This window comes from Triticum urartu, chromosome 1 (genome assembly GCF_003073215.2).
Source record: "Triticum urartu cultivar G1812 chromosome 1, Tu2.1, whole genome shotgun sequence".
Lineage (NCBI taxonomy): Eukaryota > Viridiplantae > Streptophyta > Magnoliopsida > Poales > Poaceae > Triticum > Triticum urartu.
The window spans coordinates 525,394,665-525,520,714 of record NC_053022.1 but is presented as its reverse complement, the minus strand read 5'-3'; the positions used below and the strand labels follow the sequence as shown (position 1 = coordinate 525,520,714).

Sequence of the window (126,050 nt, the reverse complement as noted above, 5' to 3'; positions counted from 1 at the left end):
GATCTCGTTTGGTGGCGTTCGCGTGGGCCAGTGTCGGTGCGGAGGGAGCCGGCCCCGCCGGAGGTGGTACGTCACCGTGTCAGGGAGGAAGACGAGCACGTCCATCGCTACATGGTTGCGTTAGAGGGCGGCAGGTTCTCCAATACCTGGCAGTTTCTTCAGGGATCTCACTTTAGCTATGATCCTGTGAGGGTTCCTTCTCTTTGGTGTCCACCGCCCGCGCTGCAGGAACCGCGAGTGTCCTAGATTCTTCTGTAGTATTCGATCTTTATTAGCTACCTAGCCAGTGATGTACTCGATATATAATATTCGAGACGATGTATTCGAGATTATATATTATTTGAGACGATGTATTCGAGATTATATCTATTATTTGAGACTATGTATTCGAGATTATATCTATTATTCGAGACGATGTATTCGAGATTATATCTATTATTCGAGACGACGTATTCGAGATTATATTCGATGATGCTTATTATGTACTATGATTGATTCAGTTTTTCCTTATTAATTGATTGCATCCATGCATTTTAATTTGAATATATTTCTTTTGGATTAGTTAAACAAAACCTATGGCGGACAATACCGACAGAGAGGGAGAAGAGGCCTTGTTCAATATCATACGCAATCCTCGCGGGCCAGATGATGATCAAAAAGAAGAAGATTATGACGGCTCCGAATATCTAAACAACACCGGGGAGGGTGATATGATATTCGATCGCGACGACCGAATTGATGAAGTCGTGAATTATGAACATGACGAAGAAAATGTTGATCTTGAAACAACAAAGACCGGCGAGGTATATATATTTATATAAGCAGGCATCTGGTGATCATCACATGTTTTATATGACTTGAAGATATATTAACGAATCGATCTTTCTTCTTTCAGCCATCCGGATCGAGCAAATCTTCAGGCAACAGGACGAAACGAGGCCCGAACAAAAAGTTGAAGGAGGGCGTAAAGTACAATATCGAGGCAATCAGACCTAATGGCGAACCATTCGCGCCTAAGAAGATTGCGGACAAGTTCGTTCGTCAGTGTGGAGTTCTTGTGAAGGACCAACTCCCAATCTCCCTTCAAGAATGGAGAGAGCCAGCAAAGCCACGTCCAGGAGTTACTTTTTTCGACGACAGACAAAAAAGTTGCTTTGGAAAACGCTCATGGAACATTTCACCCTACCAGATCATTTCACAGATGCAGATGTGGAGAAAGTCAAGGACGCTGTTCTTAGGAAGATGGCGGTTGCATTCAAGAACCAAAAGATTCGTGAATGGGCCAAGTACGTCAACGGAGGAAGGAATACTCCAGTATTCGAGGGAACACTAGAGAACCAAAGTGCTCATTGGGACGATTTCGTGAAATTCAAGGATTCAGAATTATCTAAGGAACGGTCGAGAATAAACAAGGCCAATGCCGCAAAAAAGGATAAGTTCCATAAGCTGGGGCCAGGTGGCTATGCGGTGGGATTGCCTAAGTGGGATAAGTCTGAGAAAGAGATGCTGGATGCAGGTGTCACTCCAGAAACATTGCGCTGGCCCCCCAGGTGCAGGACTTGGTTCTATGCGCATGGGGGGGAGTTGGACCCGAAGACAGGCAAAGTTTCCAACAAGGCATGTCTGGACGGAGCCGAAGATAAGCTACTTGTTGCAATAGAAGAGGCTCGATCCGGGTTGTTCGAGCCCAACAGAGAGAACGATGAGCTTACGCGTGCCCTGGGAAATCCTGAACACCCGGGAAGAACACGAGGCATGGGCGCTATTCCGTGGTATGAGGGGTTTTTGGACTGGAACACCGACTACAGAACCCGTGCGAGAAAGAAGATTGCAGAGGAGAAGAAGAGGAAGATGGAGGAGGAGCAGAGGAAGCTAGACTATGAACGCCTTCAAGGCCTAGAATCAGCGCACGCGGACTTGGCAATCAAATTCCAGCGGCAGCAGGAGCAGATCGACTCACTTAGCCAGCAAAGGGGGTCTCAGCAGCTAGCGGATGATCCACCAATGGATAGCACCGTCCCATCCATGCCGAGAAGCAGCGTGGGTTCCGCCCTGGGCGATGCATTGCTGGATAGCTACCCAGTGGATGACATCATGGAGAACACTAACTGCGAGCTACACTTCAAAATGAAGAACATATCCATGAAGGTGGCGGACGCCCTTGCTTTTACAAATCCCCCCGAGGCAACCTTCCATTGCAACCCGATTCTAGCGGGCTATGCTCGTGTCTTGGTTGATGAGGTGGTGGACCAATATTCGGGGCTAGATCTTGACATTCCTGGAGGTGACGATGAGCACACACTAGGAGAGGCCAACCATCGTATCATCCTATGGAGAAAGAATTGCATCATCTTTCGAAGGCCACCGACACCGCGTCATCCGACTCCTCGTCGCAGTCCGCCACCGAGTCAGCAGACTGTTGGAAATATGCCCTAGAGGCAATAATAAATTAGTTATTATTATATTTCCTTGTTCATGATAATCGTTTATTATCCATGCTAGAATTGTATTGATAGGAAACTCAGATACATGTGTGGATACATAGACAACACCATGTCCCTAGTAAGCCTCTAGTTGACTAGCTCGTTGATCAATAGATGGTTACGGTTTCCTGACCATGGACATTGGATGTCATTGATAACGGGATCACATCATTAGAAGAATGATGTGATGGACAAGACCCAATCCTAAGCATAGCACAAGATCGTGTAGTTCGCATGCTAAAGCTTTTCTAATGTCAACTATCATTTCCTTAGACCATGAGATTGTGCAACTCCCAGATACCGTAGGAATACTTTGGGTGTGCCAAACGTCACAACGTAACTGGGTGGCTATAAAGGTGCACTACGGGTATCTCCGAAAGTGTCTGTTGGGTTGGCACGAATCGAGACTGGGATTTGTCACTCCGTGTGACGGAGAGGTATATCTGGGCCCACTCGGTAGGACATCATCATAATGTGCACAATGTGATCAAGGAGTTGATCACGGGATGATGTGTTACGGAACGAGTAAAGATACTTGCCGATAACGAGATTGAACAAGGTATCGGGATACCGACGATCGAATCTCGGGAAGTATCGTACCGCTAGACAAAGGGAATTGTATACGGGATTGATTAAGTCCTTGACATCGTGGTTCATCCGATGAGATCATCGTGGAACATGTGGGAGCCAACATGGGTATCCAGATCCCGCTGTTGGTTATTGACCGGAGAGTTATCTCGGTCATGTCTGCATGGTTCCCGAACCCGTAGGGTCTACACACTTAAGGTTCGATGACGCTAGGGTTATAGGGAATAGATATACGTGGTTACCGAATGTTGTTCGGAGTCCCGGATGAGATCCCGGACGTCACGAGGAGTTCCGGAATGGTCCGGAGGTAAAGATTTATATATGGGAAGTCCTGTTTTGGTCACCGGAAAAGTTTCGGGTTTTATCGGTAATGTACCGGGACCACCGGGAGGGTCCCGGGGGTCCACCAAGTGGGGCCACAAGCCCCGGAGGGCTGCATGGGCCAAGTGTGGGAGGGGACCAGCCCCAGGTGGGCTGGTACGTCCCTCCACAAGGGCCCAAGGCGCCTAAGGGGAGGAGGGGGCAAACCCTAAGGGCAGATGGGCCTTAGGGCCCATGCCTGGTGCGCCTCCCTCTCCCCCTCCACTTGGCCGCCACCCTATATGGGATTGGGGCTGGCCGCCGCCCCTAGGGTGGAACCCTAGGTGGGGCGCACCCCTCCCTCTCCCATATATATACTTGAGGACTTGGGGCTGCCAACAGATGAGTTTTTGACCTCTCCCTGGCGCAGCCCTACCTCTCTTTCTGCTCATATCTCGCGGTGCTTGGCGAAGCCCTTCTGGATCACCACGCTCCTCCTCCACCACCACCACGCCGTTGTGTTGCTGCTGGATGGAGTCTTCCTCAACCTCTCCCTCTCTCCTTGCTGGATCAAGGCATGGGAGACGTCACCGGGCTGTACGTGTGTTGAACGCGGAGGTGCCGTCCGTTCGGCACTAGGATCTCCGGTGATTTGGATCACGACAAGTACGACTCCTTCAACCCCGTTCTCTTGAACGCTTCCGTTTAGCGATCTACAAAGGTATGTAGATGCACTCTCCTTCCCCTCGTTGCCGGTCTCTCCATAGATAGATCTTGGTGACACGTAGGAAAATTTTGAATTTCTGCTACGTTCTCCATCAGTGGCATCATGAGCTAGGTCTATTGCGTAGATTCTATGCACGAGTAGAACACAAAGCAGTTGTGGGCGTTGATTTTGTCAATTTACTTGCCGTTACTAGTCTTATCTTGATTCGGCGGCATCGTGGGATGAAGCGGCCCGGACCGACCTTACACGTACTCTTACGTGAGACTGATTCCACCGACTGACATGCACTAGTTGCATGAGGTGGCCAGCGGGTGTCAGTATCTCCCACTTTAGTCGGATCAGATTCGATGAAAAGGGTCCTTATGAAGGGTAAATAGCAATTGGCATATCACGTCGTGGTTTTTGCGTAGGTAAGAAACGTTCTTGCTAGAAACCCATAGCAGCCACGTAAAACATGCAAACAACAATTAGAGGACGTCTAACTTGTTTTTGCAGGGTATGCTATGTGATGTGATATGGCCAAGAAGAATGTGATGAATGATATGTGATGTATGAGATTGATCATGTTCTTGTAATAGGAATCACGACTTGCATGTCGATGAGTATGACAACCGGCAGGAGCCATAGGAGTTGTCTTTATTTATTGTATGACCTACGTGTCATTGAACAACGCCATGTAATTACTTTACTTTATTGCTAACCGGTAGCCATAGTAGTAGAAGTAATAAGTTGGCGAGACAACTTCATGGAGACACAATGATGGAGATCATGATGATGGAGATCATGGTGTCATGCCGGTGACGATGATGATCATGGAGCCCCGAAGATGGAGATCAAAAGGAGCAATATGATATTGGCCATATCATGTCACTATTTGATTGCATGTGATGTTTATCATGTTTATACATCTTATTTGCTTAGAACGACGGTAGTAAATAAGATGATCCCTCATTAAAATTTCAAAAAAGTGTTCCCCCAAACTGTGCACCGTTGCGAAAGTTGTCGTTTCGAAGCACCACGTGATGATCGGGTGTGATAGATTTTTACGTTCGAATACAACGGGTGTTGACGAGCCTAGCATGTACAGACATGGCGTCGGAACACATGCGAAACACTTAGGTTAACTTGACGAGCCTAGCATGTATAGACATGGCCTCGGAACACGGAGGACCGAAAGGTCGAACATGAGTCGTATAGAAGATGCGATCAACATGAGATGTTCACTGATGATGACTAGTCCGTCTCACGTGATGATCGGACATGGCCTAGTTGATTCGGATCATGTATCACTTAGATGACTAGAGGGATGTCTATCTGAGTGGGAGTTCATAAGATGAACTTAATTATCCTGAACATAGTCAAAAGGTCTTCGCAAATTATTTCGTAGCTCGCGCTTCAGTTCTACTGTTTAGATATGTTCCTAGAGAAAAATTAGTTGAAAGTTGATAGTAGCAATTATGCAGACAGTAGAAGGCTTATGTCCTTAATGCACCGCTCAGTGTGCTGAACCTCGAACGTCGTCTGTGGATGTTGCAAACATCTGACATACACGTTTTGATGACTACATGACAGTTCAGTGCGTAATGCTAAATGGTTTAGAATTGAGGCATCAAAGACGTTTTTGAAACATCGCAGAACATATGAGATGTTCCAAGGACTGAAATTGGGATTTCAGGCTCATGCCCATGTCAAGAGGTATAAGACCTCCGACGATTTTCTTAGCCTGCATAATAAGGGAGAAAAGCTCAATCTTGAGCTTGTGCTCAGATTTTCTGAGTACACCAATCGCTTGAATCGAGTGGGAGTTGATCTTCCAGATGAGATAGTGATGGTTCTCCAAAGTCACTGCCACCAAGCTACTAGAGCTTCGTGATGAACTATAACATATCAGGGATAGATATGATCCTTGAGCTATTCGCGACACCGCGAAAGTAGAAATCAAAAGGGAGCATCAATCGTTGATGGTTAGTAAAACCACTAGTTTCAAGAAGGGCAAGGGCAAGAAAGGGATACTTCATGGAACAACAAATCAGTTGTTGTTCTAGTGAAGAAACCCAAAGTTGAACCCAAGCCCGAGACTAAGTGCTTCTGTAATAAGGGGAACAGTCACTGAAGCAGAACCACCCTAGATACTTGGTAGATGAGAAGGCTGTCAAGGTCGACAGAAGTATATTGGATATGCATTATAATGTGTACTTTACTAGTACTCCTAGTAGCACCAGGGTATTAGAGACCGGTTCGGTTGCTAAGTGTTAGTAACTCGAAACAAAAGGCTACGGAATAAACGGAGACTAGCTAAAAGGTGAGATGACGATATGTGTTGGAAGTATTTCCAAGGTTGATCAAATATCGTACGCTCCCTCTACCACCGAGATTGGTATTAAAACCTAAATAATTGTTATTTGGTGTTTGCGTTGAGCATAGACATGATTGGATTATGTCTATCGCGATACGGTTATTCATTTAAGGAGAATAATGGTTACTCTGTTTATTTGAATAATACCATCCCGATCGTAGTGATACACATTTTCATGCCAAAGGTATAAGATAGTAATGATAGTACCACACAAATGTGGCACTGCAATTTGAGTCATATTGGTATAAAACGCATGAAGAAGCTCCATGTTGATGGATCTTTGGACTCACTCATTTTTGAAAGGATTGAGACATGCGAACCATGTTTGTTGGTATATATGCATGAAGAAACTCTATACAGATGGATCGTTTGGACTCACTTGATTTTGAATCACTTGAGACATGCAAATCATACCACATGGGCAAGATGACTGAAAAGCCTCGTTTTCAGTAAGATGGAACAAGAAAGCAACTCGTTGGAAGTAATACATTTTGATGTGTGCAGTCCAATGAGTGCTGAGGCATGTAGTGGATATCGTTATGTTCTTACTTCATAGATGATTTGAGTAGATGCTAAAGTATATTTACTTGATGGATCATGAGTCTGAAATTATTGAAAGGTTCAAGTAATTTCAGAGTGAAGTTGAAGATCGTCATGACAAGAGGATAAAATGTCTATGATATGATCATAGAGATTCATATCTGAATTACGAGTTTGGCACAGAATTAAGACATTGTGGAAATTGTTTCACAACTAATACCGCCTGGAACACCATAGTGTGATGATGTGTCCGAACATCATAGTTGCACCCTATTGGATATGGTGCGTACCATGATGTCTCTTATCGAATTACCACTATCGTTCATGGGTTAGGCATTAGAGACAACCGCACTCACTTTAATAGGGCACCACGTAATTCCGATGAGATGACACCGTATGAACTATGGTTTAGAGAAACCTAAGCTGTTGTTTCTTAAAATTTTGGGGCTGCGACGCTTATGTGAAAAGTTTCAGGCTGATAAGCTCGAACCCAAAGCGGACAAATGCATCTTCATAGGACACCCAAAACAGTTGGGTATACCTCCTAATTTAGATCCGAAAGCAATAGGGATTGTTTCTAGAATCGGGTCCTTTCTCGAGGAAAAGTTTCTCTCGAAAGAATTGAGTGGGAGGATGGTGGAGACTTGATGAGGTTCTTGAACCGTCACTTCAACTAGTGTATAGCAGGGCACAAAGATTTGTTCCTGTGGCACCTACACCAATTGAAGTGGATGACAAGGATGCGTACTACTTCAGAGTGGTACGTAATCCTGTCTTGGAAGTCATGTTGCTAGACAACAATGAACCTACGAGCTATGGAGAAGCGATGGTGGGCCTGGATTCCAAAATGGCTCGAGGCCATATAATCCGAGAGAGGATCCATATATGAAAACAGAGTGTAGACTTTGGAAGAACTACTTGATGGTCATAAGGCTGTTATGTACATATGGATATTTAAAAGGAAGACGGACAATGATGGTATGTATCACCATTAAGAAAGGTCGACTTGTCGTTAAGATGTTTTCCGACAAGTTCAAGGAGTTGACTACGGTGAGACTTTCTCACTCGTAGCGATGCTAAGAGTCTGTTGGAATTATATTAGCAGTCACTGCATTATTTATGAAATCTTGCAGATAGGATGTCAAAAACCATTTTTTCCTCACGATTTTCTTGAGGTAAGGTTGTATGTGATACAACCAGAAGGTTTTAACAATCCTGAAAGATGCTAACAAGTATGCAAAGCTCTAGCAATCCTTCTAAGGACTGGAGTAAGCATTTCAGAGTTGGAATATACGCTTTGATGATGATCAAAGATTTTGGGTTTATACAAAGTTTATGAGAAACTTGTATTTCCAAAGAAGTGAGTGGGACCACTATAGAATTTCCGATGAGTATATGTTGTTAACATATTGTTGATCGGAAATGATGTAGAATTTCTGGAAAGCATGCAGAGTTATTTGAAAAGTGTGTTTCAATGGAAAACCTGGATTAGGCTACTTGAGTATTGAGCATTAAGATCTATAAGGATAGATCAAAAATGCTTAATAGTACTTTCAAATGAATACATACCGTGACAAGATTTTGAAGGAGTTCAAAATGGATCGGCAAAGAAGGAGTTCTTGGCTGTGTTATAAGGTGTGAATATTGAGTAAGACTCGAAACCTGACCGCGGCAGAATAGAGAGAAAGGACGAAGGTCGTCCCCTATGCTTTAGACGTAGGCTCTACAGTATGCTATGCTGTGTACCGCACCTGAAGTGTGCCTTGCCATGAGTCAGTCAAGGGGTACAAGACTGATCCAAGAATGGATCACAAGACAGCGGTCAAAGTTATCCTTAGTAACTAGTGGACTAAGGAATTTTCTCGATTATGGAGTTGGTAAAAGAGTTCGTCGTAAAGGGTTACACCGATGCAAACTTTGACACTAATCCAGATTATTCTGAGTAGTAAACTGGATTCGTATAGTGGAACAGTTATTTGGAATAGCTCCAAATAGAACGTGGTAGCTGCATCTGGGAGATGACATAGAGATTTGTAAAGCACACACGGATCTGAAAGATTCAGACCCGTTGACTATAACATCTCTCACAAGCATAACATGATCAAACACAGAACTCACCGAGTGTTAATCACATGGTAATGTGAACTAGATTATGGACTCTAGTAAACTCTTTGGGTGTTAGTCACATGGGGATGTGACCTTGAGTGTTAATCACATAGCGATGTGAACTGGATTATTGACTCTAGTGCAAGTGGGAGACTGTTGGAAATATGCCCTAGAGGCAATAATAAATTAGTTATTATTATATTTCCTTGTTCATGATAATCGTTTATTATCCATGCTAGAATTGTATTGATAGGAAACTCAGATACATGTGTGGATACATAGACAACACCATGTCCGTAGTAAGCCTCTAGCTGACTAGCTCGTTGATCAATAGATGGTTATGATTTCCTGACCATGGACATTGGATGTCATTGATAACGGGATCACATCATTAGAAGAATGATGTGATGGACAAGACCCAATCCTAAGCATAGCACAAGATCGTGTAGTTCGCATGCTAAAGCTTTTCTAATGTCAACTATCATTTCCTTAGACCATGAGATTGTGCAACTCCCGGATACCGTAGGAATACTTTGGGTGTGCCAAACGTCACAACGTAACTGGGTGGCTATAAAGGTGCACTACGGGTATCTCCGAAAGTGTCTGTTGGGTTGGCACGAATCGAGACAGGGATTTGTCACTCCGTGTGACGGAGAGGTATCTCTGGGCCCACTCGGTAGGACATCATCATAATGTGCACAATGTGATCAAGGAGTTGATCACGGGATGATGTGTTACGGAACGAGTAAAGAGACTTGCCGGTAACGAGATTGAACAAGGTATCGGGATACCGACGATCGAATCTCGGGCAAGCATCGTACCGCTAGACAAAGGGAATTGTATACGGGATTGATTAAGTCCTTGACATCGTGGTTCATCCGATGAGATCATCGTGGAACATGTGGGAGCCAACATGGGTATCCAGATCCCGCTGTTGGTTATTGACCGGAGAGTTATCTCGGTCATGTCTGCATGGTTCCCGAACCCGTAGGGTCTACACACTTAAGGTTCGATGACGCTACGGTTATAGGGAATAGATATATGTGGTTACCGAATGTTGTTCGGAGTCCCGGATGAGATCCCGGATGTCACGAGGAGTTCCGGAATGGTCCGGAGGTAAAGATTTATATATGGGAAGTCCTGTTTTGGTTGCCGGAAAAGTTTCGGGTTTTATCGGTAATGTACCGGGACCACCGGGAGGGTCCCGGTGGTCCACCAAGTGGGGCCACCAGTCCCGGAGGGCTGCATGGGCCAAGTGTGGGAGGGGACCAGCCCCAGGTGGGCTGGTGCGCCCCCCCCCCCCCCACAAGGGTACAAGGCGCCTAAGGGGAGGAGGGGGGCAAACCCTAAGGGCAGATGGGCCTTAGGGCCCATGCCTGGTGCGCCTCCCTCTCCCCCTCCACTTGGCCGGCACCCTAGATGGAATTGGGGCTGGCCGCCGCCCCTAGGATGGAACCCTAGGTGGGGCGCACCCTTCCCTCTCCCCTATATATACTTGAGGACTTGGGGCTGCCAACAGATGAGTTTTTGACCTCTCCCTGGCGCAGCCCTACCTCTCTTTCTCCTCATATCTCGCGGTGCTTGGCGAAGCCCTGCTGGATCACCACGCTCCTCCACCACCACCACGCCGTTGTGCTGCTGCTGGATGGAGTCTTCCTCAACCTCTCCCTCTCTCCTTGCTGGATCAAGGCATGGGAGACATCACCGGGCTGGACGTGTGTTGAACGCGGAGGTGCCGTCCGTTCGGCAGTAGGATCTCCGGTGATTTGGATCACGACGAGTACGACTCCTTCAACCCCGTTCTCTTGAACGCTTCCGTTTAGTGATCTACAAGGGTATGTAGATGCACTCTCCTTCCCCTCGTTGCTGGTCTCTCCATAGATAGATCTTGGTGACACGTAGGAAAATTTTGAATTTCTGCTACGTTCCCCATCACAGACTCCCGCTCCTCCAAGTCCACCAACACGTCAGGCCACTCCTCTCCAAGTCCGGCACAGCTTCAGGCCACTCCTCCTCCAAGTCCGGCAAAGCGTCAGGCCACTCCTCCTCCAAGTCCGACACAGCTTCAGGCCACTCCTCCTCCAAGTCCGGCACAACTTCAGGCCACTCCTCCTCCTCCAACTCAACCATGTCAGCCGTCTTCGCCGCCTCAGCAATCACGGAAGAGAGCCGCCTCAGCTATGGTGCGTAGCGGTACAAGTCGAGGTAGTACTGCAGGTACAGGCGGAGGCAAGCGATTTCAATATGGTCCAAGCCTCGCGCCTCTTCCGCAGAGGCCTTACGACAAGTCCGAGGAGGAAAACGTAGCCATATCGAAGGCCGAGGTGGAAGCCCATTTTGCACCAAAACCGCCACCGCCGCCAAGGGAGAAAGTGCCTATGGAAAAGATTGACCACTTCATTCGTATGGCTAAACCACCAGCTCCCAAGCCTGTTGACACAGACTATGAGCGCCACCTCAGGAAGTTAAATCGAGCACGTCTACAGAAAGAGGTGAGCTCGAGCTCGAGCAAATCAGCTGGCAAAAGGAGCGGTAAAACCGTTCCCCAGCTGGGAGAACAGGCTGCGCAATCAATCCCCCCACTTGTTGTGCCAACAACACATGAGAGTAGGCGCGCCCAATATTATTGTGGGCAAACCGTTAACGTTCCCGGGGTGGGCGATGTGGTAATAACCGAGGACCATATTGCGCAGGCTCAATCGATCGGGATCACTGTTGGACAACTCCTCGATATCGAGCCCATGTCTCCGACTAGAGAGGAGGAAATAAAACGAAAATATGCCCGGGGCCAACCTTTGGTCGAGCTAGAGGAGGTCAATAAGCTCCCAACGGGAATGTATGAATTGCATCAATGGTACATGGACATTACCAAGATTTCCAATCGAGAGTCCCTCATGGTGAATGTCAACGAGGAGCATTACTACCATCAGAACTTTTTCAGCTATACAATAAAGACGCACTCGACAAATCTATCGTCAGTTGCTATTGTCTGTAAGTGATTCCTTTCTGTAATTTAAGTCTCAAACTAGCTGATCATTTTGATCAATCATTACCTGTAATTATCCTCACCATATTCTTTTCTGTGGTATTATGCAGGATGAAGATTTATGAAATGAAAAAAGGTGGACGCTATGGCATTGGGTTCGTTGACCCAAATACCATTAATGAATACACATGGAAATTAGATCCATATCACGCAAAATGTGTAGAGGAAAGCATGCTACAGTTCTTCAAGGAACTCAAATACAATGAAGATATACTACTTCCTTACAACTTCCAGTGAGTCACACTGTCTTGTACTACAAATTCTGTTTTTCCCTACTAGCTATAGCTACATGTTTTTGCTTACATATGCCCGCTTAATTAAGACATGCAAACATGTGTGCATGCAGATATCACTGGATCTTGTTAATCATTAAAGTTGATGAAGGAACAATTGAAGTACTAGACTCGCTACTTAAGAAAGCAAGTGACTACACCATCATGAACGGGATAGTCAACAGGTAATTTCAATCATTATTAACTATATCTTGGCCTATTTAATTAGTTCGTCATTTCCTGATAACAACTATTTAATAACCCATTTATTCATTTTCTTTGTCGGCGGACAGGGCTTGGGCAAAGTTCATCAGGGTCACTCCAGGCCCATGGAAACAAAGTCTGAAATGGTATCGACCCAAGGTAAGTAATTAAGTAGTACTAGCTAGCTGCCATCTCTTTAATTATCATGCTTGATTAATTATTATTTGATCAAAATTCCATTCTCGTAAAGGCCCTGAGGCAGGCGCCGGGAAATGATCTATGTGCATACTACGTTTGCGAGAACATTCGCATGATGGCGTCCGAAAGGAGCAAATCTCAAAGACAGGAGTGGGTACGATATCGATTGTCAGAACACTATTCACAATTTTTACACCATTATCGATATCTAGTCACACAACTAATACATATGCATATTGATCTCCTTCTTAACAGTTCAAAGAGGTGCGGGACAAGCTCCTAGCACAGGACCACATAGAAGCAATTCAAAAGGAAATAGCGGGATTTTTGCTCGACCAGGTCATAGATCCCAAAGGAGAATACTATTACCCGCTACCGCCCCCATGAACCACTTCCAATTGTTATCGTGCTCCGAAGGCACCAATTAGCTAGGCTAATGCCATTGGCTCCGAAGACACCAATTAGGAGAAATTGTATATATATATATATATACATGTGTGTATATATGTGTGAATTAATTAATGGTGGTTGTGAGACATTCGATGATATATATATATATTATGATCGGTTCTACTAGAAATTCTATTTGTATATATGCATAACATGTACAATATGTAGTATCGTAAAATACCAGCAAACAAAAAAGAATTAAATGGAAAACACAAAATTAAATGAAAAAGAAATCATAAACCCAACCCCCCCCCACATTTTAATACCGGTTGGTGACACCAACCGGTACTAAAGGGCTCCCTGCCCCCGAAGCTGGCTCGTGCCACGTGGTTTCCCTTTAGCACCGGTTCATGTTGAACCGGTACTAAAGGGGGGGGCCTTTAGTGCCTACATTTTAGCGCCGGTTACCAAACCGGCACTAAAGGGCCTTACGAACCGGTGCTATTGCCCGGTTTTGCACTAGTGGTAGATCAAACAGCTGTGATCCTAAATACAAATTATCTAATTCATCATATGTGCCCTTGGTTACCACTTCATAGGGAATTCGAAAAATCCCATACTATTGTGGGAGAAGAGAACTACACCTATGTGAACCTACAGGCTCCTTATGTAAGTTTTCATAATAACTAAGAGCATCTCCAGCCGTTCGCCCCCCCCAGGACGCATAAAAATCGCCCCCTGGGGGCGAGCCGACGATACAATCGGCGCTGGGGGCGGTTTCGCGCCCAGTCGTCGCCCCCAGGCGCCGATATTGGCCCACGTTTCAGCCTCATTTCGGCGAATAAAGGGCCCATATGGGCGACAATAGGCCCATATTCGGCGTGGTTCGCCGTTGTTCGGCGTTCAATTATGCACATAAATTTTTTTTATCACATATTTCATCACAGAAATATCAAATACTTCAACAAAATAGTACAACAACAAATAGTTCAATACAAATTATATAGTTCAACAAATAAAAACTCATATTTCATCACACGCCGCGCCCGGCGTCGCCCTTGAGCCTCCATAGATGCTCTATCAGATCTTACTGCAGTTGATGATGCACTTGTGGGTTTCGGATCTCCTGACGCATACTGAGATAGGCAGTCCAGGTTGCCGGTAGCTGGTGATCAACTTTGGCTAGAGGACCCTGCCTGTAGTATGGTTCAGTGTCAAACACTGGGTCTTCTTGCTCACTCTCGATGATCATGTTGTGCAAAATGACACAGCAAGTCATAATCTCCCACATGTGATCTTTCGACCATGTCTGAGCGGGGTACCGGACAACAGCAAATCGAGATTGGAGCACACCAAATGCCCGCTCGACATCCTTCCTGCAAGCCTCCTGAACCTTCGCAAACCAGGCGTTCTTGCCTCCTGGCACAGGGTTTGAGATCGTCTTCACAAATGTCGACCATCTCGGATAGATGCCATCAGCTAGATAGTACCCCTTGTTGTAGTGCCGCCCATCGATCTTGAAGTTCACCGGAGGAGAATGACCTTCAACAAGCTTGGCAAAGATAGGAGAGCACTGTAGCACGTTGATGTCATTTTGAGTTCCTGGCATACCAAAGAAAGAGTGCCAAATCCAGAGGTCCTGTGTGGCCACCGCCTCAAGTACCACACTGCAACCGCCTTTGGCGCCTTTGTACATCCCCTGCCAAGCAAATGGGCAATTCTTCCATTTCCAATGCATGCAGTCGATGCTTCCAAGCATCCCAGGAAATCCTCTTGCTGCATTCTATGCTAGGATCCGAGCAGTGTCTTCCGCATTGGGTGTTCTCAAGTATTGCGGTCCAAACACTGCCACCACTGCCCGACAGAACTTGTAGAAACACTCTATGCTGGTGGACTCGGCCATGCGCCCATAGTCGTCGAGTGAATCACCGGGAGCTCCGTATGCAAGCATCCTCATCGCTGGCGTGCACTTCTGGATGGAGGTGAATCCAAGGGCGCCGGTGCAACCCATCTTGCACTTGAAGTAGTTATCGAATTCCCGGATGGAATTCACAATCCTGAGGAAGAGCTTTCGGCTCATCCGATAACGGCGCCGAAATGTTTTCTCGCCGTGAAGTGGAGCATCAGCGAAGTAGTCGGAGTAGAGCATGCATTAGCCTTCGAGACGATGCCGGTTCTTTGCTTTCACCCGCCCCGGCGCCGAGCCACCTCGCCGCGGCTTTTCATTGCTCGCCAGCAGCTGGGTGAGGGCAGCGAGCACCATGAGATGCTCTTCTTCCTGGACATCGGCCTCGACTTCCTCCTCCAGCAGCGTGGCGAGCGCTTCCTCGTCATCCGAGTCCATCGCTGAGGCAGGCAAATTGCCGAACACCTTGCGCCCAGTGGGCGTATCCCCGCCGCTAAACTGCCCCTCCGCGGCCGGAAACGGCGGCCAAAAACGCCCAGCTGCTGTTGGAGGGGCTGTCGCGGCGAAGCTCTGCTATTTTTCTGGCGTGGAATGGCTATCTAGTGGTGAAAGGCGGCGGGCGGCGCCGGGATATAGCTATTGGCGGCCGAGGGCGCGGGGGGTGGGAGGCGAGTCGGGGAAGAAAACCTTAACTTTTTCCCTGACGGCGTGGGCCAGCCACGCTTTTCCCTTGCGCCGGAGCCCCCAACTGCCCCCAGTGTGTCGGGTTTGGCCTGTGACCGCCGGGCGGAAAAAAGGCCCGAGCCAGCGTTTTTCGGCGTCCTGGGGGCGCGACTAGGCCGTTTTTTCGGCGCCGGCGTGGCTAAAATGCCTGGGGAGGGCCTGTTCGGGGCGCGACTGGAGATGCTCTAACCCCCCCCCCCCCACACACACACAAATTGTTGGGAGAATATCATGCGAAAATGGAACCACATGGAAAATATGTTTTGAAGTTTTAAAAAAATCTTTAAGAATAAAATGATGTTAAGAGGGTGGTGTTTTATTGATATGCAAAATTCCAAGTTCAATTACAAGATATGAGCTACGAAAATAACAAAATTAGCATTGAATAGTGCTGAACAGCAACATCACTATTCATTACTGAATCTGGTTTTTTTCCTAGCTCACATCTTCTAATGCATTTCAACTTGGAATTTCTTATGGCAATAAAACCTCACCCTCTTAACATCATGTATTTTTTTAGTTTTTTCGAGACTTTTAAACATGGTTTCCACGGAGTTTTTGTTGAATTGTTTGGGCTGATGTGACAATGGTGCATAGCTGCATGTGCTCTAAAATAAGTAGTAAGTGGGGATCCTGCTAGATATGGAAGATTGATTAGGTTGCCCAGGTGCTTGCTGACTATGTGCATGTATGGCACATCGCTTCCCAAGTGAACCTCTCGCCGGGGCAACTTGATGACATCCGCTGGAAGTGGACTGCTGATGGTCAATACTCTGCTAAAACAGCCTATCGGATTCTTTTCCAGGGCATGATCAGGGCCAACTACAACTTGCTGATCTGGTCTTCCAGGACCCCCCCTAAGTGCCAGATGCATGCATGGCTGGCCATTCAAGCGCGCTGCAATACAGCCGACCAACTGGCAAAGAAGAACTGGCCTCACACACCAATTTGCACCTTGTGCCAGCAGCACCCGGAGACTGCCCTACACCTATTTGCCCAATGCCAGTTCTCCAGGTCGGTGTAGCAGCAGATCATCCGACGCTTCAACGCCCAAATCACGCCTCCATCGGCCATGGAGCCCTCCCTTGAAGACTGGTGGTACCGCTCTGTCAAATCCCTATCCCTGGCTGGCAGGAGGAAGATCAACAGCCTCGTTATTTGCGCCTGGTGGTGCATCTGGAAGGAGAGAAATGCTTGAATTTTTAAGCACCGATCGACAATGATCGATGCGGTTTGCTCTCTCATCAACGAGGAACTTCGGCTCTGCTGCACGGCCGGCCTTGTCGGGGCAATGTGAATGCCACCTGACTAGAGACTGTGCACTAGTCTACTAACCTGGCCGCCGGCCTTTATTTTCGTTTTCTTTTCATTCGTAGCTGTCCATTAGTAGCTACTAACCAACCTGACACTGTAACCCGGCCGTCTTGGCCTTTCTCTTACAGCGCGTTTGGTTTGGGGGAATTAGAGATGGGGAATGGGAGTTGAGGGGTGAGGAGATTAAAAGTCCACTGTTTGATTAGAGGGAATGGGAGTTTAAATGGAAAGGGGAATAGGAGTTTAAATGGAAAGGGAATAGGAGTTGAGGAAGCCAATTCCCACCTATTTCTTCCCAGGAGGTACCCTGTTAATTCGTGAGCAGAGTTTTATCCCGTGCTAATTCCCACCATATACCAAACAAGGGAATGGGAGTAAGAATCAACTTTCCATGACTAATCCCTCCATAAACACCCTGATGCAAACTCCCATTCTCATGCCCAAGTGTTTACCAAACAGGCTGTTAATGAATGAAATCAGCTCTGGCTCATTTTTCGTCAAAAAGAAAATTAGGTTCTTGGTGTAAATGTACTAGCTAACTAAAAACAATAATACCTATCTATAATATCTAAATAGTTCATCCCCACTAACCTATTTAACTAAGCATGCACCCTATCCACATCAGCATCCATTCATCTATGGCCACGTGAGCACTAACCCTCCACTAAGCCAATCGTCCTCTTATGCATGCATGGCGTTTTTTTGGAAGCATGGCCCCCTGATTCCATGCGTCCAGTATTCCATGAAGCCATTACTCTAGCCCGCATACAGCCCAGGAACTAGGCGATCTAGAGAAAAGGAAACTGATGGAAGCCACCTAAAAAGAAAGAAACTGAAGGAGTCCCCATGATCTCTCTCCTTCCCGTTCCAATGCCATGCTTCTCTTCCCCTTCCTCGCATCTTCTTATATCCCCCGTATATACGAAGCAACGACACCTCCATAGGATGGATCCCTTCCCCATCCTGGTTCTCACACACGGAAGGCTGCTGCTCCCTGCCCGTGCACTGGCCATCGCCTCGCCATGGCTTCACTAGGTGATCTTCTTGGCACTGTGGCCTGCCCGTCGAGTTACAGGGTCAATCCCCCCCCCCCCCCCCCCCCCCCCCCTGCGTGCATGATTTGGTTTCTTTTTCTTTTTCAATTGTGAAGATCAAAGGGTTTGCAAGATCTAATACAAAACTCCGATGCGGCACATATCAATACAAGGCCTCCTAGGAATCTCATGCTTCTCCTATCTTGCGTAGAAGTTTGTAATATGGCAAGTACCCTTGACTTTGACTTTTATGTATTTCTTCCCAGATTGATTTCTCCAATTCTATGTAAAACAAAACTGTAAGCTTTGAGTAAGAATGATCAAGATGTAGGTTTTGAAGTCAACTTCAGCCAGTACAGTATCCACCATCTATATTTATACGTAATTTGTTTCAGTGCTCTTGCTTGCATCTGTATCTTTCCAGGTCACCGCACAGAATGTTTTTTTCACTGGTTAAATATCATAAATTCGAGGTGGCATATTCAGATTTTGGTGTATATTGTATTACTCCTCGAATATACGAGAGTTGTGAACTGTGGGAATGTCATGTAGACTGTTACAAGAGGTAGGTAAATTATTTTTCATCTTTTTAAATAAACATGTCTCTGTACTATTAAATTATTTGCATCCCTTTGGCTGGATGCAGCACTTTCTTTCTTAGATATGGTGTTTACCATCCACAAAATTCATGTACAGAGGCAACAAAAATGTTAGATTTTGGCCAGCTCTTATCAGGAATGCCCCATAGTAGTCATAACTACGTTCCTGTTATTGTGTGCCATTCTAAACTGACATTTTATTGCTCTTTAGATGATAATAAATTGTCCATTATATGATTTTCATGTGCATGATATTTCAGGCAGTGGCAGAGTTGTGTGACAAGTATCACGACCCATTTATTTAATGCAAAGGACTTTCTGTCACAACATGTGATTGTACAATTAAAATAAGATAATTTTTTTCGAAAAGGGGTTTACCCCAGCCTCTGCATCAGAACGATGCATACGGCTCATATTATTAAAAACATAAACCAGTAGCAAAGTCGCCAAGTATCGAGGTGCGAAAATAAACAAAAGGCTCGAAAGAGCTACAGCCCAAAACCACAACCGGCTGGCAAACACAATAGGATCACTATATGCCTATCCTATTACATAACCGCCATCCAAACCGGTTGAAAATATCCCGCGCTACCATCTCCCATCGGGTAGACGCAGTAACCAAACGCTCCCTGGCCTCCGTCGGAGTGAGTAGCGACCACATACGGATGAACGCCGTGGCCCTGAAGATAACCTGCAAAAAGTGAATGTTTGTTGATCGGTTAAAAACTAAATCATTTCTGCAGTTCCATACTGCCCAAAGTAAAGCACAAACGCCAACACGAATGTGTCTTGCAGTATCGGAATCAACTCCGCCAAGCCATGCTCCAAATAACATGTTGATAGAGGTGGGCTGATTAATATTAAACGCAATATGAATCGACCGCCACAGAATCTTAGCCAACGGACAATCGAGAAAGAGGTGTTTGATGTTTTCGTTATGATCGCAAAAGCTACACCTAGAAGAGCCCATCCAGTTGCGTCTTGCCAGGTTATCCTTAGTCAAAATGACTTGTTTATGCACAAACCACATAAACACTTTGATTCATAAGGGAACCTTTACTTTCCAAACGTGAATCGAAGAAGGGACAATGCTAGAGTAATGACATCCAGATACATAGATTTAACCGAGAACACACCGTTCTTAGTAAGTTTCCAACACAGCTGATCTGGTTGTTGGGACAGCCGGACCTCCATCAAACGTCGAACAAGGTGGAGCCAGGCCTCCCAACGATTTCCAACTAGCGTCCTCCGAAAACTAATATTGAGGGAAGTGGATTGTAAAACAGTTGCAACGTAGGCTTCTCTACGTCGCACAATGTTGTACAAAGTAGGATATTGAAGTGCAAGGGGAGTCTCCCCAAGCCACGTATTCTCCCAAAACCTCGTAGTGGCACCATTCCCGACAATAAATTTTGACTTGTTGAAAAAAAGTTGTTTGACTCTCATCAAACCCTTCCAAAAAGGTGAGTCGGAAGGCCTCACGTTTACCTGGGCCAAGGTTTTAGCATAAAGATACTTATTGCGCAACATCTGTGCCCAAGTAGCGTCCGTCTCAGACGCTAGTTTAAATAGCCATTTGCTAAGGAGACATATGTTTTTGACTTCCAAATTTTTAATACCTAGACCCCCTTGGTCCTTCGGCCTACAGATTATATCCCACTTAGCAAGCCTATACTTTCGTTTGAGCTCATCATTCTGCCAAAAGAATTGAGATCGGTAAAATTCTAACCTTTTCCTGACTCCCACCGGAACCTGGAAAAAGGATAATAGAAACATAGGCATACTGGTAAGGACCGAATTAATCAGAATCAATCGTCCTACGTATGACATGAGCTTCCCTTTCCAACAGCTCAGTTTCTTTTCAAAGCGATCCTCGATGCATTTCCACTCAAAGTTAGTCAGCTTACGATGATGAATGGGTATACCTAAGTACTTAAACGGTAAGGAGCCCAATTCACATCCGAACAATTGTTTATACGCGTCCTGGTCATCCTTTGCTCTTCCGAAGCAAAACAATTCGCTCTTGTGGAAGTTAATTTTGAGGCCAGATAATTGTTCAAATAAGCATAACAACAGCTTCATGTTTCTTGCTTTCGCCAAGTCGTGCTCCATAAAGATGATAGTATCATCAGCATACTGAAGAATGGAAATCCCTCCGTCAACTAGATGTGGGACCAGGCCACCTACCTGCCCTGCATCCTTTTCCCGACCTATTAAAATAGTCAGCATATCCGCCACTATGTTAAACAGGATCGGTGACATCGGGTCTCCTTGCCTTAGCCCCTTGTGTGTTTGGAAATAGTGACCTATGTCATCATTCACTTTAACCCCTACACTCCCTTTTTGCATAAAGGAGTCAATCTGGTTTCTCCATGCTGAATCAAAACCTTTCATACGCAAAGCTTGTTGAAGGAAAGGCCATTTAACTTTATCATATGCTTTTTCAAAATCCACTTTAAAAACTACGCCATCAAGTTTTTTTGAGTGGATTTCATGGAGCGTTTCATGCAAGACAACAACCCCTTCAAGGATATTTCTATCAGGCATGAAAGCAGACTGGGACGGATGAACCACAGAATGCGCAATCTGCGTAAGTCTGTTCGTCCCGACCTTGGTGAAAATTTTGAAACTCACATTAAGCAGGCATATGGGTCTGAACTGCTCAATGCGAGCAGCGTCGATCTTCTTAGGAAGAAGAGTTATTGTTCCAAAATTCAGCTTAAACAACTGGCGCTGTCCCTCAAAAAACTCGTGGAACATGGGCATCAAATCTGCCTTAATAAAATGCCAGCACTTTTTGTAAAACTCCGCAGGGAACCCATCCGGTCCTGGAGCCTTATTATTCTCCATTTGTGCAATAGCTTCAAACACCTCTTTCTCAGAGAAAGGAGCAGTCATGAGCTCATTCTCGGCAGTCTCAAGTTGAGGAACATCCTCAACCCTAGACTCATCTAAGGACACAAAATTCTCTTCCGGGGGACCAAACAACTGCTTATAATAATTGGTAATATAGACTTTCAGATTGTCTTGACCAACTATCGTCCCCTCGTCTTGTTCTAGCTGGAAAATTCTCTTTTTACGATGCTTCCCATTAGCAATCATATGAAAGAATTGAGTATTGTCCTCGCCTTGTACTATCTTGCGAACTTTAGCACGCAACGCCCACTTCAATTCCTCCTCTCGAAGAAGCTGTTTAAGACGCATCTCCGCCTCTATCTTTGTCTCCAACTCACTGGAATCCAAGATAGATGTTTCAGCTTTAACTTCAAGGTTTTGAATAAGTAGAAGAAGTCTCTCCTTCTCCGCCTTATAAATACCATGCGTGTGCTTAGCCCAACCTCGAAGGAACCTTCGGAGATGACGAATCTTGCATTGCCATCGCTTGATAGGAGTCCTTCCTCCCGAGTCTTTAGCCCACTCCCGAGCTAACAACTCGAGGAACCCTTCTCTTTCAAACCAGGCAAGTTCAAAAGAGAAAATGTTCTTGTTGGCCACAAAAGCTTGCTCTCCTGAATCGACTAGTAATGGGGTATGATCAGAGACACTTCTTGTCAGGGCTTGCATGGTTACCAAAGGAAACTTCTGTTCCCATTCGACACTGGCTAGGACACGGTCAAGTTTCTCAAACGTCGGGACCGGTAACGAATTAGCCCAGGTGAATTTCCTACCCGAAAGCTCTATCTCTCTGAGATCCAAGCTTTCGATAATAGTGTTGAACATGAACGACTAGCGGCCGTCAAAATTGTCATTATTCTTTTCGTCCTTCCTACGGATAATGTTGAAATCCCCCCTACTAATAGGGGGAGTTGTTCGTTACCACAAATGCGAACCAAATCCGCCAAAAAGTCTGGCTTGAGCTCTGGTTGCGCAGCTCCGTACACCGCCACCAGAGCCCAATCAAACCCATCTGCCTTAGTTCTAACTCGAAACTTGACAGAAAAATCCTCCAAAACTACACTCCGAAACAATGTATCGCACTTAACCCCAAGTAAAACCCCACCAGATATTCCTCGAGGGGGGAGGCAGTGCCAGTCAAAATCTACCCCCCGGACAAAGTGGCAAGAAACTGTGAAGTAAAGTTGCTTCTTCCGGTCTCCGACAATGCAATAAAATCCAAATGATGTTCGAGAGAAGCCTCCGCTAGAAATCTTCTTTTAGCCAAGTCCCTAAGACCTCTGCTATTCCAGAAAATGCCTCTCATAATTCATCATGAAATTTTTTTGCTGTGCAGATCCTAGCACTCCTACTGTTGGAAATATGCCCTAGAGGCAATAATAAATTGGTTATTATTATATTTCCTTGTTCATGATAATCGTTTATTATCCATGCTAGAATTGTATTGATAGGAAACTCAGATACATGTGTGGATACATAGACAACACCATGTCCCTAGTAAGCCTCTAGTTGACTGGTTCGTTGATCAATAGATGGTTACGGTTTCCTGACCATGGACATTGGATGTCGTTGATAACGGGATCACATCATTAGGAGAATGATGTGATGGACAAGACCCAATCCTAAGCCTAGCACAAGATCGTGTAGTTCGTATGCTAAAGCTTTTCTGATGTCAAGTATAATTTCCTTAGACCATGAGATTGTGCAACTCCCGGATACTGTAGGAATGCTTTGGGTGTGCCAAACGTCACAACGTAACTGGGTGGCTATAAAGGTACACTACAGGTATCTCCGAAAGTGTCTGTTGGGTTGGCACGAATCGAGACTGGGATTTGTCACTCCGTGTGACGGAGAGGTTTTTCTGGGCCCACTCGGTAGGACATCATCATAATGTGCACAATGTGATCAAGGAGTTGATCACGGGATGATGTGTTACGGAACGAGTAAAGAGACTTGCCGGTAACGAGATTGAACAAGGTATCGGGATACCGACGATCGAATCTCGGGCAAGTATCGTACCGCTAGACAAAGGGAATTGCATACGGGATTGATGAAGTCCTTGACATCGTGGTTCATCCGATGAAATCATCGTGGAGCATGTGGGAGCCAACATGGGTATCCAGATCCCGCTGTTGGTTATTGACCGGAGAGGTGTCTCGGTCATGTTTGCATGGTTCCCGAACCCGTAGGGTCTACACACTTAAGGTTCGATGACGCTAGGGTTATAGGGAATAGATATACGTGGTTACCGAATGTTGTTCGGAGTCCCGGATGAGATCCCGGACATCACGAGGAGTTCCGGAATGGTCCGGAGGTAAAGATTTATATACGGGAAGTCCTGTTTTGGTCGCGGGAAAAGTTTCGGGTTTTATCGGTAATGTACCGGGACCACCGGGAGGGTCCCGGTGGTCCACCAAGTGGGGCCACCAGTCCCGGAGGGCTGCATGGGCCAAGTGTGGGAGGGGATCAGCCCCTGGTGGGCTGGTGCACCCCCCCCCCCCCACCAAGGCCCAAGGCGCCTCCAAGAGGGGAGGGGGGCAAACCCTAGGGCAGATGGGCCCTAAGGCCCACCCCAGGTGCGCCTCCCCCTCTCCCCCTTGTGGCCGCCACCCATATGGGATCTGGGGGCTTCCGCCACCCCTAGGGAGGGAACCCTAGGTGGGGGCACAGCCCCTCCCCTTCCCCTATATATATTTGAGGTATTGGAGGCTGCAAGACACACGAGATCCTCTCCCTCTTGGCGCAGCCCTACCTCTCTTCCTCCTCGTCTCTCGTAGTGCTTAGCGAAGCCCTGCTGGAGTACCATGCTCCTCCACCACCACCACATCGTCGTGCTGCTGCTGGATGGAGTCTTCCCCAACCTCTCCTTCTCCGCTTGCTGGATCAAGGCGTAGGAGACGTCACCGGACTGTACGTGTGTTGAACGCGGAGGTGCCGTCCGTTCGGCACTAGGATCATCAGTGATTTGGATCACGACGAGTACGACTCCATCAACCCCGTTCACTTGAACGCTTCCGCTTAGCGATCTACAAGGGTATGTAGATGCACTCTCCTTCCCCTCGTTGCTAGATTACTCCATAGATTGATCTTGGTGATGCGTAGAAAATTTTGAATTTCTGCTACGTTCCCCAACACCTACGTGCTGCCGAGACGGGATAAACCTTCCGTTTCCACGTCCGTTTTGGCTTAGGGAGACCATCAGCCCGATCAGCACAGTCATTCTCTACTTCTATTGCCTCGGGCTCGTCTACATGAAGAGACACCTCAGGAATGGTGTCCTCCTCCGTCTCGTGTAGTGCAGGGTCAAGATCGGCACACAAGCCATCAAGAACCCTAACCCCAAGCGCATCTATCTCCGAGTCGTTCATAGGTTTAACAGTAGCAATGTGCCGGATCATGTCTACCGCACGATCAGCTTCCAAATCAAGAATGTCATTAACCGACCTAGATATCTCAATATCATTATTACCAAGTGAAACTCCTATTTGATTTGCATTATGAATAATTTCAACATCAGTAAAATGCAAAATGGAATTGGACTTATTAACGGACATACCAGTGGAGGTCTCGATGCTGCGCAGCTTGGCAGCTCTCAAAGCACACCTCAGCTGCATGTCATCAGTGTCCGGCTGCTCCTGCAGCCTCCCGCTGACCCGCCTCCCCTGGGAGGCAGGATCCGGGATACCGCCAAAGGCGATGACCTCCTCGCGTGAAGCTCTGCTAGGGGAAAGGCCTCCTGCCCGTCCCCCAACAGCGGCACCCTGGGCCGTAGCCACCGGAGCAGGCGAGTAGCACGGCGACGGCTCCTGTGGCGTGTCAACGGTCGACCCGCCGGCAAGAGGGCCCAGGGATACCCTCACAGGATGCTCCGAAGAAGAAGCCGGTGAGAAGCCGGTGAGACGGGAGCATCACCTAACCCGCCCACCGCAACGGGGCATGGAGTGACGGCGGCCTCCTGCCGAGCCATCCCTCCTCCCGCACGCGGCGACCTGGGGAAGAACGCCGAGTCCTCCATGTGCGCCATCGGTGTCGTCATCACAGGAGACCGGGCCTCCTGCCCGTCACCTTTAGCCATAGCCGCAAGCATATCATCATCCATGGTAGCCAACAGCGAGGTAGGAGATGTGGGAGGGGCCACCTGCCCCTCGGTATCTCCCAACTCAAGAACTGCCGGCGCACAAAGGGGAGCCACGGCATCCACGGAACCCGGATAGACGCCCCGAAGCCGAGGTGGAGCAGAGAACGGTCCCAAGGACCCAAGCTGCAAGGTGGACGTCGGAGCCACACCAGATGACCGAGCAGGAGCAGTATCACTAGAATCAGTCGGACCGACCGGCTCCTTGGCCCCGTCATCATCACCCATAGCTGAATCATCCTGGTTCCCCGGGGCACCTCCTCCCTCAGTCGTGTCCATAGGAAAATCATCCTCCAACTCATCGAACAAATTAGGATCCTCATACAGAACGTCCAGCTGATACAGAACACCATCGTACCTCCAAGGCACCACGTTCGGCAAGAACTCAATATTAGCCACACTGACAAGTAAACGCGCCACCCCGTTGGCCCGAGTGAATGGCATATCCACCTGTTCAGTCTTACCGATCAAAGACCCCAAACTCCACGTCACCAAGAAGCTATCCAGGGGATCAGATGGCGCCCCGGAGAAACGAACCCAAATCTGCCTCAATGGCGTGCCCTGCGGCTCTTTCTTTTTCCATTCATCAAACTGCAACACAAAACTAGTGCCTGGGACCTTGCTCATACCGAACTTGAGGATTCGCAATTGATCCTCCTTAGACGGAAAATCAACTTTGTAAGACGTATCATTTAGCTTGAGCAGCGACCACTGAAAATTACCCGGAGCGAGTTCCCGCAGCTGCTGAATAATTTGCGCCTCGGTCAATGGTCCATGAACTACCTTCACCACCCCTGGGAAAGAGGTCTCGACCGCTGGTGCCAGAGGTGCCACACTGGGAGACTCGAAGAACATCAACTCCGAGCAGCATACCCTGAAAATCTGAACAGTAGGCTTGGGCCAAGCATAAGAGGGCACTCGGCAGCGGTATGCTTAGGTTTCCAGCACAGGTCACATAATTCCGCAGTGCACTCAGCCATAAAGTGTCCCGTATCACCACATCGAAAACAAGTAGCCTATGATTAGTTGGTTCCTACGGCATATATTTTTTCTTGCTTAATGATTTTCCTATATAAATGAATGCACACTTATGTAATTATTGTCCCACCATTTTCAGTTGACAGCTACAAGTAATATTTCATTGCGGATCTCTTGGTGACAAAGACTGAATTCTAGATGAGACCCAGAAGAAAATATTTCTGGCCATATCTTGGTATATTTGTGTTTTCCGTACATCGATTGTAAAGTTTGATATTTCATATTAATTATAATTCTCAGGCTATCATGTAAATTGTTTTATCTGATTTGTTTTAGCATGCAATGGAAAACGGAATAACCAACAGAAATATTGTGATACTAACATCCTACTTAGTAACTTACTACTCCGTGCCTGAGAAAGATCCACCTATAAATGATTTTTTACAGTTTCATAAGTCAATAATATACAGTGCTTTTTTACAGCTGCATAATGCATAAATTTTTTGAGTTGTGACATCAATGAATTTTAACGGCTTCAGCCTACAGCGGAATAAAAAAAGTAAATGATGTTTGTCTTAATGTGTAGCTTAGTTGATCAGAAGAAAATTAAGAGTTCTGTTTATACAACCGCATTTGCACACTATATGTTATAACCATCTTTAAGAGTGTTATACAGAACAAATCATCAATGGTTGATATTTTTTACTATACTAGCTTGACATTTGTAGTTAAACAATTTCTACAAAACTTTTTCAAGTATCTTTTGTTTATCCTTTATATCTAAAAAGTTTATTCGCTATTTTTCCGCTGCAACGTGCGGGGTATTAGCTAGTTATAGGAAAAAACCAATACAGTATTTCTCGATGTTGTGAAGTGGGACAAGTGATACGCAGCTGCGTACCCGGGAACTGGGTGGATAGGCGTGGTTCGGCTCGGTGTCCCACGAGAAGTCAATGGTCTTGTTCCTGGAGTCGTTGCGCGCGATGATGGCGGTCTGCATTACGGCGGACGGCACATGGAAGCGGAGGTTCCCGATATTCGTCCGGGTACCTGACAGGCAACACGCCCGTGTCATCCAGGCTGCGCCTGTCGATCAGGACCAGCGCCTGCGTCGCGTTCGCCTGCGGATACAGCGAGTTCCCGAGAGGCCTCAGCGCCAGCGCCGAGACGAACGGCGTCCCGGAGCCGACGTTCACCAGGCAGACCTGCACCGAATCGTCCGGGATCACGGCGATGGCCTCGGCGACCACCACCGCGTCGACCTTGGACATGTTGGAATAAGCCACGGTGTCTGATGCGGTCGGGTTTGTCGGACGCGACGTGTGCGCGTGGGATGTGTAGGACGTATTGATGCGGTCGGACTCGTCGGACGCGTCAAATGCGCGCAGGACGTACGGGACGCAGCGCTGTGGCGAGCGTGTGTGTTGGTGACGCGTGAGTGTGTTCTCGCATTGGCGTTCACTATGTAGGTCTAGGTCCATGAGTTCGTGCTCGTGTAGGTGAAGAATGTAGTCTTTATGCTCACCAAGGGAGAGTGGTCTGGGCAAAGCCGATGACCTTCTTCCTTGGTTGTGTGTGTGCGTGGGTTCTTGTGTTTTTGAAAGAAACCATGAGAGAAGAGAGTTGTGCCAGGCAGCACAAGGAAGAAGAAGCGGCGCTGCGCGAGGAGGCGATGCCAACAATTAGCATCAGAGCGACCAGGTTCGAGGGACGGCCGTGGCGTGCGGCGGCGTCCGCGGCGCGTGCAGCGAGCGCGGCGGACATGGAGGCATCAGCTGCGGTGCATGGCAAATCCGCGGCGATGCAGTGTGATGCCGTGCACGCGATGAGCAGCGGCGGTCGCGGAGGACCTGCGTTGTGGCGCAGAGGCCGTGGCGGCTCGGCGCGACGACCGTGGAGGCGTAGTGGCGCGTGACATGGAGATGCGCGTCGGCAGAGGCCGCAGCAGTGCGGTGCTACGTCATGAAGCGGCATCCAGGGAGACTTGCGTTTGAGCGCGATGGCATCGACGTCATTTGTCGCTGAGGGACGCTAGGCGTGTATCGCCAGCGGAGAAGAAGCCAGGCGTGTGTCGCCAGCGGAGAAGGAGTTCGGCGTATGTCGCCGGAGACGTGACGGAGCACGGGTGCGACCGGCGTCAGTGCGCTAGGTCGGGTCCGTGACGGTGCGACCGGCGTCGGTGCGTCAGGTCGGGTTCGCGGGATGTGTCACGGTCTTGGCGACGACATCGGCATGAGTTACTCCTGCGACGGCAAGGCCGTGGCTTAGGGGGTGTGTGTTGGAATAAGCCACGGCGTCTGATGCGGTCAGGCTCGTCAGGCGCGACACGTGCGCGCGGGATATGCGGGACGTACTGGTGCGGTTGGCCTCGTCGGGTGTGTGCGGAACGTGCGGGACGCAGAGCTGTGGCGAGCGTGCGCGTGTTGGTGACGCGTGAGTGTGTTCTCGTGTTGGCATTCACCGTGTAGATCTAGGTCCATGAGTTCGTGCTCGTGTAGGTGAAGAATGTAGTCTTTATGCTCACCAAGGGAGAGTCTTCTGGGCAAAGCCGATGACCTTCTTCTTTGGTTGTGTGTGCATGGGTTCTTGTGTTCTTGAGAGAAACCATGCGAGAAGAGAGTTGTGCGAGGCAGCATAAAGAAGAAGAAGCGGCGCTGTGCGAGGAGGCGGCGCCAACAGGACACGTTCACGGTCCGCCAGAAGTTGACGCTGAGGTAGAGAGGTCGAAGGCGGGGAGCTTGTTGAACCCGTCGTAGGTGCCGTACCTGAAGGTGGCGCGGACCAGGTACTTGGACCCCGGCGTGAGGGACGGCAGGGTGTAGCAGCCGCGGGCCGTGTCCGGGAAGCTGCGCACATTGAGGTGCGTTCTGGACATGCGCGGGTCCATGTGCTCGGCCGAGACGTCGCGGTTGGAGCCAGCGTCCGTGAACCCGGCGTCGGAGGTGTACGGTATTTTGGTGGCGGCGTCCTCGTAGCCGCTCTGCTCCGGCAGCCCGCAGTCTATGCTGATGAAACCTGCATTGCATGTATGGATTTGACGAACGGAACGACGAATGACCATCCATTCCTGGCTAACGAAAACAAGCATTGTGGATGATTCTAAGCTCACCTGTGATGCTAGGCGTTCGCTGGCCGAGGACTTGAAGTACGCCGCCGGCGGCGGCGAGGCCGAGCCGCTATCACCATTGATCGCCTCATTCCACTGCACGCGCACATGCGGGGCCAAGCACCAACCCAGAAGTAACTTCTAACTTGGACAAATTATGCGCTCCACTAATTAAGTACCCCTATGTAGTTAGCCCTTAACCTGGTTTTCTTCTTTGCGGCCCTTGCCAACCACATCCACATGCCAGTGAGCTTGTAAAAATATCTAGTGTTTGGCGACGACTGAGCTTCCAGTTGACTTGATTGATGAGAGTTCATTTGTCAGCTGTCTCGCTGGTTGAAAAAAAAATATCTCGCTGGCCGCACGGTACCGATAATGCTACCGATTATACAGCCGTAGAGCATCTCTAGGCCTTCTCCTGTAATGTGTAACTCCTCAGAGAACCACCTAGAACTTAACTCCTCCAATTTTGAGGAGTTTAACTTTTGAGCACCTAGCCCTTCTTCATAACTTAACTCCCTATAAATTCCTTTGCTACTTCTTCCATCCTTTGCATACATACTCTATTTCAACTATATTTGCACAACGTATTAAATTCAAAACATGTTATTTCTAATGCACATATATACAAGCAACATTTCAAACTTTAAATATTCAAATTCGAACACAACATAGGGTCTAAATTAGGGATGAAAATGGAGTGGAAACTTTCCGCTTTCCGGAAGAAAAATGAAAACGAAGAGGAAATATGAAACGGAAATGGAAATTTGCGAAACAGAAGTGGAAATGGAATTTTTTATACGGAAATGGAAACAAAAACGAAACGGTGTTTTTCGGTGGAACATACGTGGAAATTGAACTTTTCGTTTCCTTGAATATGAAATTTCTGTTTTTACTATGGGCTTGTGGCTGCTTTGTAGTCCAACCACTAAACAACACACAATGACACAATGAGCAGAATGAATCATCAGAATCCCAACTTCTACTACCACACCCGTACTCAACTAGACCCTATACACCATTGTCCAATACTACTGCAATATTATGCTAAGTTGCTAATATAATCATATTATTTTCTAGCCATGTTACCAATTCTTTAAATTTGTTTGTTTTTGTGTGCATTTCTCTAGGATTCAAGGGGTTTTTAAGTTCCGGCCAACGTCCACTTCTGTTCCCGTGTGCTCTCTGTATTCGCTCTGTGTCTGTTTTCGGTAGTATCTGTTTCCGTTTTCATTTCCGGTATTTCAGTATTTGTTTCCGCTTTTGCAAAAAAATATGAAAACAAATATAGCAACACTCAGTTTCATCCGTTTCCGCTCTGTTTTCATCCCTAGTCTAAATGAAGTAATAATCCAAATAAAATATGAGAAAAGCACAACAAGCAAGTGTTGTGAAATGCCCACAAGTGCTCAAGAGGATCATCCTGGAGTTGGTGATGAGTTTCTTCATTCTCGGTCATGCAATGCACTACGAGGAATCTTTAAATCATGTTGGCATGATGCTCTGCCTCAACATGTTCCATATTGTGGAGGTACATAGTCATCCGGGTCGACTTTTGGAGTTGCTGTCTCCCCTGGAAGATTAAGATCTTCGCATGCTTACTGGTTCGAGTCCGCCTCCGCACCAGGGCGAACTTGCATGCAAAACACTGCACCGCCTCCACCACTTGCACCTCTTGCTCGGGCGACGAGACTACTGACCACATCTTCGCCGCCTGCTGTCGCGCGGCCTCCACCTGGGCCCGCCTGGGGATGGGTCCCTTCCACTCGGCCGGCGAGATCCTCTCTTCACCACCGTTAGTCTCGGGATCGGCCGACGCGTGGAAAGACAGCCTCCTAGTGCTTCTCTGGCAGATTTGGAAGGCCAGGACGCCACCTTCAACAATATTAGACGCCATGCTTGCGACATCGTCACGAAGGTGGCCGATGACCTCCTGCCTTGGAGCTGCCATTTCGATGCCACGTCCAGGGAGCGAATCTTGTTGATCCACACTTTTATTCTGTCTGCGACCTAAGTCCCCCCCCCCCCCCCCCGAGTGCATTGTCGCTTCTTATCTTGATGTTTTTTTATCTTTCCGATGAAAACACGGTATGACCATCAAGTCGTTCGAGTAATATAACAACAGGTGTGGCCTAGTGCCCCCTGTCATTCTCGAACAAAAAACATAGAGTCCTCCGGCAGACCTCTCTCATCCTCGGTGATCTTTTTTTTGAGTTGTTCAAGATAATACATGTTATCATGATCTGCCATGGTAACTTTGGGTTCCACTCAACAGGGTCACTAACTATCGCAAAGTGAACTTGAAGCATCCCAAAAGTTCTCTCAACATCCTTTCTCGCAGATTCTTGGCACTTTGCAAAGTGAGATTTCTTGTTGTCTCCTGGACGTTCAATTTTCTTCAAAAATGTAGCCTATGAGCTTGTCCGCCTGTAAGCCTTCAAACAGAGGAGATCTATGCAGAACATTGAGGTCCAAATCCATAGATCACATGATGCAACCGCTTCAAGAATTATGGTTGGATCATGGCAATGCCCTCTGTACTGCCCATGCCATGTGGTAGGATAGCTCTTCGATGTCCAACAATCGGTGGATCCAATCATCCCTGGTTAGCTTCTAGATTCACATATAGCCATGAGCCTCACTGTGTCATCATCGTGGGGTGCCCTCAAGTACTCTGATCCGATGATCTCGATCGCGGCTTGTGTGAATCTATTCACACACTCGAGGATGGTATTTTCCCAATGCAAATGTACTCATCGCTAGTATGCCACACTAAGATGACATATTTTGAAGTGCCATTCTCAACATTAGCGACCCCCTGGTCCCCTTGGACCATCCTTGAGCCACCATATCGAGAAAACATTCCCTCTCAAACCATGATGTTTCAAAAGGAAAATCAGCCTGGTTCCCTTCATGAGCAGCCTCACCAAAGTCCAAGAGGAGTGGATTATGAATGTATGATCATAAACACTCCTCTCAACTGTCATCACTGTCACCAGAGGAAATATTTGCTCCAAATCAACACGCATCAAAACATGATCTAGTTTTTTCATAAGTTGTTGTTTCCAAATTATTAGCCCAAGTAAACCGTCGTCGTGAAAGAGCTATCCCTCTCAGGCCTAATGTATCAATAATAGTACTGAACGTAAAGGGTCGTCTAGCATCAAAATTGTTATTATTTTAGCATCAAATTGAGTGCATAAACGAAAAAAACTCAAGAAAAGGGAGAAATATCACCTTGGGGGGCAAATCGACAAAAACATCATGGGCAGGGAGAGGTGACTATCATAACAACCGACATTGGTGCGCCAGTGAGGCTCCGAAGGCGAAAACGGCATGGAGGGAGGAACCAATTTTTGGCATCACACCGTCGACCTACTTAGCATTGATCAAGGAAGCCCGTGGCAGCTTGACACCGGCATTAGGAAAGCTCGACGAGGGGCCAGAGCTCAGGATGGCGGGAGCTTACGCACGTCATTGGTGGCCTCATGCTCCTCCGACAGATGTGTGTACGGGGAATCGGGCATTGTCACGGTCGGCGGAAGGGTGGAGCTAATGGCGACGGGGAAGGGCAGTGACAACAATTTGGTCACCAGGATGGCCGGAGGAAGAGGAGAAGTTGTGGGGTAGCTCGCGCGGCTGCGCGGGGTCGGTATAGACGGCCAGGTGCTGCCAGCATGGAGGTGGCAGGTGGCTTGAGGAGCAACTCCTGAGGAGTTAATGGTTTGCAGGGACTTTGTTGTTAAACTTATCCCAACTTCTGATCAAGTGTGCTTATCTACTTGACTTCTGGTGAACCATGTTTATCCTATCTTCACAAATATTGGTTTATATAACACTCAAAAAAAATTGGTCTATAAGATACTCCTCGGTGAGAAGGAAGCATTCCTAACAGGCTTACTTGAACCCATGTTACAAGCTTGCTGCCACGTGGAGTGTTGTGCTTACGACTCCCCCTTTAGTCAGGTTCCACGGCGTATTTTTGAATGGACACGTAGATATATCTCTCTTATCTTAGGGATGACGTGCCAATTTATTTGTATCTCTTAGTATATCTTAGGTTGACGTGGGGAATTATTCGGTCCAATCTTGAATCCCATCTGTCCTTAATTACATGCATACGTATAGACATATAAATAGATCGATTGCATTGCCCTTTTCTGGTATCCATAAAATAAGGAGACATATCGCATTTTCGGAGACGGAGGGTGCATGTTCAATTTTAGCAGGGGCATGCACAGGCTCTGAACACATACTACAAGGCCAAACAGGGCACCGGAAAAGGTGGACGCCGAAGAGGGCCACGCTGCATGCGCGCCATGAATGCCATTTCCGGCCACCGCTATCTCCGCCCGTTCCTCCTCGCCTCCTACTAGTTTCTTCGTCGCTCTCCCCTTCTTCTTCCCCCCTCCGATCATCCAATGATCGCAGAAGAGTAGTATAAGACAACGATCGAACGAATAAACCCAATAAGTCTCACGCAGCAGTGGGTGCAACATGGCTGGATCCTACGCGGCTACGGCGCTGGCGGCAGCGGGGAGATGCGCGCCCGGGTTCCGCGCGCCGGCGGTCGACGGGCCGAGAACGCACCGGTGGGCGCCACCCCCGACGCGCTTCGGCGCCGGTCGCCGCCTGCACGCGGCCGTTTCCTCCCGGCACCGCCGACGTGTGGTCGCCGCCGCCTCCCAGGTAGGCAAGGCCGACCGGGTATCTCTACCTATCTATCTAGTCCCTTTTTTTTCCATTTCTTGTGCGTGATCGTACCGTGTTTCTTGTCTCTGTGTGCAGAATGGCGGGAAGTTTGGCCTGGGCGCCAACTCCGAACTCCAGGTGGCGTCACGAAACGATCGTCTCTCTTCCATTTACCAGTGGTGCAATTAGGTTAACCTGCATGTGCCTGCTGATACGCCCGGACAACGGCTCTGATGCTCGCTCGCGTGCATACATGCTTTGCGAATGCAGGTTACCGTGAAGCCCGCGGGCTCGGCGGTGGAGGTCGAGCTGGTGGCGACCAACGCCGGCGGCGCGCTCGCGCTGCACTGGGGCGCGCTGCAGCAGGGGAGAAGGTGCACTGCACGCACTTCCAGCCATTCATCTGCTTGCTTGATTAGTTCGTACCATGCTTGCTTACGGGATATTACATGCTCTGGTCGTCTCAGGGAATGGGTGCTGCCGGCCCGGAGGCCGGAGGGGACAAAGACGGTCGACGACGCCGCCCTCAGGACTCCCTTCAAAAGCGTGCGTTTTTGCCTTTTGTAGTACATTCCTTTTTCCTGTTCTGTTCTTTGAGATTTTGCTTACAAGAAAAGTAAGACTGGTTTGGAGTTTTAGCACCATATATCCACGTCTGGAACACCGGGGCCATAAGAAATGGTTACGTGAGGATTTATTAAGAAAAGACTCCCTTTTGCCGTATTCAAATGTCAAAAAGTCACGTGGCTGGACGATGTTTTTGTTATTTATTTATCGGAAAGTAGTTATTGACGCACTTGTCTTATAATCATTCTGCAAGACAGAGTAAAGAAAAATGATCATGTTGACTTATCCATTGATTTTTTTTATGCACACACTCAAACAAAAACAAACATGCATTAGGAGATGCGGAGCTTCCAGATTGACAAAGTCATCATCGGCGAATCACAGTTGCAAAGCTTTAAGATTGACGAAGTCACCATAAGCGTCTCACTATCGATGGAACGTCGCCTCCCATTAACGAGTACTCTGCATTAATGAGGCATCAAAGTTTTTGTTTGATCTCTCATGGACTTGGCGTACCACTCTATTGGTTATACTCCAACCACTCATTTTAAGTGGGCTTGCGGGCAAAAAGAGACCCTCCACGTGATTGCAACTTGATTGAAAAAATACATATGGACAATCATCAATCAACTAACTCAAAGTCGATTAAATCACAAACGTTACTGCACGTAAATTACTTAACCACAATTTTAGGATTTCCTTTTTTCACATAACCACCACTCTTACTTCTTGACCTGTGAGATGCCGGGGGTACAAGCCTCTTTTCGGAAGGATATGTGGAGGCTCATAAGTCATGCTAGCCTATGTGGCATGTCCGAATGACAGGGTCCAAAATCGCTACAGAGACCATTTGATGTGACACAAGGAGGGTGGGGCGAATTGGTCGACCTCACTAGTTTGGATCATCCCTTTGCTTCATTTCTCTGTCATGAAACGATGGTAAAGGTGAAGCTGACATATGGCAAGGTCGATTGGGAATGGCACAACCAAACTGGTTGAGTCTGGTAAGCAAGAAGATGAGGAAGATTATGTGTGGCACAAAGGACATTTATGTGAACTCACCATGCACGCATGGCCTGTCTATAGGTCAGGACAAACATGGTAACTGCTCTGAGATGGGACAAATGGAGGCCCCTCACCACATACTAATTAGTATGTTAATAATCATTACACGGTTAGTTAATGATTATTAAGTCAAAGAGACTAATAATCTAGATAAAATAATATGTCTGTTTTGCTAAGTAAGTTTACACCGCAAGCCAATAATGTTCAAAAGAATCAACATGATATACAGTGGCTAGTTTAGTTACGTTGTTAACATCTCCCGTGTTGCATACTGGAGACATCTTAGCCAGAACAATTCCATTTGGGCACCAAATATAAAGCACATACATGTTTCAACGAATTATTTAACCGGATGTAACATGTGAGGAACATTTGATCTCGATAAACAATGTAACATCAACATGCTAATGATTCAGTGATAAATTACTCATAAATATTTAATATACTCTATAACTTTTTAGTTATATATATCTAATCATAAACTAGAAACTGCTATCAGGATATTTCTGAGACCAAACGCTCTGGAAATCTCAACCAAAATATTTAAGGACACATACAAATATATATGCACTATATTCATATCGGTGTCACAAATTAATCTACGAAAGCATGGCACTATATTTTATCTTTTCTTATTTTCTCACATGGGGATGTGGTTTAAATATACTTTAAGGCGTAACGCGTCTAAAAAAATTAATTTCATTACAAACATAGTCTAACTTTAGCACACTACATGCACATTTTTCATGGGTAGACATTACAATTGTAGAAGAAAAAAGACTATTGCTAATATTAATCATATGCTCAATTATCATAAATAATTGATCAAAATAATAAATATTATTCTGATAAATAAAACCGAGTTATAAGTAAATATAGAAGTTCAATATAAATATTTAATTTGTTAAACTTGATTCATGACTACTTTTATTTGAATCGGCTCACGAAAATTCACGGTGGTAATAAGTAAGAATTGTCAATACGTGACGTAGTGGCCGTAGATATACATTTTGCTTATTCTCAGCTTTATTTTCTCAAGATGAATTTTGTGTGAAACTGATGCGAAAATGTGTAATTATTGGTGGCATTCCTATCTATATATCAACAATGCAACATCATATTTTTACATCACAATAATTATATTATTGCATTTTAAATACTATATAATTATTTTATATCACAACACGTGATATTTTAAAAAAATTAAAAAGCATATTTGAGCATTATCTTTTATACATACATGTCAATGAAAATTGTGAAACTAAAAGTGATTTAATGAAAAAATATTATTATTTCCACCCGAGCAATCTAAACATTTTAATAAATTATTTTTTGTTCCAAAATACATGTAAGTTTGGACATTGACAGTCTCCATCGTAACATTTGATTCTTACCTTATATTTATATATTAATAAAATTTCTTAAGAAATGTATATTATAGAAGTATTTTCTTAACAAATCTAAAAATGTGATTGTTACCTTACCAATGTTAACACTTAACAGTATTTTAATAATCAAAGTTTATATATATATTTTACGCTTTCTTTAGAGTCATGTATTCGGAGGTAGAACCACACTAGACAGCGTCACAACATCTATCAAACATATACATGACAACGTATTTAACACTATGTTAGGTAAGAGATTGCAAAATATTGTAAATACATGAGAAAGTGTCAAAGATAGTACACTTTCTTTTATACAATACCATATACTCCCTCTATTCCTAAATATAAATCTTTTTAGAGATTTCAATATGGACTGCATATCGAGCAAACTGGGTAAATCTACGCTCTAAAATATGTCTATATACATCAGTATGTAGTTATATTGAAATCTTTAAAAAGACTTATATTTAGGAACGGATGGAGTACTCCCTCTGATCCATATTAATTATCCCTCACTTAGTACAACTTTCTTATACAAAACAAAAGATAAAGTAACTTTGTGGATGGACTCCTAGTCCAATGGCGTCTCATAACCCACGCGAACCTTGGGTGGAATGTTGTTGTCTCACATTCTCCTTCTTAATTTAAAAGCCCCCATACTGGTCTTTTTTTTTGATAAAGCAACTTTTTGTTATACAACAAATCTTTGATTACATGTTGCTAGCAAGTCATATTTTTGCGAATAGTGGAAGCGTACATCGAAATTATGCTGAACGAAGTTCACATGCTTGTGAATCTGTGTGCTAAACAACACTAGGAATGGCGTACATGCCAAAATAAATATCAAGTCTCTCACAAATTATAAATGTCAATTCTTACTCAGAGATTATGATCAACTGATGTTACATCAATTTATTTGCTGACCTATGTTGTCTTCTGAATACCAGTCTGGTTCCAGTTCTACACTGAAAATCGAGATAGACGATCCAGCTCTCCAATCAATCGAGTTTGTTCTCGTCGATGAGGCACAGAACAAATGGTAGTGTGGCATTCAAGACCGTCATCCAGTTTTACATCTTTATCCATGTGTATGATGCCAACAAACCTACTTGCCTCTTCATTGAACAGGTTCAAAAATAACGGCGAGAACTTCCTAATCCATATACGACCAGGCCATCAGGGACAGCATTCTGCTCCTGCAGCAACAAACCAAAACTTCTCATCTGAAAGGGTCACACGCAAAAACAGAGATGTCATGCAGCTCCTCAGTAAACACGCATCCAGTTCCACCAACGTAAATAAGGCAACAGAAGCTGCTCCACATCGGAATCCCACGGTTCTTGATCTCTTCCTGAAGTCATTGCAAGAGAAGAATGGTTGCCAAGTCCTCTGCAAAAAGGTCTTCAAACTGGGCGAAAAGGAGATCTTGGTTAGTTCAGATAGATATTCTACACCTTAATCTTATGCTTCTAGCCTCATATTGCAATGCGGGCTAAACTATTCTCCCTTTTTGAAGGCATCGATGTCAGAAGTACAAGGAAAGTTCAAAGTTCACTTGGCCACAAATCACGCCGAGCCACTTATTCTCCACTGGGCACTCGCAAAGAAGGCCGGAGAGTGGAAGGTAAAATCATCACAAGATTCCAGGTAAGATTAACAACGAGACTAACATGTAAATTTTTTCCAGGCACCTCCTCCAGGCGTAGCACCTGCTGGTTCAACATTGCTTGAACTGGCATGCGAGAGTTCATTCTCTGATGCTGAACTAGATGGTTTGCATTACAAGGTAAACATAAATTCATCATTGCAGTATTTGTTTCCGCTTTGTAATGGTGTCTACATTTGATGGAACTTTTTGTCATGCCAAGGTTCTGGAGATAGAGCTTGATGCCGACAGCTATAAGGGGATGCCTTTTGTCCTCCGGTATAATGAAACATGGATAAAGAACAATACCTCTGACTTTTACCTTGATTTTAGCAGGAGAACTGCCAAGACTTCAGAGGTGACTTTACATTTCAGCTTTCGACCATATTTCACTTTCTCCCCAATATTAGGCAAGAGTTCCTTCAAAAGTGCTAACAAATTATCATACCTGCCATGCAGCAGAAGGATAGTAGTGATGCTGGTAAAGGGACTGCAAAGGCTTTGCTGGAAACAATAGCCGATCTAGAGGGAGAGGCCCAAAAATCTTTTATGCATAGGTAAAATGCTAAATGGTGACTATAGTCTATAGTAACACGGTAGTTCTCTGGTACATCAATAAACTGGTGTTATTCCTCTACAGATTCAATATAGCATCCGACCTAGTTGAACAAGCAAAAGATGCGGGACAATTGGGTCTTGCTGGACTACTGGTTTGGATGAGATTCATGGCCACGAGGCAACTTATCTGGAACAAGAATTATAATGTGAAGCCACGGTATGCACTTTGTATCCCTCATTTCATCAACCCTACAAGGAAAAAAAAATCATCATAATGAAGTTCAGTAGAATGATAATTATAGCACTTCCACCAAACAGAACTCAAGTAGCTTTAATAACGTGTTGCCCCCTCTTACAATTATGCAGTGAGATTAGCCAAGCACAAGATAGGTTCACAGACAATCTTGAAAGTCTCTACAGAACATATCCACAGTACAGGGAGATGCTAAGAATGATATTGGCCGCAGTAGGTCGTGGAGGTCAGGGTGATGTCGGTCAACGTATTCGTGATGAGATTTTGGTAATACAGGTAAGTTTATTCAACTACTTTTATTTTCTGATTTGTTGACGAAAGAGTACACGATACAGGAATAGTATTTTTTTGCGGGGGTGTACATCAGTTGTTTTCATTGTAGAGAAACAATAACTGCATGGGTGGAATGATGGAAGAATGGCATCAAAAACTACACAACAATACAAGCCCAGACGATGTGGTGATTTGTCAGGTAAGGCATTCATATTTGGATTCTTAGCACCGTAAGGAATTCAGATTTTACGGTACGTATATGACTATATCTCACGTTTTGCAGGCACTGATGGACTATATGAACAGTGACCTTGACATCAAAGTTTATTGGGATACTTTAAACAAAAATGGCATAACAAAGGAAAGATTAGCAAGCTACGATCACCCTATTCACTCAGAACCAAATTTAACGAGGGAGCAGAAGGAGGGTCTACTACGCGACTTAACAAACTACATGAGAAGCCTCAAGGTCAGCTTCATTGTGAAAGATATGCTAGTATGTAGCACATAATCTTGCTTAGAAACATCAAGATGGCTGGTAACTCCAGACCTTTTGTTTTATAATGTTCTACTCATCTCCATATGGAAGAAAATGCAAACATGATATAGTGATGTATTTATGGAAATGCCATTTTCCTTATCTTTACTGGACTGTTATGTGTGACTATAATTCTAATATCACAGGCTGTTCACTCCGGTGCTGATCTAGAATCTGCTATAGGAACCTGTACAGGGTACACGTCAGAGGTACCATAATATATCAGCTAAATTAATGAAACCGTGTTCGGATTAGTTATGACAATATTTCCTTGTTACAGAGTCAGGGTTTCATGGTTGGTGTCGAAGTGAATCCTGTAAAGGGATTACCATCTGGATTTTCTGTAAATATGCTTAAACTTCCCTTCTAATACATTATTATTCTAGTATCTGTAACATATGAAGGCATGTTTGTGTTGATATTCATCATTTGGGCACAGGAATTGCTTAAGTTTGTCCTTGACCACATTGAGGATAAATCAGTGGAATCACTTGTTGAGGTAACACACTGCTGTTTGAAGACTCCTTACTCACATCAAATTTTCAGGCATTCATTTTCCTATTGCACCAGTGCTATTATTCAATAGACATTATAGTTCAGTGATATTAATTGCTGTCTTACAGGGTCTCTTGGAGGCAAGAGCTGCGCTTCGCCCTTTGCTCCTTGGCTCAACGGATCGCTTGAAGGATCTCATATTTTTGGACATTGCTCTTGATTCTACTGTTAGGACAGCAGTTGAAAGGTCATATGAAAATCTGAACAATGCATCACCTCAGGTTAACTAAACATATCTCGCTGTTTCTTCCCATTTACAAAGATAAATGTCTGTTACTTTGGCATGCGTACTGTCTCATAATCATCTCATTTTCATCCAGAAACTTATGTACTTCATCAGTCTAGTTGTTGAAAATCTTGCGTTGTCCACTGATGACAATGAGGATCTCCTATACTGCTTAAAGGTACAAACTTCCGCACAACCATGATATTGTTGTGTGTTATTTTGATCTTACACTTAAAGATGAGCAAGGTGCATTCAAAGAAAACAATTATTGATTTGGTGATCAAACAACTCCCTTTTGCTTGTAAAACCACATGTTGATAGTACAAATGGACAAATATATTTTTTGTGGGTCTTGCTGCACATGACAGTGTTCTTATTTGTTTCTTAAAGGGATGGAACCATGCCCTTGAAATGTCAAACAAATCTGATAGTCAGTGGGCATTGTATGCAAAAGCATTTCTAGACAGAACTAGACTTGCACTTGCAACCAAGGGAGAAGAATACCATAATATTCTTCAGCCTTCAGCAGAATACCTTGGTTCGTTACTTGGAATTGAGCAATGGACAGTAAGTGCTTCCATCAATCATACTTTATTTTACTTTATTTTCCTATCTGCATACATGTATTAAATATCATATCTACAGCTTAACATATTTACGGAGGAAATTATCCGTAGTGGATCAGCCGCTTCATTGTCCTTACTCCTCAATCGTCTCGACCCTGTTCTTAGGAACGTTGCAAACCTAGGAAGGTAAGACACATAATTTTATTACTGCCACTATAATATCTATATTAGTCTTGCATTATTGTACCTTTTAAGATGATAGCCTCAAAGTTATATGGAAGCTGATCCCAATCTCTAAATAGCATCTTATATATTTTAACAGTTGGCAGATCATAAGCCCAGTTGAAGTAGCGGGGTATGTGGTTGCCGTAGACCAACTGCTCACTGTTCAAGACAAATCTTATGACAAACCCACAGTTTTGGTGGTAAAAGGTGTCAAGGGAGAGGAGGAAATACCTGACGGCGTTGTCGCCGTCCTTACTCCAGATATGCCCGATGTATTGTCCCATGTCTCAGTTCGAGCAAGAAATAGCAAGGTCATCTCTCTTAACAAAACCGTTTGGACGCTAATAATTCTATTTATTACTCTAGTCTACCATATATGCTAGATAATAATCGATTCCTTCCTTTGAAGGTATTGTTTGCCACATGCTTTGACCCAAATATCTTCTCTGAACTTCAACAAAACGAAGGCAAGGTACTTTCACTAAAGCCAGGTTCTGTAGATATAAATTACAGGTAATATTTATTCTTTACATCATAGCCATACCAAGTCATCGCCGAGAATTTTATTTGATATGCCTAACATCTACCTGTCTTCACATTTAATAGAGAGATTGCAGAGAATGAACTAGTTTCAAGTTCCCCTGATACAGCAGATGGTCAATCAGCACCATCTCTGTCACTAGCGAAGAAGCAATTTCTTGGAAAATATGCAATATCTGCTGACGAATTCTCTGATGAAAAGGTCATTACTCCAATGCCATTCTGAATTTCTGATTTTACCTATGGATTATGCATCTTTACTTTCTGAAAATGACCATACCACGGAGCATATTCATATTCTTTTACACATAAATTATGCATATTTTGTATTATTCAAGCATATTTTTTATTAGGTTGGAGCTAAATCCCGGAATATAGCTTACCTCAACGGAAAGGTGCCATCATGGGTCAGTGTCCCAACGTCAGTTGCACTCCCATTTGGAACCTTCGAAACAGCTTTGTCTGATAACACTAACAAGGTTGGTACCATATCACTAGATTAATATTACTCTCGCAAATGCATCATACTAGCCATCACACAGCTTCCACTTCTCAAACTCTACCTCTGAAGCAATACTATGCATTTACTGTTTTTCTAAACTATATAGCATGTTTGACGCAACTACTAAAAAAATTCTTGGTGAAATGTCAGATGTCTACTTACCAAAGGCCATGTTAAGTTATAATGTGGTTTTCGAGAACTACTGAACTGGCATAATAATACTCAATGCATTTATGGTTCATTAATTTTCAATTGGCAGGAAGTAGCCCAAAAGTTACAGATCCTAACGGACAAGCTCAATCAAGGAGAATTTGGTGCTCTTAATGAAATCCGAAATGTTCTGCTGAACCTAACAGCTCCTACTGATCTGGTAACAGACTATTCCCTACTTGCAAGGGTTTGTTTGTAACATAATCCTACTTGAACAGTTCTTTTGTAAGCTCCCAAATTCAACTGCAACAGTTTGTTTTTGCAACATAATCCTACTTGTAACAGTTCCTTTGTAAGCTCCCTAATTCAAAATCTGAATGATTACACTGATTTATTTTCAGGTGAAGGAGCTCAAGGAGAAGATGCAAGGTTCTGCAATGCCCTGGCCTGGAGATGAAGGTGAACAGCGTTGGGAACAAGCATGGATGGCAATCAAAAAGGTGACATAGCTGATACTAGAATCCATTATAGACAATATTCACAAATTAGCGAGACTGAAAAATCCCGTCTTGCATACTGTCAGGTGTGGGCCTCAAAATGGAATGAAAGAGCATACTTCAGCACCCGGAAAGTGAAGCTTGATCATGCCAACCTTTGCATGTCGGTTCTTGTGCAAGAAGTTGTGAGTGCAGACTACGCTTTCGTGATACATACTACCAACCCATCATCTGGAGAGTCTTCAGAAATATACGCTGAAGTTGTTAAAGGGCTTGGGGAGACCCTTGTGGGAGCCTATCCTGGTCGTGCAATGAGCTTCGTCTGCAAGAAGGATAATCTTGACTCTCCCAAGGTAAACCAATATTACTAGCAATTATTATTTTCTCTGTACTGTCTACTAAAATTTTGTTTTAGGTATTGGGATATCCAAGCAAGCCAATTGGCCTCTTCATAAAGAAGTCGGTCATCTTCCGTTCTGACTCGAATGGTGAGGACTTGGAAGGCTATGCTGGGGCTGGACTCTATGACAGGTGACTGGAAATCTTTCATGATACGCGATTGTACATTTTAAATTCTTCTTTTCTATGGGAGTCGCAGGTAATCATTTGCTGTTCTTTCTGTAGTGTGCCTATGGACAAGGAAGAAGAAGTGGTTCTTGACTACACAAATGATCCCCTCATTACAGATTGCAGTTTCCGTAACACAATACTCTCAAACATTGCTCGTACTGGTCATGCTATTGAGGAGCTCTATGGGTCTCCACAGGATATTGAGGGAGTGGTGAAGGATGGAAAGATCTACGTTGTGCAGACACGGCCACAAATGTGATTTACTATTTACAAGTACGGTATAGAATATGCATGACAGCCCGTGCATCTTATAGAGTTCCACAATTGTGCAATGTACTAAAACATGCACATACATTTTTGGTGTTGGTATAAGATGGCAAACTAGAGAGTAATAAAAGGAGGGGCGAGTTATCCCCAAGCATATAGAACTACAGAGTAATAAGAGTGCACTACGAAGAAACCTATCCATATAAGAAGTTCCAAACATCTCTTACAGAAAAGAATGCAGCCTGCAAATGAAGATTAGAAGTGTTATTGCTTGAAAGAGAAGCACTGCTCTTGGGATGACTGAGATAAACAGGTCAAATCTATTTCTACTGATTTCAGGCCATTAAAAGAAACAAAGGCAACTGAGTTGTAATAAGGTAACTGGTAATGGCTGGCAGTTATTGGCTATTGCAGATAAGTTTCACAAAGTCCTCTGATTCCTCGACCGGTGGATTATGGTCCATGGTCATAGGGTTGGTGCTAGTATGGTGGAGATGCAACTGTGAGGCAGGTTCAATGTGGATGGCCTCGGGTTTTTCTTTCTTTTTGTGTAAGTCGATCGGTTGTAATGCTTGCCATTGTGTTTAATAATAAATAAAATGTTTGCATCAATTGATGCAGGGGCCGAGGGTTTCCCTCTTTTCCAGAAATAAATTCTCTTGGCCACCTGTCCTTCTAATTCTTCACCACCACAGCTTCCCACCTAAATGTTTTCACATAATTGCTTTAGTCCAGGTGATAATGTGCGCGAATCATCACCTCGACATCCCAGGGTCGAGATGAAATATATTTTTGCACTAAGTTTTTTAATTCAAAATTCACTTGAAAGTTTTGAGCGGAAAAATACCTAAATTTTAAGATTTTCCGGAAAACTGGTTCTCTTGTTCCCTCGTGAAAAAAAGCGAAATTGAGAAAAAAAAACTTGTTCAAACACGTGCCTAGATCTAAGTCATCCTTTGCATGGGAAAAAACCTCAATACATCTCAACAGTATCCCTGGAGATTGGATCGGCTGCAGAAATAGCCTTTGTCGCGAAGGCGACACCTTGTCCCCCAACTTATCTGCAACATAGTGGAGATGCAACTGTGAGGCAGGTCCAATGTGGATGGCCCCGGGTTTTTTTTTGTAAGTCGATCGGTTTGAATGCTTGTCATTGTTTTAATAATATAAATAATTTGTGTGCATCAATCGATGCAGAGACTGGGGGTTTTCCTCCTTTTTGGAAAAAAATTCTCTTGGCTGTCTCTCCTTCTAATTCTTCATCACCACAGCTTCGCACCTAAATGGCGTGCCTAGATCGAAGTCATCCTTTGCATGGGCAAAAACCTCAATCCTTCTCAACAGTGTCCTCAGAGATTAGATTGGCTGCAGAAATGGCCTTCATCATGAGGGCGAGACCTTGTCCCCAACTCTTCGTCATCGTCACCCATGTTCTCTAATAACCTATTGTCGAAGCCCACTAACACGACTTCTCCTCCATCCAATATGCCCCCATCTGTGATATTCAGGTGGCTCATCAAGGACAATCTCAATAAGGCTAAATTGTTTTGCAGAAACAACTCTCAGTGCCACTTCTTGGAAATTTGAAATGCCCACAACTGCAAAGTGTTCAGGAATGTGGGTTGCATGGACTATGTTGTTTGCACCCTAACCGCACTGTTTGGACTTGTATGTTTAAAGAACGTAGTGACAAGATCGTTGCTATGTCTTGGAAGCAATACCTGTCCTCACATGCTTAGTGAGAAGGTCACATGCTTCATGCTTGTGTGCCCCTATACAACTTTCGCTCTGGTTAATGCATTCAGGTGGTCTGGTGCCTATTTACCAAATGCATAAGCTTCTAGCATGAATCAAACGGATGGACACAACATTAGTCATTATACTGACTCAAATTAAATTCAACAGATATGTTCTACTATTCAATTAGAAAACACCATAAAATTGCGACAACAATCACAACAGGGGACATAGTGCTCTCACCTGATTCCTGAAACAAGTGGGAAGAAGATGAGAAAGCATGCTGGCAAGAAAACATCCCTTCATCACCCACCACTCAAGGTAATTCCTTTCGGGATGAGAAGACAAGGCAACTCCATGTCTCACTCTGCACCTTCATAGTGCCTGCAGTCTGCATGCAGATCAGCGGCAGACACTGTATTATGGTCAAGCGTAAAGTTCTTCTTGGTACACATCAGAACTATAACCCGCAATACATTTTCTGTACCTTGCCCATGTGTTGTCGAAAGAAGTCTCTCGATGGGGTCCTGTGAGCCACCATCAGAAGCAGGGATCATTACGTCGAACACCTTGCGGCCATGGCGTCCACACGAGAGCCCGCAGATGCCCCGACTGGTACACACGCCGAGTGCCGACTACCGAAAAGGGCCAGGCGGAAAACGCACGGCGCCGCCTCGCCGGCCTCCCCGGCCGCCGCCGGTCTACACTCCAGAAGTCTACTACAGGCTCGGGCAGACGGTCTGGCGCGTCCACTCTTTTCCTCCCTGTACCGGGCCTTCAGTTTGGCCCAGTATCAGGGTAACGCGAGAATGATCCGATGTCGGGTATATTAGTACCACACCGCTTACGAACAGGGACCCAGACCGATTTATAAGCTGGTTTCTAGACTTTGTGTTCACCATTCAGCATGGATGGTGACTATCTCAAAAACAATGAACAATCAATAATTGTGATTTCATCATGGCATTGCTCATTCAAGGGTGATTTCCTTGACATGAGCACATGACATGTTTACCTGCACACCGACACGGTGTGCATTAGCTTTTTCTCTATGTCCGTCTAAAACTAACTTTTTAATTTTTACTGTATGTCTAGACTAGAATAGTTGATACATTTGACTTTTTTTAATTCACTGTGGATAAAAGTTTGTTTCATGCTTTGGTTTCTTATTTCATTATTCGGGGTATCAGAAAGAATATATCTTCTACTCCATCCATTCCTAAATATAAGTCTTTATAGAGATCTCACTATGAACTACATACGGAGCAAAATGAGTGAATCTACACTCTAAAATGCATACATACATCTGTATGTGATTCATAGTGAAATCTCTATAAAGACTTATATTTAGGAATACATATTTAATTGTTCTAGTTAAAATTGGGTCATTCAATTTTTAAAGAGCACATATTTGTATGTGGTTCATAGTTTTTAAAGACCACATATTTAATTGAGGTCTTCAATTAAAATTGGGTCATTCAATTTTGACCGAGTCAGCAATTTCTCAAAGCTCTCTCGTTCAATTCTTTTATACTATATATTATGCTTTCTAATTTTTAAATCCATAAAATTAATTGAGATCTTCAATTTAGAATTATATCAGTTGATTTTGACTAGGTCGACAATTTCTCAAGGAGCTCTCCCATTCAATTATTTTAATTCACTATGTTCGCTGACCTTTTGATTTTTACTGTATGTCTAGACTAGAATAGTTGATACATTTGACTTTTTTTAATTCACTGTGGATAAAAGTTTGTTTCATGCTTTGGTTTCTTATTTCATTATTCGGGGTATCAGAAAGAATATATCTTCTACTCCATCCAATTGTGGTATTAAATTTGGATTTGGTTTATGATTTTGATCATGCCAACAATTTTCTAAACATGTATAAAAACATATCAATCTTGCACACCCTTCCATCATCTGAAAAAAAATGCCACCATGTGATATTGTATCAACAGTATAGTACATGCAACCACAGTGGCGTAGCCAGGCCCCGGGCAACAAGGGCTGGCCCGGGGCGTGGCAGTAGATTGCTTTGTTAACTGTAGATAAAATGTTACTGTCTGCTACTGTAGCTCTGAAGCTGGCCCTGGGCGTGGAGCTAGCCGACTACGACACTGCATGCAGCAACCGATGCAAAAAAAAATCCACATAAATATCGGTTGATTAGCGTATAACACACAATCACATCATGAAAGACCCATCAAATCATCGCATTATAAATAAAAACACACTCTATCATCTCCACCATCCGGCAAACTAAATATTCCATCAGCTCCAAAATATAAGGGGTATTAGTGTTTTGGAAGTCGAATTTCTAAAACATTTACCAAGTTCAGAGCAAAAATTATCACTCAATATTTTTCTAAATTTATTTCAGGTCTTTCGGTGATGTGCATTCAGTGAGAAGAGAGTTCCTTCGACTACGAAGGCGTTTGTGACAACTTCGTTAATCTCAAAATGATAAGTCGCTGAACTTAATGATGTGCGAGCTCGGTCTCTCGGAGATACTCATAGGGGTAGGTGTGTCGCGTTCATAGAGGTGGGTGTATATGTGTATGTATGAGCGTCTGTGTGTAAAAAAACTAGTTTTTCTTTAGGATCTAGGTTATGTCGGTATTATAGATTCAGTAAAGAGTGTGAATTAATATGTGATTGGATGGTTAGGAAAACAGTGATATGCCCAGCTCACCAGGCTTCAAGCCTAGACTTACATTGGTATATTATTTTTAGATTTATTTAAGCTTCCGACGGTGTCCGCTTAGTTTTTTTTTTAGGAAAGGCCATCATGGCTAGCTTTATTAATCAATCAATATTACATCATTTGAAACTAAGAACCCAGGTGGTTCATTAGTCCAACTAGTCTCACACTTAGTACTAAAATTGAATTTAGCTAGCTCGTGAGCTACTGAGTTTGCTTCATGAAAACAATGAGAAAAAAATGACCTTTCCTATCAAAGTTGCTATATCAATGCATTCGGCAAAAACCGCCGCCGCTGCATCCCACCATTGGTTTTGTCCTTGACAGCAATTAACAACGCTTAGGGAATCCGACTCCGCTTCGACCTTGTTAAAGCCCAATGAGTTTGCCAAGCTTAGGCCGTCTCGCATCGTCATAGCCTCAGTTGTAGTGACGTCCGCTGCAAACTGAATATACCTGCACTCAGCTGCAATAAATCGCCCTTTGTCATCCCGTAGAACTGCCGCAGTAGCACCAGAGCCTTCATCTGCATGGAAGGAGGCATCTACATTTAGCTTTACGTGTCTTGCCTCCGGCCTCTTCCACTTGTGTACTCTTTGATCATTCTTTCGTGAGAAAGTTTTCTTAGTTAGAGGAGACGTTTTCGCTGATTGCTATGTCATCTCGGTCTCTCGAAGGTGCTCACGGGTATAGGGTACGCTGAGGTTCATTTGGGAACAATGTATGCTTGTGTAAAAAAAATCAGAAAAGAGATACGAGACGGCGGCGGTAGTTAACCACCTCACTGGGGCCTGCCACCTTCGAGACCACCTCCATCCAATGGCGAAGGCAGAAGCGGATGCGGGCGGCTCTCCCTCCCCTCGTGACCTAACCAGTATACACGAGGAATCGCCGATACGAACCATGGACACCGACGGGCGGCCGACCCAAGGGTCGGACCCGCCGCCGCCGTTGACTCGCCCCCCACCGGAGCAGGCGATTGGCGCGCCCAGCTCCAGCCCGAGGCGCGCAGCAGGATCGTCGAGAGGATGTATGTATGTAGGGACCCACCCTACTTTCGTTTGATATTGTTTGATTTGCTTTCCCCTTCCTCTAATTGCTTTTTCAGTTTCCCACGTAGAAAAAAGAGAGGAATTTTCCGTCTGTTTTTTCCATCGATCCGTCTGATGTTTTTTTTCGAAAAGGGGGTTTACCCCAGCCTCTGCATCAGAAAGATGCATACGGCTCATATTATTAAAAACAAAGTCCAGTAACAAAGTCGCCAAGTATCGAGGTTCGAAGATAAACAAAAAGCTCGAAAGAGCTAAAACCCAAAGTCACAACCGGCTGGCAAACACAATAGGAGCACTACATGCCTATCCTATTACATGACCGCCATCCAAACCGGTTGAAAATATCCCGTGCTACCATCTTCCATCGGGTAGACGCAGTAACCAAACGCTCCCTGGCCTCCGTCGGAGTGAGTAGCGACCACATACGGATGAATGTCGTGGCCCTGAAGATAACCTGCAAAAAGTGAATGTTTGTTGATCTGTTAAATACTAAATCATTTCTGCAGTTCCATACTGCCCAAAGTAAAGCACAAACGCCAACACGAATGTGTCTTGCAGTATCGGAATCAAACCCATCAAGCCATGTTCCAAATAACATGTTGATAGAGGTGGGCTGATTAATATTAAACGCAATATGAATCGACCGTCACAGAATCTTAGCCAACGGACAATCGAGAAAAAGGTGTTTGATGTTTTCGTTATGATCGCAAAAGTTACACCTAGATGAGCCCATCCAGTTGCGTTTTGCCAGGTTATCCTTAGTCAAAATGACTTGTTTATACACAAACCACATAAACACTTTGATATGTAAGGGAACCTTTACTCTCCAAACGTGAATCGAGGAAGGGACAACGCTAGAGTTAATGACATCCAGATACATAGACTTAACCGAGAACACACCGTTCTTAGTAAGTTTCCAATACAGCTGATCTGGTTAGTATATACTTGCTTTGATCCATAGCGGCACCGACAGATTCGTCCGTCGTCAATCTAGCTGCTCCCAGTTTCTGCTGCCTCCTTTTGATTCCTTCCTAGTCAAAACCCCCCTGATTTGCATCCAGCTTAATGAGTACGTACTTCGTTGGCTCTGAACAATTTGACACAAGTTTGTTCACCAAGAGCCGCAGGTTTGTCATGTCTCGTCGTTTGATCACCCAGGGTAAACCATTCTACCAGTGCTGTTCCGGGATGCAGTTTTGTTCTGAAACTAGGGCTCCTCGTATGTTTCCTTCCCAAGGATGATATCATGCACATGATCACAAGTCATGAGTCATGACTCCTCCATGGTCCTTTTTTCGACAGAGGGCGCTTTTATCTCCTTGGTCCTTCTTAGCAAAACGAAAATTCCACATTCCTTGTAGGAATGGATGGAGTATATGACTGAGAATTGGAGATCTATCCTTGGCTTGGCTGCTCTGCCTGCTCGTTCCACTTTACATCTCACATTTGCTCACAGCGGTTTAAAAGCAATGCATCCCCCAACGTATTCATATTTTGCATTATATATGCGTGTAGGATGGAGACTCTGAAGACGCGTCTGCCAGTATCTGAGCCAGAGGGACTCAACGATCCTCAAAAAACCGCCGTGCGATTTGAACAGAAGATCTATACTGAAGCAACCAATGAGGTAATTTAACCTACCTTCGGAGCAGATCACATATTTTTTACTATTTTGCGCCCTAGCTGCAAAAGTTTTCTTTACCTTTACAAAAGGAGGTTTCTTCACCTACACCATATCCTATTTTTTCTCATGCTTGGGAACTAACGCAATTTTCTGTGCCGCCGGGACTTGAACAGGGGCCATGGGTGTGCTAACGTCCAGTTATTTTAGCATTTTCGCACTTAGTATACACACAAAATCTAAGTTCATAATTTATTGTACTAACTAAATACCTGTGCATTGCTATGAGATGAAACAATATTTGAAGAGCGGTGTCGTGTGACCGATTGTCCTCGGCCGCGGTGGCGTCGTTGACTGTGTTGTGACGATGTTGGTGACTAATTATTCCGGGTGCATGCGAAGCGGTAGATTATGGGCTGTTTTGGAGAAAATATATACTATTAGGGGACATATGGTTGGAAAATATCTCTAATACTAATTATCTACACACCTAATTAACCGCTGACTATAATTAGCTAATTGCATTAATGGCTTGGTTTTCAAATAGATTTGACACAAAAAATCCCTATTTATATGGACCTAATTAATTGCATTAATGGCTTCATTTTCAAATCGATTCGGCCCTCGGTTTTCAAATTGTTTTTGCATTAATGACTGTATGTGAAACGACGACGTAGCAACCCCCCTTTAATAGTATAGATTTCTAATGTTATGTTACATAAACGATAGACCAAAACACTGATCATGATCCTGGTTATCATCCATCACATGTTGAATCTTGTAGTGTTGTACCTTGACTGTCTTCAGTTGGTTGCTCTTCTAATTCATGTTTCTATGCCATCTGTCCATCCATCAGAATCTGTTATAGATGAAATAAAACTATCTCTGTTTAAACTATAGTACAACCCCAAGTCCATGGGATGGATACACAACGGTATACAATCATTTATCCCAGACTAAAAATCAAACAATACCTTAATACCTCCTTCACTTGGTTGAATGGTCTTCGGTATGGTAAAAAAACTCCAATGCATTTGTTTGGTTGCGGTGTGCCATCTCATTATTTTCATTTTGAATTTCTTCCATCAGACTTATTTGTGGCAAACCTAGGAGCAGTCTGCTCTTCATCATTTTGCCTAACTCAGTTCTGGTGAATATTTGTTTATTTGATAAAGTTGGGGCAAACTGTCACTATTTTGATTTGGATTTTCTGTTCATATCGCTTATTTGAGGTATAGTGTGTTTTGCTGCTTAGACGACATTTTCTGAATTCAAATGTTTAAAGCTGAAATACCTTCTCGACCGTGCTAAACTGCTAATCGTAGAAGAACTGTTGGTTGCAAGCCACTATTAGTAATTTGGCATAGAACTTTACATCATTTTTTTTGTATTACTCAGTCTGATTATTTCTGGAAGATTTCTCTGAAAATGCTCTCTATGGAGTCGAAGACACAACAGGCTCCTGGAAATGCTCATGTGATTCCAAATCAAAACAACTCCGGCAAGGTACCATATACAGTAAACTGATTGTTGCACAATTTAATCCAATTTATCATCCTCTCTTGGATGTCAATTTACACTCATGAAATGATTATATCATATGGTAGATTAAGGGCCAGTTCTTTTGGTGGTTTATACTCCCCAGCTTCTCCCATTAGCCAGCTTATGGGAGAAGCTTGGGATGAGGTGGCTTATTTTGTAAGCCGCAAAAGAACAGGGCCTAAATGTAACTTAGTTTTATGTTGGGGTTAGTTTGCAATGTTGCGACCGTTAAGTTACAGTAACATCGGACCATCTTTAACTCTTTGTAGAATTATGTTCTTTCTCTCCTTGCTACTACTCAAATGTGACTTGCCTCTCAGCTTTCCACAAGATGTATTTTGTTCACAAGATACTTTCTTGAAAAACATATGCTACCTGTTCTAAAACAACTCCTGGACTTCCTCCACAAGGCAGTAATCAAGCACAGACATCAGCAATTTCCTTCCCGAATATTCAATTGATCGATTAATTTCTTATAACGCACTCTATTTTTCTTTGCCAAATAAGCCAGCAAATATCGACGTTTTCCCAAAAGTCTCGCAGACCTCTTTCCGATGAAAAATCTTTTTGTGTAATTCCAAATGTGAAGCAAGTCTCCGTATCTTATTGGTGAAACTGAATACTTGAAATTCAAAAGAACTCCTATTTTCTTCTTTAACCATAAATCCCCCCAAAAATTACCTCCTTTCTTTTGCTCATGTATTATTCTGATTAGGAAAAATAAAAAATTATGTCAATTATTTTGAAGTAATTCTAATCTCATACACACACAAATTTGCAATGTCTCAGCAACAGCCTGGCAGCCAAATACGTATACGTCTGTACAAGCTTCTTTACTCACTAACATCGGGCAGAACTTGCCCGGTGTCAACCAAACATCAACGATGCAGAATGTGTCTTTCATGCCACAGAACATAATGAATAATGGCTTGGCGCAAGGCACTTCACAAGATGTTTATGCTGCACAAAGGCAAATGGCAGGAAGGCAACAACAAAAAGAATCTCATCAATTAATTTATCAGCAACAGCAAATGCTGATGAAGCAGAAATTGCAGCATAATTCACTACTGCAACCGCATATCCAGCAGCAGCAATCTTTGTTGCAGCCAACACAAATGCAATCTTCACAGCAATCCATGATGCAAATGTCATCTGGCCTTCACCCTGGGCAGTCCACCGCTCCACAGACACAGCCAATGGCCATGCAGTCGGCTACTCAGAGTTTTAATCAACATAATCAATTGAATTCCGTACAACACTCTGTGCAATCATTACTCGAGCAACCTCAAAAATCTGTTTGGAGGCAGCAGAAACAAGCACAAGGCTCCATTCATCAACAGCCGAATATTCTACAACAGAAACAACAGCAGTTGATGGGACAGCAGCCAAATTTACAACAAAATCAGCTAATTGGTCAACAGAATGGTGCTGTGGAGATGCAGCAGCAACAGAGGCTACCAGTTCAGTCAAATAATCTTTTGAATGTCCAACAAACACAACAAATGTTGAACCAGCAGTATGTGTCTTTGCATGAGCCACAGCAATCCGGCTCTCAGGCAAACATGTGGATTCTGCAGCAGCAGCAGCTTCTTGGAACTGTGCTTAATGTGTTAAGCATGCAGCATGTGCATATGCTACAAACAAAAGCTCAGCAACCACAACCACAACAGCAGGCTCAGCAGCCTCCAATGGGTTTGATGCAACCTCAGTCTCAACACAACCAACTCCAACAGTCACAACATCTTATGTCGCAGTTCCAGTCTCAGCCTAACCAACTACAACAACAATTAGGGATGCAGCCACAATCCTCCATGCCGCAAAGAAATCAAACTTCAGGAGGCATGCTCTTGCAACAAAATAACATGGATCAGCAAGAAGTTTCCTCTAGTAGTAAGTTCTCACACATATTTTCTTTGTGGATTCATCGTATGCTCTTATTGTTCTCGTATATTTTTTCTCCATGTTCTTATATCTTATTGATCTGGCCTCTCATTATTTTCACTATCTTCCTGTTGTGGCCTTACATTCCTTGTGCAGTTTAAGCTAGCTTATTGATCTGGCCTCTCATTATTTTTGCCTACTTACATAGAAAAGTTTGGGGGAAAATGTGCGTTGCCCATCAGGAGCCCAACACCCTTTATTCTCGTGCTAACAGTTATGTTGGACTATATTACAAGGTCCTTACTAGACTACAACCTGGATTCCTGGATCCTAACTCTTATTGAACTCTTAGGGCACTCCCGCTGCAGTGTATCTTGTGTTGTATCATATTCATTAAATATGTGTTTAGATACAACTCTTCCTATGGCTTATATCTTAAGTATTGTATCTAATGGAGCTGCCATTTAGTATGTTCTGTGAGAGAAAAATAATTATTATTTCCTCACTGACTAGACTTCCCCAACGGTATTTGGACCTTGCCTAGGTGGCATGTTTCAGATACAACCGGCATCACTGCACTGGGTTTGCCCTAAGTACGACTCATACTAAAATTAATGTTTGTGCTACATGAACTAGCTTTAAATCTTTTTGAAACTTCTTTGAAGATGACAACCGGATTCATAATTCATATGCAACTATACGTTTTCTGACAAGTGAAATGCGTCACAGGTCCTAGAACTATCGAGGGGTGTAAAGTTAGTCCTAAAACTTCAAAACTGCATTTCACTCTTCTTTTGCCTGAACTACGGTGGTTAGTGATGGAATTATATATTGCGATGTTCAGTGACCCAGTACCATGTTAATCATCATGTTGACTAAATGAACCTTACTGATCTCCGTGATTTCTCTTCAGCACATTGGATTTCTTATTTTCTGGAAAAGCGCTACCGTGTAGTAATCATGATGACTAAGCTCACCATATTGATCTTCTGTGATTGTTTGATTTGGTTCACAACTTTTCCAATTGCCCCTGCATTCCATCCTACAATGTACATGTAGCTGTTTATTTGTTGGTTTGTTCATTGTATCGTGATACTCTTCGAGTACCTTGCTTTTTATGCAGCATCCACGGACTCTACTTCTCAAACAGGCCATGCAGGTGCAGATGATTATTGGCAAGAGGAGATATATCTAATGGTAAGACATGGCACTGATATCATCCTTTTTGGCACTCCCTTCCTTGGAACTTCCTAAAATTCGTAGGCAGTAGCCCCTATAACAAAGAGGTTAAGATTGCCCGATTGTTCGAAGATGAAACAACACGCCATATGTTCGATGTTGGGGCCTTTTATCACTTCATGTTGCCCATCTCTTTTTCTTTTTGGTGTGTATACCAACAAATTCCTCTTCGGGAGTTTCATACAGCAAGCGTGTAGATGCACTACAGTCTGGTAGTCGTCTTGTAAGATATATATTATTTGTATACAGAATTCAATATGAATGCAGTGTATGGAACATACAACCATATAGAGTATCCAGATATAGTAAAGCCTCAAGGCAGTTAGCAATTTTTATTTTATTTAATGGGCATCATATTTTCTTATTTTGTTTTAGATTTGTATGCTTCTAAAAGCTACTTGAAATATCTTGCCAGTGCCATATTCGCTGACTTAATGACAAACCATGGTCTACTAGCTGTTCTGTTTTCATCTCTATATATATAGCTTCTGCACCAAATTTATGCGTGTATGTGGTCTTTGTTGTTGACAGATTAAGATGTTGAAGGTGTTAGGAAATATGCAACTTGTATTCATATGAGGCCATAGGCCGATATATATACATGTACAGGTGTGGAACATATGCAGGAAACCCCTTATACAACGGGATAAATACAAAGGGGTACATGACTTATATTATAACTCTAACACCCCTCCTCAAACTCATGGTGGATAAACAACACTGAGTTTGGAGAGATAAAAGCCATGTTGTGCTCTAGTCTGGGCCTTCGTCAGGAAATCCGCCAACTATAACTCGGAAGGCACATACTGAACAGCAATAATCTGATCCTGCACACCAGCGCGCACATAGAAAGCATCAACACCAATATGCTTGGTGAGCTCATGCTTCACAGGATCACGCGCAATGCTGATAGCACCTGTACTGTCAGATAAGATCAGAGTCGGTGTAGTGACAGAAACACCAAAATCCTGAAGTAACCACCGTAACCAAGTCACCTCTGCCGTTAAAAGAGCCATTGCTTGCAACTCAGCCTCGGCACTCGAACGGGAAACTGCAAGCTGTTTCTTCGTCTTCCAGGCAATGAGAGAACCACCAAGAAAAACACAGTAAGCAGAAAGTGAACGGTGATCTGAAGGATCACTAGCCCACGTAGCATCCGAATAGGCCTGAAGCTGTAAAGAACTGGAGCGAGGAAAGAATAGACGGTGAGAGATCGTGCCTCAAAGATATCGGAGAACACGAAGGAGATGACTATAGTGAACCGAGGTGGGATCAGAGACAAACTGACTCAGAGTATGAACCGGATAAGAGATGTCCGGACGAGTGACAGCTAGATAGACAAGACTGCCAACAAGATGACGATAACGCGTCGGGTCAGGGAGAGGAGCACCATCAGTAGCATGGAGGTGAACATTGAGCTCCATAGGAGTCTCAACAATGCGCTCGTCAGTAAGAGCAGCACGAGCAAGAAGATCCTGGATATACTTTTCCTGGGATATAAAAAAGCCATCAGAGGTAGAAGAGACTTCAATCCCAAGAAAGTAGCGAAGAGGTCCAAGATCAGACATAAGAAACTGCGCACTAAGACGGGCCTTTACAAAGGCAATATACTCGGGGTCATCCCCCGTGATGATCATGTCATCAACATAGAGAAGAAGAAGAGTCCGACCACGAGGAGAAAGGTGAATAAACAATGCTGGATCATGAGCACTTGCTGAAAAACCACCAGCAGTGATCACAGAGGCAAAGCGCTCAAACCAGGCGCGGGGGGCTTGCTTAAGGCCATAGAGAGAGCGACGAAGACGACATACCATGCCATCAGGAACAGAATACCCAGGTGGTGGCTGCATGTACACCTCCTCACGCAGCTCACCATTAAGAAAGGCATTCTTAACATCAAGCTGAGATATAGACCAGTGGCGTGCAGAGGCAACGGCAAGAAGTGTATGAACAGTGGTCATATGGGCCATAGGAGCAAAAGTCTCGTCATAATCATGATCGTGCTCCTGCTGAAACCACGAGCCACAAGACGAGCTTTGTGACGCTCAAGAGAACCATCGGAGCGAGTCTTAACCTTGTAGACCCACTTACAAGTGATCGGACGGACTCCGGAGGAAGAGAAACAAGATCCCAGGTACCAATGCGTTCAAGAGCAGCAATCTCCTCTGCCATCGCAAACTGCCATTCAGGATGAACAACAGCCTGACGGTAAGAAGCCGGCTCAAGAACAGCAGCACCAGCGGTGGGAAATCCAAAGCGATCAACAGGCGGACGAGGACGAGAACGCAAGCCATAAATAGGCTGAGAGCAAGATGACGACTCATCCACAGAGGCATCGACTGGTCGTGGACAACGAGTGTAATGCTGAGGAAAAGATGGAATAATAGAAGGAGGAATCGTCAAGGTAGAATCGAGGGGTGGCGACGAAGAAGTCACCGGAGATGAAGGTGTAGAATCCGGTGACATGCTGGGAGAGGAGACCGGGGAGGAAGTCAGCGGAGATGAAGGTGGAGAACCCGGTGACATGCTAGGCGAGGAGACCGGGGAGGATGGTGGCTGCAAATCAACTAGAGGTGGAGAAGGAGAGGAAGTGGAATGGAGAGGTACAGGCTCGACGGGGGTGATAGGTGAGTCAGGAAAAGTGAGGAAAGAGATATCATGCACTGAAAAAGTCGAGGAAGATGGGCGTGGGTAGAAGGGACGAGACTCATCAAAAGTCACGTCTCGAGAGATACGCATCCGACGACTGATAGGATCCCAACAACGATAGCCCTTATGCTCATCACTGTAGCCTAAGAAGACACACTCAACAGACTGAGCGGTCAGTTTGGTGCGTTCGCGAGGGGCAAGAAGAACATAGCAAACACAACCAAACGAGCGAAGCATCGAATAATCGGGAGAACGATCAAAAAGTCGCTCGAAAGGAACACCACCCTGTAGAGCAGCGGAAGGCTGTATATTGATAAGATAGGTGGATGTGGAGACGGCCTCAACCTAAAAATGAGGCGGGAGAGAGGCAGCAATCATCAATGCACGAGCCGTCTCAAGAAGATGTCGATGCTTTCGCTCAGCCACACCATTCTGAGCATGAGCACCAGGACAAGAGAATTGAGAGAGAGTCCCTTGCTCAGCAAGAACACCACGCAACATCTTAGAGATATGCTCGCCAGCGGAGTCAGCACGAAAAACACGAATGGGTGAAGAGAAATGAGTATGAACCATGGCAGCAAAATGCTTATAAATAGACAACACCTCAGAACGAGAAGTCATGAAATAAAGCCATGTGTAACGAGAGAAATCATCTATGAAAATAATATAGTATTTATGACCACCTTTCAAAGCGAAAGGGGCCAGACCCCATACATCAGAATGGACTAAATCGAAAGGACGCCTGGACACTGACTCACTATGTGAATATGGTAACTGAATCTGCTTGCCAAGACGACAACCCTGACACTCTAAAGAGACATTTCCTGAGACAGACCCCAGAAGACCTCGACGAACTAAAGAAGACAACCGAGAACCACACAGATGACCAAGTCGATGATGCCACTGCTGGAAGGAACCAGTAACGGAGGCGACAGAAGCGGAAGAACTGGCAATGGTGGTGGCAGCGGAAGGAACATGAAGTCAGTCCAACTCCCAAAGACCCTGAGAATCACGGCGGCGAGGGCCAGCCCCAACCAGAGTGTGCGTGCGACGGTCCTGGACAGAACAAGAGTCAACGTCAAGGATGACGCGACAACCAGAATCAGTAAGTTGACCAGCAGAAAACAGATTCATGGCAAGTCGAGGAACATGAGCAACATCAGGAGCAGAATAAGAAGGAGTGGTAAGATTGCCTCTACTAGCAACAGAAAGTGGAGTACCATCAGCAGTGAAGACATGAACAGGAGAATCCAGTGATCGAAGAGAGGACAAAGTGGAAGAATGAGAAGACATATGAAAAGAAGCTCCAGAGTCCAGAACCCATGGGGATGTACCTGACTGTGCAGAGGGTGATTGCTCAGTGCGGGAAGCATCAGTCACAGAACCAGCAGTACCCGTCGAGGAAGAACCTGAAGCCGCGAGCAGACGCTTAAGTCTCAGAATATCCTGGCCAGTCAAAGCAATGGCTGAAGTTGTCGAGGTAGATGACGAAGTCCTTGAAGATGATGATCGCGCCTTGCGCAGGTGTTTCTTCTTCGTGTAGCACTGAGACTCAAGATGACCATCATTGTTGCAATAGTCGCAGTGTGGACGGGGGCGACCTGAGCCTCCAGAAGGAGTGGGCAAGAGCGGCAGAGCACTCGAGCGAGAAGGGGTCGGTGCAGCAGGTGGCGTAGGAGCACGAGTAGCGAGCACAGAGGGAACCTCCAGCAAACCAGCACCACGTAAGCGAGTCTCCTCAGCACGAATCTCAGAAAGCGCCTCCATGAGAGAAATACGGCCACGAGCAAACAACTGAGCACGCCGGGGCTCAAACTCCTTACGGAGCCGAGACAGGAACTCATAGAAGCGATGAAACTCCAAATTGGCCTGGACAGCCTGGCAACAGGGGCAGATACGACAACCAGCACTGCGGAGAGAATCAAGCTGGCGCCAGATAGCAGAACTCTGTGCATAGAAGTCATCAACAGTAGAGTCGCCCTGCTGAAGAGCATGCTCCTGACGGACCACAGAAAGGTATAAGGCATCACCAGAGGGCTGATAGCGCTGACGAAGATGGGTCCACATCTCAAAGACAGTAGGAAGACCCAGAAACTCAGAAGCAAACTGAGGCAAAACACTAGCAGTGAGAACAGCTGCAGCACGAGCATCATCATCAAGCCACTGGGTGTAAACAGACAGAGCACCATGATACATCTGAAGAGCCTCCTCATAAGCCAAAACTCTCTCATCATAAGCACGATCAGCAGCCTCATCAGCAAGCTTAGCCGCATCCTTGGCGGCCTGATTAGCATCCGGAGGAAGAACCGGTGGAGTCAGCGGAATAGGAGCCACCGGAGGAACCGGACGTGGCGGACAGCAGACCTCGCCAGAAAGAACACCCTAGAGACGAATGCCACGCATGTGAATGCGCATGAAGCCAGTGAACTGCCGAAAGATATATATGTTTTGAAGAGAGAGATCTGCAGGCAAAAATCTTGAAGGAAGGACTGACTGAAGGAAGGAGTGTAGTTAGTACCATCGAAGATCACCGGACAGCGAGGGACAGCAACATAACCCGAGGACTGAGACATCGTGCCTGTTTTTTTTGAGGCAGACTATAGGAGTCTCGATCTGCAGCAGCTTGCGTGCGACAGGAAGACTGGAGCGGCGGCTGCTTGATCTGGACTGACGGAAGGTGGCAACTTCGATCTGAATCACAGGAGCGGATGAAACGGAACGGCGGCTAGCGGCAGAATCTGACGAGGGCGCGAGGGCGCGAGGACAGCGAAGATTGGCGACGGGCGGTACTCCTGGCGGCGGAGATCAGCAGCAGTCGGTCGGCTCAATCGGGGCCAGAGGAGCGCGTGGGATTGACCTGCGCGCTGGCTGGGATGGATCACGAGCGGGCTGGACGAGGGGACATGCGCCGGCTGGGATTGACCTGCGGGGGGATCAGCAGGCGCAGAGAGGCAGCGGTGATAGAGAAAAAGGAGCGGCGGCCACAGATAGGGTAGTCGCAGCGGCCACAGCGAGGTGGATCAACAGCACGAGTTGCAGCGTGCAAAAAATTGACCTAGCTCTAATACCATGTTAGGAAATATGCAACTTGTATTCCCATGAGGCCATAGGCCGATATATATACATGTACAGGTGTGGAACATATGCAGGAAACCCCTTATACAACGGGATAAATACAAAGGGGTACATGACTTATATTATAACTCTAACAGAAGGACCAATACTTTGCAGAACTCAGTGAGTTGTTCAATAAAATATGTGTGAAGCTACAGCATATTGACAGCATTATACCACTTCCAATACCATCTGAGCAGTATGATAGACTGAAGAGCTTTAAAATAATATTGGGCCGTGTATTACAAATGCTGCAAATTAGCAAGAGTAGTATCCAGCCTGACATGAGGGACAAAGTTCCTCAATACGAGAAACATATTATCATTGCCTTGAATTTACAAAGGAAGCCAGTGCAGCCCCAAATACATCAATAGTTCCAGCAGAGCCACCTGCAGGACAGGCTCCTAATTCTAGCGTTTCGTGGTAGCAACAGCCTTCCCAAAATTTGCGGCAGCGGTCATACTAATATCAAGTGCAACAGTAAGTATCTTGCGAACTTTATGTTTACTGTCTTCTGTTATTTTTTGTGCTTAATCAGTGTTGTTCTGAATGTATTGCAGAACTTCACTATTTTCAAATTGAGCCAAACTGTTCTGAAGCTTACTGACATAAAAAATGAGGGCCAATAATGGGAATTCGATTTTAGTAGTTAGATATATATCATGCTCTTTTGGAGGAGACCCAGGGGATAAATCAACAACTCATACACAAAGCTCCATGTATGTGAGGACGATTTTGCTGCTACTTCTGAAGGAGCTGTCATCAAATGCACATTTACTGCTGTGGCTGTTAGTTGGAGCTTCGAGTCCATGATCACATCTTGCACAGATGGCAAGTTTTTGAAAGCGCTTGTGCACATGTTGTGGACCGATCTCTTGGAGAGAAGTTTGGTGAAATAGGCATGTCAGGGTACTGGCAAACTGAGTGCTTGATCGGTTTGGTCACTAGTCCGACCTTTAAAACTTTTTTGTTTTGCTAGTGGTGGATGGCGGATGAGGGGGAGACTTGCTGTGGGACGATTTGCACGGTACCCTGTCCGATGCCGAGATGAATATCAGTGATTCTCGCTAGATCCATCAGCTGCGGTAATCATGTCGTTATCTACCTATATCCTACAGTTATCTCACAGCTGTAGTTACCCAGTCATAGTGACATGGTTGGTTGGATGAATAAGTTCTAGTTTTGGAATTGATAACTACTCCCTCTGTTCCAAAATAAGTGTCATGATTTTAGTTCAAATTAGGAAGTACTTGTGAGTACCTCCTGGCGAACACATCCTACAGCAGAAATCTAGTTTCAAAGTTGATAAATATTCTTGAATTGTCCAATAACTCGCACATTACTAGCATGATAATCATTCATATAGTTACCCAGCATCCAAATCGCACTTGCCAACATGGAATCAACATGAGGGAAATTTATGAAACATACTACTTGAACAGAGCAACCTGATCACTAGAACGAAACTAAAATTTAGGAGCACTTGGCTGAATTTCATCCAGGTCAGCAAATGCTGCGGGCACTAGTCAATCAATATGTTATACATCCATCATTTCAACAGACACTAGACACACTAGACGTACTGTGGTCTCTCCAATTCTTCTCTAAATTGTGGCGGTGAACACACCAATTATGACTGACATGTCCACAACACCTGCTACCATCTAACTCCGAATGACGCCCAACACCTGTGGTATGCATGCGAGGCTCATTGTCATTATGTTTTCAAACTCTCAGGCTGCAGAAACCGACAGATCGAAATCACAAATACTCTGTCTTCATTCAGCTAAATGCTTCATACACTTTTCTGAATCCCTGTAGCTGAAGGATTTAGAAACTGCAAGTAGTCTCTAGTATAAATCAAGTTCAATGCATTTAGCACATGACTTCTACTACCTCCATTCCTAAATATAAAACGTTGCGGCAAATAGTAGTTGATACATTTAACTTCTTTTTATTTACTGTGCATAAAAGCTTTTTATTTCTGCTTGCAACTGACATTTTATTTCTAGAATAGTTGATATTTTGATTTTTCTTATTTCACTGTTCTGGGGTATCAAAAACAATATATATAGATCAAGTTCAATGCATTTAGCACATGACATGTTTACCTGCACAGCGACATGGTGTGTGTAAGCTTTTTGTTCCTGCCTGGAACTGACTTTTATTTCCATAATATATAGTTGATACATTTGACTTTTTATTTATGGGTATCCAAAAGAACATATATACATGAGGGACTTTTTTGGCTCTATGGAGCATATGCTCCCTGATGAACAGTAAATTCAGAACAAATAGTAAATAAATTTCAAAAATACTGTTTTTTGTGTGGATGCTCATTTAGTCTAACAAATCTTGACAATTTTCATGCAAAACGGGATAGCAGTGCTTCTTCGATGAAAAAACAAAATTAAATGTAACATTTGATATTCAATTTTTTTCGTACATGTCAAAATGCTTAAGCTTCTTCACTAAAACTTTGCAGGTAGCATTTGGGTGTGACAACGAACACATACTTCTAAAAAAATGACATTTACAAAAAAACATTTCTGGCGGGCAGGAGCATATGCTCCCAAGAGGCTCCCCAATATGGAGCCACATAGTTTAACAAAACATGCTTTACATCTAGATGAGGGACGCCATTTGTGGTTTATGAATCCTCATGAAATTTCTGTAATACCGGTGACTCGAACTTTCGATCAATAAAGTAAGGCATGCTACCCCTAAAAAAGGCTGAATTGGATTTTTCATATATACATCAACTTCAATGCGTGTTTATGTTATGTTTTTGACATGTGAGAGCACGGGAGGGCCGTGGCACACCCATAATTCTAAGCTTTTTTATCATGTCATTTTTTTCTATATTTTGAGGTCCAAAACAGCAGCTCATTGAGCTGAGCCTAGCAAGGCAGCAGCCACGCTCTCATCACTTCTTCTCCTATCAAGACAAAGGCGGACGGTAGACCTAACGCTGCCATTGATCTCGTATCCGAACATGTCGCCACACGGGCACACAGTTGTAGCCAAATCCCCTTCCCTCGCTGGCTTGCCTCCAATCTGCAGGGTGTCTGTAGTATACACCATTGCTGCCTCCTCCGTGACGTCAGACCGACACTGCCGACCTACCATAGCAAGTTAGCAAGGGACAACTGGTCTTCTTGCAGTTGTGCTTAGCAATTCTAGGAACATGAAGATGAATAATTGATGCTTAGAATGCTCATGCTTGTATAGCCATTGATGTCAATCATGTTCATATGATAGTGGAGCATGGGATTATGATTCTGCTATACCAACTTTTTAAATCAATATACCAATGGTTATTATGATGATCGCTTTGATAGGGCGACTCTACTAGAATCACTCCTATGTACAACTACAGTTGGTCAAACGAGCCATTTCTTGCGGGCCAGCCCATGAGCATGCGTGTCCGACGTGCAATGGGCCCGACCCGACACACGACTAAAGGCCATGCCTGATACATGACATGCCGTGTGTCATGCTCGTCTGCGGAGGTGAGGCCTGCATACCGGTACAATTATAAAATGTCGCACATTTGCATACAAAATTGTACACGACACTTAAAAAGGTTTATACAAATGTTTAAAAAAATGTTAGTGCAATTCAATAAAAAATATCATACATACAAAAAATAGGAGTGATTTAACATAAAATATCTTCACCGTTTCAAAAATGTGTTCGTGACATTTTCCAAGAATGTTTCTACAATGTACAGAATTTTTGCATAGTTAAAAAGAAATGGCTTTTTATCATTAGAGATATGTTTCAACACGTTTTTGATTTTTTTTGTTTAAAACATGTTTTTGTAAAAAGTGGTAAACACATATTTGGAAAATGTTAAGCAGATATAAAACAAATCCAATGAAAGCCGACAAAGGAAACAAAAAGGGAAGCGAAGATACATTTAGAAAAAAACTAAAAAAAACTTTGAAAAAAAGAGAGTACCGAAGCATAAATAAAAGAAGAGAAAAAAACCAGACGGAACCCATAGCGAACGAGGACGAGGGTGTGCAGGTAACGACAACAGATAAATGGGCTGGCCCGCTAGGCTTCTCCCGTGTCCCGTAGGCGATTCCTACTGTGTCGGTCTCTATTGTCTACAAAAAAAAAACATACTGTGCCGTCTCTATGACCGGTCCCACCAGCAGACCAGCTCCCTTCTCCTTCTCCACTTCTCCAGTGCGCCCCGACCAGACGAGCAGAGCCCAGCTAGGGTTTCGAGATTTCCGTCGCCGGAAACGACCGCCACCTCGTCTCCGCGAGCACCCGCCGGCGCCATCCCTCGCCCTTTTCGTCTTGCGCCCCAGCGACCCTCCCAGACCCCCGCCGCCTCCCCGCCCCCCCCTCCTCGAGTACCACCGCCCTCGCTCTCTACTCGCGCCGCCCGCAGATCTGATTCCGGGGTCCCCGGCTCTCCCATCCAGGGCCAGGGCCATACTCGTCGGCCACCATGCAGGTCAGCAGTCCCTGATCAATCTCTCTGTGTTGCTTATTCTCTCCAAAATATTCAACGGTGTTGCTTAATTAATTCCCTCCGAACATTTTTTGGGTCGATTTATTCTTGTCGGCTGACTGAAATGATTGATAAACTTAAAACCTGTGCTATATGCTCTTAATATCCAAAGCACTTGCTGATACATTTACCTTTTCGTGCTGTGTCAATGGTCAGCTTCGAGTAGTCACGGTGCCAGTCTTAGAGCTCACATGTTGTTGTATGTTTTGAATTGCAATCTCATGAATCATGATGTTCATTTTTTCAATTTTCTTATTTTGAGTAACTCTGTTTAATATCACCAGATCACCGAGTGGTCACTTGTCGTCCTTTAGCTTGCTTCAGCTTAAAGTCTTCAACTATGCCATAGTCTTCTAATATGCTGTCGTTTTACGGTTTTAGTAACATACTTTTACATTTTAACTGCATCGCTTGTAAGTTCTAATGCAAACCACCATTTTGAAGGCTAGCGACAGGTTCAACATCAATTCTCAACTCGAGCATCTCCAAGCCAAATATGTCGGAACAGGGCATGCTGACCTGACCAGATTGTAAGTATCTCATCTTTTGTATTACAAATGTTGCATTAGCTAGCTAAATGGTAAGAATTGTTCTTGATTGCCATGGTCTGGTAGGATATTAACCATTAACATGTCTTTGTATTGCAGTGAATGGGCTGTAAACATTCAAAGAGACAGCTATGCATCTTACATTGGACACTATCCAATGCTGGCATATTTTTCCATTGCTGAGAATGAATCTATTGGAAGGGAGCGTTACGAATTTATGCAGGTATGTGTGAAACAGATGTATCTTAACTTGTGTACTGAGTTTTAGCTGCAAATTGTGTAGGACTGAACGGTTGTATACACGTTGATGTAAATTAAAACTAGTATCACTACTGAATTATGTTACTTGATTTGCATTAATCTTTCACTCGTGGGATGCTAGTCTTGCTTTGGTTACTTAAGCAGTTTCACTGTTTTTTATGGAGCATCTCTTTGTATCATAACTGGCATTTTTTTTATCATGACCATGTACCTTGTAAGCGCGGTTATAGTGTATCACACATTGCAAGCTCATTAAATACCATCTTGTTGCTGCAAATTGTTGCTGGGCAGGGTTTCTCTACTGAGCAATAATACATCGCGGTCAGAATCTAGCTTGAAGTTATTTTGTTTCCATGCTGCCAAACAATATTTTAGAGATGTGTGACAGTTTGAGTTACTTCATGTTTATAAATAGATGTGAGATACACCCCCTTGCATGAACACAGGTTCCATAACTTCTTCAAGTGATATGAGAGACACTTCATGTCTATAAATAAGTGTCGTTTCAGAATGCTCAGAGGGGGGAAAATGTAGCTTGAAGAGGTTCCATATATCAACTAAATGGTCCAAATTTAAATGTTGGATGGAATGTCCTTTTTATTAAATGGCGAAAGCAAAACAGACTGGTCTGCAGCTTAAATTGTTTGTTTCCTGCTTTCAAACTTATGCAGACATTAATTCAAGTCTAGCTGGCTGCATTTTGTTAAACACACATTTTACGATCTACTGTTAAATAGTCTTCAGTTTAAAACCATGTGTACATTCTGCCGTAAAAGAGGCAAGGTGCTCACACATGAAATTCTCTTTTGAAGGATATCCTATTTGACTTCTATGCCATACTTGGGCAAAGCCATCGGGACTATATCCATCACCAGGAAGAAGAGAAGCGAAGCCATAATTTCTTTAGGATAAGCCTGAGATATCTAGTACAGTAACAGTGGTTGAATTGCTGCATAGCCCCCCCTATATGAATTGCTGAGAGCCAAGCTAGTTATCTAATGCCAGGATTTATCTTTCCCATTTTACTGTGGTATTAATCATTCTACTAGTACTCTAGTACCCCAGTGCCACAGTGTCTATCTATAATGGAGTCTTTGCTCTCTGATAAAAATTGCAAGTAAAATTTCTCAGGGCGCAAACATGCACATGGATGGAGAAAAATGCCGCTATATTTATCGTCCTGCAGGCTTGTGGCAAAATGTTTAAATCAATCTTTCTACTCAAACTAAAGAAAAAGTTCAACCTGTCGTACCCAGTTTTTTCTATTTGAACACCTATGCTATGGTCGTGGCACTGTTGATCTGTTCATGTGTTTCATCACAAGTTCATTCTATTGCCATCTGCTTTAGCAAGTTTGAAGTTCTTAATGTATTTACAAGTATATGAGGTAGTCGCCCGCCGTACGTAGCATACCACAGTTTCTCCATTTGCATGTTTGTCCACTTATTTACAAGCTGTTGTATCAACAATGTATTTTACTATAAATTATTAAAACCTTTTGTTTCTGGTCTTGCAGAAAATGCTGCTTCCCTGTGGCCTCCCTCCTGAAAGAGACGAAGACTGAGGAGCTGGTGCTATAGTGCTACCTCCAGAGCAACTTGTGTCCAGATGCTGTGCGTTACCAAAGTCTCGAGGCCTGTCTGGACTAGCGACATGAGCACTCTCTGTGATTGTGTTTGAACATCGCGAACATGTTTGTCTAGTTTAATTTCTGGACGGCCTTGCCCATCTTGCCTCATAAAGGGGTAATGTACCGTGATGTCGTATCTGCATCTTACTATATATGTGAACGGTATAATCAAATTGCAGCAGCGCACGTTGAGACAGGAATGTTTTTTCTTTTGAAACTAGCTTTTTTCGTAATCTTGCTAGCCGGGATTCGTTGTCTCCACCTGCTTCGCTCCATTGGCGCCTGAGGAGGAGATTGAGGCAGCCCTTGCATTTCTTTTTCGATGAACATCACATCTGTACTCCACTACCTGATATACCTTGGATGTCAGTTTCGCATCAGTGTCTGAAGCAAGCAAAATTTGCTATACTGTTGGTTCTCAAAGTAAGACAAAATGTTTGCTATACTGTCATACGTACACGAACACTGCAAAGTCTGAATGCAATTTCCTTTGCCTTCTGTACTCTGATCGTGCCAAGTATCACTCCAGTCCTCAGCCCTCATTTTTTTTACTGGTGTCATTTCGATTTCTTGGGCCGGGTCGCACGGCAGCGGATGGGTAGGCCGGGCCGCGATAAGCAGGCGGCGATGCACGCACTCTCGCGGAGGGACTACTAAGCCCGTTTGTGCAGCTCGTGCCCTTCACCTCCGGAAAGAAGAAGGGAAAAAAACCCTCCGAAAAGAAGAAGGAAGCTGCCGGGATGCGCCTCGCCCGCGCGGCCCCTCTGCTCGTCCGCACGGCGGCGACGGCGGCCACCGCCGCCCCAGCGGCGGCGCTGAAGGCGGGCGACGCGCTGCGCGCGCGTCCGCGGCGGTTCACGGAGGACGACGTGGCGGCGTACGCGGCGGTGAGCGGCGACCGCAACCCCGTCCACCTGGACGACGCCTTCGCCCGCGGGACGGGCGGGTTCCAGCGCGGCCGCGTGGTGCACGGCATGCTCGTCGCCTCCTCTTCCCCGCCCTCATCGCATCCCACTTCGTATGCTTCCTCCCTCCCTCCCTCTCTTTGGCATTCCGCCGAACAGGTGGTGGGCATGGCGCCTGGTCGACGGGATCCCACCCTGCTCTGACGGGTGCTTCTTCGCGTTGCGATGCAGCCTGGGGCCGTGTACGCGAGCCAGTCCCTCAAGTTCGCGGCGCCGGTGTACGTCGGAGACGAGGTGGTCGCGCAGGTGCAGGCGCTCCATATCAAGGCCGCCGGCGCAAGGCACATGTACTACTTACTACTACCTGGCACCATTTTGCATCTTCTTTCTAGCCTTGTGTTTGCTGGAAACTGATAGTAATATATCTGTTGGGCAGCGTCAAGTTCGCCACCAAGTGCTTCATGGCCGATGAAGAGACTCTCGCCATTGACGGCCAGGCCATGGCTTTTCTGCCCACACTGCAGCTCAGCACAGAGGCGATGGAGTGACATGTTTGTTCATTAGACGCTACCGAAGCAGATGCTACACCAATCAATTTGGAATGGGGTGATTCTTATCTCATGATGAACTATTTAGCCTTCATATAAGCTTCAGGCCTTGGGGACATGGGATTGTGATTTATACTAGTTGGTAATATATAGTACTACTGCCTTGCAGTCTTCATGTTATGTTATGATTGACAGCATGAGCAATGATCACTTCAATTTTCTAAGATATGCCCACATTGAATGGGTTGGGTGATCATTTCGACTGTGATCGCAAGGAGCTGCTTCAGCAATCATTGTGCTTGTGATCGGAAGGAGCTGCTTCAGCAAGCACCGACGATCCAGTCCACATTGACCAGTCGGAATGCAAGTCAACTCTCAGCCCACGTGATCCCTACAATAGGGCGTGACAATGATTAGAAAGTAACTGGAGTACAAAAACCACCACAATTCGGATTAGGGTTTCAAAAAACTATCACATTATGTTATGTTTGATTGATGCCTACTACCACTGAGGGCATCTTCAATGGTTGTAAGATAGTTGTTGGTAAACTTTGCCACATAATTTTTTTGATGATGTGGCATATAATAAATGAGAAAAGAAAGGAAGGTTGTATGTACATGAACCAACACCCTTTGCACAAGCTCCGGTCAGGCCTTTATTATCTTACATTCTATTGGGCAAACTAGATACAATCCATTGGAATTGTTGTATGTTAAGGTATTGGTTGATGACATGGTATATTTTACCACAAGCTAACATACAAACTATTGAAGATGCCCTGAGGGTAGTATGTTGCAAAATACCATCAGTTTCCACTATTTACTGGTTCAGCCAAATTTAGTCGCGATTATGACAGGACTGGCCCGACGTGGCACAGTAGCCAACTCTGTTAGATTGACTGTTAAGTTGAGCATTATGACATGCGGGGCCCACATGCCAGTCTCAATAAGAAAAATCCACTAGTCCGTAAGAAATCTGTACTTCTAGCATTTCGTTTGTGGATCCCAATAGGTGACAGGAGATTTCCAGCCAAGGTTAGAGCAGGACCCACCCGTCGGCGACCCACCGTGTAAACTTCCTCTTGCTTCGCCAGAACCCAGACGTACGGAATCGTGCAGGTTGTGTGCTGGACATAGAGATGTGCAGCTGACGCGGATAATCATGGTGGTGTTGACGTGATCAGCTCATCATTAAGCTCGCTCAGAGTTGGCTTTGCTACCCCTCAATCTAGAATCCCAGATATAGTTTAAGCCTGGGAATATATACACTGACATTGAACGCGTAAAGTCAAATGCATGTTACGCTCCACTACGAACTGCTCTTGCACGTGATATGGAGCAACCAACGGCGGCAAGTCCATGGCTGCTGCTCCTGTGCCTCGCCGCCGTTGCCACCGGCGGCGTACCCCAAGCTCGCGCGCAGCTTGAGAGCAAAGGTATGCTCAAAACCTCATGGAAGATCGCGCCCCCTTAATCTCGGCACTACAAGGGCCGCAGGCGCGCCATTAACGGCTTCATGTACTTACGTACGTACCTTGCGATACTGCAGGATTCATAAGCATAGACTGCGGGCTGCCGGGCACCGCGAGCTACGTGGACGCGGGAACAAAGCTGTTATTTGTCTCGGACGCCGGCTTCACCGATGACGCCGCCGGCGCCAACCACAACATCTCGGCCAAGTACATCCGGCCGCAGCTCTCGCGGCGCTACCACAATGTGCGCAGCTTCCCCGACGGAGCGCGCAACTGCTACACCCTCCGGCCCTTGGTGTCCGGTCGCAAGTACCTCGTCCGCGCGGCATTCTTGTATGGCGACTACGACGGCCTTGGCAGGCCGCCTATCTTCAACCTCCATCTCGGCGTCAACTACTGGCAGACCGTCAACGTCTCGACGCCAGGCTCCGAGGTGACGGCGGAGGCAATCGTTGTTGTGCCGGACGACTTCGTGCAGGTCTGCCTTGTGAACACCGGCGCTGGCACGCCGTTCGTCTCCGCGCTGGAGCTGAGGCCGCTGAAGATGAAGTTCTACCCGCAGGCGAACTTGACGCAGGGTCTCCTCGTAGAACACAGGATGAACCTTGGCCCGGCGGACGAGACCAACATCATCAGGTGAGCAAAACTGCAAAATATCTCGAGTTGTCTATCTCTTTTCCCAGTTTACCACTCCAAAGTACACCAATTGGATTGTAGTACTGGACAGTCACAAACGCGATGGATCAGCAGGTACCCCGTAGACCCATACGACCGAGTATGGATCCCTTGGGCCGACCCGAAAGAGTGGACAGAGATATCAACGACGAGGCAGGTGCAGAGCGACGACGACGACTACGAGGTGCCGTCGGCGGTGATGCAGACTGCAGTCACTCCGCTGAACGCCTCCAAGAAGAACCTCGATATCTCCTGGGACCCCGTGCCTCAGCCTCGCAACCCATCGCCGGGGTACTTCATCGTCATGCACTTCTCGGAGCTGCAGATCCTCCCCAGCAGCGCCGTGCGCCAGTTCTACGTCCGCATCAACGGCATGGAGTTGAACATGACCGCTGCTAAGCTGTACTACCACGGCACCGGTGTCATCTCCAATGTAAAGCCCTACCGATACGACAAATTCAATATCTCTTTGCACGCCACCACTAACTCGACGCTGCCACCGATCATCAGCGCCATCGAGTTGTTCTCCGTCATGCCCACCTCCATCCTCGGCACGGACTCCCAGGACGGTACGTACATATATACATAGATTATGGAACCACATTGACACATGTACACGAGCTTAGCTGATCTTTAAGCCACTAATTATGCACATCATGCGCGCTACTGAAAAAAATGGGTGCGATTAGTTCCAATTTTTACCCGTTTTACATTTCTGACATAGATTACTCCATTTAACAGTTTTTTGTCTGGATTACCTCATTTAGCAAGACGTTTGCCGGGTTTTACCCCATTTAGCAAAAGGTCTTGTCGGTATTTACCCCATTTAGCGATCTATCATGCAGGTCTCTGTCGTGAGGTACACGTGGTATGCCACGTCGCAATTTTTCCTTCTAGTGCTATTCATTGGCTTAGCCGGACACAGTTTCGTTTTGATGATCGCGAGGCGTACATAGGCGCCTCCTTCACGTTACACAACTACGTGATCATTGATTCCACCTCATTACCCTTTATCAGATTTGTTTCCAGGTATTGCATCATACTCCTTTCGTACCATATTAGTTATCGCTCAAACGGATGTATCTAACACTAAAATACATCTAGATACATCCATTTCAGCGGCAACTAATATGGGACGGAGGGAGTACTAGACATAGCTCCAGGACGCTTTTTTGGCAAAAGAACCGCTGGAGAAACTTTCACTAAATGGGTAATATGGATGAAAAACTATGAAATGTGGTAATTAGTGTCACGAATACCAAAGTAAGGGTAAAAACTTGAATTTACTTGATTAATTACTTCAGTGTCGGCCAGCATGGCGATCAAGGACAAGTATCATGTGCAGAAGAACTGGATGGGTGACCCATGCATTCCCAAGACTATAGCATGGGAAAGGTTGATGTGCAGTTATACAATTGCACAAACACCAAGGATCATAAGCGTGTGAGTTTTTCAAATCTATAAATTATAGCGACTTATCACCTATGTTTGTATGACAAAAGCAGGAATTATCATATACATAAGATTACATCCAGTTAAGCTGATCCAATATGTATTTGCTCTGTGTAGAAACCTGTCTTTCAGTGGTCTGAGTGGTGATATATCGTCTTCTTTCGCGAATCTCAAGGCTCTCCAATACTTGTATGTTCAAAGTTCTGGATCTGTTTTGGTCTTTATTTGGTAGTTTAAAGACACAAAATATGGTGCATAAACAACAATAAAACTAGTCCATATTTTGCACTTTGTAGGGATCTGTCAAACAACAACTTGACTGGCACAATTCCAGATGCCCTTTCGCAGTTACCCTTGCTGAAATTTTTGTAAGGCTGCACCTACTATCCAATTGTGATTTTTCCTTAAATAGCTCTGACTCATGCAAATAGTATTTTTCTTCTTCAGAGATTTGTCGGGCAATCAACTCAGTGGATCAATTCCCTCTGGATTTGTCAAAAGAATTCAAGATGGCTCCCTAAATCTGAGGTCGTCAGTTTACCGATAAATTCTCTCGATTCCATCTTCCATGATGCTTTGATAAATTTGATTACAGTTTGTTAATCTTTTTGGCAGATATGGCAACAACTTGAACCTTTGCACCAACAATAATTCATGTCAGCCTGCTAAGATAAAGAGCAAGCGAGCCATCAAGTTTGTTGTCCCTATAGCTGTCACCATGGTGATAGTAGTAGTGGCGCTAACACTCTTTTCCTTGCTGAGACGAAAAAAACGAGGTGAGGCTTTAGCATGAGAACATCAATTATCCAGTATGTTTCCACATCAGACAGTACTAATTAAACTAATTATACTCGTCTTGTACCAAAAGGATCAATGAAAAACTCCGTTAAACCACAAAATGAAACAACAAATGATGGGGACACTTCACTTGGACTTGAGACTCGTCAATTCACATACATAGAGATTGAGAGGATAACGAACAACCTTCGGCATGTATTGGGCAAAGGGGGGTTCGGTTATGTCTATGACGGCTTCTTGGAGGATGGCACTCAAGTGGCTGTAAAGATACGATCTCAGTCTTCCAATCAAGGTGACAAGGAATTCCTAGCTGAGGTACAATTTATGTAAATGCACTCGCATTTCTCCTTGTCCTTCTAATCAATTTTATTTCGAAGTCCCTTTTAATCCAAACTCCTGATGTACATGTAGAATTTCAAGGTAGGCTTACAATAATTTCCTCTAAAATTTTGATTTAAATAAGGCTATCAATATAAATTCGTACGGTGAAATGATATTTGTGAAGTAATGTCCTGATCACCGATAATTGGTTGTTTAGGTTCAGATTTTAACACGGATTCATCACAAGAATCTTGTCTCCTTGATTGGTTTCTGCAAGGATGGTGAGCACATGGCACTTGTCTACGATTTCATGTCGAGGGGAACTTTGCAAGAGCACATTGTAGGTACGCATGTTTTTTTAACTCTACAAGAGCACACTATAAGGTGATTGGTGGGTCATAATATGAGCACTTCGTGTTGATATAATGTAATTGATATTCATCTAAATAAACTGTTGTGACCTACATAACTTGAGCACTTTGAACTAATATAATTTAACTGCTATTCATGTATTGAATCGCTCAAACGACGTTTTAGTATTAAATCCACAATGACGATTTGTATACAGGAGGAGACCACAAAACAATTTGTTTAAGCTGGAGACAAAGACTCAAAATTGCAGTTGAATCTGCACAAGGTAAGCGCTTAAATGCATAGTTGGCAACCACTTATCCTAAGGCCTCCTTTGGTTTGAAGAATTTCATAGAAATTCTAGAGGATAGGATTCTTATAGGATTTTTTTTTCCTTTAGAGCTCTTTGGTTCATATGAATGGATTCCTATTCCTACATAGGATTGATTCCTATCCTCCACATTTCATAGGGAAATAAAAATGAGCCTAGACTCAATGGAAAAATTCCTTTGGTGTCAATCAAATGACATCTCGTTTCCTATTCCTACTCATAGGATTTGAGATACATGTCATCTCATTTCCTCCAAAATTTCTATTCCTATGATAATCCTATCCTATGAACCAAAAGAGGCCTAAATGTTTGTTTTCGTAATCTTGAGTTGTGTGTATGCAGGGTTGGAATACCTGCACAAGGGGTGCAACCCACCCTTGATTCATAGGGATGTGAAGGCCACAAACATCCTATTGAACACAAGGTTCGAGGCCAAGATTGCTGATTTCGGATTGTCCAAGGCTTTCAACCACGACAATGAAACCCAGATATCCACAAATGTTATTGTCGGTACACGAGGATACATGGATCCAGAGTATGTTAATTCCTTCTTCCCTTCTCCAAAATCTTCCTATAATATACCATGGTCTGAGTATTTGGTGGAACTGAAACATTTGCGAAGGTACCAGACAACAGGACGACCAACGACGAAGAGTGATGTGTACAGCTTCGGCGTCGTGCTGCTGGTGCTTGTCACGGGGAAGCCACCAACCCTGCACAATCCGCAGGGCATCAGCATCATCGAGTGGGTGCAACAACGGCTAGCAAAGGGCAACATCGAAGGCGTGGTAGATGTGCGCATGCACGGAGACCACGACGTCAATAGTATGTGGAAAGCCGCTGACATTGCGCTCAAGTGCACTGCACAGGCTTCATCACGGCGTCCCAACATGATTGATGTTGTGTTGCAGCTACAGGAGTGCCTCAAACTAGAGGAGGACCACGCCGGTGGCGAAGCCAACACCAGCTTCTACACTGGCATTTATAGCAATGACCAGAACTTGAGATATGATGCTTACCCTACTAACCAGTCCACAAATGTGAGCCAGAGCAGCACCGGATTTGAGATGGAGCATAGTTTTGGGAGGGTGCCAACAATGGACAATGGTCCTGCTGCTCGATAAGCTAGAATTGTTGGTCTTGTGCCAATTGCAACAGGTAATTTGCGTCGGACTTTTTGTGAGGAATCTCTATGGCCAATGATTCCTTGTGGGGATCTCTGTGTTAAGTGATATTGTTTGAGTAATTCATTGTATTTCCCATTTTTTGATGTTTGGCTATTTGCAAACTGAATTGCTAAACCTAATTACATACTAAGTGTGACCTTGATATTGCTACAGACCGTGTATTGCTGTTTTTCTCTTGTACATATAAACTATTAACTTTATCCCTCCTATCTTCTTTCTTACTTTGACAACCACTGGATAAGAGCTAGCTCTATATGGTGAATTACGACAATTCTTCTTTTTCTTGTTCTTCGCCAGCGCTTCTTCTTCTTGTCCACGGACAATCCAAATTTATATATCTTCACCATCTAATTTTTAGGAACAAACTCAACTCTCGACACCAAACATAAGCATACCACCTTGCAAAAACCAGCAAAGAGCAAATTACATGTAGCATGCAACCGCCCAGACAATTGACATGGGTGCGACTCCAAAGAAAACACTTACCTCCTAAGTGAATGAGTAAACGGATATCTCGCCTGCTTGCGCCTCTTGGGCATCGTCTCAGCACTCGGCGGCATGTCTTTCTCAACTTCATCGCATGTCTCAACCACATCGTATAGCTGTTGGGGAAGCCCTTAGCTAGCCATCGTCTCAATTGCAAATTGCATGTGTTTCTCATTTGCGCCGTCTCAGCTGCATGTGTGTGTAAACTACTTCCTCCGTTCCTAAATATAAGTCCTTTTAGAGATTTCAATACGAACTACATACATATGTATATAAACATATTTTTGAGTGTAGATTCACTCATTTCACTTCATATGTAGTTCTCTAAAAAGACTTATATTTAGGAATCGAGGGAATACATCGCATGCCTGAACTACCCGCTGTTTATCAAATATCTACTGCGCCATTTACTCCTTTTTTTCTAGAATATACGTGCACAAACGACCAAGTCCGCACTATTGGTAGCTTTGCAACCAGCGAGTTGACAAACTAACTCTCAGTCAAGTCAACTGCACTCTTGGTTGTCGCGCCCAACTAAAAGATACTCCTTCTGCAGGGTGCAGGCTCTGTGGCCTGTGTGATGTCTCTACTATACTACTGGCAAGTGTGTGAACCTACGTTAAGGCTAGCTACAAATACGGAGTACTTCTGTAAGCCCACGAGACATCTTGTCCAGCATGTGCGCGCGTAGTAGAATGAGCCAGCGATCAACGGCCGCCCGATGGTCGCAGACACTCCTGCTCAGCCTCACCGCTGCCGCCGTCGGGGTGCTTCGAGTTCACGGCCAGCGAGCGCCTAGTCTCGAAGGTGAGCTTTATAATTGTTAACATCATGGATACTTACATAATTTGTTTCTGGTAGAAATATGATGCAGAGTAGAGTAGTACGTACGTATTGTGTGTTGGTTGTTTTTTGTCAAGTTGACATTCGTGCTCGCGTTGAGCAACACAGGTTTCATCACCATAGACTGCGGCCAGGAGCAGGGCAGCTACACGGACCCCATCACCAAGATACCTGTCACGTCGGACGCCGGCTTCACAGACGCCGGCTACAACTACAACATTTCGGCCGAGTACATGAAGCCACAGGCCCAGCTGGCCAAGACCTACCACACCGTGCGCGGCTTCCCGGACACGGCTCGCGGCTGCTACACCCTGCCGTCCCTCGTGCCGGGGTCCAAGTACCTGATCCGGGCCTTCTTCAGGTACAGCAACTACGATGGGCTCAACAAGCTCCCCATCTTTGATCTCTACCTCGGCGTCAACTTGTGGCGAACGGTGAACATCACCCGGGCCGAGTGGACGGTGCTGGCCGAGGTCATGGCCGTGATCCCGGACGAGTCGGTGCAGGTTTGCCTGGTGAACATCGGCTCAGGGACGCCGTTTATCTCCTCGCTGTCCCTGAGGCCCTTGGAGAACACAATGTATCAGCAGGTGAACGCGACGCAGGGGCTTGGCCTCGTCGACAGACGCAATATGGGCGGCGCGGGTAGCTACCCAATCAGGTGACTCAACACTAGATGGAACAGTGCTAATTTGTTGATCGGGCCAGTCGAGCAACGACTGATTGTTTCTTTTGGTCTTAATGTGTGCTGTGGTCGATCAGGTACCCGGACGATCCATACGACCGGGCCTGGATGCCGCGGAGCAACCCGAATTTGTGGTTGGACATCTCAACAAAGGAGAAGGTCCAAGAGAGTGTGGGCAACCTCCACCTCCATGTGCCGTCCACCGTGATGCAGACCGCTGTCACGGCGCTCAACGGCTCCAAGTACAAGACCGTCGAGGTGTCTTGGGAGACGGAGCTGGACCACGTCCACCCAACGCCCGGGTACAGCACGCATCCTTTGTACTTGGAGACTAACGAACTTTTCCAGTGTACTTCTTCTCCTACAACAGTTACACAGTAAGCTAATGAGAGCATATAATACCCGTTGTAGATGCATTGCCATCCTGTATACCGCCGAGCTGCAGATCCTAGCCGGCAACGACGTGCGCCAGTTCAACATCATCGTCGACGACGGGCCGACTGATCTCCCGCACACGCCTGAGTACCTTGTCACCCACGGTTTTGCGAACATCGAACCTCACAAGTGCTTAAGCCGGTACAACTTCACCGTGACTGCCACGGCCAACTCGACACTGCCACCGATCATCAACGCCTTCGAGTATTTCTCCGTCATCTCTACAGCCAACGTTGGCACAGACATTCAGGACGGTAAATATCTACTGTGCCTCAACTAGTTGCATACATTTTTTTTTGTTCAAAACGAGGGGAAAATCATTGGCCTCTGCATGGAGTGATGCACATAGCCATTAGTTTTATACATGAGATAGATGCCGATTGCTCACTAGGCTTTCCTCGATACAGATAGACATGCTTGTGTGATCTCTGACTTCTACATTTTGTCTTGTTTGTTACCTTGGGTAAAAAAGTTTCTGCTATTCATGGCATCAAGACTAAGTATAGGGTGAAGAGGAATTGGATGGGTGATCCCTGCGCTCCAAAGACTTTTAAATGGGATGGGTTGTCCTGCAGCTATGCTATCTCTGGGCGTCCAAGAATCACAAGAATGTAAGTTTGAATTTAATTCGTGGCCACTCACAAGAAATCAGGAATGACTCTGCATCATCTGAACCATTGTGTGTTCTTAACTACAGAAATATGTCATCTAATGGTTTGAGCGGTGATATATCATCTTATTTCGGCGATCTCAAAGATATCCAGTCCTTGTAAGTAGGAGATTTTAACCCATTTTCACAATGAATTTTCGTAAAGAAGTTCACATATTTGTATGTTTTGCCACCTTTTTTCAGGGATTTGTCATACAACAAATTGAGAGGATCAATTCCTAATGTTCTTTCACAACTACCATCTCTCGTGTTCTTGTAAGCAACATTAAATTATATGTTTTCTTTTAACTAATATCTATTTTGGTGCCAATGTTTCATGCAAACACTATTTGGTCCATCCAGAGATTTGACAGGTAACCAACTTAATGGATCCATCCCCTCCGGGCTTCTAAAGAGAAGTCAAGATGGCACCCTAACTCTAAGGTTAATCCATCATATCGTACATATATCTCCACTGCCATTTAGTTCTCCAATAGTTGCATTGACATTTGCCTGGTCAAAATTGCTAATGGTCTCTTCTTCTTGATAGATACAACAAAAACCCAAACCTTTGCAACAGAAACAGCTCTTGCCAGCATACCAAAACCAAAAAGAATTATAAGCATGCCGTCTATATTGTTGTTCCGATAGTTGCAGTTGCTGTGATTGGAGCACTTGTAGTACTTCTGATTCTCATAGTGAGGAAAAAGAAAGGTGACACACGTCAATAACACTACATCGATAGTTCTGCACTACTGCATCAGTGCAAGCAATAGTGAGTAATAGTGGTTCACTTCTTGAATTTCAAAGGAGCAACAAGGAGGAGCAAAGGACAAGACCATCAACACCTGGACAACCACCGATTCACGTACAAGGAGCTACAGACCATAACAGACAACTTCAAGATAGTACTCGGCCAAGGAGGGTTTGGAACTGTTTATGATGGCTTCTTGCAGGATGGTACTCAAGTGGCAGTGAAGTTGCGGTCTCAATCCTCCAGTCAAGATGTAAGAGAGTTTTTGACAGAGGTAAAGTACTATCAACTAGACATATTAGTTAAGTAAATTTAATCAGCCAATTTTGGAAACTATGACACTTTTCTATTCTTGGTCAGGCTCAGACATTAACGAAGATTCATCACAAGAATCTTGTATCATTAGTTGGTTATTGCAAGGATGGGGTGTATTTGGCTCTTGTCTACGAGCATATGTCTGAAGGAAATCTAGAAAAGAAACTCAGAGGTGTGCTAGTCCGCATGTAAGAAGAGCATATGGACTCTATGTCTCAAGTTCCATAGTACTAATGCCAGACAAACTTATGCAGGGAGAGATTGCAATGATGTACCCTTAACCTGGAGACAGAGGCTTTGCATTGCACTACAATCCGCACAAGGTATACTCATTCCGATATAGAATATTGTATACTTCCTCTAATCTGGAATATGGTGTGCCCTTTGTTATTGTTGATCTTTATGCTTTGCTAAATCTTTACATATGTTGATGTGTGACTGATATATCGTCACTGTCAAATATGATGTGCATGTAGGGCTTGAGTATTTGCACAAGTCGTGCAGCCCGCCCTTCGTGCATCGTGACGTCAAGACATCAAACATCCTACTAAATAAAAATCTTGAGGCCAAAGTTGCCGACTTTGGCTTGATGAAGGCTTTCAATCATGATGACGATACACATATATCCACGGCCCGGGTGATTGGAACACGAGGCTACCTCGCCCCTGAGTAAAAACTGATACCTAACTAATTACAATCTTTTGGTTGCCTGCTTGGCGATTATTTTGCTTAGTATATCCTCATGTGACGTACTCAGATCAACTGTAATGCAAATGCATCTCATACATGTTTTATGTACATACGCAGGTATGCAAGGGCCCTACAATTGAACGAAAAAAGTGATGTATATAGCTTTGGGGTCGTGCTACTGGAGGTAATTACAGGTCAACCCACCATCCTTCAATCTACAGAGGTCATCCATATCGTCCAATGGGCACGTCAACACCTTTCGGGAGGCAACATTAAGGAAGTGGTTGATGCCCGCATGCAAGGTGACTACAATGTGAACAACATGTGGAAGGTCGTGGATCTTGCACTCAAGTGCACCGAGCATGACCCCGTGCAACGGCCCACAATGACTAATGTGGCTTCCCAACTGCAATATTGCCTTGAGTTAGAGGGTGAAAACCAAACTAGACATAATGCTAACACTACCTTCTACACGATGAAAGATAGCTGTGGCGTCCGTGATTTACCGATGATGTAAGGTCATCATCGCATTGACATGGTCACATTATTTGTTGGGATGGCCCAACATGATCATCAGTCCCGCACTCTTGGCGCATCACAAACATTTCATGTATTATTCACTAGGTTTTTTTTAATATTAATCCCATACTTGTTCTTTGTTGACACTAAAAGATTTTCTATTTCATTTTGCCACCTCTCTGTCGAACATGTTTTATTTCATGTTGTTATCATTAGCTAAAACTTAGTCCAAAGTGCTCAAACATGTTCAACTGACCCATGAACTAAGTATTCTAGCAAGTATGGCACAGTTAGTGAATGAGAGCCACAATTTTAACCACTGATTGCTTTGAGCGCAGAAAATCATTCATGTTATTGGAAAAAAGGTTGAAAGTCTTCTTTAGAAATAACAACAAAATTGCACTCCCTTTGTAAACAAATATAAGAGCATTTAGATCACTACTTTAATGATTTAAGCGCTCTTATATTTCCATACAGCGGAAGTAGTTGTCTTACTAGTAAAGTGGTTGACCATATACTTATATATAAATGTACTCTGTACGTCAAGCAAGATCATTTAAGATCTTGAATAGAGAGTACTCCATATACATAGATCCAATGTCGATTCTACTACTAGGAGGGCTTCAATAGGCTTAAGCCTACCCTCCAAAAATCCTATTTCAGGTAAACATACCACTTAACAATTATATTGAGGTGCTTTACATGCAAAAATTGCAATGCATTTGCTAATTAGGCTTAGGAACTTGATGTTTTGAGCCTACCCTCCATTGTCATCAATTGAACAACAAAGTCCTCATGCGACATCACCTCCGCAACACCGCGCTCCACCTTAAATGAGATGTTGTTCCTCTAGCTCTAGACAAACATGTAGTTGTGCTACCACCTCGATCACCGTGGGCTGAGTTAGAGTTTGCGCGGTGCATTTCAGCGTGGCATCAACGGCCTTGCAGACACTATTGATGACATAGTCACCTTGTATACTATTGGTTGCGGGCTGAGTTAGAGCTTGCGCAGTGCATTTCAGCGTGACATCAGCGGCCTTGCATACACTATTGATGACATAGTCACCTTGTATACTATTGGTTGCGGGCTGAGTTAGAGCTTGCGCGGTGCATTTCAGCATGACATCAATGGCCTTGCAGACACTATTGATGACATAGTCACCTTGTATACTATTGGTTGCCCCATGAAAGATGTCACCGACCCATTGGATACTATTGGTTGGTTCTGAGGATTCCAGGATGGGCGGTTGCCCCATTATAACTTCCAATAACACTATGCCAAAGTTGTACATGTTACTTTTCTCGGTTAGTTGCAGGGCCGTTGACGGAGGTGGTCAAGCGGCATGGGCGTCGCAATGACCTTTGCCAACTTTGTGGTGTCCCGGAGTTTGGGGCTCGCATCTTCTTCGCCTACCGTGCTGCCCACTACCTTTGGAGCTTTGTCTGTGAGATTCTGGGCCTGAGTGGGAGGCGGTCTTCTTGTCCGCACGGCGGCGACGGCTGCCACCACCAACTCAGATGCGGCTCTGAAGGCAGGCAGGCGATTGTCGCGCTCGCGCCGGCGGCGGTTCAGGGAGGACGACATGGCGGCCTACGCGGGGGTGAGCGGTGACCGCAACCCCGTTCATCCTGGATGACGCCTTCGTGCGCGGGGCGAGTGGGTTCCAGTGCGGCCGCATGATGCACGGCATGCTCGTCGCCTCCCTCTTCCCCGCCCTCACCGCCTCCAACTTCGTACACTCTCTCTCTCCCTGTCTTTGGCATTCCGTTGAACAGGTGTTTTGCGTGGCGGGTCGATGGGAGCCCGCCTGATTTGACCGGTGCTTCTTCGTGTTGATGCAGCCTGGGGCCGTGTACATGAGCCAGTCGTTCAAGTTCGCGGCGCCGGTGTACGTCGGAGACGAGGTGGTCGCGCAGCTGCAGGCGCTCCATATCAAGGCCGCCGACGCAAGGCACATGTAGTACTACTAGCACCAATTTGCATCTCGTCTTCTTTCTTGCCTTGTTCTTGCTGACAACTAATGGTAATATCTGTTGGGCAGCGTCAAGTTCGCCACCAAGTGCTTCACGGACGATGAGGAGACTCTGGCCATTGACGGCGAGGCCATGGCTTTTCTGCCCACGCTGCAGCTCAGCACAGAGGCGATGGAGTGACATGTTTGTTCATTTGACGCTATCGAAGCAGATGCTACGATCGATCAATTTGGAATGGGGTGATTCTTATCTCATGATGAACCATTTCGCCTTCACAAAAGCTTGAGGCCTTGGGGACATTAGACTGCAATTTTGTTAGTCATGTATATAGTATTGTACCTTGCAGTTTTCCTGTAATGTTATGATTGACAGCAAGAGCAATGATCACTTCAACTTTCTGAGGAAATGAGCACATTCAATGGGCTGGTTGATCATTCTGACTGATCGGAAGAAGCTGCTGCAGCAATCATTGTGCTTGTGATCAGGACATATTGTACATGTTTCCATCAGACTACACACAAATCTGTCCTTGGGTCTTCTGTAAGGGTGGAAAACCCTATTGGTAAATAAATTAATTCGTATGAGTAGCATATCATTTTCGAATCATATCACTAAGGGCATGCATGACCAATGCATAACTCTAGGGTAATGCCGGGCAGGCCATGTAGGATCGGATATCAGGGTGTACCGGGATTCTTGTCAGGAGGCGGGTGCTTGGGAAAAAAAGTGTGGTCCGATGCATAGAACTGAAAAAGTTGAAGTGGAGAGTAGAGATTCATGTGTAGTGAGAGTCTACTTTCTATTCTTTGATGAGGCCTACTAGTAGTAGCTTGCGTTGAAAAGAAAAAATCAATATAAATACCTCAAGCTACTTTTTGTCAGGGGGCATATGCCCCCATTGTACATGCCCTAAGTTGGAATGTAGTTATAACATGCCTATGTTAGCTATATGGACAGATAAATTAAAGATTTCTACTTGCATATATCCTGCAGATATTTGTGCTCTCACTATCTTCAACCCTGACTAGAGGGTGTCGACACTAGGAGCATGCAATATTTGTATTCCGATGGATGGATGGACATATTATTTGTTTGCATCAACTTGTGGCACCACCGCCACATTAACAAGGCAAACAAGTATTAATCTTGATAAACCATAAATCTTACGATTACTTAGAAACCTAATATAATATACCAGCAACAGTTCTTAAATTTCCAATGTGAAGGGTATGATTAAAGTTTTGGCATTTCTCATGCGATAATTTACAGCTGGTAGTTCCGTGAGAGCAATGTTATTTTAATTACAGTAACTGGTTCCAGTAACGGTAGTTTTTTTAGGGATACGGGAGCTTCACGTGGCTTGCATAATGTATCAGGTTTTTTTTCCTTAGTGGATGTTACCATCAGTTTGTTTACCACATTAGCCCAGGGCCGGTCCTGAGATTTTCGGGGCCCGGGGCGAAACTAAAATTCGGGGCCCTTTAATATAACATCAATAGTTACTATTACCAATAAATTTTTTAAATGCATTCAAAATCAATATTTATATCAGATAACTTATATGAATTACCTTCAAAATGTCTTCTAATTCTCGATGCAAATCTATTTTGAGGGGGGTTGATGTCAATCTCAAGCATTAACTTATTTCCGAGTTACCAATATTACTCTTGAAAATTCTGTAAATAGCTTCTCTCCGTGATTCTATAACACTTAGTAGCAAAGCTAGGAACACAGCAGGACTAACTTAATGCATTGAGAAGTTCTCTAATTGCAATAAAAAATGTTATAGTAGAAAGTATATATTTGGCGCTAACATACTTGTTATATAGTCTACTCGAGAACCAAAAATAGACAAGGTTGAAGGTATAAAGGCAAATTCATAAATAAATATCATAACCAGATCTAGTTAAGTTCTCTCAATGGTTTTAGATGACTTAAATATGCAACTATTGTAACCGTGAAAGCACGGCAAAATGATTTTCTCTTCATTCTTTGTAAAGATGACTTCCTACCGTCCTAATTACTTCCATTTTGCGAGGGGAATCTTTGCCATGAGTTCTAGATAACAATTCAATCATTAGAACGCTAGTCATCTTGTATCCATTCATTCGAAGGGATGAAAATTAGTAAACAAACCTTGGCGGAAGCATGTGCAGGCTGCAGACGAGAGGAGAAGCTAATTGTGGGCAGGATCACAGCAGTGGAACCCAGATTGAGGGAAGCCAGACGGGGTCGTGTACTCCTGTGTTTGCAGCGGATCGACGAACTTCAATATGCAGGGTCTGGAAACCTCACGTGGCGGCGTGTGATGGGAACATCGGATTAGGGCTTTTGGATTAGACGGCCTGCTTTTCCGCTGTGTTCCTTTACATTCCCTACGCACAACTACGAGGGCAGTATGAAGCGATACAGATACAATCTCGGCCGTGCACTCGTGCGTCTACTTCAGCATTATCGATCGATCGGGCTGTGCCCTCGCCTGTACACCAGTCTCGAGAAGTTCATGGGCTGGCCTGCGTACTTGGTCGGGAGGGGGCCCCTGGATGTTGGGGGCCCGGGGCGGCCGCCCCCCCCCCCCCCCCCCCCCCCCCCCCCCCCCTCAGGGCCGGCCCGCGTGTTGTAAGACATTGACCACTTGAGGTCATGTTCGTAAGCGATGCGGTACTAGAGCAACTCCAACGATGGAAGAGAGCAAGCTCGTCTATGCGCGAGTGCGTGGATTTCTGCTACTGAATTCAATATGCGGGCCTGTAGTATCGTTGGTTACAACCAGTACCGTATTGATGTGTACCACTACAATACGTGCTCTAACTATGTTTGACTATGGTACAACCACGTTCAAATCTCCGCACCATTGGACCGTAGCGAGCTATCCGGTAGAAACCGGTTCCGCTAGAATTTCTTTTCGCTCTCGGCAACACACCGTGCAAACTTCCTCTTGCGTCGTCAGGCGTACGTGGTCAATCATGGTGGTGTTGACGTGATCAGCTGATCATTATTAAGCTCCCTCGCTCGCTCGCTAGTGGACCGAGTTGGCTTTGTTAGTCGTCTATCTAGGATTCTAGATCTTCTTAGTTTACGTCTGGGCATATACACTGAAGCATTGGACGCCTAAAGTCAAATGCAAATGCATGTTACGCTCCACTAACTGCCCTTGCATGTGCAATGGAGCAATCACCGGCGGCAAGTCGTCCATGGCTGCTGCTTCTCTGCCTCGCCGTCGCCGCCACCGGCGGCGTACTCCAGGCTCGCGCCCAGCTTGACAGCAAAGGTATGCTCAAAACTTCAGCACCCTTTACTATGGCCGCACGCACGCGCCATTAACGGCTGCATGTAATGTACGTATTGCAGGTTTCATAAGCGTAGACTGCGGACTACCGGGGAAAAGGCGAGCTACGTGGACGGCGGCACCAAGCTATCATACGTCTCCGACGCCGGGTTCATCGATGATACCGCCGGCGCCAACCACAACATCTCGGGCCAGTACATTCGACCGCAGCTCTCGCGGCGCTACCACGACGTGCGCAGCTTCCCTGATGGCACGCGCAACTGCTACACACTCCGGTCCCTCGTGTCCGGTCGCAAGTACCTCGTCCGCGCGGCCTTCATGTACGGCGACTACGATGGCCTCGGCAGGCTGCCGGTCTTCGACCTCCACCTCGGCGTCAACTACTGGCACACCGTCAACGTCTCGACGCCCGGAATCGAAGTGACGGCGGAGGCCATCGTGGTCGTTCCGGACAACTTCGTGTAGGTCTGCCTGGTGAACACCGGCGCCGGAACGCCGTTTGTCTCCACGCTAGAGCTGAGGCCGCTGAAGATGAAGTTCTACCCGCAGGCGAACCTGACGCAGGGCCTCGTCCTCGACGTCAGGCTCAACGCCGGCCCGACAGGTGCGACCGACATCGTCAGGTGAGCAAAAAATCTTGATCTGCTTAATTTCCTCTCCAAAGTATACCAATCAGTCACAAGCGTGGTTGACCACTTGACCATCAGGTACCCAGAAGATCCGCATGACCGAGTATGGCTCCCTTGCGTCACTGCGAGAGAGTGGAAAGAAATATCGACGACGAAGCAGGTGGACAGCGCCGACGACGACTACGAGGCGTTCATACCGCTCAATGCCTCCATGAACCTCGAGTTCACGTGGGACCCTGATCCTCGACCTCACGATCCTTCGCCGGGATACTTCATGATCATGCATTTCTCCGAGCTGCAGCTCCTTCCAAGCGACGCCCTGCGCCAGTTTGACATCAACATCAACGGCGTGAGGTTGTCCGAAGACATTAGGCTATTCTACCTTGGTGTCGTGGAATTGTCATGGCAGATGTTCTTAGTGTCAGGACTTAGTCGCGAGGCCAACGCATCTATATGATAGCTTGAGAGGGGTTGAGCGGGACGAGAGACGCGATGTTTTACCCAGGTTCGGCCCCTCACGGTGAAGGTAAAAACCTACATCCTGCTTTATTGATATTGATGATGATGATCACGGTTACAAGAGTGCTCTATCTTGAGAGCTATTGTCTAAACCTAACTTGTCCAACTTGCCAACTTGTGGAACTTGTGAATCTTGTCCTCTTTTGGAGAGCCCTGCCCCTCTTTATATATGTTGGAGGGGCGGGTTACATGTGTAGTCCTATTAAGTTTAGGACTAGTCTATCTCTAATACAAACCGGATACAAGTCCTGGTTTTAACTCCTTGTAAGGTAAATATTCCTCATGCCTTTCCTCTTGAACCGGCCCACCATTAAACGTGAACCGGCCTTCTGGGTCTTGGGCCTTGTCATCCGTCTGTCCCGCACGCCGGATCACTAGTGAGTCATAATGACCAGGTGGGTTGCTTGTAAACCACCAGGTCAGGGCGGGTCGCCAGTAACTCGCCAAGTGTCAGCGGGGTCTTCAGATAATCCGCCAAGTCCGGCCGGGTTAACTTCCGGGCGGTTTACACCGCGGGGTATATCCCCGACATTAGCCCCCAAGTTTAGCTTGGATTTATTCATGGTAAACTTATGCTGCAAAATAAACACAAGAACAAATTTGACAGGTTATACTCCGGGTTAAGAATTTTTGTAAACCGGTACCTGATCATCCTTAAGTCCTTGTTATTTCCTCCTTCTGGGAAATCCGGGTCAACAGACCAGCTTCATAATCAATTTGCCGACATTGGTTTGTCACAGAGAAATATTGTGAAGAATAACTCCTTTGACTCAGCTCCCAAAGCGCCGGTTTAAGAAATATGGGTCTTGAAATACTTATCTGATATTCAGCCGGTTTGAAGATGTAAAACTTGCCGGTTTAATATTACCAAAGTGGCCAGTTTATAAATATTGATGGCGTCGGGTCATAATCGTTGTCGACACCGGGTCATGTAATTGATCTTCCTGATTTGCTCAAAACTGATAAAATGAAGATGTTCCTCCTTTATATGCATAATACCTGTAGCCCCCAAGTCTTAAGAGGAGAACATAGTGATAACTTAAGACTTGCTCCAATAAGTGTTTCAACCTTGAAGAAATCCGATTAGTTCATCTCAATCATATAAACTGAATACTCCATATATGTAGCCCCCAAGTGTCGGGTTGTCATGCTTGCAGCAACTTGGGACTTGTAATTTGCTTATAAAAACTTCAATCAGTGTAACCCCCAAGGGCCGGGTCATTATGCAATAATGAGCAGGGACTTTGTAAATATAAGCATGTAGATTTTAGTAGTGATGTGTAGTCCCCAAGGGCCGGCTTTAGTAAGATAATACTTGAACCGGGACTTGATATATACTTCAATGAAAATAACATCTTATAATGTAGCTTCCATCGTAGGGCTTGAACCCACGTCCACAAGGTTAAGAGCTTTGTGCTTTACCAACTGAGCAGTGGATCCTTCAATATTTATGGATGAAAACTTGTGTACCTTGAATTGTTGACAGGAGCAATTGGTAGCCCCCAAGGGCCGGCTCATTATAATATGATGAGTCGGGTCTTCAATAAGACTAGTAAAAATGACTTTGCATTAGGCCCCAAGTGTCATGGTGCATGCTTGCAGCGACATGAGACTTGCATGTAATCTCAATTTGAATAATGTAGCCCCTAAGTGTCGGGTTGTAAGCCTGCAACGACTCGGGACTATTCCTTTCATTGTAGAATAAATCATATCCTTTGATAAAATAATAGCCATTGCGCTAAAGCGACTTTGAAAACTCGATAATACCGGTTATTAATAACCATAAAAATCCAGCCATGTTGGCTATTCAAGATAATATAATCCGGTGAAAACCTTATTCATTCAATATCATAATGAAAATTCAGCCAAGTTTGGCTATTTGAATAATATAACCCAATGATTTATAAGCGCATGATTCCAATGGCGCAATCCAAATATATATATACTGGCGACTTATAGTCCAAAGCTAGGCCGGTTTAACAAACCTGTTTCTGCATACAACAAGTTTAAAGTGTCCTGACGGTTTACCGCCGGACGGGTCATAATGCCCAACATATAACCCGGGTTTATAACCAAGGCTGCACTTAAGAATAATCAAATATGAAATATATCATACCTGTGACATTGAATCACATTGTTGGCTTTATCAACTTTTTGTAGTAAGGGTGATAACCCAAATCTTGAGTACTGATAACTCCTTTCATATTGTGCCGGTTTATGATAAAACCGTGCCGGGGTGTGATAAACACCAGTTTACTCCATAATAGGATGGTAACAGGAAATCAAACCGGGCAGATAGTCTCCGGATTAAGATTTGACCGTGTTCCGTCAATTTGTAATTGACAGTTTGGGCCGGTTTAAAACTTTGTCGGTTTAAAAACGCAACAAAAATAAAAGAAACAGTTATCAAGGAAAATATTGAAGCAAAGGCAATGATAAAACCATTTGCAAAAAGAGGCTTATTTGAGCTGATCAGATGGCGTTACCATGGTCGGACATGACCAAGCTCCCGATAGATGTAGCTATGGTTCAAGTCAGTCAGGTCCCCAAATGAAACCGTAGCATTTATGCCGATCAAGTGGCATGGCAATGGTTCGGGTTCGACCAAGCCCCCAAGTGATTCTGTGGCCTTAGGCCGATCAAGAGGCATGACTGGTTCAGACGTGACCAAGCCCCCAAGTGATCTGATGGCTCTCGCCTATCAAGAGGTGTTGCATTGGTTCGGACACGACCAAGCCCCCAAGTGATATAACATGATGCTTTTGAAAAGCTGACTCAAGGGGTAAACTGGAGGCCGCTTTAGAACAACTCCGTGTAACCACACATGATGTAAAAGAACAGAGACCCCGCTTTATGAAGCAGAAGCCCCCATGTGATGAATAATATGTCAGGCCAGTAAGGCGGGATACCCATGCTTGAACCGCGCATCATGGCAGCAGGTCCTCTTTGACAATTTTTAACTTTTTTGCAAGAGATAAATTCTTCTTGAACCGGGATCTTGAACCGGATATTGAAAGCTTCAAAGCTTTGTGGGAGACATCTTTCCCTTGAACCGGATTTCAAACCGGAATCTTCATTTTTAGCCGGAAATTTTCTGACGGCCTTTAAACTCGAACTTGCGAGAAGTTAATTCCTTTTTGAACCGGAAATTCTTAAACCGGATTTGAGAGCTTCAGAGCTTTGTCGGAGAACAAATTTCCCTTGTACTGGATTGTAAACCGGATATTTGAGAGCTGCAGTCAGACTGACTTCCCTTGAGCCGGATTTTAAACCGGAATCTTTTCTGGATCCTCTTCGTTGAGCCGGGATTTTGTAACTGTCATATACTTTCTAAACCGGAAATTTTCTGACGGCCTTTAAACTTTCATCAATATAATAGTAGCCTCCGGGACCGGGTTATCCTTTCCTCCATCGTCCTGGGGTTCTTAAATTTGCTGAAACTGGTAAGATTCACTGAGTCATGTCATCGTAGCCCCCGAGTCTCAAAGGTGACTCGAGGAGTTGGCTTGAGACTCTCCATATTTGACCGTGATATAAACCGGCATAACTTGTATATCATTGGCGTTGATAGCACGATGTGAATCCATAGAAGGTTGAGGTGACTGCGGCGGGTTGCAAATGATCCCATATGAGCCGTGTCAGCAACTCGGCCAATGGTTTCTTCCAACCGGCGATTTGAAGTTAATCAAAACTGTAGTAGCGGCGACTTGTGCGCCTGCCCATTGAACCATCCAGTGCAAACGGCGGTTTGATGATAGTTTGTCTCCAATTTGAAAGAAAACCGGGCTACCCAAGCTGTGACTTGCTCATACCCAATAAACAGCTCATGCAGACAGGTGCAGCCCGGTATGTTGATGTAGACCAGGTCGCGAGAGACGGACGACAAAAGCGACCGCAACATCAGAGGCAGCTCGGATAGATGAATCGGTCGTGGCATTGTAAACCGGTGCGGACGGGGAAGATCGGCACCGGTGTTGTAAACCGGCACGGACGGGCGAGTTAATCGCAGGCGTGGTCCCGACAAGCTGATGTAAACCCACGGTATAAACCACGTTTACAATGAATAATTATCCTTACAGCCCAAAGTAATTGTTCTTTTGACAAAAAACAATACGTTTCATAAATGGATTTAGATAGATGTCACCTGATATGTTAGGCCAGAATTTATCCGCCGCTATGAAGCTAAAATCAACTACCGATAAGTCACCCGCAGAAGCAAACAGATGAACCGGCCGCGGCGTTTGTAAGCCGGTGCGAACGGGTGAGTTGGCCGTGGCGTGGTAAGGCGGTGCGGACGGACGAGTTGGCCCCGACGCTGATGAAGCGGGGGGCGGCGACTTGCCCATGTAGCCGTCCAGCAGCATGGCACGGACCAACCCTCGTAATATTATGCAGTGCCGGTAGGCTGGCTTGTCGCAGGTACCACGAGGCACATAGTACGCCGCGCTCCCGTCAGTCTCCATGATTTGATTGATGTGACTCTGAATCACTGATCCGTTTTGCAGCAGCACATTGCTCCTGGACCGCGGCGGCACCCACGGGTCAATGATAGTGGGGTCAACGGAAGCAGAGGCGACCCAGCGCGCGCCGGTTCAATGCACAGCAGCGGCGATAGTAGGGCCCTGGCCGGCTTACAGCAAAGGTGAGACCGCTCACGACGAGGACGATTTGATGCAGCGGACAGACTTTGACAGTGGTGTCTCTCTGAACAGTAATGGTGGATATGCATGGTACTCTCGAGCCACTGCTGAGCTTGCTTCATTCGTATATACAAGAAAAAACGTGGCCGCAATGGCAGAGGCGACACGGCCGCTGAGGTGGCAAATCCGGCTCCCTTGACAGCTCTTGCTTTCCATATTTCTATCTTCCTCAATCCGTGTGTGTGTTAGGCAATTGTACGAGAGAATAAAACAGATCCAATAGTATCAATAATACTAATCTGATCTTCATTACGTACTAGTGGAAGTACTTTTAGAGTTGATTTGTCCTCCACGCTCAAAATAGCAGGAGCAACAGTTGATTTCCTCGGGACTTGTAGCTTGAGATCTATGTGGAGCAGCAATATTCCGGCCGATTGGACTGCTTCTTGTCGATATAGTAGCAATCGGACCCGGCCACTGATCCTGCAGCGGAAACTGCTAATAGCTTCGGTTAACTGCAGTAGTATTTTGGCTTCGGCGGAAAAAATCTCCTCTCGATCTCGGCGAGTTATGGTAGTTGCACTGATGCAACCCTAATTTTCTCTCGGTCTTAAATATTGAATACGCCGTTTTGACCAATTGACAGGTCTTGACGGATTGGTACTGCTGCCTCCGTTTAGACCATAAGTCGTACGTACGGATATGATCTGCGGTGAAAAAACTCCTTCGCCTCAGGAACAGGCTCCAAAATTTGATCTGGCGTCGGATCGTCGGATCACAAGCACATGCCGTGCCGCGCCATGCAACCCTAACTTTTGATGTAAATCTTTTCCAAACCGGCTCTTCTTCATCGAAAAAATTGCGAACTTCTCGATCCATGAGAAAGATCCCTCCAAGAACTCAACATCACCGTGCGCAGGCCCCACGGTGGGCGCCAACTGTCGTGAAATTGTCACGGCAGATGTCCTTAGTGTCAGGACTTAGTCGCGAGGCCAACGCATCTATGTGATAGCTTGAGAGGGGTTGAGCGGGACGAGAGACGCGATGTTTTACCCAGGTTCGACCCCTCATGGTGGAGGTAAAAGCCTACATCCTGCTTCATTGATATTGATGATGATGATCACGGTTACAAGAGTGCTCTATCTTGAGAGCTATTGTCTAAATCTAACTTGTCCAACTTGTGGAACTTGTGAATCTTGTCCCCTTTTGAAGAGCCCTGCCCCTCCTTATATATGTTGGAGGGGCAGGTTACATGTGTAGTCCTATTAGGATTAGGACTAGTCTATCTCTAATACAAACCGGATACAAGTCCTGGTCTTAACTCCTTGTAAGGTAATATTCTTCATGCCTTTCCTCTTGAACCGGCCCACCATTAAACGTGAACTGGCCTTCTGGGTCTTGGGCCTTGTCATCCGTCTGTCCCGCACGCCGGATCACCAGTGAGTCATAATGACCAGGTGGGTTGCTTGTAAACCGCCAGGTCAGGGCGGGTCGCCAGTAACTCGCCAAGTGTCAGCGGGGTCTTCAGATAATCCGCCAAATCCGGCCGGGTTAACTTCCGGGCGGTTTATACCGCGGGATATATCCCCGACACTTGGGGTCGGTGTCATCTACAATGAAAAGCCCTATCGGGACAGTAACTACAACATCTCCATCAACGCCACCGCCAACTCGACATTGCCGCCAATCCTCAACGCCCTTGAGTTGTTCTCCATCATGTCGATGACAAACTTTGGCACGGACTCCGGGGACGGTACGTACATATGCAAACAAATGACACAAGCATATGAGTTAGCTGATGCTTTCCTCCTTGCCAAATTGGAATGCATACGATTTTTTATATAGAAAACAAACATTTAAATCAAATGGTATTGTAAATGTTGATATGTTTTATTAACTTGGTCCACGTCTACAAAGTTTCACACTGAAAAAATTATATGCACTATAGAGCAAGGATGGAGTGTTTATTAAGCTGTTAATAATATGGGGTTAAGTCGCTTGTGCTACTAAAAGAATGGGTGTGGTTAACTGTAGTATCTGCCATCACGACGATCAAGGCGAAGTATCATGTGCTGAAAAACTGGATGGGTGACCCGTGCTCTCCCAAGATTATGGCCTGGGAAAAGTTGATGTGCAGCTACGACATTGTCACCCGTCCAAGGATCAGAAGCGTGTCAGTTTTTCAGATCTATACATTATATTGACCTATCACTTATGTTCATATATACGAGAAAAGCATGAATTATCGCATGTCAAGGTTATTATATGCAGTCAAATTGATCCAATTGATATTTGCTCTCTGTAGAAACCTGTCTTCCAGTGGTCTGAATGGTGACATATCATCGTCTTTCGCGAATCTAAAGGCTCTCCAGTACTTGTATGTTCAGAGTTTGGGTCTCTTTGGCCTTCGTTTGTAGTTTAAAGAGATGAAATACGGTAAAAGGAATATTGATACAAGTCCATATCTTGCACTCTGCTTGTAGGGATCTGTCAAACAACAATTTGACAGGCACAATTCCAGATACTCTTTCACAATTACCTTTGTTGAAGATTTTGTAAGTCTGGCAACTACTGTTCAATTGTGCTTTTTTTCCTTACATTACTCCCACTCCTGCAAATTATATTTTTTTTCCTTCAGAGATCTGTCAGGAAATCAGCTCAGTGGCTCGATTCCCTCTGGATATCTCAAAAGAATTCAAGATGGCTCCCTAAATGTAAGGTTGTTAATTTACCCATAAATTATCCCGATTCTTCTTGCATGATACTTGATGAATTTCATTGATTAAATTTTTAATATTGTTTAGTAGATATGGCAACAACTCAAACCTTTGCACCAATGCCAATTCATGTCGACCTGCTAAAATGAAGAGCAAGCTGCCCATATACATTGGTGCCCCTGCAGTCGTCATTGTGGTGATAGTATCAGTGGCACTAACACTCTTTTGCTTGTTGAGACGAAAAAATCCAGGTGAGACTTTGGCATATGAGCCAATCAATTATTGATATATGTTTCCACATCAAATAGTACTAATGTTAATCATTAAATTCCCCACATACAAAAAGGATTAATGAAAAACTCCGTAAAGCCACAAAATGAAACGAGAAACGATGGGGACACATCACTTGGACTTGAGACTCGTCAATTCACGTACAATGAACTTGAGAGGATAACGAACAACCTTCAACAAGTGTTGGGAAAGGGAGGATTCGGTTATGTCTATGATGGCTTCCTGGAGGATGGCACTCAGGTGGCGGTAAAGATACGGTCTGAGTCTTCCAACCAAGGTGACAAGGAATTCCTAGCAGAGGTACAATTTATTATCTCACTGCACTTGCATTCCTCCTTGTCGTTTAATTCACTTATATTTCGAAGTCCTTATATTGCTTTAAATGTAAAATATAAAATATCAAGGTACATTTAACATAGTTTACTTTGTTTAAAAAATTTAAGTTTCTTGACATAGATTTTTACTATAAAACGATATCTATGAACTCATGTCTTCATCCCTACTTGTTCAGGTTCAAATTTTAACCCGGATTCATCACAAGAACCTTGTCTCCTTGATTGGTTTCTGCAAGGATGGGGAGCACATGGCACTTGTTTACGAGTTCATGTCAGAGGGAACTCTGCAAGATCACATTGTAGGTACGCAAGTTGTTTAACGAAATATATTCAGCTGCTAGAAGGTGACTGGTGTAGCGTAAAGCACTGTGAGCTGATAGAGTGTACATGTTGTTTATCTATTGAATCGTCTGAATAACTGATTGGTCACAATGTCGGCCTGTATGTAGGAGGAGACCGTAACGCAAGATGCTTAACCTGGAGACAGACTTAAAATTGCAGTTGAATCCGCACAAGGCAAACACTTATATTGCACCTTTTGTTTCTTTATCGAAAAAAGCACTTAAATGCATAGTCGGCAACTACTTTTGCCAAATGATTGTTTTTTTAATCCTCAGTGTTCATATACAGGACTGGAGTACCTACATAAGGGGTGCAATCCACCTTTGATTCACAGGGATGTGAAGGCCACGAACATCTTATTGAACACGAGGTTGGAGGCCAAGATCGCCGATTTTGGATTATCGAAAGCTTTCAATCGCGACAATGAAAGCCAGGTGTCCACAAATGTGATCGTTGGCACACGCGGATATATGGATCCAGAGTAAGCCAACTCCTTCCACCATGCTCCAAAATCTTTCTATAGCGTTCCGTGCTCTGAGTATTTGGTGGAGCTGAAACATTTGCTTAGGTACCAGACAACAGGGAGGCCGACAACCAAGAGTGATGTGTATAGCTTTGGCGTCGTGCTATTGGTGCTTGTCACGGGAAAGCCACCCACCTTGCATAACCCACGAAGCGTCGGCATCATTGAGTGGGTGCAACAACGGTTATCGAAAGGCAACATCGAAGGCGTGGTGGATGTGCGCATGCACGGTGACCACGACATCAATAGTATGTGGAAGGCCGCTGATATCGCCCTCAAGTGCACTGCACATGCGTCGGTGCGGCGCCCCAACATGACCGATGTTGTGCTGCAACTACAGGAGTGCCTCAAGCTAGAGGAGGACCACATCGGCAGCAACTCCAACAACAACTTCTACACTGGCATCAGCAGCAACGACCTAAGCATGAGAAATGATTCTTACCCTACTAACCAGTCCACGAATGTGAGCCAGAGCAGCACTTCATTTGAAAAAGAACATAATTTTGGGAGGGTGCCAACAATTGACAACGGTCCTGCTGCCCGATAAGCAAGACTTTGTTGATCATGTACCGACGCCAACTGGTTATCTATGTTGGAGTTGCCGTGTGAAATCATTGTAATCATTTTCTTTGTGGTATCTCCGTGTTTATTGATGTTATGTGACCAAGTTTTCCACTAAAAATTGTATATTAAACCAGTAACTTATTGAATTGCTGAATCTAATTATAGACTTTCATGAAATCAAAGTCAAAAAATACAAATTGTGATCTTGATTGTGTGTTGATCGAATTTCTTCTTGTAGATATACTATTAACTTAACCCCTTGTTTCGATATCTCGCAGTTGGATAACCACCGGACAAGAGCTAGCTTTATTAAGCGAAGCTTTTTCTGCCAATATGGTGATCTTCTTCTCCTTCTCCTTCTCCTTCTCCACAGACAAAGCTAATTTACATATCTTCACCAACTCATTTCTAAGAACAGTTTCAACTCTCTCAACGGAACATTCTAAATTATCAGTAACATCTCAACCAAAAGAATACATGTATATTGGCATTGTAAATTTTGATTGCTGTATATACAAGAGCACAAGCTCACCGGACAAGAAATTGCCACCTTGCAATAACCAACAAAGAGCAAATTACATGTAGCAGGTAACCAACGACAGAGTTGACGGGGGATCGACTCGGGACTCCGGAGTAAACAGTTACCCTGTAAGAGCTGATTAAAGGGCGCCCAATTGAGTAAATTGGCGTCCTAGCCGGCCAGATTGCCTCTACTTGTTGTTTGTCTCAAGCATGGTCCCAAATCAATTGCATGTGTGCCTCAAGTCTCAACTGCATAGCGTGTCTCGTAAACCAGCCTGTGGTTGAATGGTTAGGAGGACAGTGGTATCGCCAATCCATCAGGGTTCAAGTCTTAGATTTGTCATTGATGCTCACGTTATTTACGGATTTATTTCAGGCTTCTGAGGTGTTCATAAGTATAGGGTGTCCATGTGTGCATTCATAGGGATGAGCGTATACTTACGTATATGAGCGACTTTGATTGTACTGTGTTAAAAAAACTACATAGCGTGTCTCAGCTACATAGCGTTTGTCAAGTGCATCGTTTACTTCAATTTTCTACTACACAATAAACGAACACAAACGTGCTGACAAACCAACCCTGCATCAAGTCAGTCGTCTACTAAGGCTAAGGCCGCACTAATAATGGTACTAGCTTGCAACCAGCGGCAGCGCGAGACAGTTGACAAACTATACAGCTCTCGATCAAGTCAACTGCACTCTCTAGTCGTCGCCAAACTAGAAGATAATTTTGAGGCTAAGTGGCCATGTGATGTGTCTATTATACCACTGGCAAGCGTGTGAACCTAAGCTTAAGGCTGAGCACATACTGTATATAAATGGATAGTACTATACTTCGTACGTGGAGCATCTTGTGCTAGTTACTTGTTGCTGGGTTGGTGGCATGTGCGCGCGGAGTAGGATGGACCGGCGACCGATGGCTGCCCGTTCGTCGTTGACGCTCCTGCTCAGCCTCGCCCCCGCCGCCGGCGGCGTACTTCAAGTTCGCGGCCAGCGCGCGCCTAGCATCGAAGGTGAGCTTAGAAGTATTATCATATGCATCGAAGGTGAGCTTTGAAGGTGAGTTCACAATTATTACCATCATGGCTGGTTTGTTTCCGCTGGCTAGGAATGTAGCTAGAGCACGTAGTGCGTTTATTGCTTCTTTTGTCAAACCTATATCCGCGCTCACATTGAGCAAATAATGCAGGTTTCATCACCATCGACTGTGGCCTGCCGAAGCATAGTAGCTACGTGAACAACCGCACCAAGATACCCATCACCTCGGACGCCGGCTTCACGGACGCCGGCTACAACCACAACATCTCCACCGAGTACGTGAGGCCTCAGCCCCAACTCTCCAAAAACTACCTCAACGTCCGCAGCTTCCCCGACGCGGTCCGTAGCTGCTACACGCTGCCGTCCCTCGTGCCGGGGTCCAAGTACCTGCTCCGGGCCTTGTTCATGTACGGCAACTACGATGGGCTCGACAAGCTCCCCATCTTCGATCTCTACCTGGGCGTCAACTTTTGGTGGAGGGTGAACATCTCGAGAGCCGAGGAATCGGTATTGGCCGAGGTCATCGCCGTGATCCCGGACGACTCGGTGCAGGTTTGCCTGGTGAACATCGGGTTGGGGACGCCATTTATCTCGGAGCTGGATCTGAGGCCTCTGGAGAACACGCTGTATCGGCAGGCGAACGCGACACAGGGGCTTGTCCTGATCGACAGGCGCAACATGGGCGACACGGGCAACTTCGCCATTAGGTAGGCATACTTACTGGTAGGCCTGGGTGCAGAGAACTGATTGTTCCATTTGGTCCTAACGTGTTCTGTGGTCAGGTACCCGGACGACCCATACGACCGGGCTTGGTTACCGTGGAGCAACCCGAAGCTGTGGCTGGACATCTCAACCAAGGAGAAGGTCCAAGAGAATATCGGCAGCCTCCGCCTCCACGCACCATCTGCCGTGTTGCAGACTGCAGTCACGGCGCTCAACGACTCCGAGTCCAAGACCGTCGAGTTGTCATGGAAGACGGAGCTGGACCACGTCGACCGAATGCTCGGGTACACATTTGTACCACTTTTTTTTAACTCTACACTTATAGTAGATAACAAGTTTTCATATACTACAGTTACACTATAATCCCTCCATTTCAAAATATAAGATAACAAGTTTTCATATACTACAATTACACTATAATCCCTTCATTTCAAAATATAAGGTGTATTAGCTTTTTCAAAAGTCAAACACGTGTTTGTCTGACCAAGTTTTTAGAAAAAAAAATCAACATTTACAGTAGCAAATTTATGTCATTAGATACATCATGGAAAGTATTTTCATATTTTATTTATTTTGTATTGTAGATGTTGATATTTTATTTTATAATCTTGGTCAAACATTCATAAATTTGACTTGCATGGAAACCAATACATCTTATATTCTAAGATTGAGGGAGGATAAACTAATGAGAGAAACGCCTGCTATAGATGTGTTGCCATCTTGTATTTCGCCGAGCTGCAGATCCTTGCCGGCAATGCCGTTCGCGAGTTCAACACCATTGTCGACGGCGGACCCAACCTCCCGTACAGGCCCGAGTACCTCGTTGGCGACGCCTTGTACAATGCTGAACCCCACAAGTGCTTAAGCCAGTACAACATCACCATGATCGCCACAAAAAACTCAACACTGCCGCCGATCATCAACGCCTTTGAGTATTTCTCCGTCATCTCTACAGCCAACGTCGGGACCGACCCTCAGGATGGTAAATATCTGCGGGTCCTTATTAAGTTTCACATATAGGAGATCAATCATCTATGCTGGTTGATTAGTACATTTTCGCGATAATGACAGACCCGCATGATCTCTGATTACTGCACTTCTTAATTTGTCTTGTGTGTTACTGTCGGCAAAAAAGAAAGTTTCTGCCATCAACGCAATCAAGCTTAGGTATCAGATGAAAAGGAATTGGATGGGTGACCCGTGCGCTCCGAAGACTTTTGTGTGGGATGGGTTGACCTGCAGCTATGTTATATCTGGGCGTCCAAGAATCACAAGCATGTAAGTTCAAATTTAACTTGCGACCATGCACAAGAAATCCATTCAAAATGAGGAAATGCACACATGTCGTCTGAACCATTGTGTGATCTTACAGAAATATGTCATCGGGCGTTTTGAAAGGCGAGATATCATCTTATTTCGCTGATCTCAAAGACATCCAATCCTTGTAAGTAGGAAATTTATGTCCATTTTCACAATAATTCTGCTAGGGAATAGGTTCACATAATTGTATGCTTTGCCACCTTATTTCAGGGATCTTTCATACAACAAACTGACAGGATCAATTCCTAATGTTCTTGCACAACTACCCTCTCTCGTGTTGTTGTAAGCGACTTTGAATTATATGCCGTCTTTGATAACTAATATCTGTTTGTTACCAATGTTTTGATGCCAACTTTGTTGTCCATCCAGAGATTTGACAGGTAACCAACTTAATGGATCCATCCCCTCCGGGCTTCTAAAGAGAAGTCAAGATGGCACCCTAACTCTAAGGTTAATCCATCATATATTACATATATCTGCATGCCATTTAGTTCTCTGATCGTTACTTTGATATTTGCCTGGTCAAAATTGCTAATGGTCTCTTCTTTTTGATAGATACAACAAAAACCCAAACCTTTGCATCAACAAAAACTCTTGCCAGCCAACAAAAGGGGAAAACAATTCTAAGATTGTCGTCTATATTGTTGTTCCGATAGTTGCGGTTGTTGTGATTGGAGCACTTGTAGTACTTCTGATTCTCATAGTGAGAAAAAAGAAAGGTGAAACACATCAATAAAACTACATTAATAGTTCTGCATTACTGCACCAAAGCAAGCAACAATGGGTAATACTAGTTTGGTTCTTGAATTTTGAAGGATCTACAAATAGCAGCAAACAACAAGACCGTCAACACCTGGACAACCACCGATTCACATACAAAGAACTAGAGACCATAACAGACAACTTCAAGACAGTGCTTGGCCAAGGAGGGTTTGGAACTGTTTATGATGGCTTCTTGCAGGATGGTACCCAAGTTGCAGTCAAGTTACGGTCTCAATCCTCCAGTCAAGATGTAAGAGAGTTCTTGACAGAGGTAAAGTATTATCAACTGTAACCAGAGCATGGTGTATCGACATATTAGTCAAAAAAAAAGACATATTAGTCAAGTAAATTTAATAAGCCAATTTTAGAAGCTTTGCCATTTTTCTTCCTATTCTTGCTCAGGCTCAGACAATAACGAAGATCCATCACAAGAATCTTGTACCATTAGTTGGTTATTGCAAGGATGGGATATATTTAGCTCTTGTCTACGAGCATATGTCTGAAGGAAATCTAGAAGATAAACTCAGAGATATTCTAATCCGTCTGTAAGAAGAGCATACGGTATCTCTGTCTCATGTTACACACTACTAACGTCAACCAAACTTTTACAGGAAAGAACGACAAGGATGTATCCTTAACCTGGAGACAGAGGCTCTGCATCGCACTACAATCCGCACAAGGTATACTTTAGTCCGGATTATGGTCTTCCTTTCGTTGTTGTCGATCTCTATGCTTTGCTAGAGTTTAACATATGTTGATGTGTGACTGATATATCATCTCTGTCGAATATGATGTGCACACAGGGCTTGAGTATTTGCACAAGTCATGCAGCCCACCCTTCGTGCATCGTGATGTGAAGACATCAAACATCCTACTGAATAAAAATCTTGAGGCCAAAGTAGCTGACTTTGGCTTGATGAAGGCTTTCAGTAAAGAAGATGATACACATATATCTACGGTGCGGGTGATTGGCACAAGAGGCTACCTTGCCCCTGAGTAAACACTAATACCTAACTTATTAATATTTTCGTTGCCTGCTTGCCAACCATTTGGACTAGTATATCTTTGTTTTGACTGACTCAATGAATTGTGATGCAAATGCTTGCATCCCATGCTTATTATATGTACATACACAGGTATGCAGCAGCCTTGCAACTGAATGAAAAGAGCGACGTATATAGCTTCGGTGTCGTGTTACTAGAGGTAATCACAGGACAACCCACCATCCTTGAATCTACGGAGGTCATCCATATCGTCCAATGGGCACGACTTCACCTTTCGGGAGGCAACATCGAGGAGGTGGTGGACGGCCGAATGCAAGGCGACTTCAATGTGAATGGCATGTGGAAGGCCGTGGACCTAGCGCTGAAGTGCACCGAGCATGACCCCGCACAACGACCCACAATGACGGATGTGGCTGCCCAGTTGCAATACTGCCTCGAGTTGGAGAACGAAGATCAAAACAGAGGCGATGCTAACAATAACTTCCACATAATGAAAGATAGCAGTCGTGACCGTGATCTACCGATGATGTAAGGCTAGGCACCATTTCATTTCACATGGTCAATGTTACTTGTTGGTAGGGCGCCAATCATGATCATCAGTCATGCACTCTTGGTGCGTGATAAACATTCGATGTATTATTCACTAGGGATTTTTCTACATTAATCCCAAACTTGTTCTTTGGTGACACTAAAAGATTTTATGTTTCATTTTGACCCATCTTCATCGAACCTAGTCCTAAACTGAGAGAAGTGCCTTCTCATGGTGAACGAAAGTATGTTTCTTGGTCATAAAATTTCTGAAAGAGGTATTGATGTTGATAGAGCTAAGATTGAAGCTATAGAAAAGTTTCCATGATCACTATGTACAAACCACATGTAAATTTTAATTTTGAGTGGTACTTCTGTTTTCCAAATGTGTTTTGAAGCAAAGTCAACGTTATTTGTTGGGACGGCGCCAACCATGATCACTAGTCATGCACTCTTGGTGCATGATAAACATTCATGTATTATTTTCTCAAATTAAGGATTTTCTACATTGATTCCGCAGTTCTTTGTTTGACACTAAAGGTTTGCGATTTCACATTCGACATTTTCCATTGAACATGTTTTATTTCTTGGAGTTGTCGTTAGCTCAAACATTATTTCATGAGTGCTCAAACATGTTTAATTGATTCATGACCTAAATACCCTAGCAAGTATGGTGTGGTTATAGTGATCGAGAGTCATAGTTTCACTTCTGGTTTCTTAGGCTCTGTTTGGTTACAGGGACTAGACTAGAAAAAGTCCCTTTTAGTCCCTATATCTATGTAACCAAACAGGAGGGACTTTTTCTTTAAGGACTAGAAAAAGACTCTACTGGAGGATCTTTTTTCTTTAGTCTCTAGGACTAAAAAAAGTCTGGTCCCTTGCAACCAAACACCTCCTTAGTGTGCAAGAACATGTCAGTGTTCTCGCAATAGGATTGGGACATTGGTGACAATTTCTTTAGCGATAAGAAAATTTGGAGCTATGTTACCTGAAAAGTGCGGCAACATATATTTGCACTCTATATGTCAAGAAATATCCTTTAAAACCGCGAAGAGAGAGAGAGAGAGAGAGAGAGAGAGAGAGAGAGAATATAGATCAACTGAACGACAAAGTCTTCATCAAGTGACATCACCCTCACAACAATATGCTCCACGCCTCCTCCTCAAATCATGTGATGTTCCTCTAGCTTGAGACACTCTTGTAGTTGTGCTACCACCTCGGTCATCGTGGGTCGCTGAGTAGGAGCTTGCGCAGTGCATTTGAGCGCGACGTCCGTGACCTTCCAGACACTATTGATATCATAGTCACCTCGTATGCGAACGTCTGCAACGTCTTCAATGTTGCCTTGTGCAAGGTGTTGTCGAACCCATTGGATGATATTAGTTGGTTCTGGGCATTGTAGGATGGGTGGTCGCCCCATTATAACTTCCAACAACACGACACCAAAGCTGTATACGTCACTTTTCTCAGTGAGCTGCAGGGCTGCCGCGTACCTTCACACAAGCCGATACATGGTATATTAGATGTGCTTTCACTATGGTTGATCACATATGATTGGTTAATTAATACACTCAAAATTGTAAGCAAAAGCAAGTAGAAGATAGTATGATGTCTTTTACTCAGGGGCAAGGTAGCCGTGTGTGCCAACCAGCCTGGCTGTGGATACATGTGTGTCACCATCCTGATTGAAAGCCTTGAGCAAGCCAAAGTCAGCGACCTTGGCCTCGAGATTCACATTCAATAGGATGTTTGATGTCTTTACATCCCGATGCACAAAGGCCGGGCTGCATGCAACGTGTAGATATTCCAGCCCTGTAAGAACATCGCACCAATATGATGTCAACAACAATTACATTACCAAGTTGCGATCATGTAAAATTTGGCTTCCAACGAAACAAATAGATGGAAATTAGCAACGAAAAATTAAAGAACACGTTTCACATCGGAAGAATACCTTGCGCGGACTCCATTGCAATACGAAGTCTCTGCCTCCAAGTTAAAGATGTACTATTGCTATCTTTCCCTTCAAAAGATAGAAGAGCACTTATTAGTATGATGATGGGAGTACCCGATAACTCAAATGGTTCCACGCAGAAAAGAAGAAGAAGAGATAACTCAAATGGTACGAAGTGAGCCGGCCTAGCTCCCTTGATTACTTGGCTGAGAGACTAGATACTGGAATCATCAATTCCTCATGGGCATTAATTTAGGTTCATATTCATACTGTAAAGGTTTTCGCTAGAGTTTTATTTGAGATAAAAACCCCACTAAATGCACATAATCAAATAGCACACACCTCTAAGTTTGTCCTCGAGGTTTCCTTCAGACATATGCTCGTAGACAAGCGCCATGTACTCCCCATCTTTGCAGTAACCAACCATGGATACAAGATTTTTATGGTGAATCTTTGTCAAGGTCTGAGCCTGAGCAAAAGAACAGAAGAATTGTTTACACACAACAATTCCTTACAAAACTTCCCTTGAACCGGTGATGAATTGCACTTACCCCTGTGAGGAACTCTCTGACGCCTTGCCTGGAGGACTCAGACCGCAGCTTGACCGCCACCTGCGTACCATCCGGTAAGAAGCCATCGTACACGGAGCCGAACCCTCCCCGGCCGAGCACCGTCTTGAAGTAGTTCGTCATGACCTGCAGGTCCTTTGTACGTGAACCGGCGGTTGTCCAGCTGCAGCAGGCTGTGCATGTCGCCATTCCACGACTGCGAATGCACGCCACTAGCCTCGTTCTGTGGCTTCACACTGCCCTTTCTTGATCCTTCATTCGGCGATCAGTGAGACAGTGACAAGAAACTGTAAATATTATCCAGTCCAGTGCTGCTTGCAGTTGCAGTTGATGTTTGTTTTGACACCTTGTCTCACCTTGCTTTTTTCTCATTATGAGAAGAAGTAGCACTGCCAGTGCTCCTATCACCACAACTGCAAGTATTGGAGCAGCAATGTACACGGCAAGCATGGATTTGCTATTCTTTTTGGTGGGCTCGCAAGAGCCGCCGTTGCTGCAAAGGTTTGGATTTTTGCCGTATCTGTCAAAGAGAAGAAACTTAAGTGATTTTGGCCAGGATCAGGGGAACTAACGGAGAAACGATTGGCTCACCTTAGAGTTAGGGAGCCGTCTTATATTCTCTTCATAAGCCCAGAGGGGATGGATCCATTAAGCTGGTTGCCAGTCAAGTCCCTAAGGGACCAAATAGCATTCATAAGTTCAAGTTGTAGTAGAATATTCAGGTTAAAGTTGAAATTAGGCAACAAAACTATTTGATATCAAAGTCAACATAATTGTGGAGTTCAAGATTCCTTACAGCACCATGAGGAAGGGTAGTTCTGAAAGAGCATTAGGAATTGGTCCTGTAAAGTTGTTGTATGACTAGTCCCTGAATAAACAAACATGCATACGGCACGTTAGCTTAACTCACTAAGGGCCTCTTTGATTCGCAGTATTTTCAAAATGCAGGAACAGGAAAAATGTTATCCAGATGACGGTAAGGCCGACTGATTCACCTTTTTGAAAATGACTGATGAGAGTGAAATCGGTCTTCTTCAACATGACAAAATTTGTAGTTGGAATGGTACTATCACGAGATTATGAGAGGATACATGGCAAGGGGAGACGCACCTTGCACTCCAATATCCTTCTCTCTATAATATTGTTCAGCTAAGAGACACTTACGTTGCAACAATATTACAGTCCAATCCTCTTAATATTCAATTCAGGAGGAAGTTAGCGGGAAACCGTTGGGAAGCTTGGCTTCATCTTGTGAGAAGATTGATGGATGTTCATCTATCTCAACAGCCCAATCAGTTGCGCTGGAAACTAACTAAGAATAGAGAGTTTTCGGTTAAATTCATGTATTTGGATGTTATCAACTCTAGTTCTATTCCTCGTTCGAAACATGTTTGGAAAGTCAAAGTGCCTTTAAAAATTAAAGTGTTCATGTGGTTTGTCCATAAACAAGTCATTCTAACTAAGGACAATTTGGCAAAACGCAACTGGACATGATCTATAAGATCTAGCTTCTGTGATCGTGATGAATCCATCAAACACCTCTTTCTTGACTGTCCATTGACAAAAAAATTGTGGTGGTCGATCCACATAGCATTTAATATTACTCCTCTGAATACTATCAACACGTTATTTGGAATGTGGCTAGATGAGATAGATTCAGAAACATCAAGACATGTCCGTGTAGGAGTATGTGCTTCATTATGGGTAGTTTGGAACTGTAGAAACGATTTGGTTTTTAACAGAACAATAAATATTCATTTCTTGCAAGTTATTTTCCGGGTCACTGCCCTGATCTGTATGTGGTCGCTACTCACTCCGACGGAGGCCAGAGAGCGTATGGTTACTGGGTCTATCTGATGGGAGACGGTAGCACGGACTATCTTCAACCGGTTTGGATGGCGGTCATGTAATAGGATAGGCGTTTAGTGTTTCCTATCTTATTTTTTGCCGGCCGGTTGTGGCTATCCTGTTATTTTTTTATGCTCTTTGTGAGCCCTTTTTCTTTTTGAGATCTGAAGACTTTTGTTGAACCTTTTGCTTATTAATAATATGGCCGTATGCATCGCTCTGATGCAAAGGCCGGGGGATAACCCCTTTTTGAAAAAAAGGAACAGGAAAAATGTAGGAATAGAGTGTCATGTCCTCTTATATCTTATGTGAGTTGGAGAAGTGTTTGATAGCACAGAAAAAACAAAGGAATTCTACAAACAAGTTTGAGTGGATGAAAAGTTTCCTTCAAAATGTAGTACAAATGAATCCTATGAAAAAAATCCTAAAAATTTCAATCCTACAAATCAAACGACCATCACAGGAAAAAAATCCTAAGGATCCAAATCCTGTAAAAATCCTATGAAATTCCTTTGTATCAAAGGAGCCCTAAGTTGATTGTCAAAATGGATGTAAAACTTCCTACTACTTACAAATACTTGATTGCTTTGAGGTTGGCGAAATGGGTTGGTATGCCGCCGCTCAAAGCGCCAAATGACATATTTCTGCAGAAACACACACAAATGGTTCACTGATAGACACAGCACGGTCACCTTTCCTTGTGAAAATTAAGGTCAAACTTACAATCTTGTGATTCTTGGAGGCATAGAAATGGCATAGCTGCAGTTCAACCCATCCCACACCAGAGTCTTGGGAGCGCACGGGTCACCCGCCCAGTTCTTCTTCACCTGTCATGGCCGCAACTGTCAAAAAATTCAGTTGCACAAGACAGAGATCAGTTATAGATCAAAAATGTGCCTACCCATTGATACTATTACTGTGAAAATTCCATTTACCATCCTTGGCATCCGTGGCGACGTTGGCCGTGAAGACGACGGAGAAGAACTCGGCGGCGTTGATGGTGGGCAGCAGCGTGGAGTTGACCGTGGCGTTGAGGGTAATGTTGTAGTGGCCGCCGAACCCCCGGTGGGCCTCGCTGTTGAAGAAGGCGTCGCAGACGAGGTGCTGCGGCGTGAAGGGCGCCTTGCTCCAAAGCTTGCCGTTGATGGCCATCTCGAACTGTCGCGCGGCGGCCACGGCCTCCAGCTCCGCGAAGTAGACGATGCCGATGACCCCGGGGTCGGGGTAGGCGTGGTTCGGCGCCGCGTCCCACGACAGCTCGATGGTCCTGGACGACGCCGACCTGGAGCCGTTGCGCGGCGTGATGGCGGTCTGCATCACGGCGGACGGCGCGTTGAAGCGGGGGTCGGCCAGCTCCTTCACCTTCTCCGGCGTCGAGATTGTTGGAATCAACCACGTAGTAGAAGTCCTGTCCGGTATGGACTAGGAACAGTCACCGACTCGCTTTGTACTAGTATAAATATAGCTGTACCCCTACGTTGTAACTCAGATCAATCAAAGCAATAAGATCAACAGGACCGACAAGGCCCTGTTTAGCCATCAACTCGTGTGTTCCGCGTCCTCGTGTGTATCGTGTGTTCCGGCGTCGGCGAAACTGATTTGCTAGTTTGTCCAAGCGTGAGGCTGTGCAAAGCTAGCTAGACGTGTGTGCCTGCTTGCTGTGTACGTGCATATCTCCAGGGAAAAGCCAGCTTGTGTGCACGTGTACGTCGGAAAGTACTCGACGTACGGGATCTGTGCCAACAATTGGTATCAGAGCAAGGTTGATCTTCTAGTAACGGAGGATCATGGCGGACGACGAGAGGAACAAGCAGCTGGCGGAGTACTCCGGTGCGGCTAAAGTATTTGCTGCTCCGGCGAGTTCCTCGTACCCACGATTTGATCGCGAGAACTTTGGGGTCTGGAAGGCCCTCATGGAGTGTGGTCTCCGCGCCAACGAGCTATGGGACGCGGTCGACCCAGGAGGCGACGCGTTCAAGAAGGAGGGAGCCGAGCACCGGAAGGATCGGCAGGCGGCGTCGGCGATTTATTCGGTGATGCCGATGGATGTCCTCCAAGCACCTAATCGCCAAAGAAACGGCGAAGGAGGCGTGGGATACTTTGAAGCTCATGTTCGAGGGACACACCCGCGTCAAGCAAGCCAATCTCCAAACTCTCCTAAGGAACTACGAGACTTTGGTCATGGGCGACAATGAGTCCGTGGATGCGTTCGCTTCACGGGTGGCTACTCTCGTCAATCGGATCCGCGCGCTTGGAGAAAACCTCACGGAGACCTCGGTTGTTCGGCGGTTCTTGCGCGCGGCTCCTCCCCGGTACCTGCAAATTGTCACGGCAATCGAGCAGTGCGTCGATCTCGAGACTCTCTCCATCGACGATCTCGTCGGGCGCTACAAGGCTCACGACGAGCGTATGCGGTACAGTCTTGGGGATGGGAGGAACGATGAAATGTCATGCTCACGGGCTCAGTGGAGCGCTGGACTCAAGGAGAGGAGCGAGGGCTCTAGTAGCAACACTCGCCAAGATCGTGCGCCAGAATAGAACAAAGTAAGAAGAACACCGGCGACGGCGCTCCGAAGAAGAAGAAGAAGTTCGACAAGCGCAAGATCAAGTGTCACAACTGTGGCATCATGGGGCACTTCAAGTCGGAGTGCAAGAAACCACGAAGGAGAAAGCTCTCCTGGCCAAAGGAGGCGATGATGGAGACATGATGCTCATGGTCGAAGTATGCGAGCTAATGGACGAGGATAGTCCAGCTCCGAAGGCGCCGGCTACAGAGGTTGTCACGCTCATAGAGGAGGCAGTTTATCTTCACGATAAGAAGAGGATGAACACGTCGAGGCACGTGTGGTACCTCGACACGGGCGCTAGCAACCACATGACCGGCGACAAGGACCAGTTTTCTGAGCTCAGTGTTTCGGTGGGAGGCACGGTTCGGTTCGGCGACGGACGGACCGTTGACATCGCAGGGCGAGGTACTGTCCTGTTTGAGTTGAAGAGCGGCGGTCACAAGGTACTCACAGATGTGTACTATATTCCCAAGCTAAAGAGCAGCATCATAAGTCTTGGTCAGCTCGAGGAGCGTGGTTGCAAGATTGTGCTCGAAGATGGCTATCTATGGGGGTATGATCGTCAGAGGATGCTAATTATGAAGGTGCAGAGGTCACCTAACAGGCTTTACATCCTCAACTTGGATTGTGTGGATCCAGTATGTCTCTTGTCAAGCATGGACGACTCGGCATGGAAGTGGCACGCGCGCTACGGTCATCTAAATTTCCAGGCTCTTCGGCAACTTGGACAAAAGGAGATGGTACGTGGTCTACCGTGCATCAATCATGTCGACCAAGTGTGCGACGGTTGTCTCATTGGGAAACAAAGGCGAGCCCCGTTCCCAAGAGAGGGAAACTTTAGAGCGAGTAAAGCTCTTGAGTTGGTCCATGGAGACTTGTGCGGACCGATTACACCGGCCACCCCTACCGGAAATAGATACTTCTTGCTCGTCGTCGACGACTTCAGCAGATTCATGTGGATCGTGTTGTTGAAGACGAAGGACCAAGCTTTGCAAGCCTTCAGGATAATAAAGATGGTGGCTGAAGTAGAATCTGAAGCCAAGCTGAAGGCCCTCCGTACCGATCGGGGGGGTGAGTTCAAGTCCCGTGCATTCACGGATTTTTGCGAAGCTCAAGGGATCAAGCGGTATCTTACGACACCATATTCACCGCAGCAAAACGGTGTTGTGGAACGGAGGAATCAAACCGTGGTGGCGATGGCACGAAGCATGTTGAAAAGTAAAGGCATGCCGGGCAAGTTTTGGGGTGAGGCGGTTAATACGGCCGTTTATTTGCTGAACCGGGCTCCAACCAAGAGTGTGGTTGGGATGACGCCGTACGAAGCATGGTACGGACACAAGCCCACGGTTGATCATCTTCGCACTTTCAGGTGCGTGGCGCATGTGAAGACAGTGACCGGGCATACTAGCAAATTGGCGGATCGAAGTACTCCAATGGTGTTGGTTGGCTATGAAAAAGGTACGAAGGCATACCGTGCGTGCAACCCCTCTACCAACAAGGTGGTTGTGACGCGCGACGTGGTCTTCGAAGAAGCAAGGTCATGGAATTGGAACTCCGCCGAGCCGGTATACCCGTCTTCCGATGAAATTTTCAACGTTGTTTACGATGATTACGAGCATGCAGACATTGGTGATCAACCGGAGACGTCGGCCGCGACAAACGGCGAGGACGGCGCGGCAGAAAATGGAGACGCGCCAGCTACTCCCGCTGCGTCACACGCGCACGCGGGAGAAGGAACGGTTGGTGCGCCCGATGACACGCCAGGCAGTGCGGGCTGCGCTCGATCTGGTGGGTCAGGTACGCGTGGAGGCTCTTCCCCTCAAAGCCCAGGTGGCTCGGCTACTAGGCTGGGAAGCCCACGTGGTGTGGAGGTTGGCCCACAAAGCCAACCACGTGATGGTGAAGAAACACCAGTTGTGGCTGGTTCGCCCACTGTACGTGCAGGAAAAGCACGGCCAGCTACGTCTAGTTCGTCCAGTGGACACGCGGCCAGCTCGGAAGAACCTCAGTCGCCAGAAATCGGAAGTGAGGCAGCTTCAAAGGATAGTTCTTCGTCTTCGAATGAACAGGAGACGAGGGAACGTCCGCCGACACCAGTACGTTTTCGACCAGTGGTGGATTTATATCCAAAGGAAGCACTTCCAAAAGTAAATCCTGTGAAAATTAAAAGAAGAGGACGACAGTGTCTGCTTAGCGTCGAGGAACCGACGAAATTTGAAGATGCAAATACGGAGGAGTGTTGGCGTCGTGCTATGGATGAGGAGTTGGGATCGATCCGAGACAACAATACATGGGAGCTTGTGGATCCACCCAACGACCATAAAATCATAGGGCTCAAGTGGGTGTACAAGGTCAAGAAAGATGCCGAAGGAAACTTGGTGAAGTATAAGGCAAGGCTCGTAGCCAAAGTATACGTGCAAGAGCAAGGTGTAGACTTCGAGGAAGTGTTCGCTCCTATCACAAGGATGGAATCGGTGAGGCTAGTTATAGCTCTCGCGGCTCAAGAATCTTGGAGGCTACATCACATGGATGTAAAATCCGCTTTTTTGAACGGGGAGTTAAAAGAAGAAGTGTATGTGAAGCAACCACCGGGTTACATCAAAAAGGGAGAGGAACACAAGGTGTTGAAACTACACAAGGCATTGTACGGGCTATGCCAAGCTCCTCGGGCGTGGAACATCAAGCTTGATCGTACACTAGTTTCTCTTGGTTTTGAGAAAAGTCCACTGGAGCATGCTATGTACAAGCGAGGTAAAGGCAAGGATCGTCTCCTAGTGGGCATCTATGTTGATGATCTCTTGATAACTGGAGCAGATGAGGAGGAGATTGCTAGATTCAAGCTACAAATGAAGGAGCTTTTCAAGATGAGTGATCTAGGGCTCTTGACTTACTATCTCGGGATCGAGGTACATCAAAAGCCGGAGGGAATCACACTATGCCAGGAGGCATATGCAAAGAAAATTCTTGAAAGCTGTAGCATGGAGGACTGCAATCCAAGTCATGTCCCAATGGAGGCTCGACTTAAACTTAGCAAGAGGAGCCAAGCACCCGCGGTTGATGCAACGGAGTATAGAAGTGTGGTCGGAAGCCTAAGGTATCTTGTGAATACAAGACCAGACTTGGCCTATTCTGTTGGCGTAGTGAGTCGCTTCATGGAAGCACCCACGACAGAACATTGGGCAGCTGTGAAACAAATACTCAGGTACATCAAAGGGACAACTAACTTCGGTTGTGTCTATTTGAGAGAAAAGCGGAAGGAGATGGTGGAGCTAGTTGGCTACAGTGATAGCGACTTGGCAGGAGATATTGACGACCGTAAAAGTACCTCGGGCGTGGCATATTTCTTGGGAAGAAGCATTGTGAGTTGGCTATCACAAAAGCAGAAGGTGGTCGCATTATCATCCTGTGAAGCGGAGTATATTGCAGCTGCAACCGCGGCAGGTCAAGGTGTGTGGCTAGAAAGGCTACTCAGTGACCTCACTGACAAGGAACCGGAAGGAGTGGTGCTCAATGTTGACAACAAGTCCACGATTGCTCTATGTAAAAATCCAGTGCATCATGATAGAAGTAAGCACATTGATATAAGGTATCATTACATACGGGATTGCGTGGAAGAAGGCAAGATTGAAGTCAACTACACTTGCACCGACGATCAGCTTGCAGATATCCTGACCAAATCTTTGGGACGACAGAAGTTCACGGAGATGCGGGGAAGGATCGGCGTCCAAGCTGTGAAGTGAGGACATCGTGGTTGGAGGGGTGATTGTTGGAATCAACCACGTAGTAGAAGTCCTGTCCGGTATGGACTAGGAACAGTCACCGACTCGGTTTGGGTTAGCTAGCTTTGTACTAGTATAAATATAGCTGTACCCCTACGTTGTAACTCAGATCAATCAAAGCAATAAGATCAACAGGACCGACAAGGCCCTGTTTAGCCATCAACTCGTGTGTTCCGCGTCCTCGTGTGTATCGTGTGTTCCGGCGTCGGCGAAACTGATTTGCTAGTTTGTCCAAGCGTGAGGCTGTGCAAAGCTAGCTAGACGTGTGTGCCTGCTTGCTGTGTACGTGCATATCTCCAGGGAAAAGCCAGCTTGTGTGCACGTATACGTCGGAAAGTACTCGACGTACGGGATCTGTGCCAACAGAGATCTCCGTCCATTCATTTGAGTCGATCTCGCTCCACGGGATCCACACGCGGTCGTACGGGTCCTCCGGATACCTGACCAGCGTGGCGCCGCTGAGGCCGAAGTTGGTCCGGTCGACGAGCACCAGCGCCTGCGTCGCGTTCGCCTGCGGGTACAGCGTGTCCCTGACGGGCCTCAGGTCGAGTGCGGAGATGAAGGGCGTCCCGGAGCCGGTGTCCACTAGGCAGACCTGCACGGACTCGTCCGGGACGACGGCGATGATCTCGGCCAGCTGCGGCTTGTCGGCCGTGGTGACGTTCACGGTCCGCCAAAAGTTAACGCCGAGGTGGAGGTCGAAGACGGGGAGCCTGCCGAGCCCGTCGTAGTTGCCGTACATGAAGGTCGCCCGGAGCAGGTACTTGGACCCTCTGGCGACGGTGGAGGGGAGCATGTAGCAGCTCCGGAGGGCGCCGGGGAAGGCACGGACGTTGAGGTAGCGTTTCGATGAAGACGGCTTGATGTACTCGGGGGAGATGTTGCGGTTGGAGCCGGCGTCGGTGAAGGCGTCGTCTGGGACGTAGGGCAGCTTGGTGGCAGCGTCCAGGTAGCCGCCGGCCTGCTCCGGCAGGCCGCAGTCGATGCTGACAAAACCTGCGCGTACGTAGCTCGATCAATGCACTGAGATGTGAGGAAACAGTGTAATTCACAGGTGTAGCTCACCGGTGCTGTCGGGCGCGCGCTGGCCGTGAACTCGGAGCACGCCGGCGAGGCCGAGGAGCAGGAGCAGCCACGACCGGGCCGCCATTGCTCCCCGCGTTGATCGCTCCACTGTGCTAGGTAAGCTAGCACATGCCGCCGCTAAACTGGGACGAAAATACTCGTACGTTACACTAAATTAAGTAGCTAGGTCATGCCTAGGTAGCCATGCCATGTACCCACTGAGGCGAAATGGAGACGAATCTTAATTCTTTGCCTCGGTAAACAACGTATGATTAGCCAGTGGTACATCATGCACATGCAGCTGCATGCTCCCGATCGACGGCGCCGCGGTGTCAACGGCCGGTGCAAATGCATGCATGCTGCTTGTATTGTCCCAGAGTTCGTCAATGGCTCCGCTGGCCACCATTGCAGATTTGCAGTACTACCTTCGTTTCTGTTTACAAATCCTACACGTATATCTAGGTTGTCAATTTTATCACCCTAATATAAACTATATAATACAAAAATTATATCTTTTGAAAGTAGAAACTCTGAAATTTATGTTGGTATATTTTTTGTAATATATGACTTGTATTAGGTTGGTCAAATTGACAATGTAGAGATACACGCACACCCTGTAAACTGAGAGAGAGGTAGTAACCAGCAAAGAGAAAATTAATTGCATGTAGCCATTGCCAGCACTCCAAGGATCACAAGCTAGCGCTGCAAACTCTCCTTGTTCTCTCATACGTACTTTGATGCGCATGAAACGGGCCAAGATTAAACTGCATGCTCGCCACACTGCTTTGCCATGTTTTTTTTAGAGGAGGATGACCCCCGACCTCTGCATCTGGAAGATGCATGCAGCCATTTTATTGATTATTCTCGAGGACCTTACAAAGTAGTACAACAATATGCCTAAATCCACCATCTTGGCAACATCTGGCGCTACTCCAATCCATATGATGAAGGGGTGCAAGCTGGGCCAAATACCCAGACCTCTCACCTAAGCCTAACATCTAAAGCCGGATGTCCGACCGAGCCACATACCGGGTCCGGGGCACAAACTGGTCCGACGCACTCACATGTGTCGTCGCCGCCATCTTCCACCGGTCCATCTTCAGAGCAGATTGAGGTGCCAACCTTGGCAGGTGCCTCCGCCATCGACGCCACCATGACGCCAAACGACAACCTCCACCTACGCGAGTCCATCTCCAAGCAACGGACGCATATCCATGGCAGGATAGGGCCGCACCACCGCCGTCGCCAACCACCCACAAGCGCCACCCAGCCACAAGGTTCCCAAAGCGGCGCCTTCAAGAAGGGAACGGCGCCGTGAACACCGTCGTCGCCCAACAAAGTTAGGGCTTTCGCCCGGGAGACCTAGGGGAAGGGGAAGTGAGGGGATCAGTCCATACCGACGACTCCAAGGAGGGGAACGACGCCCTCAGGCGTCGCCGTCAACGCGGCCGGCCATGGCCGACCAGGGATTTCGCCCGAAGTAGATCCCCGCCACCAGTAGCACCTCCTGTACAAAACTGGCGACCCAAGGAAGCGCGGCCCGACGAAGCTGACCCGCACGCCAAACAGGGGATGAGGGGAGGCGCCAGATCGCGTGCACCGACCACTGTACAAACCGCCGCCGGCCGCCAACGATCACCGGATCCCGCCGCCCGCGCGGCCGGGACGCCAGATCCACCACCCGCATGGCTGCTAGCCGGCCATGCCTTGCCAATGGAGCCGCCGCTCCAGATCCGGGTTCAGCTGCTTTGCCATGTACTCCCTCCGTTCCTAAATATTTGTCTTTTTAGAGATTTCAAATGAACTACCATATACGGATGTATATAGACATATTTTGAAGTGTAGATTCACTCATTTTGCTGCATATGTAGTCACTTGTTAAAATCTTTAAAAAGACAAATATTTAAAAACAGAGGGGGTACTACATATAAGATGTACACCTTGGTTTAGGAAAGAAAAAATTGTCGACACCCCGAAAGTCACGTATATTCACGTTAGCGCTTGTGCGCAACACGGGACTAGCTAGCTATGTGTGGTTTTAATACTCTAGGACATGTCCGGGCAGCAGCGTTGTCGGCGTCGCATTCCCTTTTGAAGGTGCTGCTTGGTACGCGGCGGTTCGGAGCCCCGGGTTGTGGTGGTTTGTTTCCAGAGGGCGTAGTGGTGGCGGGTCATCCGCGCTTTGTCGAGCTGCCATTGTTGGCATTTGTTTCTTCTTCTTTTTTTGGGCTTGATGTGCTGTTCGCCCCAACGATCTTTGTATTGGTGTTGGTTGCTTTGGAATACAAAGCGGGGAACCCTTTTTCGGTAATACTCCCTCCATCCGAAAATACTTGTCGAAGAAATGAATGTATCTAGATGTATTTTAATTCTAAATACATCCATTTTCATCCATTTATGCGACAAGTAATTTCGGACGGAGGGAGTATTTTAGACAACAAAGGAAGAGTCCACCTTGTATATTGATGCACATCTCCTTCCTGTAGCCGGGTGGGACTAAGAGTAACTCCAACTCAACTACCCAAACGGACATCGATTTTATCTGTTCGGGTCGCCCGTCCGGTCTCCACATCTATTTTTTCGGGAACGGACGCATTTTTTAACATGTCCGGTCCGTCATTCCGTCAAATACTTGGTGGAGTCCTTCCTTGAACTGCCCCGAGCCCTTGCGTCGTCGCCTTGCCCGCGGACAAAGCCATCGGCGATGTCGAAGGCCGCCTGCACACGTTTGCTTCCACACAAGGGTGGCACCACCGCCGTGGAGCCAACCGCTGAGCACGTGCAGAGGGATGTTGGGGCGCCGGGGCAGCGCGAGTTCTCGGAACGCCGAGGCTGCGGCAGCCGAGGTGTCGTCCTCCCCGACCCCGGCGATGCCGCTCTCCACGACGCGCACGACAACATACGTACAGGTCTCCAGGCAGAACGACGCGGTACACGGCGCTGCTGCGGCCAGCGTGCTCCGCGAGCTGTGATTCGCACCCGAAGCTAGAGGTGGCCACGGCGAGGTCGGCGAGCTTCAGCTCCATGAGGTCAGCCTTGGCAAGGACTACGAGCACCTCCCGGGCGCGGCTACCGGCTAGCTATGCATGCATCTGTGCACGCACGGGCACGGCTAGCAGCGGGTGGCCAGCTCAGTCAGTGGCGGCAGGCAGCTACCTAGCATGCCGATGTGCTCCGACGCTGCTTCTCCCCGGCTCTGCCTCCGACCAGTATCCAATTTGCTGCTGAATAGCATCCGCCTGCCCCCGACGAGCATCCGACCAACATCCGACTTGCATCTTACAGGACGGCGTCGCTCGCGGGGTGGGCATTGGACGACAGAGGTGCACGGGGGGAGGAGGTGCGCTGCCGCCGCCAAGCTCCTATGGGCCGCCCGCACCAGCAGAAACGAGGAGGTGCGCTGCCGACTGAAAACTGATTGAGTACTTTTCTTGATTGCATACAGAGTACAGGAGGGATTACATATGGAAGGGCAGCGCCCAACCGAACGCAGTACGTGCACGGGGATCGTGCGTAGATCGTGGGCTGAGCACAGTCAGCGGTCTAACACTCCCCCCCCCCCCTGCAGTGTCAGCGGCGGGCTCGACGACGTTGAGACTGGCTCGAATGTCGAGGAAGGAAGCAGTTGGCAGTCCCTTGGTGAAGATGTCGGCAAATTGCGCGCTGGTGGGGACATGCAGAACACGGACATCCCCTAGAGCGACCTTCTCCCTAACAAAGTGGATGTCTATCTCTACGTGTTTAGTACAACGATGCTGTACAGGATTACATGACATGTACACAGCGGAGATATTATCACAATAAACGACGGTAGCTTGATGGAGAGGCCGGTGGAGCTCGCTGAGAAGTTGACGAAGCCTGACGGTTTCGGCGACGGCGTGGGCGACGGAGCAATATTCAGTTTCAGCGGATGACCTGGAAACAGTGAGCTGTCTCTTCGAAGACCATGAAATCAAGTTATCACCCAGATACACACAATAACCAAAAGTGGATCGACGAGTATCCGGACATCCAGCCCAGTCTGCATCGGAATACGCTGTGAGAGTGGTGGGGGAGGAAGGTGTGATGGAAAGACCATGATCAAGAGTTCCTTTGAGGTAACGCAAAATGCGTTTAACATGATTGTAGTGAGGAATACGCGGGTCATGCATGTATAAACAGGCTTGTTGGACTGCGTAGGTGAGCTCAGGACGAGTTAGAGTCATGTACTGAAGGGCGCCGGTGAGGCTGCGGTAGAGTGTGGGATCAGAGAAGGGCTCGCCATCACAGGAAAGTTTAGAGCCCGTTTTAGCTGGAGTGCGAGAGGGATGTCAGTCGGACATGCCGGCCATGGAGAGGAGATCGATTGCATATTGACGCTGAGAAAGAAAAAGGCCGGAGGATGAACGAGAGACCGCAATGCCGAGAAAGTGATGAAGAGGCCCAAGGTCGGTCATGCTGAACTCGTGACCAAGGGAATGGATGATGGTGGAAAGAAAAGAGTCAGAAGAAGCGGCGAGCACGATGTCATCTACATATAAGAGGAGATATGCAATGTGGGTGTCTGTTTTGAGAATAAAGAGGGAAGAGTCAGAACGAGATGGTTGAAAACCGATGGTGTGAAGAAAGGTGGCAAAACGCTGAAACCAAGCCCGGGGCGCCTGTTTAAGACCATAGAGCGAGTTTTGAAGGTGGCACACATGGTCAGGGAAGGATGGGTTAGTGAATCCGAGAGGCTGACGGCAGAAAACGGTTTCGTTGAGAGTGACGTGCAAGAAAGCGTTCTTCACATCCAATTGGTGAATGGGCCAAGAAGAGGAAACGGCAAGACTAAGAACCACACGAATTGTGCTGGGCTTAACGACATGCGAGAAAGTTTCGTCGAAGTCAATGCCGGCTTGCTGAGAGTCACCACGGCAAACCCAACGAGCTTTGTAGCGAGAAAGAGACCCGTCGGAGTTGAATTTGTGCCGAAAAACCCACTTACCGGAAACAACATTAGCACCGGCTGGGCGTGGAACAAGAGACCATGTGTTGTTCTGCAGAAGCACGTCATACTCCTCCAATTCATTGCGTGGAACCAGTGTGGGTCAAGAAGAGCGGCTTTGTAAGAGTGTGGTATGGGGGAGAGAGAAGTGGGTGACGCGGTGAGGTTGAGGCGTTTAGCAGGTTGGCGGAATCCTGATTTGGCGCGAGTACGCATGGTGTGATCATTAGTGGTAATAGGTACTGGGACGGCAGCGGGTGGTAATGGATGGTGTGGCTGGGACGTAGAAGAAGGAGGAGAAGGCGGGACGTGTGGATGCTGTGGTGACGAGCAATCAGAGTGCGTAGGAGAGGCTGCATGGGTGGGGGACAAAGTTGCATGCATGGGTGTAGTGGCGGGCCCGGGTGAATCTATGGAGGGAGAGGTGGCAGGAGAATCTGGGGAGGAGGGGGTGGATTGGCTAGTGGATGCCATGGGAAAACAATCATTGAAGGGAGGCGGGGTGGATCCCGGAGAGGATGGCCTGCTGGGCGCGGAAGCAGTGGAGGGGGCACGGGGATCGATAGAGATAGTGGGGGCTGGTAGGGACGGTGATGTGACCACGTGAATAGGGCCATGCAGGCCATGCATGGAGGCCGAATTGGGGCTGGAGGATGTAGTGATGGGAGCAGAAAAATCTGGCGGGGTGTGGGACGCAAAGGGAAAGATGGTTTCGTCGAATGTGACATGGCGAGAAATATAAACGCGACCAGTTTGTATGTCAAGACAACGACATCCTTTGTGCGGATCAGAGTAACCGAGGAATACGCAGGGCAAGGAACGAGGGGAGAGCTTGTGGGCGGCTGTGGAGCTAATGTTTGGAAAACAGAGGCAGCCAAAAATGCGTAGGCTGTTGTAGGAGGGTGGGGCTAGAAATAAGGATTCGTACGGGGAAAACTTTGGGCTGGTGGTGGTGGGGCGAATGTTAAGAAGATATGTGGCGTGACGAAGCGCTTCAGCCCAAAAATGAGGCGGCATGGAGGCCTGGATGAGAAGAGTGCGCAGGATGTCGTTAATGGTACGAAGGGATCGCTCCGCTTTTCTGTTTTGAGATGAAGTGTATGGACAAGAACAGCGAAGGAGAATGCCATGTTGTAAGAAGAATTCTCAGTTACGAGTGTTGTCAAATTCTTTACCATAGTCACATTGCAAAAAGCGAATGGGAAGGGAGAAGTGTGTATAAACATAGCGCTGAAAATTTACAAAGAGAGGGTGAACATCAGATTTAGAGCGAATGGGAAAGGTCCAAATATAGTGAGAATGATCATCCACGATTACAAGATAGTACTTAAAACCAGACACACTAGGGATAGGCGAGGTCCATAAGTCACAATGCAACAACTCAAAAGGGAAAGTGCTAGTAGTAGTAGATATACTAAAGGGCAAGCGAACATGTTTGCCCAACCGACACGCGTGACAGAGAGATGCGTCATGAGAGCCTCGATCATGCGGGAGTTGGAACTCTTGAAGAAGCTTTGTAGTGGTGGTGGCGTTGGGATGACCGAAACGGCGATGCCATAGAGTGACGGAGGCATGCATGGCTTGAGGTGAAGGAGTGGATGCGCCGTTGATGGTGTAGAGATCGCCAGAGCTATTGAACCGAGCTATCACCGCCTTGCTGTGGAGATCCTTCATAGACAACCCAAAGGGATCAAACTCAACAGAAACTTGGTTATCTATGGTAAAAGACGGACATAAATCAGGTTTTTAATTAAAGCAGGAGCGACCAGAACCTCACGAAGGAGAAGTAGTGAGCGAGAAGATGAAAGAGAGGTGGTGCCGACACATGAAACTGGTACAGTAGAGCCATCACCAATGGTGATAGAGGGAAAGAGAATGGAGGGATGGATGGATGACAGCGTACTAGATGATGCAGACATATGCGAAGATGCACCGGAATCGAAAATCCACTCCGTACCTGTGTCCTGGGTGGTAAGTGAGTTCAGGGCGGCGATGAGAGCAGCTTGATCCCAGGTTGGTGGTGTCGAAGTTGTAGCAGGAGGCGCCAGCTGGTGGGGAGATGAAGACGGCGACGCCAATGGACCAGTAAGATCCCATCCTGTTGTAGGAGCGCCGTAGAGGTACGGAGGTGGTGCTGATGGAGGCGCCGAAGATTGGTAGAGGGGCATAGGCCGTGTACGCATGCGGCGGCGGCCGGGAGCCCCGACGGAGGGACGCATGCCGGGCGCCCAGGCTCCACTGTATGCAGGGGGAGCACCGTAGGGGGAAGGCGCAGTCCAGGGCATCGGCCATGCCTGAACGAGCCCCGTCCAGGGATCAGCAGTAGGGCGCCATGTTGAAGAACCCGGGGGCGCCGCGGGCGCTGGTGGTGTGGGCGCCGATGGAGGCGCCGGCGGTGGAGGCGCGGATGACGACGAGGAAGCCGACGAGTGCTGCTTGGGCGGTCGATAGACCGGGTTTTTGCCCTTGTAATTTGGACTTGGACGCCATCCGGGAGGCGGCTGCGGGGTGGGCGGCGCCGAGGATGATGTTGGTGGCGACGGAGCAGGATTGGCGGCGGTGTGGAAGAGACGCGGAGCTCCGATCTTGCGCGCCTGGGTTTGCTCCTCGAGCTGCAGCATCGACCTCGCCTCGGACAGAGGCGGCAGGGGGCGAAGCAGAGGAATCAGCGACGCCTGCTGCGCGAACCTCTCGTCCAACCCGCCCATGAGAGCGTGAAGAAGAGAGCGATCGGCAACGGTTTCCCCGAGTTCCTGGAGTTCGTCGCCAATCGCCTTGATCTATTGACAGAAGACACCAACAGGACGATCGCCCTGGGTGATGGTGCGGAGCTCGACGTTGAGGGCCGAGATGCGGGCGTCGCGGTTGTCTTGAAAGAGACGCCGGAGCTCGGTCCAGATGTCACGCGCGCTGGCGCCATCCTTGACGACGAGGTTGAACAGCTCGGTGGAGATGCGCGTGTAAAGCCACTGAATCATGGCGAGATCATCTTTGAGCCAACGAGGATTGTGCGGCTCGGGAGGGGAGGCGTCGGAGATGTGGTGAAGCAGCGAGCAGCGGCCGAGGTGGATCTCGAACAAGTGGCGCCAGTGGTAGTAGTTCCTGCTATGGAGATCAAGAACAATAGGGATGAAGGGGGTCACATCGGTGATTGTGTCGCTGAAGGAGAGAGAGGGGATAGTGAGGTAGTAATGGAGGAGGTCGCCGGAATAGTGTGGCTGCCGGCGGCCGGTTGGGAGGGATTGCCGGCGCCGGGGTTGGTCATGGCGCTGGAGTTTAGGAGAGGATCGTGGGAGAGTTATCTGATACCATGAAAACTGATTGAGTACTTTCCTTGATTGCATACAGAGTACAGGAGGGATTACATATGGAAGGGCAACGCCCAACCGAACGCAGTACGTAGGGATCGTGCGTAGATCGTGGGCTGAGCACAGTCAGCGGTCTAACACCGACGAGCTCCTCCGTGCCGCCTGCACCAGCAGAAACGAGGAGGTGCCCGCTGCCGAGCTCCTCCGGTCAGCCCACACCAGCAGAAAACGAGGAGAGCGCGACGGCAGCCCTCACCGGTGAGCGCGGCGGCGGCCTGCGCAGGCGGCCTCGTCGCGTCGGTTGCGGAGGCAGAGGTCGAACTGCTAGTGCGGGTCACTGATGCATGGGACCAAGACGGACGCACAAGGGCATGAGCGAGTGACGAGAGCGTCCGCTTTTGTCCATCACGAACCCATTTATGGCTCAAATTTGAGCTCAGTTTGTGTCGGGACAAAGAACAAACGGACAATAGGCGGACGCTTTGTCCGTTTTGGATCGTCCCGTTGGGCCGTATTTTTTGTCTGGATGACTCAAACAAACAAAATTGATTACTTGGTTGAAGGTGCTCTAATGCATTCACATGAACCAGCTCAGCAAACACGACGAGGCCAGGTTCCACAATTGTGGTGGAGACCACGGCAACTCTAATTGTGATAAGAGGAAACGACTAATCTTAACTCTTCATGTTCAACAAGTGCTTTCTTCATTGTAAAATATTTGTCAGAAAAATAAATGTATCTAGACATATTTTAGTTCTAGATACATCCATATTTATGTATTTTTGTGACAAGTAATTCCAGATGAAGGGAGTACTTGGTTAACACTTCCACAAAAGGTAATATGGTCATTTGTGCTCTTGTAGTCATCAATATAACATAGAAGATACTCCTATATTTCATATTATTTATATTTCTAGATTTATCCTTTGGGTGGATGCATTTATTAGCCGGTCGATTGCGTGCGTAAAGGGTAAAGCTATTTTTTCTCTAAAGAATAAGTTGTATAAATTGCCATGCTAGCTCTTGATTCCGTTCCTTTGTATAGGTACAAAGTAAGAGGTCGATTCTAAATCAAAATCAATATACAACAAGCCTGGTTTAAAATAAATCTTATTATTGACATTGTTTAAGCAATCAAGAATAAAAATAGAATCCTGAATAAGGAGCTACAATACTCAATAAATGGAAATTCGGGTTGAAGTCCACAATAGATATGACAATGCTATGACAGATGAATCAGAACAGTTGAGCCATAGGTCCTTCCAACAAATTATGTACCATCTGCTGGGTCTGTTTGTTTGGGGTAGTCATTCCTGAACCAGAGAATCCAAATGGGGGGAACTGGCATTGATGCCGTCGTAGGCGAGCGG

General features: G+C 45.9%; 6 protein-coding genes and 4 pseudogenes across 9 annotated transcripts in view; 8 read left to right on the top strand and 2 right to left on the bottom strand.

Moving 5' to 3' along the window:
- Positions 1 to 34,090: 34,090 nt before the first annotated feature.
- On the top strand, positions 34,091 to 35,159 carry LOC125533043 (alpha-glucan water dikinase, chloroplastic-like). The gene is made up of 4 exons (XM_048696843.1): positions 34,091 to 34,589; positions 34,689 to 34,730; positions 34,863 to 34,966; positions 35,060 to 35,159. The coding sequence occupies exons 1-4, from the start codon at positions 34,398 to 34,400 to the stop codon at positions 35,157 to 35,159; spliced, it is 438 nt and encodes a 145-aa protein (XP_048552800.1). The 5' UTR covers positions 34,091 to 34,397.
- A 1,608-nt stretch (positions 35,160 to 36,767) lies between these two features.
- LOC125525455 (alpha-glucan water dikinase, chloroplastic-like) lies at positions 36,768 to 45,589 on the top strand. Its single transcript, XM_048690463.1, has 26 exons — positions 36,768 to 38,651; positions 38,741 to 39,041; positions 39,129 to 39,236; positions 39,300 to 39,398; positions 39,481 to 39,615; positions 39,717 to 39,814; positions 39,898 to 40,032; positions 40,182 to 40,344; positions 40,451 to 40,540; positions 40,625 to 40,810; positions 41,026 to 41,088; positions 41,160 to 41,222; positions 41,319 to 41,378; positions 41,503 to 41,655; positions 41,755 to 41,838; positions 42,051 to 42,227; positions 42,306 to 42,412; positions 42,549 to 42,762; positions 42,861 to 42,964; positions 43,058 to 43,193; positions 43,345 to 43,470; positions 43,753 to 43,863; positions 44,045 to 44,143; positions 44,227 to 44,493; positions 44,556 to 44,671; positions 44,765 to 45,589. Exons 1-26 carry the CDS (start codon positions 38,539 to 38,541, stop codon positions 44,967 to 44,969), a joined length of 3,513 nt encoding a protein of 1,170 aa, XP_048546420.1. The 5' UTR covers positions 36,768 to 38,538; the 3' UTR covers positions 44,970 to 45,589.
- Positions 45,590 to 50,137: 4,548 nt separating this feature from the next.
- Positions 50,138 to 63,145, top strand: LOC125533042 (annotated as a pseudogene).
- Positions 63,146 to 66,666: 3,521 nt separating this feature from the next.
- On the top strand, positions 66,667 to 69,682 carry LOC125525437 (uncharacterized protein At4g14342). Of its 2 annotated transcripts, none has more exons than XM_048690450.1 (4): positions 66,667 to 66,990; positions 67,492 to 67,577; positions 67,695 to 67,818; positions 68,669 to 69,359. In XM_048690450.1, the coding sequence occupies exons 1-4, from the start codon at positions 66,985 to 66,987 to the stop codon at positions 68,789 to 68,791; spliced, it is 339 nt and encodes a 112-aa protein (XP_048546407.1). In that variant the 5' UTR covers positions 66,667 to 66,984; the 3' UTR covers positions 68,792 to 69,359. The 2 variants fall into 2 exon arrangements, with proteins under 2 accessions (XP_048546407.1, XP_048546414.1); XM_048690457.1 differs by lacking the exon at positions 68,669 to 69,359 and adding an exon at positions 69,373 to 69,682 and having other exon boundaries at positions 66,672 to 66,990.
- A 401-nt stretch (positions 69,683 to 70,083) lies between these two features.
- Positions 70,084 to 71,555, top strand: LOC125525425 (annotated as a pseudogene).
- Positions 71,556 to 72,208: 653 nt separating this feature from the next.
- LOC125537500 (putative leucine-rich repeat receptor-like protein kinase At2g19210) lies at positions 72,209 to 77,709 on the top strand. Of its 2 annotated transcripts, XM_048700824.1 has the most exons (13): positions 72,209 to 72,375; positions 72,489 to 73,047; positions 73,162 to 73,655; positions 74,391 to 74,529; positions 74,656 to 74,727; positions 74,835 to 74,906; positions 74,986 to 75,066; positions 75,154 to 75,314; positions 75,407 to 75,651; positions 75,875 to 76,001; positions 76,226 to 76,294; positions 76,682 to 76,874; positions 76,962 to 77,709. In XM_048700824.1, the coding sequence occupies exons 1-13, from the start codon at positions 72,273 to 72,275 to the stop codon at positions 77,461 to 77,463; spliced, it is 2,817 nt and encodes a 938-aa protein (XP_048556781.1). In that variant the 5' UTR covers positions 72,209 to 72,272; the 3' UTR covers positions 77,464 to 77,709. The 2 variants fall into 2 exon arrangements, with proteins under 2 accessions (XP_048556781.1, XP_048556772.1); XM_048700815.1 differs by having other exon boundaries at positions 76,682 to 77,709.
- Positions 77,710 to 78,673: 964 nt separating this feature from the next.
- Positions 78,674 to 98,755, top strand: LOC125525418 (annotated as a pseudogene).
- A 1,316-nt stretch (positions 98,756 to 100,071) lies between these two features.
- On the top strand, positions 100,072 to 104,807 carry LOC125525400 (senescence-induced receptor-like serine/threonine-protein kinase). 2 transcript variants are annotated; one of them, XM_048690404.1, is made up of 14 exons: positions 100,073 to 100,262; positions 100,439 to 100,994; positions 101,070 to 101,294; positions 101,718 to 101,992; positions 102,150 to 102,288; positions 102,383 to 102,454; positions 102,541 to 102,612; positions 102,700 to 102,780; positions 102,886 to 103,049; positions 103,146 to 103,363; positions 103,495 to 103,621; positions 103,704 to 103,772; positions 103,896 to 104,088; positions 104,229 to 104,807. In XM_048690404.1, the coding sequence occupies exons 1-14, from the start codon at positions 100,133 to 100,135 to the stop codon at positions 104,626 to 104,628; spliced, it is 2,721 nt and encodes a 906-aa protein (XP_048546361.1). In that variant the 5' UTR covers positions 100,073 to 100,132; the 3' UTR covers positions 104,629 to 104,807. The 2 variants fall into 2 exon arrangements, with proteins under 2 accessions (XP_048546369.1, XP_048546361.1); XM_048690412.1 differs by lacking the exons at positions 103,495 to 103,621; positions 104,229 to 104,807 and having other exon boundaries at positions 100,072 to 100,262; positions 103,896 to 104,032.
- An 874-nt stretch (positions 104,808 to 105,681) lies between these two features.
- LOC125525416 lies at positions 105,682 to 116,565 on the bottom strand (annotated as a pseudogene).
- Positions 116,566 to 125,987: 9,422 nt separating this feature from the next.
- LOC125537491 (transcription factor BHLH133-like) overlaps positions 125,988 to 126,050 on the bottom strand; it is a 915-nt gene continuing 852 nt past the window's right edge. The window contains exon 5 of the mRNA XM_048700807.1: positions 125,988 to 126,050. This exon is cut by the window's right edge and continues 33 nt beyond it. Coding sequence (XP_048556764.1) covers positions 125,988 to 126,050 — 63 coding nt within the window.

Bases quoted from the DNA above. Each gene is read 5' to 3' on its own strand.
- LOC125525400 (XM_048690404.1), top strand. From the start codon at position 100,133: ATGTGCGCGCGGAGTAGGATGGACCGGCGACCGATGGCTGCCCGTTCG. The intron at 102,289-102,382 runs GTAAGTTCAAAT...GTGATCTTACAG, and splicing joins CGTCCAAGAATCACAAGCAT to AAATATGTCATCGGGCGTTT. The intron at 103,050-103,145 runs GTGAAACACATC...TGAATTTTGAAG, and splicing joins CATAGTGAGAAAAAAGAAAG to GATCTACAAATAGCAGCAAA.
- LOC125533043 (XM_048696843.1), top strand. From the start codon at position 34,398: ATGGCTGGATCCTACGCGGCTACGGCGCTGGCGGCAGCGGGGAGATGC. The intron at 34,590-34,688 runs GTAGGCAAGGCC...CTCTGTGTGCAG, and splicing joins TGGTCGCCGCCGCCTCCCAG to AATGGCGGGAAGTTTGGCCT. The intron at 34,967-35,059 runs GTGCACTGCACG...TGGTCGTCTCAG, and splicing joins GCGCTGCAGCAGGGGAGAAG to GGAATGGGTGCTGCCGGCCC.
- LOC125537500 (XM_048700815.1), top strand. From the start codon at position 72,273: ATGGAGCAACCAACGGCGGCAAGTCCATGGCTGCTGCTCCTGTGCCTC. The intron at 73,048-73,161 runs GTGAGCAAAACT...ATGGATCAGCAG, and splicing joins GACGAGACCAACATCATCAG to GTACCCCGTAGACCCATACG. The intron at 74,530-74,655 runs GTGAGTTTTTCA...TGCTCTGTGTAG, and splicing joins ACACCAAGGATCATAAGCGT to AAACCTGTCTTTCAGTGGTC.
- LOC125525455 (XM_048690463.1), top strand. From the start codon at position 38,539: ATGTTGTCTTCTGAATACCAGTCTGGTTCCAGTTCTACACTGAAAATC. The intron at 42,413-42,548 runs GTAAGACACATA...ATATTTTAACAG, and splicing joins AACGTTGCAAACCTAGGAAG to TTGGCAGATCATAAGCCCAG. The intron at 43,864-44,044 runs GTAACAGACTAT...ATTTATTTTCAG, and splicing joins TAACAGCTCCTACTGATCTG to GTGAAGGAGCTCAAGGAGAA.
- LOC125525437 (XM_048690450.1), top strand. The intron at 67,578-67,694 runs GTAAGTATCTCA...TTTGTATTGCAG, and splicing joins CATGCTGACCTGACCAGATT to TGAATGGGCTGTAAACATTC. The intron at 67,819-68,668 runs GTATGTGTGAAA...TCTCTTTTGAAG, and splicing joins AGCGTTACGAATTTATGCAG to GATATCCTATTTGACTTCTA.